The 140,035-nt window shown below is 40.7% G+C and overlaps 12 protein-coding genes and 1 long non-coding RNA gene across 21 annotated transcripts; 5 read left to right on the top strand and 8 right to left on the bottom strand.

The window, feature by feature from the left end:
• Positions 1-1,611: 1,611 nt before the first annotated feature.
• Positions 1,612-9,054, bottom strand: LOC115727285 (E3 ubiquitin ligase PQT3-like). Of its 2 annotated transcripts, none has more exons than XM_030657460.2 (15): positions 8,176-9,054; positions 7,478-7,574; positions 7,147-7,228; positions 6,878-7,047; positions 6,695-6,771; positions 6,528-6,584; positions 6,259-6,415; positions 6,027-6,175; positions 5,629-5,793; positions 5,254-5,541; positions 4,820-4,861; positions 4,456-4,711; positions 4,234-4,350; positions 3,643-3,724; positions 1,612-2,638 (listed from the first exon to the last, which is right to left on the bottom strand). In XM_030657460.2, the coding sequence occupies exons 1-15, from the start codon at positions 8,339-8,341 to the stop codon at positions 1,955-1,957; spliced, it is 2,589 nt and encodes an 862-aa protein (XP_030513320.1). In that variant the 5' UTR covers positions 8,342-9,054; the 3' UTR covers positions 1,612-1,954. The 2 variants fall into 2 exon arrangements, with proteins under 2 accessions (XP_030513320.1, XP_030513321.1); XM_030657461.2 differs by having other exon boundaries at positions 4,456-4,705.
• Positions 9,055-13,469: 4,415 nt separating this feature from the next.
• On the bottom strand, positions 13,470-14,655 carry LOC115727288 (transcription factor MYB114-like). The gene is made up of 3 exons (XM_030657464.2): positions 14,317-14,655; positions 14,028-14,157; positions 13,470-13,905 (listed from the first exon to the last, which is right to left on the bottom strand). The coding sequence occupies exons 1-3, from the start codon at positions 14,450-14,452 to the stop codon at positions 13,578-13,580; spliced, it is 594 nt and encodes a 197-aa protein (XP_030513324.1). The 5' UTR covers positions 14,453-14,655; the 3' UTR covers positions 13,470-13,577.
• Positions 14,656-21,211: 6,556 nt separating this feature from the next.
• LOC115727278 (peroxisomal acyl-coenzyme A oxidase 1) lies at positions 21,212-28,647 on the bottom strand. 2 transcript variants are annotated; one of them, XR_004013667.2, is made up of 15 exons: positions 28,332-28,647; positions 27,749-27,857; positions 27,593-27,654; positions 27,072-27,281; positions 26,728-26,815; positions 26,491-26,653; positions 26,005-26,203; positions 24,782-24,979; positions 23,915-24,046; positions 23,657-23,777; positions 23,059-23,169; positions 22,719-22,788; positions 22,015-22,198; positions 21,613-21,921; positions 21,212-21,338 (listed from the first exon to the last, which is right to left on the bottom strand). XR_004013667.2 is itself a non-coding variant. In XM_030657451.2 (14 exons), the coding sequence occupies exons 1-14, from the start codon at positions 28,473-28,475 to the stop codon at positions 21,712-21,714; spliced, it is 2,001 nt and encodes a 666-aa protein (XP_030513311.1). In that variant the 5' UTR covers positions 28,476-28,647; the 3' UTR covers positions 21,439-21,711. The 2 variants fall into 2 exon arrangements, 1 of the variants encoding a protein (XP_030513311.1); XM_030657451.2 differs by lacking the exon at positions 21,212-21,338 and having other exon boundaries at positions 21,439-21,921.
• Positions 28,648-31,303: 2,656 nt separating this feature from the next.
• LOC115727298 (O-fucosyltransferase 30) lies at positions 31,304-33,888 on the bottom strand. 2 transcript variants are annotated; one of them, XR_007197754.1, is made up of 3 exons: positions 33,339-33,888; positions 31,755-32,883; positions 31,304-31,612 (listed from the first exon to the last, which is right to left on the bottom strand). XR_007197754.1 is itself a non-coding variant. In XM_030657480.2 (2 exons), the coding sequence occupies exons 1-2, from the start codon at positions 33,803-33,805 to the stop codon at positions 31,824-31,826; spliced, it is 1,527 nt and encodes a 508-aa protein (XP_030513340.2). In that variant the 5' UTR covers positions 33,806-33,888; the 3' UTR covers positions 31,304-31,823. The 2 variants fall into 2 exon arrangements, 1 of the variants encoding a protein (XP_030513340.2); XM_030657480.2 differs by having other exon boundaries at positions 31,304-32,883.
• A 1,217-nt stretch (positions 33,889-35,105) lies between these two features.
• On the bottom strand, positions 35,106-40,808 carry LOC115727281 (2-oxoglutarate-Fe(II) type oxidoreductase hxnY). Of its 3 annotated transcripts, XM_048275752.1 has the most exons (11): positions 40,563-40,808; positions 39,559-39,751; positions 39,328-39,408; positions 39,002-39,053; positions 38,395-38,516; positions 37,961-38,061; positions 37,815-37,873; positions 37,386-37,442; positions 37,253-37,298; positions 36,072-36,151; positions 35,106-35,483 (listed from the first exon to the last, which is right to left on the bottom strand). In XM_048275752.1, the coding sequence occupies exons 1-11, from the start codon at positions 40,638-40,640 to the stop codon at positions 35,420-35,422; spliced, it is 933 nt and encodes a 310-aa protein (XP_048131709.1). In that variant the 5' UTR covers positions 40,641-40,808; the 3' UTR covers positions 35,106-35,419. The 3 variants fall into 3 exon arrangements, 2 of the variants coding, with proteins under 2 accessions (XP_048131709.1, XP_030513313.1); XM_030657453.1 differs by lacking the exon at positions 37,253-37,298; XR_007197755.1 differs by lacking the exon at positions 35,106-35,483 and having other exon boundaries at positions 36,106-36,151; positions 37,386-37,539.
• Positions 40,809-41,381: 573 nt separating this feature from the next.
• LOC115727286 (E3 ubiquitin-protein ligase HOS1) lies at positions 41,382-48,483 on the bottom strand. 2 transcript variants are annotated; one of them, XM_030657462.2, is made up of 10 exons: positions 48,163-48,483; positions 47,153-47,540; positions 46,717-46,851; positions 46,447-46,622; positions 45,395-45,799; positions 45,119-45,277; positions 43,757-44,254; positions 43,065-43,202; positions 42,063-42,778; positions 41,382-41,929 (listed from the first exon to the last, which is right to left on the bottom strand). In XM_030657462.2, the coding sequence occupies exons 1-10, from the start codon at positions 48,262-48,264 to the stop codon at positions 41,755-41,757; spliced, it is 2,892 nt and encodes a 963-aa protein (XP_030513322.1). In that variant the 5' UTR covers positions 48,265-48,483; the 3' UTR covers positions 41,382-41,754. The 2 variants fall into 2 exon arrangements, with proteins under 2 accessions (XP_030513322.1, XP_030513323.1); XM_030657463.2 differs by having other exon boundaries at positions 41,382-41,926.
• A 1,596-nt stretch (positions 48,484-50,079) lies between these two features.
• Positions 50,080-52,067, top strand: LOC115727299. 2 transcript variants are annotated; one of them, XM_048276693.1, is made up of 4 exons: positions 50,080-51,008; positions 51,134-51,205; positions 51,394-51,433; positions 51,551-52,067. In XM_048276693.1, exons 1-3 carry the CDS (start codon positions 50,301-50,303, stop codon positions 51,397-51,399), a joined length of 786 nt encoding a protein of 261 aa, XP_048132650.1. In that variant the 5' UTR covers positions 50,080-50,300; the 3' UTR covers positions 51,400-51,433; positions 51,551-52,067. The 2 variants fall into 2 exon arrangements, with proteins under 2 accessions (XP_048132650.1, XP_030513341.1); XM_030657481.2 differs by having other exon boundaries at positions 51,534-52,067.
• Positions 52,068-66,380: 14,313 nt separating this feature from the next.
• Positions 66,381-69,024, top strand: LOC115727296 (homeobox-leucine zipper protein HAT4-like). The gene is made up of 4 exons (XM_030657478.2): positions 66,381-66,683; positions 67,089-67,417; positions 68,218-68,297; positions 68,405-69,024. Exons 1-4 carry the CDS (start codon positions 66,488-66,490, stop codon positions 68,727-68,729), a joined length of 930 nt encoding a protein of 309 aa, XP_030513338.2. The 5' UTR covers positions 66,381-66,487; the 3' UTR covers positions 68,730-69,024.
• A 3,121-nt stretch (positions 69,025-72,145) lies between these two features.
• LOC115727292 (uncharacterized protein DDB_G0284459) lies at positions 72,146-74,221 on the bottom strand. The gene has a single exon (XM_030657474.2). The coding sequence runs from the start codon at positions 74,072-74,074 to the stop codon at positions 72,431-72,433; it is 1,644 nt and encodes a 547-aa protein (XP_030513334.1). The 5' UTR covers positions 74,075-74,221; the 3' UTR covers positions 72,146-72,430.
• Positions 74,222-78,636: 4,415 nt separating this feature from the next.
• LOC115727293 (pentatricopeptide repeat-containing protein At5g47360) lies at positions 78,637-81,384 on the top strand. 2 transcript variants are annotated; one of them, XM_030657476.2, is made up of 4 exons: positions 78,637-78,842; positions 79,119-79,518; positions 79,562-79,581; positions 79,894-81,384. In XM_030657476.2, the coding sequence occupies exons 3-4, from the start codon at positions 79,571-79,573 to the stop codon at positions 81,083-81,085; spliced, it is 1,203 nt and encodes a 400-aa protein (XP_030513336.1). In that variant the 5' UTR covers positions 78,637-78,842; positions 79,119-79,518; positions 79,562-79,570; the 3' UTR covers positions 81,086-81,384. The 2 variants fall into 2 exon arrangements, with proteins under 2 accessions (XP_030513336.1, XP_048132828.1); XM_048276871.1 differs by having other exon boundaries at positions 79,562-81,384.
• Positions 81,385-81,507: 123 nt separating this feature from the next.
• LOC125314502 lies at positions 81,508-82,485 on the top strand. The gene is made up of 2 exons (XR_007197974.1): positions 81,508-81,610; positions 82,156-82,485. It is a non-coding gene; the product is annotated as an uncharacterized LOC125314502 (long non-coding RNA).
• Positions 82,486-85,349: 2,864 nt separating this feature from the next.
• On the top strand, positions 85,350-89,118 carry LOC115727295 (phosphatidylglycerophosphate phosphatase PTPMT1). Its single transcript, XM_030657477.2, has 6 exons — positions 85,350-86,039; positions 86,949-87,071; positions 87,246-87,339; positions 87,755-87,837; positions 87,913-88,002; positions 88,470-89,118. The coding sequence occupies exons 1-6, from the start codon at positions 85,794-85,796 to the stop codon at positions 88,854-88,856; spliced, it is 1,023 nt and encodes a 340-aa protein (XP_030513337.1). The 5' UTR covers positions 85,350-85,793; the 3' UTR covers positions 88,857-89,118.
• Positions 89,119-89,542: 424 nt separating this feature from the next.
• On the bottom strand, positions 89,543-94,530 carry LOC115727289 (palmitoyl-protein thioesterase 1-like). The gene is made up of 12 exons (XM_030657465.2): positions 94,194-94,530; positions 93,447-93,531; positions 92,623-92,674; positions 92,480-92,500; positions 92,336-92,389; positions 91,639-91,689; positions 91,192-91,254; positions 90,965-91,030; positions 90,758-90,796; positions 90,393-90,515; positions 90,197-90,289; positions 89,543-90,059 (listed from the first exon to the last, which is right to left on the bottom strand). Exons 1-12 carry the CDS (start codon positions 94,288-94,290, stop codon positions 89,763-89,765), a joined length of 1,041 nt encoding a protein of 346 aa, XP_030513325.1. The 5' UTR covers positions 94,291-94,530; the 3' UTR covers positions 89,543-89,762.
• Between the last annotated feature and the right edge of the window lie 45,505 nt (positions 94,531-140,035).

Genomic DNA, 140,035 nt, shown 5'->3' with positions numbered 1-140,035 from the left:
TTATACTAAAGAAATCGAGGAACTAACGAATCTAAGATCGTTAAATCCGAGCAACTCTCACAGGCATTCACGGAACATGCCCGTAATAAGCATTTGCAATGCATCTTGTGCATAATAATTATTAAAGAAATCGGGGTACCGGCGAATCTAAGATCATTTAATCTAAGCAACTGCCACAAGCTTCAGATAATCGAGCCAGGTGTGCTATGAACCTATCGCAGCAAATTGAAGGCTGAATGTCAAAAACTGCGACCGATTGGAAAGCCTGTGACTTCTTTCAAACATGGAAGGCCTTTTTAAGTGGAAGAGATTCAACTATGGGAATGTGACTCAATGCGAGCCATTGTCACAAAATAAAGCACGAGAAGATAAACTTGTTGCCGATGACATAGTTGAGTTGCCTAATGTACGTCATCTAAAATTAAGTCGCCAAATATGACGATCTTTTGCATCGAAGCTGAAATTACGTAGAGGGCTCTCCTAATTCCTAAAGGACCAAACCTATTTTATGGTAGGCAATTCAGTACTAAACCTTTCAATTGTGATAATTTAACACTAAATCTTTTAATGATTTGTTAATTTAGTCCTAACCTTAGTATTTGAATAATTGTCCAAAATGACTATATGGACAAATCATCAAAAGATTTGGGAGTAAATTAGCACAATTGAAAGGTTTAGGATGAATTGGCAAATCGTCAAAAGGTTTAGGACTTAATTGACACAATTGAAAGGTTTAAGACTGAATTGGCCGTTGTACAATAAGTTTACGACTTTTTGGATAATTTTCATTTCTTCTTAAGTCGAATTTCCATGTATGTTTATGGAACATTATTAGTGGGTTTGTCCATATTGCCTCATATGCCTTGTTCATATCGTTAGTGAACTTTTCATTTCTTCTTAAGTCGAATTTCCATGTATGTTTATGGAACATTATTAGTGGGTTTGTCCGTGTTACCTCATATGCCTTGTTCATATCGTTAGTGAACTTCTAAATGTTGCAGTAACTACAGCTTGTCTGTTACATATGAAGATGATGACTTCAAATGAATGCCAATTCGATCATTGGGTCGCAACTTCTCCTTTTGAAATCAGTAAAATTGCAAGTTGCTATCTGAATGGAACAGAATTGAGCTTAGAACCAAATTATGTAACGCCATGTCAGTATGTCCTAGACGATGCGAAAGGCCTCTTAGAGCGACATTTACTAGATCACCAAGTATTGGTACTTGCTAAAATTGGATTGGTCGCTTGAAGTTCAAATATAAATTGTAGCTCTGGAAAGATGGGTGTTTCCTAATTGGTGACATTTACAGAGTAGAGCATGCTTCAGGGAATTTTGAATAGAGAATTGCTAAGTAAGTGCGACTTTTTTCCTTTTGTCCTTTCTTCGTTTGGCCAACCAAAGTGAGGTTACGGTCAGAAACACCCCAGAGATTGGCTGGCGTGATGTTTGCGTCTTCTTACCTTCTGACGTCTAATTTTACCAATCACTGGGATGCAATTAATCGTTTGGAATCTTAGAAACGATTGATTAACGTCATATATCAGCAGGTAAGGGATGACAATGGATGTTATAAGTAACTTAAAACGCGCTAATTAATCGCAAATTGTGAGAACGAGAAGCAACTTTTATCCATAAATTTCACAACGAAATATGGAGAAGACTCCGAAGAGCACAAGCTGTAGCGATTCTTATTGTTATAGAATCGATTATGAAATACATTTCAGAATATCCACATGCTTATCGAAACACAAATTGAGCATTGAAATAGGATTCAATCCACAAAACTGTCGTCAACATAACATTAGCCGCAACATCTCCCAATTCGGAGCATTTCCGCGTGCTCACTTGAACATCAACATTTTCCACTGCACTGGTGGCATCTCTCCCTCCTGCGAGAACCGACCGACCCACGCTGCCTCCACCACAGATGGATTCCACATCGTGATGATGTCAACTTCTTCCACTGCGGTGGTGGTCTCTTTCCCGTGACCCCCGGGAGTGCCGACGCTCGTCCTCCCTCTCAGCCATAGGTGGTGGAGGAGGTGAAGGCTCATACCTTGAAGGCTTTCTCTTGAAGTGCCTCTCGTCATCACTAGACTCGTAGTCCACAGCACTGCTGCCCTTCCTCGTTCCAGTAGTAGAACCAGAAGCAGCCTTCATAGTGGAAGACGACTTCTGCTCATCGTAATACCCATTGGAGGAAGAAGAAACCTTGTGATGGGCAGCTGGAGGTTCAGAGGATGATGAGAGTTTTCTCTTCTTGGAGAGTTCTCCCTCAGGGAAGCTGATGCGAGAGAAGACGCTCGCTTTTTGTTTCCGGTCTGCTGCTGCTGCAGCTGCCGCTGCTGCCGCTGCCGCAGCTGTTGAAATTGAGGATGATGGTGTGGGCTTGGCGGCAGTGTTGGTCTCTGAGGAGGGTCTCTTCGAGGAGGAGCGCTGGTGGTGGCGGTGGTCCTGAGAGTCCTGGGTGTGGTCGTGTTCGTAGTCACGGTCTCTGTGGTGCTCCGAAGACTTTCTCTTGGCCGAATGTGGTGGTAGCGGAGCTTCAATGTCGTCGGGCGACCGTTCAGATGAAGATAGACGGCGTCGATGATGATGCTCGGCAGCCGATGTCTGCGGATGAATGGGTGCTTTCTGAAACAGCAGAGATTTTGAAAAAAAAAAAAAAAACTCTGATTAACCAATATTCCACCATTCTTGAGGACTGGATATTCAGGCTTAGAAAAACGTATTCCTTTCTTTCCTTTCTCAGCAAGCTTGTTCTAGTTTCAGATTTCTGACTATTGACAACGCCATGCACAGGGTTCATCTTTTCAGGAAGATAAGACAAACAAATAGGACTAAGCTAGTTTTCCAAAGTGAAGTGAAAACAAGCCAGGGCGACCAATTCTCAGCTGTCGTTTCCACTCTCATTGCTTTGAAGACAGAAAACGAAAGGAAGGGAGGCAAGCATTTATGGTATAAATTCTCTGGCGACCATTTATTCAATATACCTCGGGCCCTCTAGGCCTTCATCGAGTATACTCCAAGAGTCGCCTAGAAGATTATCCATGCAGCATTATGCAACATTATTGATTGTACTTGTCGCAAATGAAATTGCATTTCAAAAAGTCAGATTAACCCACTCCAACACGATTTTTCTTTTTGCAAATTTAAAAGAACCCTTTCAGGTTGCAGCCACTTCCCCCTAAATGACTCAGAAGGGCTAGAATAAGATGATGCGAAGCAGCCAAAGCAAGGCCCACCAAATATGAGCTGAACTAAGAGTAATAAACTATAGAGTCAATTTTAGCACGAATAAATTTTAAACAGCTGTGGACCAACAAATTCAGATAGAAACTAATTGATTAACAACTCGTATTTGTGTTCCCCCCCCCTTTTCCTTTTTCTCCTCCTCCTCCTCTCTCCCTCCAGGCTCCATGCAAAATTAGAAACGCCAAGTAGAAGAGGCAAATCAAACATCAGTCTAACAAGAGACATTGAAACGTGCACCATTGAGTTGTAGGTAAATAAAAAGGTCGTCCTGATCCTCAAAGAGGCAAGAATAAATCCACAAAGTGCCAAAAAAGGCAGCAAATGGTAAAGTACAAGCTGATGAGTGCACGTGATAAAGAAATAGGACAAGAAAAGAAACATACAGATTTCGATTTTATTGAAGAAACATCGCCAGCACCACTGCTCATGGCTCTACCATATTCCCTGTCTCTGGACATCTCCCGGCTGCAGCAAGATTATGAAAAACACGTCAAATTTCCCATCACGTGACAGGTAGCCACAATTTTTTCTTAACATAAATGGATAGATGGATAAATATGCAACTAAATTATGCTGGTAGCTCCAAGGAAACTTAAAATTGTTAAAACAGAATATTTTGCACTTCATTCACTTTCATCAAACGATGTTGAACATTCTTCAAAGTAAAGCTCTGATGCAAGCAATAACCAAAGATGACATTGAGTACAGGGGGAAAAGAGTTCAGTTAAAAATTTGAATCCCCGTCCTATATCCTCATCTCCAATGACAAGAATCGTTTCTCACCATACAGATTCATCTAATCGTGTCACAAGCAACATCTGGAATGGAGGAGAGTGAATTCGAGAAATTTCCAGGGATGAAAAATTGAGAAATGATTCGAACTTTTTAATGGAAGATGATCTTTATCATAAAATGAGTAACTCATTCTCAATAACGAGAGCTTGAGCACTGCATCAAAAGAAGAAGATGCATACCTTTCTCCTCGCCTCTCGTTCTCACGTTTCCTCCTTAAGTCAGCTTTTCGGGCCTCAAACTCTTCTCTGCTCATGATAGGAGGTGGAGCATTCATACCGACGCCAAAAGCGAGATCCCTAAAGCCAAAGAATCATCAGATATAGGCTCAACTTTATTAAGGAGAGGGAGCACGCATGCAAAAAGGATCCGGAGGCACAACTGGATCCTTGAGAGAGAGAGACCTGTGTGGGGGCACAACAGGCATCATGTAGCCAGGAGCGCCAAAAGGATCCTGAGGCATGACTCCTCCAAAATGCATGTCTAAAGGTCCACCCATTCCATATCCCATATACGGCATCCCACCACTATAAGGGGCCATGAACGCATCCATTCCAGGCTGCATACCATTCCAATACGGGTTATATGTAGAAGCACCCAGAGACATCATGTAGTTTTCAGCGGCCAGATCTTGGGCAGTTCTCCACTGCATGTCTGCAACTGAAAAACAAAAACATATGAGCCTTGAGATTATGTCCGCGTAGTAAGGCACAAGCCCTTCAATTAAAGAAATAGCTTAATTGGCAATGCAGAGAGCTTAAGACAGACCATTGACAGGCATACGAACTTTCTTCTTCTTTTTCTTTTTCCCTACAAAAGGAGGAGGATAAAAGAATCATGAGAGCAGTGTTATGAAACGCTTCGCTTCACACAGAGAGGAAGAAAGACTTTTCATGGAAAAGCCTTTTCTTGAAGGGAAAATTCATCCATTCAATCTCCACAGGAATAGCGCATATTGAAAAAGAAATAAAAAAAATTCTAAGCGGTTTTAACTTCAATCTCCACAATTATTGCAAGCTAAAACTCAAAAGTCAATTTTTTCCAGAGCCAAGTTCAACGCCAATTAGTTGAGGGTATCGGCAACCGAGAAAGTGCAAATATCAAGTTGTTATCTTGAAGAATAGCATAAAATGAAATAGCAGATTCATTTGTAGGAAAAATGATCCTAATATAGTCTCCACATAATCAGTCGCATCAATCACCTGCTTCACTAGATGCCATCTTCTGCTGCACCTCTTCCTCAGCTTGAGGAGCACTACTTTGCGAAGGAGGCTCCCTCACGCTAAATGAATCATGAGTAGCTTCAGATACATCAGCTACTTTCTTTGCTCTCCCTGAGGTTTCCTGAGGAGCAGTAACAGTTTGAACCTGCTCTGCGTTGTCCATCTTTGGAGATGCTTCAATCAGTGGCTGATTGTGCTCTCCCTTCGATGCTGAAGACATGGTAGGCGATGGCATTTTAGGCTGGGGATCTCGAGCAGACTCCATGTCTGGCAAAGAAGTTCATAATTTGGTCTCAGACAGGTCATCAAATCAAGCACCGTACTACCTGTACTAACCACAATAATGCTACAAACCTTGAACCTGAAAAGTGCTTCCAGCATTCTCAGCACTACTGTTACCGGACTCCATAATACGATTGATCGTATCACGGAGTGTCTTGTTTGGTAAAAGATCATCTGCCAATATGTTAGAGGCTCCACAAACACACATCGACTTTGAAATTATGTAATCCCTGATACCTGCATAGAATTAGAAAAGGTAAGCTGGCAATTAGTTTTGAATGAAAAGAAAAACTCAAAACTCATACGGAAACAAGACACTAGTCCATAAAAACACCCCCCAAAAGAGATGGAAAGCATCAACGAAAATCAAGCCAAATTAGTGAAACAGCAGGAACATCAAGCTCTAGTAATATATAACACCTAGAGACTAAGAAAGCTTGGGAATACCAAAAAAAGGGATTGATACTTACATTTATCACAAAAGCTCTTAAAGCAACATTTGCTGGTCAATACAGCATCCTTCATCACTTCCTTGCACAATGGACAGTGAAGTTCTGGTGGTAGATCACCAATAGACCGTGTGGATGGTAATCCCTCAATTTCTCTCTCAAAAGCAGCCCTGCTTAGAAAGATTATGGTATCATTTCATTACGAGTATGCTCCAAAGAATTAAGGTGACAACTGCAGTTATAGATAGCTCACTCATTTGGCTTCAGAATAGCAACAGCCCCACTCGGTAATGCATACGAGCCATCTGGGTTTGCCATCAACATTGACTTAGGGATGCCAGTCGGCGGCTTCACTCTTTTGATGTCATAATTTGGATCTCCATTTGTAGGGCAGTGCTGAATATAGTGACCTTTTACCCACCACAAAAAGAACAAACAAATTCAGGGCAAGTTAATGACCAAGCTTCTTCATTCAGTGCACAAAAACCAATGCACAGGTACAACCATGGGAAATCAGCATACCAGGAATATTGCATCGATGGCACACATAGCCCTGCGGAGGCGTTTTACGCTCCAAACCTACATTATGGAAAGAAAATTCAAGGCCAACAGAGAGGGCTACACAGTCATGAACATCTTCTCCATTATTTTAAAGCTAAAAATTCAAGACCAAATGGAAAGAAATTTACCAAAACCACGTCCACCCATTCGTCCACCCATTCCCCTTCCAAAACCTCTTCCAGGGCCAAAACCATCAGCACCTTGACTGCACATCACATTCAATGCCACATCTAATATTAACTTGAAATAACTTTGCCCATTAGCCAAGAACCAAGATGCTTAAAGCACCGAAAAAGCAGAAGGCTTCTCACCGCTGCCAGTCCAAGGCAGGAGTATTTATGAAGGCCTTAATCTTGTTCTCTTCATCAACCCTGTTTGTTGGTGTAATATCTGGAATTGGATTGCTAGATTGGACAGGAAGCACTTCAGGAATTGCATAGAGATCATTTCCAAACTCATCCCATTCAGAATAATCCAGATGCTGTAAAGTTGTACACAGAAATGGTTAGGGGAACATGCTATGGTTATCAATGCAAGCTAAGAATTGACTGAGGCCATAGCCACAAAGAAGTGAGCTTACACTTTTTACAGCAGATGAATCGGCACCTGTAAAGCTACTCTTCTCAGTCTGAACATCCTCTGCATTATTTTCCACCCTTGGCCTGCGTAATGAAACTCCAACCAACCTCAGAACTTGTCCCCCAATTAGAATGCAATATCTTGATATTACTACTAACACAGTTATTAATTAAGGAAAAGTAACAGGAGCCTCCAAAACACTATGCTAAATTATCTTTTGGCTTGTCTCTTACTTTTTCCCTTTAAAACTGAGGGATGGATGTAGCATGTGATGTGTGTGCATTGCAGAAAAGAACAGCATTATTCGAGAGTTTAAGAGTTCAAAGAAGTACTCTTGTTCAGTGACAATGGGCATTCGAGGCCGTCCAGGAACCCGACGAATTAATACGGATGTATTTTTTGGAATCAACATAGCTTCATCCTGATACTCTGAAATTTGAAAACGGTGACAAATGGCTATAAAAATTGCAGATGTCATAATCCATGCAATGAAGATAAACTGCCGAATAAAAATCCCAAGACAAACACCCTCCTCACAGAGCACCCTCGCCTATGACCTAACTAACCCGCAGCCACTTAACCAGTCATCAGGTCAGCCACTAAAAGCTTCTCCATAGAGCTCTTTTCCTCTCAAATATCAAATTAGGTGATATTGACTGTGGAGAAAGTACCCTCCTCGTCCCTCAGCCAGCCTTAACTAATCATCAGGTCAGCCACTAAAAGCTCCTCCAGAGAGCTCAATTTCCCCTCAAATGTCAAATTAGGTGATGTTAATCATGGACACACACCCCCCCCCAAGGAAAAAAAAAAATCCCACACAAATCACTTGCTACCTCAGGCCAAAAACCCAGGCCCTGACACTATGAATACCTCACTCACAATCATTTCAGCCTCGACAAGTTCAGCATAAACAACACCAATATTAGACTCAAAAGGCCACACAAACAGCTCCCCACTAGACAGCTCTCTCCAAACTTAATAGCCTTAATTGTTAAAAAATTTTAATTGATTCATGAAGCAAGAAACCCACCTTCATTAGTTTGAGCATTAGTTACCACAAGGTCGAAATCAGTGCCCCTGCCCAAGTGCTTTGATTCGAAAATTTTTTCTTTCAAAACACCAACTGATATAAATGGACCGTCCATAGGAATTGAATCGAAATCTCTTGCACTCTTAAATTTATAATACACCGCCATAGAAGTATCTTTTTCTTTTCCTTCTTTCTGAATGAATCAAAATATGCACAAGAACGAAAATCGCCTCGTAAGAACGATGATAAAAGGCCTCCAAAAAAAAAGGGCCTGATAATTCAACTCAAGATTCAAAACAGTACAGATTCTAACAACACTCAATAATTTTTTTCCTCCTCTCTCTTCTTCACCAAGGAAAACAACAAAGACCGAACCAATCGGGTGCTTCTACAGCCTCTCCGCGCCAATCCTCGAAAATCCAGCCTCGAGTTCGACGGACATCGAACTCCGATCTCCTCGACAATGATCCGGGGTATCAAGAGCTAGCTTCCTCCGATTCGTAGCCCAATCCGATTAATACACCACAGATCTCCACTGAATCCGCCAAAGCCCCTTCTTCGAACTCGAAATATCCCCAGCTACGATAAAAAAAATCGAAGATCTTCAACGCAGGCAGGCCTCGATTCTTCGCACGAGCCACGCGAGACGAGATCCGAGAATCTTCAATCGGTGCAACTGCTCTTCCGCAGCGTCTGGGTGATGCGATGATGGGAATCGAGCAAGCTTCGCCGATGAGCGATTGGCCAGAGATGAAATCTAGGGTTTCGATGTACCAGATGAGAACCAACAAGAGAGAGAGAGAGAGAGAGAGAGAAAGATGAAACAGATGAAACGAGGCAATACGAAACTATAGACGTTTCGGGCCCACGCGATTCCCTGTTTCGTTGGCCTAATAAAGTGTCTGAGACTAGCGTGAAATTACGGTCATACCCCTAAGCCGACTTGGTGGACTAATGGGCCTCTGAATTTTATTTAAGCATTTAAGCAGGAGGCCCAAGCCCATATTTAGGCCCATCGAACAAAACTTTCTCGCCCGTTTGAGGATTGCTTAGAGATGCAACAGCATTAAAAACATGCACTCCATTACAATGTTCTTGTCGTTAGAAAATAACATAAACATGAGAAAGCAAATTACGAAACGATTCATTGCCCAAAAACTCGAGAAATTCGTCGACTCGTATTGGCTTTTGATTTATCAGGTTCATAATGCATCATATTCAAAAATTCAGAGTTCGCGATAACTTTTCTTGAATTTAATTCGTGTCGTCATATTGTGATATAAAATACTACCGTACCTAACAAAAATGGATATAAGTGGGTCGGCTTAGCTCCATTTGTGCAGAAGCTTAAAATTAAGTTGCAACAACCTCTTATTTTTATAATTGACGGTCTCAAATCTTATAGGTACAGATCTCCAGATGCAGCCAGTGTAGTCACAAATATATAGTAAATGAAAGAGCATGTCCCACAGGCACATTTGGATTTGATTTCATTTGCTATTTATTTTCCCTTCCCTACTCATTAATGTGTTTAGCATATACAAACGAAATTTATTATGAGAATAGCCTTTTCAAATTATGTGAAACGACTGTTAAATTACAGCTTAGTTTGATTCGAGCCAACCAACCTCATGCTCTAACCAAACCGAAACCCCGTTCCTTGTTCCAAATGAACCTAAATTAACTTGGTTTTTTTTTTTTTCCGCTCGAGTATTCAATTCGAGTTTTTGATTCCGATGATTCTTTGAATCTTAAACCCCCTTTCTTTATTTCGGACCAAATTGGGTAATCCTAACTCATAGTCCTTTGTACCCTCCTCCTATGAATAAGAAGTGTCGGCATATTAATTAAGACGGTTACCAAATAACAACTGTGTACGTCCTTTGATAATACACACTAGAAAAATAAAAGAAAAGGGAAATGTCAAAGTGGTCCAAAAAAACTTCAGGGAAGTGGGGCACCAATTCTAACGAGATGAAGTGACGAAACATTGAGAAGTGTCGTGATTGAGATCATTCGAGTGGCCATTGATGAATTTATCGAGTTCCATGTGTTGTGTTTTCCCTAATTCCGTAAACAGATTTGCAATGAAAAAATTATCAAAAAAATCACAAATCTATTATGATCTTTTCAATTCAGTCTTTAACCATTTTAATATTGTCGATTACGTCCTAAATATTTTCACGTTTTTCTAAATGAGTGAATTCGATCAATTTTTATTTTTTTTGCCATAAATGATTGATGTGAACGCCGGCCGTCCTACATGGTATGGCCATGTACAATTTTCCCAATTTGCAACATTATTGTATATACTAGCATGTGTGTTTCTTGTTTTTTCGTCATTTTTTTTTGTACCATTTCCAGCCTACCAATAATCGAGAAATCATTTTATAATAGCAATTGTATTTTGATATCATTTCTCTCTATGAATATGCGGTTAATTCTCCATCCGATTGGATTAGTCGACTAAGGGTCCGCATGGTAACCATTCTTATTCTCTAATTCCGATTTTGGGAACAAAAAAGTATGAAAATCACGTTTGGTAATGCAAATAAATTTGATTATAATTCTATTCTCATAATCAGTTTTAAAGAATCACAATCAGTTTTAAAACAAAATAAAAAAAAAGTTAGTTATGAAAAAAAGAATCACTTTTGAGAATCACAAAACAAAATAAAGTCTCACATCTCTTATTTTTCTCTTTCATCTTTCTCGTTACTTTTCCCTAAACCTAATAAAAATAAAATAAAAATTAAAAAAATAAAAAAAAAGGAAATTTTTTTAAAAATAACAAAAAATTTAGAAAATTCCTAAAAATAGAATAAGATTATATTAGGCTAGTTTCACCTCATTTTCATAAATGTGGGCCTACATTTTCTAGATTTCACTCTTTTGCAAAAAAATGCCACGGAAGATAATGTCATCCAACATATGGATGATAACATATATACTCGTAGCCGTGTGTCACAAAATGTAAATATTTGTATATGGAGCTGAAGCTAAACACCCACTTGGATTTAGGATAGAAGTTGCAAAATGATAGTGAATGACTTGTACTCGTATCAAGGAGGATAATTTTTTTTTTTTGTCAATGGATAATTTGATTATTCGGCTATTATATTTGTAAGTATTTTGGGCAACGCAACATTTAAAGAAAAAAATGAGTTCTTAATATGAAAACGTGCACATGCTTCAATTGAACTTCAAACGTATTGTATTAAAATTTACGTTTCATTTATGACATGTTGAAAAAAAAATATTTTTTAAATTATTTTAGTATGCATTGAAAAACAGTCTTCAATTTAGGATGAAATTTTACAAAATAACTATATAGTTATTTGACTTAAATGAAAAAATTAGGAAAATAAACAGTTTTTTGAAACATAAATTTTGTGTAGTTATTAAACGAGTTTCTATTTTAGAAATATAAATTTTGAACATTTATCAAACACATTCTGATTCTCTAAAACTTATTCAAGAATAAAATTAGAAAAATTCATTTTAATTAGAATCAGTTTTTTAAAATAGAACGGTTACTATGCATAATCCAAAATACAAGTACAAAAGAAAAGCGAAAGGAAGGACTTTTGCACGGTACGTCACGTCACGTCGATTAAATATCGAGCAAGTTGCGATTTTACGTAAAAGAGTCGGTTGTAAGTTCTGATTTTATTGGGCCCTTCAATGGAAATTTGCCAATTTGAGAGACTTGTTAGCAATTTAAGAGCAAATTCAGGATGGACGGACGTGATGGGGCCAAAGGACAAGACAGCAAACATCACATCATCACCATAGACCGCTCGATCGGTTCTTCAATTACCCAGCAGCCATTTCTTCCTTTTTCTCGGGAAATTTTTTCTCCTCCTTTGTCGGGAAAGTTCACGTGCAACATGATCGAAAGCTAGCAATACAGAAACAGAACAAGTTCAGTAAACGAGTAAAGTATTTTTTTTTCCCCATCTCCACGTGTGACTCAACGGTCCGAAAACGGCTAGCATTTTAGTATAGTCTCGCCAAGGTGCTAATAATTGAAAAATCTCTTCACACAAGATACGTAACTATCGTTCTGCACGGATATGACGTGCCTCGTTCACCCGAGAATTAAAACTTTTGAGCTCCCATTGTGAGAATTTAGTTCGTGGCGTGAATTAAATTCGTCTGATCTCGTGTACTCTTGTGCCAAAAATCTCGATGGTCCCATATAGATATTGCCCGTATTTATTGCATGGAAACCAATAATATTCTCCCTCGGCCGCATTAATTCAATCTTTTTCACGGTCCATTTTGGTGACAAGGCTGGAAAAAAGAGAAAGTGGTCACAAATCACAATCAGAGTCACCATCGCCTGAAAAAGGCTCTTCACTTTCATCGACTGCCTAAAAGTCCGTGTAATCCAATGTTCGTAGTCTAGAATTCTATAATTTTTTTTTTCTCTTTCAAAGGAAACTCGAATCTCTTCCACATCTTTCCTCGCTATTTAGTTTTACTGATTAGGCAAATTAAAAAGGAAATAAATTGCATCGAAGGTCCTGATCGTTTGGTCCAATATGCAATCAAGTTACAGACGTTTGAATTTGCGTAATTCAATTTTGAAATATCGTGTTTGGTGCAATTTAGTCCTCCAACAAATTCGAGAGCTGATGTGTCCACATGCCATGGCGAAGCCCCTCGACTTTGTGCGGGAGGCGCAAAAGCCCTCACCCCATCCACACTGCTCTCTCTCTCTCTCCCTTTCTCTCGCTTCCACTTGGTTTAATCTTGGCCTTTCATATTTTTCCACAAACTTTATTTTATTTTATATTTTACCTTATATGGCACTACATCAGTGCCACGTCGACGCCCCGTCGCTTTAGATTCTGGTGTGTCGTGTCGGCAAATTTATTTGAATAATTACCGGAAGAATTTGATTGCATCATATTCAAAATGTTTTCGCATTTGATCGTACAAGGTTTAAGCATCCAGGAGTTAATTGTAAATTACGTTAAAAATTGAGGACTTTGGTGCAATTTTCAAAAGAAACGATTATCTTGGTGCGATGCAATGACAGCATTTACAGCAGTCCTCATCTTCCGAAGCTCAGTAAACAAAGACATGGACAGAGGCCCTTATATTTAATGTATCCTATTGGTGGGAATTCTGACCAATTGGGCGTTTGAAAATCGGACCAAGAAATTAACATCAGACTTGATTTGGTTGAATAATGTTTGGTCGTTGGTCAAAGAAATTATCCCTTTTTTTAAATAATTAATGCCTTGGTCACTGCTAAGATCCCATCACAAGTCCCCCGTAACCACCAGTTCAGTGAACTAAGGAAGAAATGATTCATTCATCCAAGAACTGTACATATGACCATGGAGGAAACTCATCATTTCGAAGGAAGAAAATATAACCTCTCGAATGGGTCACATCTTCTCCTTTAGTGATAACTCATCGTCGAGCTCTAGAAATTTATTCACCCACTCCAGCCCGTAGGACCCTTCGGCCGTGAAGTCGAAGAACTCGTCGGTGTCAAAGTCGACGTCCAAGAAGTTCCCGATCGGTACGTCGGCTCCCTCCTCATCTGCTCGGACAACTTCTCGCGGCGTCGGCGGAGAAGCTTCTCGAGGTGCAGGGATGGCTTTATTCCGCGGTTTCTCTTTCTGATTTATTTTTTTGCTCAAATGAGAATTCCAGTAGTTCTTGATCTCGTTATCAGTTCTACCTGGAATCCTCCCTGCAATCAAAGACCACCTACACAAAAGGATGAGATAGTTTCCTCATTAGCAGATTGCTTTAGAGAAATAGATAATAGGAGTGGTACAACAGAAAAGAGAGGGGGAAAAGAACATCAGATCCACCATATTTAGACCAACCTGTTTCCCAGAAGCTTATGAAGCCTAAGAATCAAGTCCTCCTCTTCATCTGATATATTGCCCCTCTTGATGTTAGGCCTCAGATAATTCAACCATCTCAACCTGCAGCTCTTCCCACACCTGTTCAAGCCTGCAAGAAGACCAAGAGAAGAGGGTCATCAACTGTGTCAAATTCAGCACAGCACCCATAAGAAGAATCCCAATGCAGTTGATGAATGAATGGCAGCCCTTTGTTAACTTTTTTCCATAATGATGTTTACAAGTTAATCAATTGCTGATGACAGTTAACCTGACTTGGCTGCAATAGTCTTCCACCTCTTGGCCCCATGAACTTCAATGTACTCAGAAAGCTTCCTGTCTTCCTCAGCTGTCCATGCTCCTTTGTTCATAACCTTTTTAGCAGAACCCTCACTTTTTGGTGCCATAATTGAGAGAGAGAGAGAGAGAGAGAGAGAGGGAGGTTTTTTAACTTGGTGAAAAAAGTGGGTGTTTGTGAAATGTTTTCTAGTTATTGGGAAACTCACACACAGAGACACTGTGAGAGAGAGAGAGAGAGAGAGAGAGAGAGAGAGAGAGATAGATGTTGAAGACAGTTGAGGTTGTGGGAGTGAGTGTTGAGATGGAGGTGGAGAGAGTGTGTAAGAGAGTATAAAAAGCACGGAGGGTTAGGTGTTCGCTAGAGAGAGAGAGAGAGCGCTTTGAAGTTTGAAGGGTCAGTGGGTGAATCTATCTACCCTTCCAAAGGGAAACAAGTGCATCAGGACAAAGATAGAATGACAAGGCCAAAAGACCGTCTCTCTCCAACTACCAGTTTCCATACAGTTTGCTGCGTGAAGAATGGGAAGTAAGAGAAGGAGCACACTCCTTCCCGGGGATGCGTCTGAAGTCAAATGTGGACATAGCTCTGCTCCCTCGCAGACCTCTGGTTTAAGATGCATCATTGGGAAAAGACAGACAAAATCACGCTGGCTAACTCCCAAATATGATTCAACCCCCACATTTCAAAAAAGGCTCCAACATGCTTTTCCTCAAACCATTTCCCATGCTGTCCATCCGGGATGTCAACATCCTGGTCCTGGATTCGCTGTTTTCTTCCTTTTGGTTTCCTGTTTCGGGATGGTATTTTCCTTACAAGAATTTTCACCATTGTAGCTAATGATACAATTAACGATTCTTTACATTGGAGCAGAAAAGAAATCAATGTTAAGGAGGAGATGAAGGGTTTGATTTACTTGTAGAAGGCAATGGCTGCAATTATCGCCTTTATGCCTTTCCACATGAGTAAGTATACAATGTAACATATTTCGCCGGGGTCAACAAAATTAAGGATGCGGCCTCATGCACCATTGATTTAAGAGAGTGGATTGGAATAATTCTCGAAATGAGGTTTGTCTGTTTGAGTGAAAGTGTTTCGGGGAATTAGTTTTTCGAAGGAAAATGCTTCCATGACACCGTCAAGATTGTCGATTATTTCCGATCTTAAATCCATTTGCATAAAACATTCATTAATTGAAAATTCGTGGGGTCAAAAATAATGACAAGACTATCATACTATCATACTAGCGTGAGCCTTTTCCGAACTTTCACCCATTTAGTTCTCCGAAAATAATGTAGTCAACGAAAATTTTATACATAAAATTAGAAAAGTGAATTCCTAAATCTAAAGATTGAAAAGACTTTCCGGAAATGCTCATCTCATTTTTTTTCACTTTAATTTTTTTATGTTTTTAAATTTTTTCTTTTTCTTTCTTGCTCTGCTAATCGCCGGCCGTCGCCGAGAGAAAAAACATTAAAAAATATATTGATAAATAATATCAAAAATAAAAATAAAATAAATTTAAAGTTTTGAATTTTCTTTTGAATTGAGATAAAGTCATGAGATTAAAATTATTTTCAAAATGAGATACAAACACCAGAAAACGTTTTCCTCAAATATCACCAAACAAAAGAAACTAATCATTTTCCTGAAAAATGATTTCCCAAAAAATATTTTCCTTTAGTATGAAATTTTTCCCCCAAATAAACATACCTTAAAGATAAAATGAGATCGCTTGTGTAAGATTAATGATAGGACGGCACTATTTCCACTCTCATTTTAGTTAAGACGCTCCCTTTTCAATTAAATGATCGAAATACCCTTTATTGTTTTTTTTTAATCAAGCTAACCAAAAAAGTACCTTTATTTCTATAATCTTTCTCATTTTGTTTTGGTTAAAGTAATCTTTCTCATTTGTTTCACCATATAAATGGTTCATTCTACTCAACAAGCTATCATCTTATCAAGCACCACGCTACCACTTTGCTAAGTGAAAGTTGTTAAATTAAGTTTATGGTTTCATATTTTTAATCACAAAAGCAACATAGAATATTAGAATCTTGTATATATGACGGCGTCTAAGCACACAATTATTTGTCTATTTTTCATCAAATATTTTTAGACTATATTCCAAAGTTGAAGATTAAAATTGAATATAATTGTCTAGCCCATCTTGATCACCAATATAAAAGAAAGATTGATCTAAATATTGAAAGGTTAATTTGTTGTAATCAAATGTTAAATATTTTTTAGATTAAATCATGTCTACATATTAACAAAACATAAGCACAAAAAGGAGAAAAAAAAGGAACTTCTTGCTGTCCAACTCCTACCATGGAGAAAGTAATTAGAATCTATTATACATTTAATCTCATGGCAAATGAATCAAAACTTTACAATATGCTTAAAACTTTCCTTTGAAATAATTTGATGTTAGGTTGAAAGTGAAGAATGTAACAAGATTCTCAACCACCATCTTGCAATACAGATTAAAATGTAAAAAACTCAAAAGAAAACACAAAATGAATAATGTTTAACTTTAATTTCCATAAATTTATTTCGGAAAAACACCTGTAAGGTCAAAATTGGCTAGATAAATAGATCGAATATAATTGCCAACTTTGAAATAATTTTTTACTCGAATTATTTGATAAGAAATAGGCAATTAATTTGATAAGCCGTATAGCCATCATAAATAGAAATCTATAATAATCTATGCAGCGGTTTTATCGGTTAGTCTAATATAAGAACAAACAATAACTAGAAAAAGGAGTGTCTTAGTCAAAATGATGGTGGAAAGAGGGCATCCTAATTGATATGTAAAGTTCTCTTTACTTTTTCTATATCGAGATTGGATGAAATAAAATAAGGGGTATCTTTTAGCCATCACAAGTAAGCTTTCAATACCATTTTTACGGTTGTGCTTTCGAAAATGCCTTCCTAGGATAGAATGCATCTTGACATTAACTAATTCAGCATTAGCTAAAAGACCCAGTTGGCAGTGCTGTACGTAATTAATGTAATCGAACAACTTCCTCAATTATCGAACGCACAGAGTCACAAATCATGCAAAAAAAAAAAAAAACATACACTTGATAATTCACCTCGTGAAAGATGACAACAACATTAACTAATCAAATTTAATATCGGCACAAGCACCTAACGAACCTTTTTTTTATGGGGATGCATATGATAAATCGTGGAGACTGAACAATTTTACGTCAATCGCGCACCCCTATATACCAACTTCGGAATAAATAAAACCAAAAGTGATATCGTTGAACAATTTTTTGTTAATCGTGAATCTCTCTGTACCAACTTCAGGAAAAAAAATTCCCAAAAATGATATGGTCGATACTATTTATTTAACTGACACCTTCAAGTCAACTGTAGTACATCGTTCGTTGTTGTTATTACTATTATTATTAATGACGCATGCAGCACGCGTGGTCAATCGTGACCCATGAGCAAGGAAGAAGATGGAGTTCATATTTTGGGATGATCCTCTTCCATCTAGAAGATCATTAATAACAACAATAATAATAATAACAACAACAATAACAAAATAATAATTATAATAATGATGAAGAAGAATTCCATTTTCCGCTTTCTCCGATCAATTTTCCGGACTTTAAAAATGTATCAAAATATGCGGGCATGTTCAATAAATCCATTTAGCGAAAGTATTCATTGTCTTAGCAATTTCTCTTCGTATCAATAAAAAAATAAAAAGGTTCTCTTTTCATGTAAATGACCTTGCATAATGCATTTTCACGGGCACATGTTCGTCGGCGAACATCGCGAGAATTGAAATGATGGCTATTTTCATGAAACATGTTCAAATGATCGAATTACGGTAAAAACGTGATAATGAGCAGCTTTCGGGAAAACGTTTTTTTTTTTTGTTTGGAATTTTTCACCCAAATCAAACACATTTTGCGCTCCTTTTAATTGCTTTTTCCTTTTCGTTTTCAATTATTTCTTTATTAACATCACATTTTTTGCGAGATGAAAGAGCCATATAACTTTGTTATTGTTGGAAAGCCCAACCGAAAAACTTTTGCTAATAAGTAAAGGGAGATCATATGAATATAAGAAACACACAGGACTTGTTGTCAAGCGTTGTAGAGCAACAACTTCAATAGTTATGTCGAATGAACGCAGAACACACCCATCGGGTGGCTAAGCTTCTTTGCAATGTAATAGATGTGGTGGACTCGCTATGGAAATGTGAATCACGTGCACTATGGAATCCAACTCATTAATCTTGTCGGGACTAAACTTATTATTTATATATTCTAAAGAGAGAGATGGGACCATATGTGTTTTAAAGGAGTACCCCCACAGGAGCATGAATGCATTTTGTACGTGCCCATTTACCCATTGCACCACTTTTTCCAATCTAGGTTTCATTTGGATGGGACCATCTACTTTTCATAATCTTTTCCACCATCCTTGGCGATCTCACCCCAATTATTGTCGCTAATTAAGTCCAACAAATCAATATATCGATTGATGTCGCACCCGCATCATCGATTTTTATTGTGGTGTAAAGATTCGACGACCCTTTTGTGTAACTTAAATTATAGGACGTATCATGAGATTGCATTATTCGTGTAAAACAATTTCAAGCCATCGATAAACTTGATACGAATCTAATTTGATCAGTTCGGACATCGAGCATTTCATCTTAAACATAAAATCTTGGGTCACGTCAGCCCACTATTACAACTATCAAATCGTTGATGTCACAATGGATCGTGATCAGTGCTATCCAATGGCTTTTGATGTGTTTAAGAATATTCTTTTGAGGACCATAGCTACCGGTCTATCTCCATTCCACAAGCCCTAGGTGCTGTTGGGTAAAGAAGTACTCGGAGTTTCCAAAAGCATTGGTTTTCCGGTATTCACATGTGTACTGTGATCAACCTTTTTTCCGGCGAAAACGTTAATATTTCTGTCGGATTTCATTAATGAGCATCCAGAGACACCATCTCGAGCTTAATCAATAAAACTTTGTAGTTACCAATACAGCGATCGTCCCATGTCATGCGTAATCAACTCTTTGAAGAGCAAACCGTTCATCATTTAATATACTTAGTAAGTGTGTTAATCCCTATTTAATGTGCAATATGTAGGGGTTTAGTTCATATTTCCTATTAATAGGAAGACATGAGAGTCCTTCTAGATGCCAGATGGATTTTGTAGTTTGAGCTTGTATTTTATTGATTGCATTCATGAATAGCTACCATTATACATAATGTATTTCTTTTGTAATCGAGAGCTGTAATAGAGAATTGGAATGCGCTAGTTATAGTGGCTTAGCTACATAATAGTTCAAATCACACTCAAGGTAAGACATTTCCTATTTTTACAAGAATTTATGTAACAGAAATAACGGTATCTCCAATTATATCCCATCTAGGATGGAAAATAGAGTGTTCAACTAAAGAGCGGATAGCCAATGCATTTCACTTATTGAACATGATTCAATGGTTGGTCCGCAAATCCTAGATGGATCTTATATGGATAATAGTTGGAGCCAGTGGCTCTCTTAGGATTCCCTTATCTAGGATCTTTGGGGAAGAAAATCAAGTTGGCTCTTGCGAACAGCTTGATGTATTATCTCCCTTCGACCCTTCGAATCAGCATAAAACATCGGGCCTCGATTTTTTTTTCTCGACTTTACTCTTTATTTCGTGGTGTTTGTGTGCCGAATCTTAACCGTACGGCGAATCTGGCACATCAAATCGGGATCGTACGTGCAGCTAATTCGGCATGGGATGCGCGTGCGCGTGATCACGTCTCTTTGCTGCCCGTGTTAGAAACCAGAGAGATTGCCCGAGCCAGCCTAGGCATTAATTACACAGGAACAGAGTAGGTTTTTTATCCGATATGGGCTCATTAATGACGGGCGGATGATGCTGTCCTCGACAGAAATTCCAAATGGGCAACTACCGGTCGCTCTAGACCGAGACGGACCTGTCAAATCCTGGGATTCCAAGCTGCCATAATTGTCAAGTTCGCGCCAAACCAAAGAAGAGAGATCGGTCATTAAGAATGGGGTTTTTTTTTAAGGACAAACAACAAATGTTCGCTGTCTGATTTGTTTAATTCCCCCCATTTGCATGGTCTTGTTCAAATTGGTCTTGTCTACGGACGGCCACGACCGGTCAAAGTCAGCCCTCGCGTGCGACGACGGAACGAGAAGGTTAGATAGATGGGCGAGGCGGAGCAGACAGGCTGGAGGAGAGGGGGGATGCGCACGTGAGCTAGCACGTGACGTCGCGTGATTTTATTTTATTTTTTATTTTTTCGAGGTTCTTATTTTTCGAATTTTTCTGGACGAATGACATCCTGTGAATTTATTTTGTCACGTGGCGACGAATCTGTGTTTGGTGATCATTTTTAGATTTCTTAATTAATTTAGTAACTCTTAACTGTCCTTTCAGTTAGTGTCGTCTCCCCATTAAGGCGAACAGCCCTCAACACGAACACACGCACACACCAAAAAAAAAAGAGGCAACCCAGATTATCTGTGGGTGTCATTAACAAGAAAGACCGTACCGCAAATGAACACGTGTCGCGATTTCGGAAGGTGGGATCGTGTTCCGATATGGCCGGGATACACATCATAGACAGTTGCGGAAAGAAGCCAGGACGAAAGGAAGGGCCATGCTCGACTTACAGCTACCGATGTCGTCGAAAACCAAGGTCGCCTCTTCACTGGACTTGTCGATGTGCCGGTCGTTCACCCATATTTCTTCGTAGTAGGCTAAAGAATCAGGCATTGAAAAAGAATGTCTAGTAACGAAACGCTCCCCGGAACACTTGAAAAACGCGCTTGACGACAAAATAGTGGACGTGCAGGATTGAATCCCAAAGATAAGATCAGCACATATATTCCAACATATGATGGCCTTCCATTAAATAGTTTGCCGATTGACCAAGGAATGAGTCGATACCACAATTTCCATCTCCTATCAAACGTGGACCATGATTTCGTCTGCTTGTTCCCCGAGCAAAATGCCGTAGAACAGAAAACAACAACAACAATAATAACGATGATACTGCTGCAAGAAACTGGCTGTTAAATACTGAGGATTACTCTTCTTGAAACTTAATTAGTAATCCCAAGTCATGCTAGAGAAAGAATATACGAGTACAGATATCTTATTGTCCCAAATTATCGGTCGCTACTCTGTCATCCTTGTCAACTATAATTGATTACTCCTGCTACAGAAGCTTTGCTTAAATACCAAGTCTTACCACCTTCTTGGCACTCGTTGCAGCTGAATTTATTGGCTTAAACCACATAATTAACAAAACATTACGAGGGGGTGCGGTCGGACCCGAGAACCATGTTCTTTAGAGTCTTGCATTGCGAAGCTGTTGTTTTAGCACAGGGCGGAGGTACTCGTGATAGCCATCGGGCACAACAGAGTCGTTCAGAGGATCCTTCCACGCGTCCTCGTACAGCGTTGGATACACATTCCCATCGTAGCGGCCAAGAACAGAGCCCAGGTAGTGGTCGGTGTAGTTAAATGCGTCGACAAGCGCAATTGCATTAGGGCGAACCTAAAAGTTGTTGGGTCTTATTCAATTAGCAAACATTTGACGGAAAGTTTCTTGTGAACATGAAAAGATGCCGGTGTCTTGTTTAAGACAAACCTGAGAATAAAGAGATCTGAGCTGTTCATTGGCCAAGGAAGCTTGTTTTGGAGTGATGCAACCGGTGGACAGAAAATCTCCCTGATGCTTGTGGAGAAGATGCAGCGAATAAACGAAGCAAAGTGTCTGCAATTGTTGCTTTACCCCCTGTCCAGGTATATCTTGCTGTAATTTCTCAACGAATCTGGAACCCAAAAACAAAAAGATTGTTGTCGCTTTAACAAAAACCAAGCAATCAATCGGAACACAGCTGATTGTTACACTGATTGAATATATATAACAGAGGCCATGTGTTTTCCACCCCGAAAACCAAATTTCCCTTCTTTCAGTGAACTTATACACATTGTGATCGACTTCACAAGAATTTAAATGTCAAAACCTACAAATCAAGATAAAAAATTGTCCTAAATCTAACAAGCAACTTAGAAAACACTAGACATGTCAAAACGTTGAGTTTAAATCTTGCAGCCTCACTTGTTTATTGTGTATACACATAGAACATATATCCGACACCATATATAAGAAGCTACAAAAGCTTCCTCGAAGGTTTTGCTTCATGTACCCAAGCAATTAACTACACAAAACCGAGGAATACATACAGCTTTGTACTCAAAGATGCTCACAAGTGCATGTGTGGATACCCTAGAGTAACTTCAGATTTGAGTAACTGTGTTTGACCAACTCACAAGGACAGGGACACTCACTTGGAAACAACAATCAATTGGCAATGAGCAATTGCTGCCTCAGCCAAATCAGCAGACAGCTCCGCAAAACCTGTGTAAGAGAGAATACAAGAGGGAAGGCATCTCAGTTGCATGTTAATTCCATATTAAACAAAGCCTGCAGAATAAGTGCGATGTTCCTGAGTCTGTACCTTGCAGAAGGTTTTATGCACCTCTTCTGTGTGAAGAGCTGAATACTATCTATATTCCGGATTTACAGGGTCATGAATGTTTTTGCACCTTCACTATTTTATGTGCAAGTGTCTCTACCATGGTCAAATAACAGGCAGCAGGAAAGTAGAATAAGAAGATGCAAAAGTACCTTCCTCTGGATTTGAGAATTTGCTGAGATTCTGCGCACAGGCAACTGACATCCTCAAGGCTCTTGCTTCAAATGCCTCCAAAACTACATCGGGCTTCAACCAATCCTCAACTGCAAGAAAAACATGAAATGTGAAGTCATGTGTCTGTCCTTGCGTAATGAAGGCAGTAAAGCAGCTCAAACCAGTAAAATCAGGTGAAACAAGAATCCACATTTGTTTCAAATTCTCATCAATCCCCTTCCCCAACTTTTCTAATACCAAAGAAGGGGTAAAAGCTATGGAGGCAATCTAATGTCCTGTCAGGCCTCAAATATACTGATAGGCATACTCATAACTCAGCCATTGTATCAAGCTGGTCGCCCCAATATATTGAACAACTGTTGATCGTCCAAACCATTCCTCGTATTTGTGCTCGTTGTGGGACTTGACCCAGTACATTACGAACAATATTCTTTATTTACAAAAAATAAAACAAGAATTTCTCTTGCAATATCAAAAAGAACATTCTCATATAACAGACTTTGTCAAAGTATAGTGTGTGTATAACATTGGATTTATAAAAGCTCCAAATGGAACTTTAAGAAAAGTCTAACTTACCTCTTTGAGCACTGCAACGGCATTGCATGAGATGTTCCGCCCGGCTCATGTATGCTGTTGAGCCAACAGGCTGTTTTCCAGAGCCCAACTGAGAAACGGTCTTCATAAGAAACCTTGCAACCTGAAGAGAGTTTTTATCAGCTCTTTGGCTGAAAATGAAAGATATAATAGATCTGACAAACTCCAAGAACTTGAATGGCCTGCTGATGGAGCAACCTCACCAGGCTATGCAAGGGATCACCTAAGGAGAAAAGATACCTGTAAAAGCAGAACGGTATTGTCTCCTTCGTACGTACAGGCAGGAATATAAACTGCAAATAGCTCAGGAAGACCACTGCTAGTCAGGTAACCATGACCACCACATAGTTTTCTACATTCTTCAATTGCATCCTACCAAAGAAAACCTTTTTCAGCAAAAGCATCCAACACTGCCAATTTCAGCTAATCTTAAACAAATAGCACACCAAAATTGTTAAGTACAGGGAAGGAAACGGTTGAAGTCCAAAATCGTATAAAAAGTTATATGAAGTCCTGATGCCACATGAAACTAGCAATAAATAATGAATATTTCTGTAGACCACATCTTCGATGAGATACAAGTTACTAAAAACAGAAGGATAGTACGTGCAAATGGTCAAATTAAATGTGAGCATGAGAAAAACAATAATGATCATTCTGTGAACATGAAGACGATCAACCACTAAAATATCCTGCATTCTTAACCTCAATTCCTTTTATGCCCCAACTTGTGTACATGAAAAAAATATCATTTGTAAGTCCTTCTGGTATGTCATACCAGGCTTCTGCCATAAGAAGTCAAAACTGTTCAGGCAATACTATTGTGTAATCAAGTCCATGAAAATATTTCAACATCCAAACCATATCTAGATTAACATAAAAGCAACAAGGAAATGTGAAGATGAGGTTATTCTAAGGAATGAAATAGTGACAAGCAAAACAAAACAGGCCTTGAGCACTGTTTTGGCCCAGTTTGGAATTCCTCTACTGATTGATCAGATTTCCATGTTGTTTTCTACCCTTTTCTTTTGTAGAGAGAGAGAGAGAGAGTAAAATACATATGCATGTGATGGGGAAAAGGATAAGAGGTCAGAAAGTATCACGTACAGCAGTTGCGGAGGTTGTCAAAGATTTCAAACCAGCAGTGCACGCATGAGCCTCTGGCAATGTTGAAAAATCATTTGCTTGCAACCGTTGAGTCACATCCGTATATAGCCATTTCAACCATTCACCAACAAATCGGAAAGCATAGGCAGAAGCCAACAAGGGGAAAAGTCTGCTTTGCTGAGTTTTATAGTCAATCACCTAATATAAAATAGGCAGCAGAGATATTAGCTTATGAATCAAGAACAAAGGGATAATGGAAAAGGCTAGCACTAAATGCCCTACCATGCATCATTTCGGAAACTAATATACCCCAAAAGATTCAAAGAAGTTACGTATGTTGTAAGGACCAATCCCACGTAAGAGTGGAAGAGCTTGTGAAGTGATAATTAAATAACAACTCACCCAAATGTCATCAACCAAGTACAGCTTGGTCCACAAGGATTGGCCCAAGACTTAAAATGGTATCAGAGTGTTAGACCAAACAAAACAGAAGATGTGGAAGTTCGTAACACCCCAAGTGTCACATAACATTGGAAAGCACTTATGAAAATGATATTTAACAAAAGATCTACCCCTCAAGTCACCAGTTGAGTTTGGACCAAAAAAAAAAAAAGTCACCAGTTGAGTACTCCTTTTGATGGCTTGACCCATGTGGATCATATTAATTGTTACACCATATACTTATAGTTAAAAAGGAAGTATCTGGTTGTATCCCTCTGTTTGGTATTTAAGTTAGGCAAAACACAAATGGAAATAAAAAGAAACGATCATTGAAGAGAAAAGTTTGGATGAACAATGGCGTGGAGGGATATCGAGTTAGTTGGTATGCTAACATGCCCCTTGTCTTTTTCACTTTATCAATTCTCAATTAAGGGCACTCTGGGAAGTGAGGAAGCTAAACACAATTTCCCTCTATCTCTCTCAAATGTGGAGAGAAGTTCTTTTTTGTGCCCGAGGGAGTTAATCCAATTCACTTCCCTTGATTTATTTTCACTTCATAATAATCAATTTCCCTGGGTTAGTCATTCCTTCCATTTTATTTCACTTCCGCCCATCCGAACACAAAGGTGTGACAGCATATCCATAGTTCTTGTCATAGCTGGACTAATCACATTGAAAAAACCTAAGGGAACTGCATATAGAATTTCATACATAAATAAATTACCCCTGAAGTAAGATCTCATTGCATCAATAACTAAAGATGGGAAAACTAATCTCTCTACCTGGGTCTCAGGACCACCTTTTTGTGACCCAAATTGTCTACGAACAGCACTATATCTTGTAGCAATACAAACTGCCCGTGACAAAGCAGAGGAAGCATCCGATACTATAGTTTGGCGGACATACACCATTGTCCCATAAATCAGCTGTCGTGGCACATCAGATTGCACAACCTTCCCTTCCCTTGTAACCTGCAGAACCCTGACGCAGTTCACAAGGATTTCAGAAATGCTCTAGCATTGAGCTTATAGCCCGTTGTGAAGACAATTGTATCCACCTTATTGAAAATGATGCCTCGTGAGCTTCCATGGTACTCTTTTCACTCACTTCTCTTCATTTTCCCACAAATTATTGTCATATATGCTACTCAGTACTTCAAATTATCATAATGTATCTTCTTTGAACTTCAAAATTTTTGGTTGTAATATTGTCAATGCATGATGTGTGATGAAAGCCCCTTTTAGGTAGCAAGAGAGGTGAAACCTAACCTCATTAGCATTTGATTTCTTGGAATTCGCACATGATCAAATCTAAGGACTCCATTGTCCATGGTGTTATAAGCTCCACTTCCAAATTTCATGCCAATATCACCGACAGTTATTCCAGGAAGAGGCATATGGTCATCCAAGCTCCGAAGCTGGACAATAAAACCTAGAAATGGAGATGGCATGTCAACAATACTATAACTACTTGCCACAAGTAGAATGCTCAATAGATAAGCTTACCATGCACTCCATGGTCCTGACCATTAACAATAAGTCGTGCATAAGCAACAGCATGTGTGGAAACTTTACCAAGTCCGCCAGGCCACCACTATTAGAAAAGTAAACCATAGTTAGGCAAATCTAACATTGAAAATCTAGATAACGGCACCAGAAAAATTGGATATCACATTCTGAATTGACAGCACAATTTATCAAAGAAGGATTAGTGAGAGACCTAACCAAGATGTAAGACAAATGATGGGAAAAAAAAAAGAAATTCAACAGTCACGTCAATTATATCATCTGTCTTTAGATATTTTTTTTTTTCCCCTTTCCAAAGAAGACTTTGTCCTTGAACCCTTTACCTTGCTAGAAGTTAGCGTGGGACTATTAATGATGAACTCATCTGTCTGGGGATCAAACGTAGCAGTAGTTTCAAGACCTTGGACATTTGAGCCATGGCCAAGTTCAGTCTGTGCATAGCATCCGATTATTTGCATCTTATATGCCAATGGCAACCACTTCTGTTGCTGCTCCTCGGTTCCTTGTCCTTTAATGGCAGGAACGAACATTCCCTGCAGAGAAATCATTGTGAGGAAGCAAGGAAAGACAAAACTAACCACAACAACATATTCAAAAGGTTAATTAGATCTCCTGAATACGCAAAAAATTTAGAAAGGATCGGAACAAAGTCAGTGAGATGTGAAGAATATATTGAACAGTCAATTGCTTAAAGTGGAGGGCCAATCAACAATGCTCTCTGTGTGAGCATTATGCTGGGCTAGAAAAGTACTACTTATGGATTGAGAAAGTCCTTTGCTCGAAAAGGAGAAAAGATACAGGAAGCATGAGAAGGTCCGAGGATACAACTAAAACTGGATAATACCCAATGAAGATCTGTATAAGCAGGTTCATCAATAAAGAACCTCAACTTCGCCGCCTCTTCCTCTGCAAGATGAAAGGTTGAATTTTGTTAGACCAGAAATACCGTTACCTCATAGGAAACAACAGCACTAGAACTGGTCAAAAAATGGAGATGAACCAGTAAGTCGAAGCTCCATAATGCGCTTCCAAGCATAGGCAGCTTTTCTGAGAGTATTTTTGAAAAGCTCTTTCCTGCTCAGCAAATTTCTGTTGTCCTTCCGAAAGGCCTGTAACAGTAAAACAGCTACAAACCATGACATTTAACAGTTGCAAAAAAAAAAAAAAACCAGCAATTATAAGCAAAAGCAGTGAAATCATCCCCGATCGGCAACTCAAAAACATCGAATCACTCCAAGTTGCTCCTTTAAATTGTCGCCGAGAGACCGAATTACTAACATCGGCAAATTGGGTTTTCCCGAACAGCATTTAAATGCATCCTCATTCCCATCAGCCTAGACAACGTTGAAGTTCATATTGACTCAACCAGAGACACTCGGTTACAGATATCAGAAACGGGTCACCTCTCTTCAGTAATCACCACACAGCAAATCGAGACCAAAATATCCAACGAATGCTCTAAAGCTCACGATTGAAAGACTTCATTTCAGACAATCAAATTCCCAACTGGCACACGTCCACGTCATCACTCACGCACGCACGCACGCACGCGGAGGGAGAGGGGAGGGCTCAAGAGTAATGACCGGATCGCTGGCGACGAGGCGGGCCACGCGATCGGAGACCTCGAAGGCGTGGCGGGAACCGGCCCAGACGATCTTCATCTCGTCCACATCGAACCGCGACTTCTGCCTCTCTTCAGCCAAGTGATCGACTCCTCCTCCCTCCATGATCGAGAGAACACGACCGAGCTCGAGCTCCTCCGCCCACGGACAAAAGCGACACAGAGAGAGAGAACCCTAGATCGAAACCGGCTTCTTCGCCGAGTGAAATGTTGGCCGAACGAGAACGAGAACGACGATGACTATCTCTTAAATCTGCTCTCTCTGCTATTGACCGATACTGAATATACACAGAAGATAGGCAGGGACATGAGCTTTTTATTACAAAGCGGTGACGTGTAATGATTTCGAGCTTCCCGAGGTCAATCGATTTAAGATTGACTTCTTCTTCTTCTTTTTTTTTTTTGGGTTTTCTTTTTTTTCCTGAAAACATTTTACACGTGGCCGATCCCTTTTTGACCTTTTTTTTCTTCATCCCCTTAAAGCAAACTTGTTTTTTTCCAAATTATTTTCTTTCCCTTTACGGACGTGAAACCGATCCACTACAATCATTCATCGATGTATTTTTTTTATTTCTTCTTTTTACTTTTTTATTTTGATCAATATATAGAGCTGCTAAGAAAAAGGGCTAGCAGAGGACCTGCAAAATTAAGGTGATCTCGGTACCTAATGTCGTACAAAATTAAGGCCGGAGAAGAAGAGATCCCGTACAAATAGCAAAGATGATGTTACATTTGTTATGTCTCTCGTGCTTGATTCAAAAAATGAACCTAAATAAAGTACTTAAACTGTTTCGTTTAACATTTGAGACTTTGAAAATATTCCTTGGGACAAAGGGAAGAGAAATATTTCCTTTCAACTTAGAAGGTGATAGTGAGGAAGGTAGACTCCACGTCATCTTTAGATGGCTGCCACCGAGTAGAGTCATATAACAGCGTTCCACGCCTGGGATAAATTATCGGAGCTTCGGCTCTTGCGTCGTCAACCTATGCTTTGCATAGTATTTTTTAACCGACTTATAAATAATATACCATTAGTTCAAAGACATTGTTAAGAGAAGAGTGTAATGAACATCTTTTAACTTGGACATCATTGATACTTAATAGCAGTCTTAACTTGCTCGCTCTTAAATGAATATTAGGCTCCGTTTGTTTCACGAAATATAATTGAGCTGAGAAAAAAATTTCCTAAAAATAGATACTTGTATCGCTTATAAAAACGAGTGAGTGAAAATTATTTTCACCAACAAAAAAATGTATATATATTTTCAACATTCATAAAAATATTTAAACATAAACTGCTATCAATAATAAAGATGTTTTCTGATGAATAATTATTTGAAGCAATACAGATGATTATTTTTAGAAATATATTTTTCACTATCGTACATTATTCGCGAAATAAACAGAGCCGCGGTACTTAGTTTCCTCCCATCATCTAAGCTTTATCTCTAACTTCGTTTGAGGTCTACAAGGATCTCGTCGATGTTTTTTCATCTTTTTTTTTTTTAATCTTTTTTCTGGCTTTGGTGGGAGGGTGGCACTATCTTTTCGTAATGTGCACTTTGGTAGTGGCCAACATCTTCCTCCCTTTGTCTCTTGGTGGAGGGAGACGCCACAGAGCAATATGGCACTTGATGATTGTATGGTTTGACCATAGAAGAATTCTAAAATATGCAATTTTGTGTCATATTCTGTGGTTCCCTGTTAAAGGGCATCTCCCGGTTTTGCAAAGACAGACAAAAGAATCAACACAGATACGTACATGGAGATTGATCGTCTACCGGGGGCCGGGTCACCAACTAGTTTATTCGAAACATCGTTAGAACAGATAGATTGAGAGCCGAAACCGGGAGTGGTTCTCGAGGGGAAGGAGAGCATTGGAATCGAATCTGCTCGGAATAATAAGAGGTAACATCAGTAGAACAGAACAGTTTTGAGAGTCGAAACTTGAAGGAGTTCTCGAGGGGAAGAAAGAGCATAGGATAGAACCTACCAGATGCTAGAATAAATGAAATCATTATCTAAGCTCGTAATGGCTTAAATTAAAGGAGAGATTTTGAAGGAATTTACGGCCGGCAACCAGTTAAGGGGAATTTTCCAATGCACCGGATTTTCCAGAGTTGCATTCTTCCACCTACTTCACCGATGGAAAGAGAAGGCAAAAACTGGAAAGGTCCGTGAAAAGTTAACGCAATACAGACATGACCGACAGAGACACCACCAAATATATATACTAAGAGACAAGAAGTTGGTTGAGTAGTTAAGCGTTTGGTATGGATCCGACCTTATGTCCAAATTAGAGCGTTGCGTACTCATATCGATTTTGAAAGCCATACTTGCCACCCTGAAAGTCGAGCCTTACTCGATGCATGTGGACCGGGTTGCAAAGTTCGGATACCCGCACTACAATGAATGAAAAAGAAAAAACTTCCTATAATTTAACAAGAAATGAAGATTAACTCGATCTTATGTGACTTGCATGTTTTGATCTCAATCTAATATCACAACCGCTTCGCCTCATTGCGCAGCCATTACCCAGAAAAGCACACAAACATGCATGCTGTTCGCAGCATTCCCAACTATGCATGCCTTCTATAAAAGGACTTTTTCCCTCACCAGCTCCGTTTGTTTCGCGAAAAATGAATGATTCGAAAGATATTTTTCTAAAAATTATCGGTTATTTCGTTTACAAAAATAAATAACCGACAATTATATTCATTGTCCACGAAAAACATTTTTCATTGATTATTTATTTCAAGCGATCATTCTTTTAAGAGGATAATTTCCAAATCAATCATTTTCTGCAAAACAAACGAAACTTAAACGAGTCTAGGGCCCCTCCAAAAAAGATCCGGTGCCCTAAAATTCCAGTACTTGACACAGTATATATGAGGAAGTTGGTGAAAGGCAGAAAACAACAACATTCATCCCTAGTACAAAAGGAAGAGCATGTGTATTTTTATAATGAATAAATTGAATGCCAAAGTGAAGAGCACAAAAGAGAAAAAGGCATACGTTGAGCTGTGATTGTGGCAACTCACCAGCAAAGAACCTGAACAGGCCAGTAACAACAATAACTGCAATGACCTTTAATTTACGGAAATTTGAGAGGACCCTTTTTCCTTGTTATAAGGGATGAAGTTGGATTCTTGGAGAACTGGATCCCTCTGATGACCAAATATTGCAGCAAGCTTAAAATCTTTAACCATGCGACACTGACATCCAGTAAACCAAGAACTCAAACTGGGCATGTGGTGTGCATTGCTGAGAAGGGTGAAAACGAACATCTTGCAGACTATCCATCAGAAAAAGAGTCAAAGGCTCACAACTCACAATATCAAGAGACCGTCCCACCAAATAACAAAACCCGTGACCAGCTCCCCAATGTCAATGCACAATATCATGCATCGAAGTGCAAAATTTCCAATCAAATCATTAGCACTTGAAGCAAGCCTTAACTTGAACAGACATCGTGTTTTCTCATCAACTCTATGCTCTCAGCAATAGTCGATCCAGCTGTCCCAACAAAACCTAGAGAAGCACAGCTGCAAATCACTTCCTCTATGTACAGAAGGACATCAGCTAATATGCGAGGAGAGCATTGCTTTTGGAGCTTGTCCATTCGTGCAAAACTATTTGCAACAAACCCAACTCTCAGGCCATGCCCCCCAACTGCAAGTTCTTTTGCTGTTCGAATAAATAGCTCATCTTCTTCTTGCAGAAAATGAAGCTTAAAATTGTCAACGTCTGCGGCCAAATCTCCCAAGTAAGTTCTGCTCCAGTTATCTTCTGGAAGATCAGTCATCACAAAAATATGAACAGGCAGAGGTCCATTCTGCCTCAGAGACTCAACCTTTTCTTTTAAGGTTAGGAAAGTAGTTTTCCGGTGGTTCTTGAATTGCCCGTCTAACAATCTCAGCTGCGCACAAAGAAAAGGGGCCTTAATGGTTGTAAGAGCAAATTCCTTTCCAGCATGGAGAATTTGAGGGACAAAAGGGAGAAATTCAATTTTCTCAATTATCGACTGTATTCTCTGATCCTTTGGAGCTTCGTGTATATCAAAGTAAAGCTGCGAACCCTTATATGCAGATGTGAAGAGGCTTCCAAAGGCCAGAAGAGCAGCTGAATCGGCTTGAGAACCAGGTCCAAGTGCCTTATACACATTGCGGCGCCTCCTAGCATATGTTATCTTCTTTTTTCTCTTCAACTGTTCATCAGGTTGAAATGAGTCTAACACTCCGTCGTTGCCATTTTGGTATGTCCAAACTGTGCTTCTACAGTCTTCATCCACTGAATAGAAACACTCGTCGACATTACCATTAAACCCAGAGAGAAAAGATCCACATTGCTTTAAGCTAGCAAACAAAGGGGACTGGCCAGTGGCCTGATTGTTGCAAGCCAAGTCTATGTTCACCCCACACCATAGCGATACAAAAACTCTGAAATCAATCGTTCTGATCATTGAAGAAGAAACTAAGGATGAAATATCAATGATGTCAGCCATAGAAATATACCTGAGATACAAAGCAGAACCACAATTACGAAAAGCTTAAACAAAAAACTCTTCGTTCCTTTAACAACCGAAAATTAAACATGAATCGGCATTGAGCATAGAAGATGCTGTAATCATCTCTGCCTGAGACTCTCAGCCCTTCTGATGACCAAGGGTAGGGATAGTTATGAGCAGCAAATTTACTTCTAACCAATTTCTCTGGGCGCCAAAGATTATTTGGCCAATTAAAATCCTAAATCAGTACGAGGATGCTGGAAATGACTACTAAAAAGATCCCCAATTTACTGAAGCTAGCTAATGACATGTTTTAACTCAGTTGCAGGACGAGTCCATGGAACTTACTAAGAGAAAATCTTAAGCCAGCGTAAAGAAAGAAGTAACATGTAATAACAGTCGGATCTAATCAGCACAGTGATCGTTCCTTTCCGCACCAACAAAATCCGCAATTCCACTCACCTCCCAGCCCTCAAAAGCTCCATTGCGCTCTCCCAGACAGCGAGCCGAATCTCCCTCCCGCTCAGAACCCGGAACTTCGGGCAGCTGCCGAGAGCGACGGCGTGGTGGTCCAGGACCGGCGGGACCACCAGCGTCCGGTTGAGGATCGCGGCCATCACGATCGCGTTCTTGAACTCGGAGAGCTGGTTGCTGAACCCGCTGTGAGGCGCGTAGGACAGGAACCTCTGCCCTAGGGCTCGAATCCGGGGCTCGCACCGTGAGGGGCGCGACGCCTGGAGCGAGCCTCGGAGGAGCGAAGGCGAAGTGGAGACGCGAGCGTAGGAGAAGTAGAAGAAGACGAACAAGAAGAGAACGGCGAAGAGGGAGACAGTGCAGGAGAGGAGAGAGGGGGATCGTGGGGTGGAGCCGGGTTTCTTCCTCGGCCATGGGTTCGGAGATCGACCGGCGAGAGCGACGATGGTGTTCATTTCGACGGCGAGAGTGACGACGGTGTTGATTTCTTCATGGTCGATGGCCCGTTCTGACTCGTTCTTTGCAAAAACCGGATTCCAAATCAATCTTAGGCTTTGTCTATTTCGTAAGAAATAAATAATTAAAAAAATCGAAAAGTAATTGCTCATATCACTTCCGAAAATACACGAATAAAAAATATTTTCATTATTTACAAAAATACTTAAACATAAATTATTATCGACGGTAGAAATATTTTTCATTGATTAATTATTTTTAGCGGTATAAGCAATCAGTTTTTTAAAAAATATTTTTTAAATTATTGATTTTTCATGAAATAAATGAAATTCAACTACTCGTTGAGCGGGAAGTGCAACGATTCTAGATTCTATGCCAAATTGCGAGAACTATATCCGACATCTAATGAAAGCCGAGCGCATTACAAAAACCGATTTCCCGCTCCATCGGGTACTTCCTCTCCCTTTGTGAACCGCCCTTAGTATACCCATTCCCGTATCGATGTTGGTTCAGGTTATGAAAATTTAAGACGGACTTATTTAAAGATATCATAGATATTAACATCTGTATAACTTTTCAGGAGTTACCAATGTCTAATAAATTAGCGGATTGCCAACATATATTTGAATCTTACGGATGCATATGAAAATTCATTAATCATGTATAAGAAAATACTAATTTGGATTTGCCAATATACATCGATCGGTGGATTACCAATGTGCATTTTTGAATGTTACTGTTGACTACGAAAATTGATAAGTCGATGATACAAAAATAAATATTGGAGAAAATTACCGACTCTTTAGAAGTCTCCAAAAGCTTTCACTTATCAATATGTGACCAACCAAAGGTGAATGTCCGACTCATTAGTAAGTTACCAACTTTTAGATTGAAATTTTATCAAATGCTCATCAAATATTGTAGATTTTTGAAAAAAAAAAAAAAGAGGAACAGCATAACTTAGCTCATTAGTCCTACTCATGTCCCCATAGGCAGTGGCTCATCTCATCTTCCAATACTTGTCGCTGTAGCATCGGTTCGTTTTTCCAAATGAGGTTCAACTAAGAATGAGCAAAAAGAACCAATCGGATCAGACCAGCCGATTTGTTTAAATTCCATAAAAACGAAACCAGTAATTGTCAATTCAATTCCCAGTTCTGAAGAGGAACCAGGACCGCCCGAACTAAACCGACAATTTTTTTTAGTCCTCATTTTATTTCTTAAAATTTTTGAAAAAATCATTTCAACTCTTAAATTAGTAGGGGTACTTCTCACATTTAAAATGTGAGTATTTGTTTCAAGCATATGTGACCGGTTCCATTGGACTGTCTAGGAACTGGACCAAATCGGAAACTGATTACCTCTGGTTCAACAAGGTGGGGAGCGAGAAAGCTCTAGCATGAAGGAGAGCTGCGACCAAGGGGGAGAGCCGAGAAGACAAGGAGGAAACGAAGTGAAATTGTACCCTAATCATCGTACTGGTCATGTGCGGACCCAGATATGTATGGCGTCAGAGTAGAAGTCGAAATGCCCGGTCGAACGTCATGTTACTATTGACACTCCAAATAATAGTTTAATGTAGGACACTTCGGTTTGCTTGGACAAGAGTTAAACTACGCTCCATATGTGAGCCGGAACCGTTCTCTCAAGTATTCTCCACTCCGAATCGGAGGAAACCTGCACGCACAAAGTAAGTTCAATCAAAGTTGTCGTTCCAGGCGTCCAGAACACCAGTGAAGCACTTTTAACCATATAAGTATATCACACCAAACTCGAATACGTTTATTCCCCCACAAAGATCGCTATGCCCCAAATAATCAACAGCCAGCAGTTTCCTACTTCCTAACAAGAACAAGTCACATGCTTATTAAGGGAAGCGAAAAAGGACAACATTGGATATGCATATGACTACCATTCTGCATCCATATGTACCTATTACAAGCCATTGATGTTTGCTTTCAGGAACAATTTTACGAAAAGCAACCTTACACCAAATCCTTATACATGTGCAATCTCCCACGAAAGAAGATATACCGAGAAAAAACTTTGTTTGTCCTACGCTTATGCATCTCCAGCTACCAAAATCTTGCTACCATTTAGTTGCAATTTGAACCATCAGGTCATTTTTGCTTTATATTTCTAGGTGTTGAATGTGCTAGTCAGAAACAGGCTAGTTTGCCGTTGCAGTGGCGTGCATAAAATATGTAATTGCTAGGTCAATAGTGCTAATGAAGAACACCTCCACGTGGGCAGTTGCAGTGATACCTTGGAGGAAACAAGTCACTGCAGCAACTTTTTAAGCACTCTACCACACAATCTTCGTTTGGATCAAAGAAAAAAGCCATCTGCAGAGGATGCAATATCAAATTAACAGTTACCATGTCTCCCCTATAATTAAGAAGATTTTCTGACAATATGAGAGAATTTATTCTAAGTACTAATAGACAATGGTGAAGAGGAATATACAAAATTCTAGCATCTACACATTCAATAAAGTACCATATTCTACATCACCATAAATATGCTATCATTCACATGGCCCACCCACTCAGTTAGTGCTCTTTTCATGGACTCTAGTCTCAAGACAAAACAGAAACATTCTAACTTTCATCGCATTAAGTATTTGAAGTGAGGAAAAACAAGAAAAACGAGGAACCTGAAGTGGTATTCAGTAAGCATGCATCTACTGAAGAAAGAAGAAAAAACATGAAAGGCCAGGAGAAAAAGATGGCACAAGGAAAACTTTATTGCTTTCCTGCTCTGATTGAAAGAGCACAAACAAATCCTTAGGGATGAAATTCTTAGGTTGGAAGTATTTTTTAATGTGGAAATGCTAGAAATGGGTTGCGAGCAACATTCTCATGCATTTGAATTATCATAGCCCGACAATCTCGACTATTAGAGCATTCAACAATCAAGGTAGAGATATGATTCATTCGACAGAAGGATCACTTAACACACGCGAAATACTGAAATGATAAAGCTAAATTAACACGCAACTTCACAAGCCCATTTAAACCAGGTTTCAGGGGGTAAGAGGAACATATCCTTCGTACAAACAAAATGATGCTAGTACTTAAATTTGACAATTTCAATGTGATAGAAACAACGAGAATGAAAATACATAGTTCACAAGAAATCACAATCCAGTAATAAAGAAATTAAGATGCAATAGACATGGCTTCTGTTCCATCACTTCCTTTTGGCAATTATTGGTCTCTTAAGCATGAGAAACGAAGACTTTAGCTTAGTTTTATATTCAGTTCAACTAGAGGGGATGAAAGACATATTGACTTATCAGGAGCATGTCAGAAGTATTGATGAAGGAATATCTTCTCAACTCGCTGATACTATCTCCTCTAACTATTGGATAAGTGTAAAGACAATGCCTTAGAACTTGGAAACAGAAGAATGACAAGCGAACAGATAGCAGATAAGTAAATTACTGAATAGCGTTCTTGTCCCGCTGGCATCACTCTGTGAAGTGTTGACCTGAGAGTAAGAGAAACTCCAAAACTTAAAAGATACTTTATCTTCCTAAAAAACTTGCTAAATCTGGTTTTTCTGGTTTTTGATTACCTGAACAAACAGTTAGTCCACCTCTCCATCATGTCGCCAATATTTACAATGAATGCCCTGCAAAACAAAGCATAGCCAACTCGGTCATCATGAGAGTAGACAGATAACTTCTATGCTAGTGCTTCTTTCATCTTCTTCTGCTTGTATTGTATTCCTAAAAAGAGAAGACACCACAAGAGAGCCAACAGAAACAGTACAATAAACGACAGAACTAGTCGGAAAGAGAGCTGTAAGCCTTTGGATAATCTACGGGATGGATCATCAGCAGTTCACCAAGACAAACCAGAAATACGACTTTAAAGCAACAGTCAATGTAATGCTCCTAATCCACTCAGGGATGTTATGTTAAAAATATTGAGAATACTCATAACAAAGTCATCATTCGTCTTAAAGTTCTAAAGATAAATTGCTTGAGGATAACAAACTCACCCATTTATATGAGGAACATCCTCCCAGCATCGCTGGTGGTTATCTTTATCTCTGCAGACCTGCAGATAGGCTTCATTCATTTGTCCCCGTGACAAAAATTTAAGATTATCATGCTTGAGAACTGAAGTATATTAAAGCCGACATGCCTGCAGCCCTGGAACTCCATCAGTTGCCAGTAGAGTGACCATTCCATAATCAGAATGTGCAGATGCACCACAAATTTCTTCTTCGGAAATCATTACTTCACCTGAAATTAATTCCACGACGATTGTCACTTTGGGTTCTCATTTGCTTCAATGTAAAAGAACAACCATGCTATTTTAAAAGTCTAAACGACATTTACCAAATTCACAACTAGAACATATCTTGATATATGATGCCATATGATCATTTTTTAACATTTCATATTAGAAGAACACTCCTCATATGAGTTTCCTCTTGATTCATCATATCATCTAGCCAGTCATGCACAGGTCAAGTTCAATAGGATTTGAAATAAGTTCAGAACTGATCCGAGGCAATGAACAATGATATTTACTCATTAGCCACGAAAATCAGAGAGATGAGTGCACCACTGGACCTGGATAGTGTAGAAGACGAAGGAATGCGCTAGGTTTGTTTAAAGCCCCTATTTTCTCAAAGAAGTCATTCTCCAGGTTCAGTGACGTAGCAATCAAAGAGAGAAGCTTTCTCCCTACAGACCTAGTAAAAAAGTCCATCATACCAGTAGAAATAGTAAGTTATGGTAAAAATGAAAATTCATCATGTGAGAGAGACAACCAATTACAGAAATACACACAGTGAACAAGAAACAGACGGAAACTATTTGTGCCTCCTCTCAATATTTCTTCTTTTCCTAAAATTGGACATCCACTTGACCCACATCATTCTTCTGAAAATTTACGCCCAAGTAACAACATATCGCATAGCAAAAGAGCTAGAGTAGAATGAGTATCAGAAGTCATTTAACTTGGTGAGACACATCTCTTTGTTCCGGAAATAGATTAAGGATTTTTTGTCTAGTCTAAAAATTCCAATAATTGGAAATTCTTACAATTTTCCAAAGAATGGCCTTTTTGGGAAAACAAAATCGCTAGGTACAAGCTCTAAAATGAACAATAATGTAACTACTTCCAGGTTGATCAACATGCAACAGCATCAACAATAAGCAAGTATTAAGAACTTACTCTACTTCTCTGAAGTAGGATTCCATTGTAGATTTCCAAGATGGCATCATATCTGGAATTCACTAGAAGGGGAAAGAAATTTCAAACACTGCTCATACAAAAGTCCGCGTTTAACGATTTCTTGCATAGCACTGGGATAACCCTTATGATGATGATGATGATGATGAAGCAGACAAAGTTAAGCGCAATGGTGTTAGAGGAATAGTATAGTTGCTCACAGTGAGATGCGGTCGACTTAGATGTTGTCATGATAATACTACTGTATACAATGCCCCAATGAAAAGCAATCCATTTGAATATGAGCAAATATATTCAACAAACCATACCTTCAGGAGGCCATTGGTTCAGATTCTTTTGATGCGAAGAATCTTCTAGAGGGCCAATGTAGTAACTCTCTTTTGGGTCACCTAATGGAATCACAGACCTGTAAGTAATAACCAACCTGTTTTTCTGTCCTTAACAACGGATAACCAACCAGTAATACCGAAATTATAATACATCTCCATATTGGTTAGGATGTATGAGTGTGTGTGTGCGTGAGAGAGAGAGAGAGAGACCTTTGGAGTTTGAGGAAGGGTCTAGGATCTCAGCATACAAGGGAGTGTAGCCTCTATGTTCCTTCCGAGCCAATTTCATTTTCTCTTCCAAGGGTAATGAGAAGAACTTATTGCTTTCCTCGAGCACTTTGGTGAGCAACTCTTCCTTAACGCCATGATTCACCAGGTAAAAGAAGCCATACTCTATACAAGCCTGCAATCCAATTCACATGCGCACATTTCTGAGTTCTGAGATGGTCTTCTCACACACACCAAATGAACGACAAAGAGTAATTCAAGCCAATCTGAATACCAATTCGCATTTTTCCTTGCACTATAAAGTTGCGTTACATGAAATGACTGGAGAGACTCTTTAAGACAATAAGCTTTACACTCAATTTGGATGGAGTGATTATGGATGCTAGCGAGGGAAATGAGATGAAAAAATGTATCATCTGCATTTATAAATTGATGCAGAATAAGTGTATAAATGAGAAAAAGAGAACATATTTGTTAAGTAATACATAAACAATCTCCAAATCTCGGAATCTCTCCAATTCCCTATGCCGAGATTCAAACAGATTTAAAATGTACATAAAATTAACCAGATCAATCCCTATTGATCTCTCCTCATCAATTCTACTCCTTTCCGTCTCTTTCCCTCAGTTCAAACACGATTATGTAAAACCCTTTCTCTTCCTCCTAAAACCCTCCGAACAAAAATAGTGTTAGGTCAACGATTTAAAAAAAAACAATTACAGGTGCAATCGCAGCCATGTCAATGATGTTAACTACAGCAGTGGCAATGATGCTAATTGCAATTTTGCACACAAAGATCACCCAATGTCGGTCCCCAGCCACCGACCAACTCGAAAACCACTGGCGGTCACTCGTTTTGGACACAGCTAAAACGGGGACCCGAGAGCTCGACGAAGCCACGAGCTTCGTTCTGCTCTGACAGAAGCAAACAGGAACGGGAAAGACAGGAACGAGTCCGTCCGCGCAGCGCTAAGGCAGAAAGAAACCTGGCGTATTGAAGTGGCGGAGGACAGGCGGTCCGGCGAAGACAAGTCTATGATTGGAAGTTTCAGAGCCGCCGCCATAATATTCTTTCTTCAACCTTCTCACAGCTCCGCCGACAGTGCACCGCGATGTGAGCCTTGTCCCTCGACACCGACGACGGTGCGTTTTGGAAAGAGGGAAGTGGAAGAAGACGTGCAGAGGTTATCCTTGTTTGACTTTTCAAGTTGATTTCTCGCGTTGAAATTTTATTTCCTTCGTAAGTAGAGAGAATTGAAAAAGAAAGCCAAATTCATTCTATTTTCCACCACAATTGTCCTTATTCTCTCTTCAAGGGAGAGTGATTTGAAGCATTATAAATTCTGTCCGCGAAATTAAATTTCCCCTTTGCATCATTGAAATTCACTTCCTACTCTGAACCACAATTCTATTTCTACAGACCATTTCCCACCATTCACCAGACAACCGCCACCCCGCTCAATGACCAATCATTGATGCCGCTGCCGCCTCCTCCGTTGCCGTCGCATGGCTAGCTAGTGTAGTGAACGACCCGATTGAAGCATGATTTGGCACCAAAAGAAAAATACGAATGAACAGTTCGATTACTCACAAGAAAAGAAAGAAAACAAAGCCCTCGAGGCAGTATTATGGTGTGACGGGAAGATGCAACATCCTTCACTCCATTTCTCTGATCCATCGTTTCTTGAACAGCTTTCCCGCTATCCTGCCTGCAATTGATATGTTCCTATTGAGATGCTTTTGAATGGAGTCAAGTGACTCCCGGTCGAACTAGTTCTGCCATATCAAGACGAGCACCAGAAAGCTCTGCTTTGCCTAGACGCTCAAAATCTCTTAATCAAAATGATCTCAAGGCACTCAGATCCGGTTACAGGTTCACAAAAATTTTGCCGAGACTGACATAAAATGCTATGTGCCATGAGTCACTCTGAAGATGTAAGAACACGGCAACTGCTCAAGCTCGTTCCCCGATCGAGAACTCCACGCAGGAGACTCCGGGGGAATTATACATAAGGACATACATAATAGCAGCTCCTTCACCAAGTCGAAGCTGCAAAAGTTTGGCATGAACCCACTTCAGGCAAAAGTTACAGCTGTTTTATATTTGTCCCGCTTCCAAACAGGAAGATCAATCGCAAGTAACAAGGGAGCTCAATGCAAAATGAATCCATGCAATCATCATCTCCTGGCAAATCTGCTTCTTCGAATTGCAGTAACGGGAGATCGGTAAGGAGTTGTCCCCACAAATCTCTGCTGATGTGGCTCCTCTTCTTCATCACTAGTTTCATCGGATCTCCATCTCAGTGCTCGAGCTTGATTCTCATCCTCGACCGCCAAAGATTTCTCACCACTGCTGAGAGTTAGAAACCGTACCATGGAGATGTATCAAAAGACCGATTATAAAATATGCAGTTACGTGCAAAAGCAACATGGAGGCACAATAAGAGTTAGATATTCAAACAAACAGAGGAGAGCGGTCGTGTTACCTCCAAGAGATGTCCATTAGATCATCTGAAGAAACAGCATTCCAAGGCACGCCATCGGCCTCTGAATGGACCCTTTTGCCAGATACTGTTTTGTGAAGGTCCTGCTTAGAACTTCTCAATAGACCGCGGTGGCTAGCAGGTGAAGACCGAGAATTCGCCATTGGTGATTGAGAGTGTAAATGACTACTTCTCTGGACTTCGTCGCTGAATCCATTTGGTTCTACCACTGAGAAAATATGATGAGACAAATTGCCCTGGGGCCAACTCTTCTGACGAAACTTGGGTGAACCTCTAGGAAACCTTTGCAATGGTGAGGCAGGTTTGAAATCAAAAGCTCCAGATGTTGATGGATCATTTTTTAAACTTCTGCCAAGAAGCTTTGAGCCTCTTTCTGTATTCAAAAGCAATGACTCTCCGGAAACTGAAGCCCAGTCAGTGTTACCAAGTCCAACTGCAAACTTGGCACTGGATACAGGTAGTTTGATAGGATTCACCAAATCAGATTGTTTTGAGGAAGGCGTCATCACCTCATTTAAGATAACAGAAGAATCCACAGCTAAAGGAATTGAAGAACTGTAAGGAATAGGCCTATGTTCAAGCCGAAGATCACATTCTTCAGGCATATGAGCATCTTCACAGGTGACGGCAATGTCGGGCAACTTTTCACTCTTTATTTGTTGCTGCTGCACCTCTGGCAACAACTCTATACACTTCTCCTGTTTTGTACAAGCACTTGCAAGTTATTCTCCAGCAGTAGTGACTACAAACCATTCTTCATGCACAGCACCACATCAAGATAAAAACTCTAAAATAAGCATTCATAAGGACCTCCATTTAGGTATCTTGCATATTACATGTCAGTGCCAACTGAGCTTACTATGAGAATCGACCTACGGTGGCTTCACATGCTTGGAGTCCTCGTCTCTAGTAGAGCGGAAGCAACTGTCCAACAACTTGCCACCTTTGAACATGAAGCTAAAAGGTCAAGTATAGACTGCTTACCACTAGCTCTTTTCTCCAGTGACTAGCTACTTGCATTCTAGATAACACGTCTTGACTAGCTGAAGTGGCCAATGCAAATTCCTGCTCCAGGCGCTGCAGCTCACAATCAACTTGGTATGCCTCAGAATACCTGTGTCGCTGCAATGGAATACAAGGGATTTGTGGGAATCAAGTTAAACAGCCATACAATTTTCTTGTTTGATGAAATAACTAACTAGCTCTCACAGAAAATTCCCTGGGCAAATGGCCAGAGGCAAGAAGGTTGGCGGGCCAAGGAAGAGACCCAAGTTCAAAGCTGATATATCCTGGACCAATGGGTAAAATTCCCAAAAGAGAAAATTATAACTACCTACAAGGGACGAACAACTACCAGAGATGCTGTAAAAGCAACGGAACAAACCAGCATCCAACAGATGGAAACACAGAAATTTCTGTGGGGGAAGCAAACAATATTTGGTAGCAAACAATTGTTGATGGCATCAGCGAAATCTGACAAATTAATCAGAGAGACAAAGTGAAGCAATATTCTTGTTGCCACCGTTTGCATTTAATATACTATGGTTAAGTAGTCAAGCCACTCAAAGTGCCATTTCATAGTCATTCTCAGAGTGATCAGCAGAAAAAAAATGGTGATTCATATATTGAGACACTGCAACTCAATTATCAGTTTCCTCTAAATACCACTAGATTACCTGGAGATAGAAAACAACGAGAAGATTTCCAATGATACTTGAAGGGTCATCGGTTGCATAATCCATTAGACACTTGTGAAGATACTTCTCCTCGTCAGAGTTCCAAGGCAACTCTATCATTCGATCTACAAGCTTTCTCCTAATGGAAAGGCAACATATTTCAGTGACTAAAATTTCCATCCATTCCACCCAAGTCCTGCATTCACCTGTAATGGCATTGGAAGGATCAACAGCAGCTTCATACTTAAGCTTCCTTTCCCTGACTTTGGAACAAAGCGTTCTCTGATAAGTAAATGCCTCAGTCAGCAGCCCACACTCCACCCTAACTCGAACTGCAGTAATGGCCTCAGGAAGTGAGATTAACTGTGATCCACCATCGCGCCCAGACCAACGTAAAACCATCAGGGCTGTATCTGGCATTCCTCTCTCTAACAATACTTGGGCAATCTTAGGATGAGTTGTTGGGCCTGAGATCTCTGGAAGAAGGTGACAAGCTTCCTAAGGAGTGTAAATTTGGGAATAAATATTAGACTGTAAACCAATAGAATCTTTCCGGTGACAAAAAAAAAAAACCAACCAGTAGAATCTCAACCAAATTCCTGAAAAAAAAAAAAAAGACAATATTCAACATCTCCACATTCTCTGTGGCCCCAAAAAATACCATAGTATCCAAAAGGCCAGTAAATTGATATGAAACTTCACTAATACTTGCTGGCACACATATTTGAAGAGTTTTATCGTTTTAGCTTTCAGTAACTTCGATTGCACTCTACTTGCATTGTCCAGGGAATAATGACACTTTGACAAGTGACACCAAAGACTAGCCCTCTTCAATATAAAGGATCCTCAAGACATCCAAAACTCACAATCACCTGAAACAAGAACAAGCTGCCCAGATGAGTATTACTGTCTCATTCCTTAAAGAAACTCCTCCGTTTTGCAACTGAAGCCTCTTATAATTAATGATTAACTTGGTTGCAAGGACTTCACCTTATTACTTTGCAATAATAAAATATTTCATTGTTTTCAAACTTAAATGCTTAGAAATAAATGTAGGTATGGGAGCATTACAAGTTGCCCCCCAATTCTTTGGAATTGCGGCAAGTTGGCCCCCGGCCTTTTCAATTTTTGCAATTTGCCCCACGACTTTTTTGTGCATTGACTCAGAAGGAAATTCTATCTTCCTGGTGTTAATCCGAGAAATGTTCGCCGGTTGGATGTTTAGATGTGCAAACGCAAAACATAGAAGGCTAGTAATGATGCCACCTCAAAGAAAAAAGTACCATAAATTTGTCTGACAAAAATAAATTACCAACAGTACAGTAATGGAAAGCCGCATATCCTGCCCATCCAACAACTTACCTTCAAAGCTTCATCTGTGGGATCGTCCAAGAGATAAAATGTTAGAGACTCCAGCAGCAAATGCCTGGTTACACCAAAAGATGCTGCAAAGTCATCTACGACGTTTCTCCAGAGTTCATCAGGTAATGTCCAGTGACGATCATAGAGGTAATAGAGAAACTATGTGCCAGTTAAGGGAAAAAAGGTACTTTTCAGCATCTTCATCACTTTGAAAATACAAATGCAATTAAATAAAGCATTGTTGCTTATTGAAATACACAAAAGAAAGAAGGATACAATTGCCCGCTTTGCAACCACCAAATCAGAACTTCCATATAAAAATAACATGTCAGCTGCAGCACGAAGGTTTTCAAATGGATAGCATCCAGATAACCCTTCTACCTTAGCCCTAAGGAACAAGGAGCCTCCACTTTTCTGCAAAGAAAAGAGCTCTGACTCCTCTCCCATTTCATTCGTACCTTCCTCGATTATCTCGAGATTTGCTACAGCATCTTCAATGAAAAGGGAACCTTCCTGTCCACCAGATTCAGTGGAGAGATTCATGACATCAGGCCATGAACGCTTTATTGCAGCTGATTTTCTCTCTCGGAAAAACTTGCGCCATTGTTCATAATTAGCATACCGAGACCCCAGAGTTGCTAAAAATTCATGCCGTATGCACCACGTCATAATCTCCATATGCTGAACGAAGGGGGAAAAGGCAGTAATTAAGTTACTCCCACCTTAAAAAACAGAGCCAAAGCATTCTGTGGAACAGCTTCACATCTTGATCTCCGTTTAATATACCCAAACTCAATACATGTTCAGATGACTTGCTAGTTCATAGTTACATAGTCTCACAACAAAGATTCCACCCAGAATAAGAATAAAGCGAAGCATGTCAATGTTTATGTCTGCTCAAGAAACTTCTTGAAATTCACTTTAAATTTGTCCAAACACCCAGTGCCTCAACAGAATTTGTGATTATCAGGAATTGTCCATCACCTGGTGCAAGTTCTATAAAAACTGGGTTGTTGTTCTTTTTTATAGGAAGCAATAAATGAATGGATACCTTACCAAAAAAAAATAAAAATAAATGAATGGATCGTACTGGGAATATCCTAGACTTAAGACTGTACATTCGGCTCTATCTTTTGGTTAGACAAAACAATCATTCTCCAGCCGCTGGCAATTGCTTTTGATAAATATTACATGTGTAATTTAGCTAGATCAATGGTACTGAAAATTTATCCAACAATATTATTGGAAGACGAATTATTTAAGAAACATTAACAGAAAACTATGAACATGGTTCTCAAGTGAACTACTGAAAACTCCACTAACCAAACCTGTTTTGTCTTCGATATGCTCTCATGAAGATGGTGCAAGTCGTGCAACTGCGGGGAAAGACTTCCCTTGAACGACGACTCCAAAACTTCTAGTACATTAGACATGCCAGCCAGTGGCACAGAATAACTGAGAAGCAAACTCAACCTGCTTTTCATATCCTTCAATTCAAGGTTATCTATTTCAAGAAAACGTTAAGGAGAAATTACATCCAAACACAATAGTGAAATTGGACTGGAATTCCAAATGTGTCAGAAAGACTTTCAGGATACAAATGCCTCGAAGCTCTGCCACGATGTTACTGAATGTTCTCTTGCACCAATCCTTTACAACCACTTCATCAAGCAAGAATGCAGTGACAGGATCACTAGATACGGCACTTTCATCCATACAAACATCTGTAACATCTGTTGAACTTCTGTCAAAGAGAACATGTTCCACGAACACAATGCTTTTGGATAAAGAAAAATGAATCTGATCAGGGAATGTAGGTTAATGTTATTTGCAAAAGGATGAAAACTCGAATCAATGTTTTTTGCTGTCTACGTAAACAGCCCCCTATTGCAGTTCCAGTAAAACTCTTTTCATAACTGACCAATTCTTTCTTAAGAAAATTCCAGTTTCTGTAAATTTTTGTTAGTATATTGAATAATATAATGTGGAATCAAACTACTGTAAAGAAACGCAACTCAAATCTTTGGGGGATACAGTGGCATATTAAAGACGTCAAATTATTCTCTAATGCCACATCAAACAAAGAATATAGACGTAGAACATCCGCGTTCAGCTGGTTCTCATCTTCTCTTTCTTGAAATCTCTCGTCACATCTTTTCGAGATAAGGCCAGCCTCGATACACTCATAGTACAGACGAAGCCGAAGTCTGTTGCCACTTTTGGGTATTTGGGTTCTACAGATCGGACAATGATCGCAACGTTGACTACACTCTGCACACAAGGATGCATGACTGCAGGAGTTTAAAACATGAAGTACATAGCGGCCACAACTTCTCAAGTCTCTAATTGCCCGGCACCGCTCAATCTTCGCCTCATTGCACAAATCGACCAAATCAACAGAAGCTAGGTGTTCCAATGCTTCCTGAGAAGCAAATCCCAAGACAGCAATAACACAGCACATTAACATTTAATCTTATAAAAAAAAAAGTGAAAATAGATATAAATGTAATGCCATAATTTCAGAGAATGTCCAATCTGTCATTCCTATTTGTCAGACTCGTTTGAGTACTCCCTCAACATATGGAAGAATCAATTCAAAGAAGTTCCAAAGTCTCACCAGCTGAACATTTGTGTCAAATGCATGAGCTCAACTCAAAAAAATTGTTCACGACAGAATCAAATCAACCTTAAGCCACAAAAACAAGTCTCGGACTCCCCCAACAGCTATGCATCAAAAGAATTCGGAGGAAAACCAGCTTGGAGGGGCAAAACTTGCATCTCATTCGACAAGAGCACGACTATAGACGCAAAAACGCTAATCAAATGCTCAGAATACAAAAACACCGCCACCACCATGGAGCCAATGGTGGCCCCCATTACCGACGAAGCTAGAACTGCCAACGCGGTCCTTTCCAGCAACAGCAAAAAACGAGTGCCGTCAACGACGCTTAGCCAAATGTTACGCCCCACCGCCGCCTTCCGACGGCGACTGCCGTCCAGAACAACACACTAAGTCCTCGCGGACGTAGAAAGCGAGTGCGTACCCGAACAGCTCTGCTGCTGTAGCTAGGTTGCGGAGATCTCGTGCGACCGCTGCCATCCGGCGAAGCCACAATTGGCCCGTTGCTCAACCGCTTCGCCTCCATTTCTCCCCCCTCTCTGGAAGGAAGGAGAAACGGGCCGGCGGGTCGATTGCAGCGAACAATCCCGAGAGGACGAGCAACACGGAGGAGCGAAATAGCCGACTGAGCGAGCGAGTGCTGAGTAGAGTAGAGCAGAGAGAGAGGTTTGAGATTTTTCTAGGGCTTAAGCAATGGGGCAGCCATTGGAGCCAGGCGAAGCTCTCTTTTCTTTTACTTTTAATTTTTCAAAAAAATAAAAATTGGAGGCACTCGAGGGATCGTATATCGTTTCGGCACAACGACGACGTTTTAGGGCTCGTCCGCAAGAAATTCATCCCGACATTTGTCGTAGTCGGCCCATCCAGGCTGTACCTGTACGTACAAGTATTTCTTTATTTATTTTTTTCAGAGGGTAATATTGTGTTGGCAAAAATAAAGCTCCCTTTATTTCGTAGAAAATAAATAATTAAAAAATATTTTTTTGAAAATAATTATCAATATTGCTCATAAAAATAAATGAACAAAAAAATTCATCACATAAATTATTTTTCACGACGGAATTATTTTTTACACATTAATTATTTCAAAGAAAAATGATTTATTATTTTTTAAAAAGTAATTTTAAATTATTTTATTTTTTGTGAATAATGGAGGTTAAATAGCAAGAACCGCTAGAGCGTTGGTAAAGTACAAGAATGGTGATTTATGTAGTTCCCGCTTTTGATTTTCTTCATTTTTTCAATTTTTGTTTATGCCAATGTTGGTTAGCTCGGACTTGTATTTATAAAATTTAGTTAATTACCATTCTATTAGTGAAAAAAAAAATTGGTCAGAAAAAAAGTTTTTTTTTTTTTGTCGAAGTCAGAAAAAAAGGTTGATAAGTTAAAGTTTTAGGGAAAAGACTGTGTTGGACAATAGTGCAGAGAGTTGCAATTTTTGTTTTGCTCCATTATAATGACTGAACGATTTTTTATACTTCTTTTATGCTATCACAACATAATCTTCTCACGAAATCGCGATCAACTTTCACTTTCTAAAAATCACGCCATTTGCAGATAATTTTGAATTTACTGATTAATTATTTTTTACATTTAATCTTTTATACTTTGCGAATACAATTTTTTTAAAAGATTTGTCATTCACGATTAGCTACAGAAAAAAAGTATGTTAATATAAGAATATAATCATTAATCTTTCTTGATAACTTAAACATTCTTTCATTTTTTCATGATTTTTTTTTTTTTGAGAAAGACATTGATATAAGTAAAAAGTATTTTATGTTTCAAAAAGGCTTGAACCATAATTATATGAAATAGGCTTTGCAAAAAAGTTATATAACAATCGTTCTTGCTTATCGTATGATAAAAAATCGAATTCTTGCTATCAATAGGATCGGAAATCCAGCATTTAATGGCAATGAAATGACTAATTGAATGGATTTTTAGGAATTTCCTTCGATTGGATTGATGTATAAGTAAAACTCGAAATATTACGCAATCATTACAATACATTTAAAAAAAGCATAAAACGTTCTAAAATACCATACGATTAGCATGTGCCTAATAAATTTGCGAGAAAAATGTTTCTTTTGCCCCCCACAAATTCAGTAATTATGAGAAACATAAAATCTACTGAAAAACTCACGCATACGTGTTGTGAGTGTAAATACAATAATACGAGCATTGTACTACCAAGTCGAATAGAGAAGGGAAGAAATGGAGGAAGGGGTAAAACGACGCCCCGTTTTTGTAACTCGGTTGTGCATCCCGGCTCATACAAAACACGCCGAGTTTTCTTTCGCAATCGCCATCTTCTTCTTCTTCTTCTTCTTCGCTTCGCATCTTCTTCTTCTGCTTCTTCCTCTTCTTCTTCTTCTTCGTCTTCGCTTCACCGCGCCATCGTCCTCTCTCTCTCTCCATTGTGATCCTCCACTCGGCGAACACAAGAAGCAACCGGCGTTTCACACGAATACGCACTCGCAAGCACGCGATCATATATTTGCATATACGCCGCCGTCGATAAGTCATCAGGGCAGCTCCTTTTCTCTTTCTCCTCCTCCTATGGCGACGGCGCCGGTGAAGTCACAGCCGCTCCACAACTTCTCCATGCCGACCTTCCTGCGATGGGGAAGCGCCACCGCCAGCCACCGCCAGCACCGCCGTCCCTCTTCCTCCGGCGACTCTCCTCCCCCTCCTCCGGACGACCGCGAACCACAATCGCGCCCCCCGGCAATCGGATCGCGCTGCGGCCGCGCTATCAGCATCTGCTTACCGCTCGCCCCCTCGCCGGTCCTCGATAAACCGCAGAAGCAGGCATCGGGCTCTGGAGGAGAGAGAGAGACGTTGAAAATCAACGTCGCTGGCACCGATCTCAGAAGCGGCAACAACAACAAGAGCAGCGGTGAAGACAACGAAGAAACCGAAGCGGAGGAAGCCGTGCAGAGGCCGTGGAACCTGAGGCCGAGAAGAGGAGCGAACAACGGTTTCTCCAAGAACGGAGAGTCGCGCGAAGCGTTTCCGATGGTTCATCCTTCTGTCCAACAGGGCGAGAAGAAGGAGAATGTGAATCAGCCGCCGAAATCGGCGCGACTGCGAGGTTTCGCAGAGGCGGCCAGCGGAGAGAGGAAGGAGGAGGCGGAGGAGGGGAAGAGGAGGCTGTGGGTATCGCTGTCGAAGGAGGAGATTGAGGAGGACGTCTTCGCGATGACCGGGTCAAGGCCTGCTCGGAGACCGAGGAAGCGATCCCGGATTGCGCAGAAACAGCTCGATGTATGGATGGAGGACCTTCGATTGCGTCGTCTTGTGCTGTTTCGCTTTGATTTTGTGTTTCTTAAGTGTTGCCGAGTGGTAAAACTCTCGCACTGTTTCATTCGCGTCTGGTTTGGTTTTTGCAGAGCGTCTTCCCAGGTCTTTGGTTGGTGGGAATCACGGCCGATGCTTACCGGATGCTTGACTCACCGGCGAAGGTTCTCTCTCTCTCTCTCTCTCTCTCTCTCTCTCGGGATTCGCTGTGCGCCTACGTACAGATACGTATACATTTCCTAGGGCAAGTTGTGAGAGTGTCAATTGGTTTTTTTCCCTTTACATTTTGTTATCTTCATCTTTTGGATGGTGATGGATAAGAATTAAGATCTGTGACTCATCCTTCTTGCAGAAATGAAATGCTCGCCTGGCTATTTCTGCTTTCAAGGTTGCCCCTCTCTCTCTCTCTCTCTCTCTCTCTCTCTCTCTCTCTGTTATAGATCGTTAAGGAGACTAATTGACCTGCAATTCATAGGTGTTGGTTGTTTCGTTTTTCTCACGGAACTAATTTTCTTGAAGGCAGAAGGTGGTCAGGTGAAGTTATGAACCGGTCACGCCACACTGAGACCACGATTGGAGGTATGGCGTGCTGTAGTATGGGGGAAATCTAATCAAGCGCAGGATAATTTATAGCGCCATAGTTTGGTAGTTCTCGTTTTCCTTTTGCGGTGCATCGCATGTTGGGGTTGTGCAGGAATCTTCGCATATATATAGTGTCAAGAGTAATTTATGAGGCAAAGGGTACTGGGGTCTCAATTAGCTGGTTGGTCCATATTAAGGATTCTTATCATATACACGTCGGCATAACGCTTCGAAAGGGAAAGAAAAAATTGCACCTATCAATATATCAGTGCAAATCTTCAATGTGCAAGTAAGTTTTTCATGGCTAGAGGACGAAAAACAAGCCTTCGGATATAGGCAATGTGGAAATGTGCTGTGCTTTTGAATTAGGTTGGCAAAAATGGGAGTATTACGATCTCTACTTATGATGTTTGGCAGGCTTCCCTAGAATAATGTTAGGGCCAGGGCCAGAAAAAAGCCAGCTTGTTGTGGTTATGGGAAGTCCTGCCATAATTCCTGCTTTTGGCAAAATGGATACAAAACGTGCCAATTGGAGGCATCCCTTGCTTCCCTCCCCTGGAAGATGAGGTCGAGGTTGGCTCTTCATGTTATTTGTTTCGTCCTTTGCTCATCTTCGAGCCCAATCTCTTGCCTTCTTTTTAAAGATTATTAGATTCCTCTGCTCCATCGAAACAATGATTTCATCGCAGCATGAGCATGTTCTCTTGACTCTTTGTGAATCCAGACTCCAAAATTAGAGAGAACTTTTCCAAAAGGTGGTGTTTATTCAAAATGGTCAGCTCCGTTTTGCTATGTACGTTGTGACGGTCCTCTAGCGCGCCCAGAAGCACCTTTCCATTTCTCCTATATTAGTCTGATATTCGATATTAAGCAGCTCTAAAATTTCGGTGTTGAATGCTTCCAAGCTTGTTTTTGCCTTCAATAATCATTTTCGTGCATACGAAGAAGAAAAAAATTGGCCAATATGTGGTTTGATTATGAGACACCTACTCATTGATTGCTAGCATCATTCTTATTGATAGTAACTGATCTACCTCGTCGTCGTCATCATATGTAGTGACTATGCTGTCGAACTTGATGCGGTCCCTAAGTAGGCAGACCTCCAGAAATTGCAAAATTAGAACAGAGCTCTAGTTGTCAGCAGATTTCTATGTTGTGCCTTTCGGCTTTGGACTTGAAATTTATCCGATAGATGAAGTCCATTCTAATTACTTCAGAGTTGGCCCCAAAAAATAGCAGTTCTGCTTCGGCCAAAAGTCATGGGTACAAAATTCCATGGGGTCTGCATTACAAGAGTTTTACATGGGGGAAGATTCGATCGAGCAAACCAATTTTTAATACACAGGTCGGCCATTTAACGGTGAAAAACGTGGAACTTTTTTATTTACCTGGCCAGTGTCTTACGAGGCTGTTTGTTTGTACGCTATTTGCTGCTCTTAGGGGCTAACCAGGGGCCACGACAGAGACGTCCGATCTGCGACGGATTCAGTTTCGCTTCGTAGGTTCAAACCTTCCAAGGCTTGTTTGATCATAATCGATTCTCTTTTGTTAGATTTTCAGGTCTTTCGAACGTTTGCGTTCATCAAACTCGACTTCTTTCTCTTAAACAAATGGTTGCTGAAATGCCCGACTTGGGGCATTGAGCCTCCCGGTTTTTTTTTTTTTAACGGCAATGTTGTATCGCGTAACCTTATGACCCTGCATCGTAATTAAATATTAGACATCATAAAAGATCTTGTTTTTATATTTTGCAATATTACAATGTTATATAACGGTCATAGCTAGGTACAAATAGCCGTGACATGCACGATACGACATAGGGATTGTAATGACGACACCCGTGCTCGCCCCATGACGTGGAGCTTTGCCCCGCCACTGCCCCCTACCTCGTGCTGGGAAACGGGCGCTCCACCGAACGCTGTGCTCCGCGTCGGAAACCAATTTTGATATGTTTTCGTAATTATATATAAAAAATGAATAATGGTTTGAATTTTAAATGAAGTGAGCAATTAATTACAACAAGTTATACAATATAACAATCTATATTACTAAATTCTATGTGTCCTTCCTTCTTAATGCCCGAGCATCCATCCAACGCATTCTTTTCGATCTTCTACCCGCTTGCTTCGCATAATAATACGCATCGACGTATATTCATTTAAAATATCCAAACGGACCAGATTAAGGAGGAATCAAAAGCACTCGCTTCTCTTTTACTTTACGTATAAAAGAAATGAAATTGAGCTACTTTGAGAAATAACTGCACCAGCTTTGTGGGGCTAGGAAAAGATCATCCAAAGTATGGGACTTCATGGCAACTTCTGCATGGGCTATGTGGGCTTCGGTCATTTTCTTAACCAATTTGGGCATTCTCGAATCATCCATTGGGCCATCGAGATTATTCTCTGGCCCAAAATAATTTTTTACGATAGGAAGACAAATATTTGCAAGATTTTGGGCCCGGTGGAAAACAATGTCAGGCCCATCTATGCCTTTCTCTCGTGTATTATAGTTTTTCTCGTCGTTGTCTCGTTCATTCAGATGTCACGGCTTCACTTGGAGTCGAAGTGAACTCAAATCGCCGAAGCTATCGACGTTGAGAATCGTCGAGAACCCAAGATCTTCGTGGCTTCCTCAAGCTGATATCTCTCTCTTTTTGGCATCGATTCAGCTCAGATGGCTTCATCTCCCTCCTTTCTTTTTTCCCTCTCGTTCTCCTTCCCTCTACAAATTTTCCCCAAAAAGTCCCGATCTCTCGAAATTCTCTCTCCTAAGCTTGGCCGATCGGGTCTCCCTATGGCGCTCTTGTTTGTGAACATCAATTGACTCTTAGAATGAGAGAGTCCATGTACGGAGAGCGCTCTTGGTCGCATCCGTCAATGTGAGTGAACTCCGATGAGATCACGAGTCAAAGCCATAATTTCACTTTGACTTTGTCGATAGTTCTTTTAACTCATGTCGCTCGCCTTTTTGCATTCATCATATCACACTCGGAGTTGTGTTATCGTTAGCGCTCTTCTCCGCTAGTTCGATTCCACATGAATTCCAATATATTCATGACAATGAAATTATTTTCCAAATAAAATTCAAACACTAAAAAATATTTTTCGGTCACATATCATCTAATAAAGGAAAAGTAACTATTTTCCTAGAAAGTGATTTGCCGAAAAGCACTTTCGTTCGTCACGGAGTTGTCCCCCAAACAAACGCACCCCCGGATTGGTATTCTCGGATTATTCATAAGCCAGGCCGTGGCCTTGCTCGAGCTTATCATTTCGGATGAATACGTGCTTAAATATGTTGGGCCTAGCTCAGATAAAAAAAAAACCTACATCAGCCCACCATAACAAATTCAGTCTGGGCCGGGCCTTTTTGGGCCTTAATGTCAAGAGTAACGTTTTTCCAATTATCAACTGATTAGAGCGATAGAACTTTAAAAAAGGAATTATCAACGTCCTATTCCGAACAAGAAAGCAATTGCCGAGGCGTTCGGAGATCGCCTCGAGTTAGTAGAAAATCGAACTGACGGGCTTGCGAAGAGAGTGCAACTTTCGCACCCCAACCACAACAGCCCGTGACTCCTGGCTATGGCCGAGGTTCGACATCCATTAGGCGGTCGAGCCCTCTTTGCCTCAAAATCCATATCTTCGCCATCGTTCAGGGCCCTGCATTCCATCCGGACGAAAGAAAAGACCGGCCCGAGACCGAACAATCAAAAAGGCCCAAAAGATCTATACAAAAAAAAAAAAAAAAGCCTAGCTCGAACATTAGGATCCGTACGAACTCCCATTGATTTATAAAAATTCTCGCGATTAATCATCCATAATCATCATTATCATCATAAGCCACGAATGCATGCTCCACGCACTCGACAACTGCATTCTGTACGTAATGATTTTATTATCATTTTTCGACCGGACAACCTCGTGCGACTTGACATGATTTTGTCGAACCCCTCCTTAAACTATGTCCCTTCTTTTAGACCAAAAGGCCCGGACCAGCTCGTAAATCCCACCCCCTCGCTACAACAAAAAATTAAATTAAAATAAAACATAAAGTAAATGCAAAAGTAGACCACGTTCTTGACCTCAGGGCTCGTCATTCGAACGGCTCTCGTAAATGATTAGGGGGAACACCTTTGCGAAAAACCCGGCGAAAGTCGGCATTTTATTTTACCAGTTGTAAAGTCACCCGCCGTGCAAAATCACCGTGTTAGGTCGGGTAAAGTATTAGAATTCGACATACAATCACATTTAAATAAAGTCGAAAAGAAAAATCGAGATACGAGATTCTTATTGTATGTCATTTTTAAAAAATAAGAGTTATGTCCAGCAGATGATTCCACTATAATTACAACCGCGCGCTTTTTGTTACATCACTCAATTACAAGTGAAAAAAAAAATATATGTAACGATAGTTATTTATAGGTCTAGATCCAAATTACCAATGAAAAAATGTGGGCTCGAACTACAAAAATCTCACGATATCGAGGGAGTGGGACCCTTGTAATTTTATGTCGCTATGGAGTATGAACCAAAAATGTTATTAAAAAAAAAAAAAAGCGATTTGGGGAATTGGAAAATCGAGACACGGTGGGCCTATAATTTAATTGAAGAAATCGATGGAAATGATTAGATTAGTGCAACCTAATAATTTGTTTGGTGGGGGTTAATCATTTTAAATAATGGAGCTATCATATTCAATTTCCTAGTTCCTGTCGTCCCCAGAAATCTCCACCAACCAAACATGCTTCCGCATAAAGATGACCTACTTGGGGCTCGTTTAGTCAAATTTCTTAATAATAATAATAATAATAATAACCTTCTTGATTCCTAATTTCAACCTCGGCACTCAAATCGACTTGATTCTCAACATGTAACGAAATCGTACACAAAGCGTGAGAACAATGGCCAATTCGAGTTTAGATCTCAATGAGTTTGCCAATTACTCGAGCACTTGATTTATTTGTTTCGCTCGAATTGAATTAAAAACTCGAATTCAATTTGACAAACTTAAATTCAAAAATGCAGCATCAACGCTCGGCATAATTTCGAGGGTTACCTATGATATCCCCATCGACTAGAAAATTATCCGATACACGTGGACAGAGCATTCGTCGGAGACATTTAAATATTAAAAAAATAAATTCAAGGGACAAAAAAAATCCGTCCGACCAGCTCAAATTAGCGTGCTAAAAAAAAAATGCGCATTTTTTTACTTAAATTTCGTGCGCCGCACGTGCGGTCCAACCGGGAGCTAACCACATTTGATTAACTGAAATACCAAAATGGGATTCGCGTTTAGACGGTTAATCACATGGTTACCAGCTCACGCGGTCACATGTTGTCTCCAAGATCAACAAAATCTCCGAATCTAATCTCAAAGCTGTCTTCCCCCAACAACAACGTTCTAGGTAACCGCTCCCACGTGCACGTGTGCATCGGCCCCTTTCCCTTTTTTTTCCACTCATCGGACGGCTGGGATTCGCCCTCGCCATCTCGCGCGACCGGCAAAGCCGCGGAGCGAGGGTGCTCGGAAGGGCACGGATGGGATTTCGCGCGTCGGGGGGCGAAGCGGAACTTTGACCGTTGACCGGATCCGAGCATGGGGGGCGGAGGAGGAGCCCCCGTGCGTTTCACTTTTGCCCCGGCTGGGGGACGCACGTGCTGGGTAATGGGATCACACGTGTCTCGAGCTGTCGTCCAGTTGGACGATGTATCGGGAACGGTGCGCCACGTAGGATTCACATGAGTGGAGATAAAGGAGGGTGCCAACTGACGAGGTAATTAGCAAGACATGATTTTTTTTTTGGTTAATTAAATCCGTTGATTCATAATTAAAACATTAAATTGAGAGTACCCTACAGCCTTGCCGCATTAATTTCCACGAAATACGAGGAACCAGCGTGGAGATTCGTACCCGATCTCGATTTCCGTATAAACTCACAGTATGTCGTAGTTATATTTACATGTCCACTGCTAAATACATATAATCCGTAATTTTCTTAATTTCTAAAAATAATGGTCATAAGTTTGAAAATCACGCATTTTTACTTAATTAATTGATCGACGATGGCTTGTTAATAAACCCCCGTTGCAATTGCAACTTAGGCATTTCGGCGTCATAAAACTCGAGATTTAGAAAAACACGTTTTGAAGAAAAAAAATGCAGCCGGTGCATGCAATATTAGTCAGCGAATCACGACAACAAAGTTTCAATGTCGTGTAACTACATTTATTTGCATCCATTCGATGAGAATCGTAAAACCTGATAAATTTCATGATAGCGTGAACTCGGCAACTTCTGCAGATTGCGACGGTCTCGATCAACCGTGATCTCTTACGCAATTTCTTCTCTAATCCATGATACGAAATGAAAGTTTCTGTTCCTGGACATTTTAATGTTTTTTTTGCGGGCAGTGCGACGGAATCGTTGACGTAACGGGGTTACTGGATCCGTGAGGATTCTCTATAATGTGACGGTGGGTACCGGCACATCACATCATACGGCCCACCTTGCCTGGCTGAAGTAGATCAAAGCTTCTGGTGGCCGTACGATGGTAATGAACGGCTTGCCGTTACGTCCCAAGTTGTCGTATCTCCCCCTCCCGCGGGGGGGAGAGAGAGATTCTCTGATGGGGACGCGACCAGCGCACATTGATGAGTCTCATCATCCCCAAGTTGTTCCTGGTGGGGTCGAGACGGGGGCCCGCCGGGGGAACTACCTGCCCTCTAGCAGATTGACACGTGGCTAGAAGCATGGAGTTTCCATGTGCTATGCGGGGGCAGCACGGTCATTTTCCCCCTCGCGAGCCCCGCGGGTCCTGGTTCACGTGATGTTCACGTTGCAGGATGCGTTCCGGGTGCCCGGCCTCGTCGCGTTGGGACCGATGGATGATCACATCGGATAACGACCCGATCTCTCTATTCTCTACTGTTTTGTGTTTTTGGCCAAATAGAAGGTTGATAATTTTCCCATAGGTGCATAATTTCCGTATTTTCCGATGCGCTCGTAACTTCGTGTAATTGACCAATCACATTACGACAACATATTTTGACAGCTACACGGCGTCCCAAAAGTCATACCGATTCAGCTTTTTAATAAGTTAAGAAAATGACACAAATTGTCCTCGAATTCTGATCCAATATGTAATGTAGTCAATGCACTTCTAATTTGTAAAATATGGTTTTATTGACTTTTAGTTTATATTTAATTTAGTCCATGAAATAAATGAAAATGTCCAAAACTATTATTCAGGACAATATGAGACATTTTCATATAGTTCGTGGATCAAATTGAACATGTACAAAACTTCACGGAGCACATTGAACAAGTTGAAAGCTTATGGACCACGTGACACCTCAAAGTAAAGTTTATGGGTCACATTGAACAAATTAAAATTTTAAGGACCACATTACACATTGATTCAAAATTTACGGATCATTCATGTCGTTATCGCCGATACGTTTAGGGAGCACTTGATGACGAATATGTGGAGACGAAATTTCGTAGGGTCGAAATTCCCCTTTCGTCTCCTTTTCGCAAAAACAAAAAGTTGTCAAGAGTGTTACTTATTCTCTCATGCCTTTTAAGGGTTTTTACTTATTTTGTGTGGTCCACTGTCGCTATCGCTCTCGCCTTCTCTTCCATTCTCTCTTTTATTTCGAAAAAGAAGGTCAGTTGTTGATATCCATACATTTCGGATGTTATATACGATTCGACGTTCTGTGTTGTGTCCTCGGCTAAAGGTTGGTTTTCAATGAATGGGCACGAGAAGAAATACAAAACATGGTTTAATATAGCATGGTAAGCAATTTATATATGAAGAGACCTCATCGAGATTGGATCTAAGCAAGTCCTTAAACTACTCATCCGAATTTGAAAGCGTAAAGATTTGTGGAGGGGAAGAAAAATATTATTTCTCAATTTGGGATGTAATGGTGAGGAAGGTAGACTTTACATTATTTTCGGATGACTACCGTCGGATAGGCTCGTATAGTAGCGATCCGTGTCTGAGGTGAGTTATTTGAGTTTTAGCTCCTCTATTGTTGCTTAATGCTTCGCACAATATTTACTAACAAGCTTGCTGGCGACGAACGGAAAGGACCTTATCGAGATCTCCATACCCAATTGAAGCACAGGGAATTTGACGAAGGGGACATCACCAAGTACCCAACCTAAGGGCCCCCAACGGGGACCGAGTTCACGTGCCGGTCACATGGGGGGAGGCCCCCCGTACGGCCGGGATGTAGGGATCGGCTGCGGGAGGGTCCACGATAGAGACGGCAATCAAAAACCGGGGCGGGGTTTCTGAGTGGGAGCACGTGGGACAACTAGCACGCCACCTGTGGGGACACTCAATCATCACCCGACATCTTGTCGGTCGCTCGCCTCGCACTCCACCTTATTTTATTGCGCCATCATGCACATGATTATCCCTGTCCCTCCTTTTTTTTACAACCAACACCCCCGAAGCGCGTGTCGCGCACGCTCTTTTTTAGGGGTTGTTAATGAAGGGTTTCTTTTTTTTTGGTCGAAATGAATGGTTTCTTAAAAGAGTGCTTTTTCGGCATTTATCGAGCTACCAATAAAGGGTATTTTCTAATTCCTAAACGTATTCGCTATTCTCGTATTATTATTTTCTTGAAAATCATCAAGTAAAATATTTTTAACAAGCATTTCCCGTGAATAAAATATTTGACATTGAAAGAACCAAAAGTGCCGGTCCAACATTGACTTTAATGTAAAAAATTTTCATCGGATCACTTAAATACCACTTATTAAAAAAAATAATTACTTAAGTGTTAGGTCCAAAATTGGATGTGACAATATTTCATCGATTTTCCTAACTTACATGACTCGTTGGCATGGCCAATTAGCAATAATAGTTCTAAACCACGTCGGTTATGTCTTTGCCCCAAATAAACCCTGATTTAAGTAGTTTTAATTTGTGCCTTCAAGGCATTTGTTAACAGGACACATTAGTTTGACCAAAAAATAAAAAATAAAAAATAAAACACATTAGAAATACGATGTGAAATTGCACTAATTTTCATACTCCTTGGTGTATGATATTATGTATCCACTCGATTCATTACAGAGTTTTTGATACCTACATATGAGTTATAGTGTCCCGAGGCACTTGTTAAACATCTAAATAAGAGAATCTTAATAGTTTCAATACACTGTTCTCCAATGTACTACACAATCAGTCCATTGAAAATCAATGTCTTTCTTAGTTAGGTATGGTTAACATATACCTTGGGACACTCTATAATAAAATCGTAGATCGTTATTGGCTGAACCGAAATTGAGGTGGTTGGGATAGGATGCAAACATTATAATTGTTGTCAACCCTATGCGCACTTTTAAGGCATGTTAGTGTCGCGACCCATGGGTTGACCAATTTTGACCCGTTGCAACATTGCCTTTATTTAGAGGTGGCAAAATGGGACGTGAATTCATATTTCAACTCATACTATTTAAGTTAGATGAAATATAGTTTGCCTAAAATTTATAAAACTAGCTAAAATGGGTTTAATAAAGCAAAAGACAGTTAAGGGTGTGTTTTAATGGCTTTGCAAAAAACCCAACTTCAACCAATTTAATCAAAGAGCAATGCTCTCCAAATGCTCGCGTGCGTGCTCGGGGAACCGATTCCCATGCCGAGTCCCTCAAGGGTAATCCCCGGACCTCGGTGCCCGTGCCCGGGTCTCCCTTGGCCTTGTCCAAGTACCTCTCTCCCTTGCCTAAGTAACTAGCGCCCGGCTCGAGTCCATCGAGACCGAGCTTGATCAAAATAATTTGTGCCCAAGTTTCTCGAGGCTAAGCTTGAGACTCTGGTGCCTGTTTTCGAGTCCACAAACATCGGTCTCGAGTCCATTGAGGCCGGGCTTGAGATCTTGGTACCCATGCTTCGGTCCATAGAGATTTGGCTTAGGTCCCTTGAGGCCAATTCTAAATCCTATTTCTTGAAAAAAAAAAAAAACTTTTTAAGACGTCGACAATCAAAACACGAAACTTTAACATGAACAAATAACTACGTGTCTACTTGATCAATATAAATAAAATGATGTGACCGTTTTGTTGGATTATAAATATTTAATTTTGCTCTCAAAAGCGTAAGATGGGCCGATTATCGGATAGAATTGAGAACTGAATAGGAAACAATCGATTATTGATTCTAAAACTTGTTTTTGCTCATCTGTCGGTGTGGCATTCACCCACATCTCCATATTGCTCGTGTGCCACGCGAAGCCCTAGCCCTCCACTCGACCCGAGCACCTAAGTTGCTTCACCGTCTCGGCGAGCTGGCCCATGAAATCGCCCACTTTTTAGAGACAACAACTCCATGAGAAGAACTGCTTAGAATTGGTGCCCGATTGAATCGGGTAAGAGTCGTTATAATCATAATGCACAAAAATAGATCAATACAAGCACTTAAAACACGACCTACTTTTACCTTGGGCGTGGTATCACGCGCTAATAGACGGCAACCCACGAATAAAGTCGTTTGTCTTTGGACTGGTAGGAGTGAAATTTCAAGGGCGTCTGCAGACAGCGACAACTTAGTCTCCAAGACTCCTTAATATTAGTCGCATGAGAAAGAGAATTTTCAAAAGGGAAACCCAATAAATTTTGTGGGGCCCCCCTCACCGCACATAAATCAACCGTCAGATTTCGATAAAAAGAAAGAAGTTGCATCGTCCCAATCATGGCCGTTCGCTCCCTTTGATTTTGACGGCTGTCGATAAGCTTTTCCCTCCGGTTTTTGATTATGGAAGAGTCTTGCGAAAAGAGACGTTTGTCGGATTTATTGGTTATTCTCGTAATTATTAGGGGACGACTTTGTTGCGCAATCGAGTAATTTCGCCCTTTATGACTTGATCAGCTAGCATCGAATGTCACATCTTTTATAGCATTTAAGGGCGTTCAAATTTTGCGTGAACTTTACTACAATTTAGTAGAAATCAAATTCATTTATTCTTCTAGATGGAATATCTTTTCTTTCGAATCTAAAAATCACGGTACAAAAAATTTCTATGACATTTCATCTGTATCGGAGAAAATAAAAATAAAAATAAAATTTGGTTCATTGTATTGGAAAGTAATCTCATCATTATTATAAATTCATGTTTCCCTTAAAAAGAAAGAAAGTAAAATCATACGACACGTCTTTGTTAATACTTAGCGTGATTTGAAAAACGATTTTTTAGCTTTACAATACCATCTATGAGTTTCATTTTTCACAGGCCTGCCCCTTCAAGACATTGGCAATGCGAAGTCAACTTATCAAGGCTCCGTTTGTGCCGTGGAAATTGAGATATTTACGAAACATATTTTCTAGAAAGTCATTTTTCAGAAAATGACAATATTTTTTGGTGTTTGGCTACAACTCAAAAAATGAATTTTCACCGTTTGGTATAAAAAATGAGCTAATTTAAAAAATGACTGTCCCCACGGAGAAAATTATGACAAAATTTGAATTATTAATTTTTTTTTCCTTATCTTTTCATTCTTCCTCTGCCTGTCGTCGGCCACAGGCGAGGCTCGAGCCTCGTTAGTCTCAAGCAAGGCGCCAGCGAGGCTCTTCCTTTGCCCGTGGCTGGTAACCGGCAACCGGCGGAGGAAGAATGATAAGGAAAAAAAAACAAAAGAAAAAAAAATTAAAAAATTGAAAAACAAAAATTAATAAAAAAATTCATATCTTTTTAAATGATTAAAAGGAAAAAGAATATGAATGAGTGCGTGGAGGAAAGATGATGGAGAACGATTTCCTCTATTCTAAAAGAGAATATCATTTTTCCTACTTTTCAAAATGTTTTTTCATTGGCGGAATTTTTTTTTTACTAGTTTATTTTTTTTTAACCAAACGCTGGAAAATTCATGTTTTTTTTTTCCTGAAAGTTATTTTTTGTAAAACATAGGAGTGTAAAGATAGGTGTCTTCTTGATTTACTAACAAGAGAGAGAGTCTTAGAATAAGAGTTTTTGCGGTTTCTATTCACAACGTGCTCCACAATTCCAATGTTCAAGCATGTCGATGCAAATGAGGACGCTCGTGAGGAATTTAAATGTCTCCTCCTTAGTCCACGATTTCTCTTTCGTTTGGCTAGAGTAGCAAACAAGAAAAGCCTCTCAATCGGAAAAGGTCCCTAGCCAAATTGATCGTGTGATTGAATTTTTGCGTCCCGATTAGATTTTCATACTCAATTTGATTGGGCGTCCGACGTTCGTTTTCAAAGCTAAATCTGCCTGATAATATTGACGTTGACGAAACGAAGGGTGCCCATCACGATACTTTCACAAAAAAGAAGAAGTTTTGATTAGATTATGCAATACTTAGTCACGAGAAATACATAGATTTCTTGGTTAGAGAGAGATAGAGAGAGATAGGTGGCGGTGCACAATTGCAACCATGAATTATTGATCAGGTGGATGACGATACACATCTTTAATTCAACTGAAGACGCATCACCTGCATAATCCAACCAAATCCAAAGAAGACAGGGCATAGACATCGATAAAAGTTATATTCAAACCGGGTATCTGACCGATCTATGATTGTCGTCTTTTCTTCTATTTATTATATAAAACATTTTTTCTTCGTATGCATGTAATGGCAATTCCCTCGCCTTTTCGAGTCTTCTTTACTACCCGAATGCACTGCAAGTGATGATATATAAGACGTAATCGGATCACATTAGCGGGTCGTGACGATACTTGGTATGGCGGAAGTCGGGAAGCTATATAAAAAATATAGTAATGGAGACAATCCTCTTCTCTAACTCTTAACAGGACTATATGATCCTCTTCATTTCTGGTTACAAGATTGTCTTAAGTCTATTTCGTTTTGGGAAAACATCACGTGTCTTATCGACTTTTTCGGACCCTATAGAGCGCGACTATAATTGTCAAAACATACATACTATTATGCAATCTAACAATGAACAAACAAAGAAGAACAAAAAAAGAAGAATATCTATTTTACCAAAATAATTGCAAACACTAAATAATTTAAACACGATGATGGGAAAAAACTTGCTAATTCCCTGAAAAAAAATCTCACCTTCAGGTCAAATCTCAAATATGCTTTGAATTTTTTTTGTCCGAAAAGTAAATCTCTAACTTTCACTCTATGCTTAAATCTGCTCGTGCGTTAAAAAATCTTTACAAGTTTCTTTTAGATTATCAATATGAGGAGATTGTCGTCGTTCCATACGGAGGTGGATGTGTTGAGTAAAGTCTCGGGTTCTGATAATAGGCTCTAACCGGCTCGGATGTTATGAATTCCGAATAAATTAGTGGTAATTGGGCAAATTTAAAGTCCGAGTGACAGTTGGAGATTTTTTTTTTTCTATACACAAAAAAGTTTGGAGCAGAATTGGGATTAAATCTCAAAATGAGAAGACAAAAATTAGTTTTTTGTGAGCGCCATGTCATGAGTTGATGTAGTGAGCCTTTTTTGAATGGATCCACTTCTAATTTGACACTCGTCTAACAAATTAAAAAACTAAAACGCTTGTCCATTTATCTCTCTCTCTTCCTCTCCATCTAGCCAACACCTTGCCCAAGGCTTCCCTCAACCGTCACCGCCGGCAGAATTGTCAACGCTATGTCTAGGTCGACCACTGCCTCCGCAGTCTTCGTGGCCAGCTTTGTCTTCCCGAGCATGACCTTCACTCAATTGTTTTTCTTGTTGTGTTTTGGGTTTGCAGTGCTGCCCATCACGGCGGCTCATCCATGGAATCTCAACCTCGCCATCAAGACTCGCGGCCATTAATGAGCTGCGTTGCTAGATATGAAGGCATGGCTCTAGATCTGGAAGTTCAAATTTATCTGTGGTCATACATTATCGATTTTACGGTCGGCTTCGTCAAGGGTCTTCGCCAAATCTTGAAGTTTTCAATTTCAGCTATGTCTTTGTGGTTGGCTCCTTCAAGGGTCGTGGTCGTCGTAGTGGACTCTGGAAAGCTAAGAAAAATCCCTCTATTTTTTCTGTCGAGCTCACGATCTCGGTCGGATCCGACCAGAGCGAGAAAACTCGTGCTGGCACAGCGACCATGGCGGGGTAGTGCGGCAGCTTGCGCTGTGGAGATGGCCGAGTCGGATTCTCAAGTGGCTCGGCAGACGGTGATTGGATGGAGGAGGAAAAACAAAGAAAAATAAGAGTTCTACTTTTTCGTGTATACTGATCATGAGTGTTAAATTGTAAGTGGATCACTAAGACAAAAAAATGCTCGCACCACAGCTAGTGACACGATACTCGCAAAAAATCGAACATTTTCTTTGAAGTTGAATGTTTTCTAGGGAATTAGGCCGAAAGAAATACAAGCGATTCAAGCATTTCTTTTTTTTTTTTTTTAGAAGATGAATTGATTGTAAAACTACCTTTTCTTTTTTTCAAAATAGTGGATGACCAAGTACATAAATTTATTTATTTTTTTAAATTTCTTTTCCACTTCAGTACATAACAAGCACAAAAAAAAAATAAAAAAAATATGGAGGTGGCTAAGGAAGGAAAGGAAACGACGAAGTGGGGGTGGTAATGTAAGAAAGAGCAGGGCATTATTATCCTTGGGGAGGGGAGGCAAAAGCAAGTGTGCGACATGCCCATATCATGATCGACATTAACTGGCCTTTCCCTGACATCCACTTCTCATCATTTGATTTGAGCTTCTTCTCCTTTCTCTCTCTTCTCTCTCTCTCTCTCTATTTAATCCCCCCAAAACTCTCATCCACACCATCCACACCTCTCTGTACCCGTCTGGCTTCCTCTCTCTCTCTCTCTCTCTCTCTCTCTCTAGACGAAGGACATCCAAAGCTCCGTGCTCCTTTACGCGGAAAGACCAGAGAGCCATCGTCATGGGCGAGAAAGATGATCTGGGCTTGAGCTTGAGCCTGAGCTTCCCTCAGAGCCATCTTCACCGCCATCATCAGCATCCACAATCTCTGCAGCTGAACCTCATGCCCTGTTTGGTCCCGTCCTCTGCTTCGTCTGCTCAGTCTGGGCTCAATCTTCAAAAGCGAACTTGCAACGACGCCTTCGCTTCTTCTTCAGGTACTGCCACACATGAATCTGACGTGCCAAGATCCGAGCTTTTCTTTTGGGTTTTTTTGATACTCCCGAACCACATGCACATGCTCTGTTTTTCCACCCACTTCCTTCAGAAACTTATTCAGTGCAGTCAAAACGCCGGCCGAACAAAAATGCGTCGTTGTTTATACTCCCCATGAGTTTTTCGAGTCCAAACAGAAGAAACTGTAAGATTTAATTAACCTCAGTCGTGACCAAGATTGGAAGGGGGGTAAACAAATACGGAAGTAAAAGAGAACTCGAGTCTAGTTTTCATGGCTTAAAGTTTCAAGCTTTGGTCTTTTTCTACAAACCAATCCCACTAACCCGAAGGAGAAAAAATCTTCGCTTTCTTCTCTAATATTGATCCCCAATCCCTCTCGCGCGTAGATCGGAACTCCGAGACGCGATCGTTCCTTCGGGAGATCGACGTGAACAGAGAGCCGTCGGCGGCGGTGGCTGCGGCGGACTACGGCGAGGACGAGGCCGGGGTGTCGTCGCCGAACAGCATGGCGTCGACGGTGAGCGGGAAGCGGAGCGAGAGGGATCACCAGAGCCAGACCAACGGCGACGACCTCGACAACGAGAGGGCGTCCTCTCGCGGCGGCGGTGGCAGCGACGAGGAGGACGGGGACATGTCGAGGAAGAAGCTCCGGTTGTCCAAGGACCAGTCCGCCGTTCTCGAGGAGAGCTTCAAAGAACACAACACCCTCAATCCTGTAAGTATCGTACGGATTCGTATATACGAGATCTGCCGGAAGGCTTGCTCGGAGAGAATTTGAGTGTGTCTAGAAATTGAAAACACGTAAATAATTCCGAATATTCATATTCGTGAAAATATTTTAATAATTCGAGGGGGCTAAACGTAAAATTAACCGTGTTAAACTGAGATCTTTGTTGAGGGATCTGGGATAATCTTATTATCTGATTAAGAAAAATGACAAGCACGACACGTTTACTTTTGTTTGGTCGGAGACAAAGAGCGTGAAAGAGCTGGACAACAAAATACTAGGGTTAAAGTATCAAGTTTAGAGCGTTTATGCAATTTGATTCTTAACTCTTTTAATTCGTGCAATCTGAATCACTTACTTTCATATTATACAATTAAGTTCTTTTACTTTTTTTGATTTGTTCAATTAAATCCTCCCGTAAATTGCTTGCTCCATGTCGTCGCATGGTGCTCGGGTGTCCCCAATTCAGCGCTCGGAAAAAATGAAGAAAAGAAATCGTAATTTGATAGTGTCAATTGTAACGGGTAAACGAAATGCTTAATGCGTAAATCAAGAAAGTTAAGAGGATTTGAATGAATAAAATAGGATTTAGAGGAGCGCATCACATAAATCGAGAAAGTTGGAGGACTTTGATTGAATAAAAAATAAAAGTTAGGATCAAATCGCATAAATGCTGAAACTTAAAAGATTAGAAATAAAAACCAAAATGCTACTTTCGTGCTCTTCATCAATATAGGGGCGTCTTCGTCATTTCGCAACTGATGGTCGTATTTGGGTGTTTCATGCAGAAGCAGAAGCTGGCGCTGGCGAAGCAGCTCGGGCTCCGGCCCAGACAAGTGGAGGTCTGGTTCCAGAACAGAAGAGCGAGGTGAGGACACGTGTCATTTCCGATAAATTTTCAACCCCCCTTTCTCCTCGGAGATCATGTCGGTTCGGTCAACGAAATTAAACTGACATTAACGATATGTTGCGCAGGACGAAGTTGAAGCAGACGGAGGTGGATTGCGAGTACCTGAAGCGGTGCTGCGAGAGCCTGACGGAGGAGAACCGGCGGCTGCAGAAGGAGGTGCAGGAGCTGCGGGCGCTCAAGCTCTCCCCCCAGTTCTACATGCACCTCTCCCCTCCCACCACCCTCACCATGTGCCCCTCCTGCGAGCGCGTGGCCGCCCCGCCCCACTCCGGCCGCCCCCTTGCTGCCGTCCCGCCCCACGGCCACCCCGTGCCCCTCATCAACCCGTGGGCCCCCGCGGCCGCCCCCCTCGCCCATGCCGCCTTCGACGCCCTCCGCTCCTGCTCGTGAGCCCGGCGGGGGGGTCGCAGTCGGGGTCGGGGTCGCTGTCGTACCCGTGGGCGTTTTGGTCATTTTGCAGGACGTGTCGCGGTCGAAGCAATTGGGGGAATTGTACAAATTGTCAGTAGTGTTTGGTGTCTAAGGATATGGTTTGTCGGAAATGAGATTTTGGAGGGTCGACAATGTTTTGTACCGCGACCCCATCTTTTGCCCTAAAGTTTAGGATTTGGGAGGAAGACCTCGAAAAATTTGTAATTTCCGGTTAATTTTACTAACCTATGAACATTGGTTGTCTGATTTGAGATTTGGGAGACTGAACATGATGACTGCATGATCTAATTTGTTTGATGGGTGCTTGGATTTTTTTTTTCTTTTTGTCATTTCGCAATTTATTCTTGATGCTTAGTTCCTTACTAAGACTATAGTGAAATCCCGTGGGAAACAAGATCGCCTGCCGGCGAAAGGCTTTTTGCGTTCAGTCAATCTACACAGAGTGAAGCCGTCCCTAAGGAACTCCAAAAAAGGCTGTCGTCCAACGGGTACACGAAAGTGACGAAGTTGCTTTGACTATAGAATCATGCCTGTCTGTTGGAGCGAATTAGACGATCGAGCCGAGGGATGCCCCCTCTTCCTCTCACTCTCCTTTTCCTAAGATGAATCTTGAGTCATCAAAGCTTTCCTGACTCGGCCTGGCCAGGTCGCCCTACGCGACATTTAGACCTATCAATATGGGTCTAAAGCCCATATAAGACCCAATTATCTATTAAATGGGTCATGTATGGGTCAATCTAAATTTGAAGAGCCCTTCTTAATGGGTTTTAAAATTTAAAGCTTGAAATAAATGGGTCTAGATGGGTTCAGTTTAGAACCCATTTTCAGTCCGTTAGGTTAAGACTCTTCATCTCTTCGCTTTCTCCTTCGTATAGTCAGAACTCAGAACCTTCATTTCGAGGGCCAGTGGCCATCTTCGCTCCTCCTACCTATAACTCCAGACGCGTCAGCCTCTCGTTTGACGCTTCGACGAAGAAGCGGATGCTGCCTTCTGGAAGGAGCTCTTGGAGGAGCTCGGAGACACTGACGGCGATGCCGACGGCGGCTTTTGAGGATCAGATCTGACGGCCGTTTTTGGCCTATCTTCTCCCTCGAGCTGGTCAAGATGGGGCACGATGGCAGCGAGGAGATTATCCGGTCGGCCACAGAGCTCGACGAGGCCGGGATCCGGTTCAAGAAGAACGAAACGGACAGCCTTAAGGACATCTCCTTTCCAAAGAGCCCGACAGCACCCTCGACGCCGTGCACAAGAAGGTCAGCAGGTACTGCAAGAAGCCCTGGAACGTGTGGAGGTCTAATCTCATCCACACCTACTTCAGGAACGCATGGGCCATACGGTCTCTCATCGCCGCCGTCTTCCTCTTCGCGCTCACCGTTATTCAGACTGTACACAGTGTTCAAGGCAGTAGCCGGGGAAGCTGCGGCGGCAGATCACGGTGGTCCGGCGTGGAGGAAGGGGAAGTCCCCGATGGAAATTTGTTGAGATGTGTTTTCTTTATTTTTAATATATTTTAAATTTGTTATAGTACAGAAAGAAAAAAGAAAAAATATAAATTATAAATTATAAAAAGGAAAATAAAAAAATAAAAAATTATGAAAGTTGTCTACTAAATTTATATTGCATAGAAGTGTTTTAGCAATATAAAATTATAAGAAATAAAGTTTCTTAAACTATGATAAATAAGAAAGTGTATTAGCAATACGGATTGGGTTGGGTTTGGTATGGATTAAGAACTTTACCTAATGAGTAGATGAGTCATAAATAGGTTAATAGGTCAATTTAGATTATACCATTTATTATCTAACCCAACCCATCCATTTGACATGGATGACGACATTTTACCCTTTGAATACTAATTGAATTAAGCATGTATTAGTGTTATTAGTTGAAACTTTTTTTTTTAGTGCAAATTCATGGATTGATGGCTGTCGTTTTCCTACCTTGGCCTACTTCGTAATTTTCCCCTTTTCGTATTCCTCGAGTCTAGAACAAAAGAAAAATTTACTTATGCTCCGAGAGAAGGAAAAACCCAATTGGTAGGTTTGATTCGGTTCCGGTGGCGTCGGTCCTGGTTCTCGATTCCATAAAATTGAAACGCGTGATTTTTGATTCTGTTCTCGGCTTTAGGGGAAATTGGATAGGCCGAATTGGGCCAATTTTTATTTTTATTTATTAAAAGTAAATTTAATATTTCATTGATTATTTTTTTAATGTCTTAAATGTAAACCTAGTTTTAATTAATATATTAAGATTAAAGTCTATGTTGCTCACCAATATTAATTATCCACCGATTCTATTGGACCTTTCAAGAACCGAACTGGACCAATCTTTCCTAGGATCATTCAGTTCGGTTCCCTGTTCGTGGATGTGATTAGACCATATTGGGAGCGAATTACCCCTATATTCTAGTGATTGAATTAATGATTTCCGGGGGATCAAGCTCGCGATGCATCATCGGTTTGAAGTTGCAACATATGGTCTTCACAATCATCTGATTTCAATTCTACCCGTTTGATTTTTTCTCCGAATAAAAGAAATACCTGAAAGAGAAGGCCCGAACTTTTTATTTCTAGCTCGACTGGCGGGCTTCACCCAAATGTGGAGCCCCGAATTTCGATCCGACCCGATCCGGCCGTCTGCACTTTTCGGCCCAGTCCTTAGCATGCATACCCATTGAGCAAGTCTGCTTGTCCTTGAACTATGAGCTAAAGGTCTTGTGCCATCTATCTTTAAACAAAACCAATTGCAACAGACAAATCCTGGTTTTGATGCGATTTTAGACTATCTTGACCTATTCGATTCGATCGTATACAAGACACCGATCTAATTCGAGCCAGTACGGTTTTTGAAAATGTAGTTGCAGAGCACGATCCATTGCAAATGTCGTCTGTATCCGCGAGAATTGGTCGAGCAAAAATGTATCCGTGAGGATCGGCGCATACTTTGTATTGCAAAGGTTCAGCTTCTTTTGGTTCATTTCTGCAATTCAGCTATGCATCTAGACAGGGGACAAAGAAATGCTAGCACTGTTCTATTGAATCCCATCTCCGAACTCTCTCTTGATGAAACATAATTGGAATTTGCCAATACCGAATGTTTCTAACGTTAAACCGCCACGGAAGTCTAGTCTAAGCCAGCGACCGACTGAAAATATGCCGAATTACAGCTTGGAAACTTGTTGATGGCGCGACATTTCGATGCAAGCAAAGCAAGAAGATGGTGCTCATCCGATTTGAGCACCAAGAGAAGATTCCCGATGCACATCACAGCATGGGAATGAATGAGAGAGATAAGCGAATGTACAAGAGACTTGCTTTGGCTCACTGAAGTTTCCTAATGTCTCCACCAGATGCATTACTTTTGCACAGAGGAATTCAACTGCAGCCATGAACCTGCCCTGCTTTTACAAGCAAAGGGCCAAAAGATCAGATCATAACCAGGAGTTAAACAAGGAAACGATTCCATTCCATGACCATCCTCCTCTCTACACTGCACTCTAAGTTCAAACCACTGCCATGCCTTTAAAGTAGAGCATATAAGCAAATTCAAACATGAAACCGAGGTCGGTGAGAAAAAAAGGAAAGAAAAATCGCAGAACAACATCGAAAATACTTTGCGTTGTACGCCTCGATAAGCGGAGGGGTCCTCAAGTTAATATCTACCTAGAAGCGTTCCTACTGATCTCCGCACTCGATCTCTTGATCGACTGGATCCGCTGAAGCCTTATCTGCTCCCTAAATTTAGCTATGAACTCGTCGGCTTTCTTGTCCACGTCTGGTCCTCCGTCGCTGATGCTGCTCGAATCGGCTTCGACTTGATCGTTGCACAAAGCCCCTTCGAAGGCATCTTCCTCGCTCTCTGAATCTTCGTTGGATTCCACGATCATCTTCTCAAGGAATTCCGGCCTCCCTTCCTTTGGAGATTCCCGGGAATACGGCTTCTGCACCGTGCTCTCGGGGGTCCATTTGTCAGTCGCGAACGGAATTTGATTGAATCCCACAGTCTTTCTCCTCGGTGGGTTCACCAAATCATCTTCGAATTCTGTTTCTGCCTCTTCGTTCGGGTAATAGTCTCTAGTGTCTTTTCCTTTCCAGGTACCTGAGTTGGCTTTCCTCATTGGAATTTCCCTGTTGCTTGCATTCGTGTCCTTGTACTCACAGGAGAAGCTCCTTCTCATGTCCTTCTCGTATGAAATTCCATTGACCTGAGAGCTCAAACTCGAATTCAGTTTCATGGACGACGATCTGAAATTCATAGGAGGTGGCGGTGGGGGTGGTGGAGGGACCGGAGGAGAAGAATACTTATGAGAGTTCCTTTTCCTCACCAAGTCCTCCGGAGTTTTTGTTTGCGACTCCGAGGATAGAGAAGGTGATGGAGATAATTTCCTCGGTGAAGATAAGGACGGCGAAGGCGACAGCTTTGGGGACGCGGTAGCGGAATTGGGTCGAGATGACCGTGAAGTTTGAGGCCTAAAGGGCCGAGCCTCGTGTAGATTGGTCTCGGATTCCTCCATCGAAGGAATGTCTATATCCTCCTTCACTTCCATTCGTCCTGATCTCGATCGCCATGGAATCGGCGACGGCAGGACGACGTTATTCTCCTTAGAATTCTCCTCTGGTCCGACGAGATCCAAATCCACAAGCGGTCCTTTCCTCTTCTTGATCGAGCTCTTCGAAACCCTCTTCGAGCCAAAATTGGAACTAGACCTACTGAAAGAGTTAGACATGCCACTATGCTCATCAGCAGTATCGCTAGAATCGTCTGCGACCCGCGACTTTAAGCTCCGAACAGGCAAAAGCAACGGCTTTTCGCCAATCCTGGAACTCATACCTATCTCCTCATCAGCAGAAGCGCTTTCTGGAGCCACAACCACCATGGGCTCGTTCCTAAAATACTGACTGCTCCACGTCTGGACTCTGTTCTCATCAGACCCAGACGGGCTATCGGCTTCCTCGTCGAAAACAGAGGACACATGAAGGAACCTAGACACATAGGACTGTGCACTATCGAATTTAGAGGGGCCGCCACTCTCTTTCTCAGCCTCCTCGTTCGATCTCCTGCTAAAGAGGCCATAAGAAACCGCAATTCCCACAAACACAATGTGGAGAAGCTCCCAGCTTCTGTTGGGCACGGTCTGGTTTATGAACTCAGGGGCGTGTGAAGGGAATAGAGGGAGGACCACAAGGAAGACTGCAACTATGAGGGCTTTGAACAGGAAGTGGGTGAAGAACTTACTCGTCCTCGCTGGGTTTCGCTCCGAGATCAGGCCCTGTTTCTTGGTGCAAGTGTCTGCATCAGCCATTTTAGGGATCTTGCCTCGATCTCTGGCGCTTGGAAAGATATGAAGAGGAAGGAGGTGAAGAGAGAGAGAGAGAGAGGGAGAGAGAGAGACAAAGAAGACTTAAGGGTTAAGGAAAAGTTGAGAAAGAGGAAAGCAAAGAAAGAGAGGGAGAGAGAGAGAGTGGCGGAGTCGAAGCGGAAAAGTTTTTGAGAGGAGAGCAGAGCAAATTATCACACTAACGGAAGCTCTACTCTGTTTTTTTTGGCCATTTGGGGCAGCAACTTCAAACATTTTTATACTTTTGAGAATCCGATCACCGGAGATTTGCAGAAGCCTCCTCGTTCTAAACTAGACAACTTCGCACGATCGTGTTCGCCCGACACTCCCTTCCTCTTCTTTTTGCTCTTTATATTATCCTAAGAACTCCCGAATACTCGAAAGAAGTGATACTGTTATCGTAATCTTGATAGTTCTGTCAATATGTCCGTTGCATACGGCCTAAGTTAGTAATCGAATCACGGATTACGCGGTCTAAATTGAGAAAAAGACATGTAATCTGAAGCAACAGCAACATCAAATGATTCCTGGGGAATCTCTGTGGGGACGATGCAAGTGATGAACAATATTGGAAGAAAGAAAGTGAAAAAAAACAAGGGGAATGTGAGAGGATATAGGTTGCGTGGAAGTGGTCAGGATTCTTCTTTTGGACTTCGTACGCTAGCTTTTCCTTGGAGGTCATACCCTTCGTCTAAGATGAATTTAATATTCTGTGCGTGATTAAATTGCAATGTTTGCCACTTTAGGAGATGATCCTAGATGCTCTTAAGGGCCACGCAGTCTGTGATTTATCTAATCATGATATTGTTGCTAATTAATTTGCCATTTTCCCCAAGTTAATTTTAGTTATCAATTGATAAATACTAAGATTCCGTAAATTCTTTTTTTTTTTTAAATGGGAATAGAAAAGAGAAAGATAAGTTGGGCTGCTTCCGGGGTAATCTCTGGACAAGGGAACGCAGGATCGGGAAACATCTCGCAAGACCCACAAATCGCGTAAATTAGGGCTTTCGGCCTGTGCGGGCGGGCTCCAATCTAGAGCAATTTGCACGCAGTTGATGGGATTCGAACGAGCAATCTCCGATCGCGAGTCATACTGTTCGCGTTCCATTTTGACGGCGTGCTCGGTTTTTCATGGTAAGGTATATGCTTGAAGCATAAAGGAACGGCAGGTGCGTATCTAGGCATTGAATGAGGCCAGTGAACTGAATGAGGCCAGTGAACGGAAGAAAAGAAAAAGTTTCTTTTGGTTTGGTTTGGTTTGCTTGTCCCCACTCACTGTTTTACTGAAAATTTGCACATAAGCACTCCGTAAATTTCGGAAGACAAATTTGGCATTAAAATAAAAAATGAAAAACCACGACCAGATCTCGTTTTCATTCAAGTGTCCCTAACTTTTTTTTTTTTGGTCGGAAAATTGTCCCTACTTCATCCGATGATAAAATCTAAAGCAATTGTACATTTTGAACAAACTAAATATTTTGTTATATTTTCACGACAAATCTCGTTTTATATAACCACATCGCGAGTACAGTTCTTCGTCAATTCACGAATCGGGGTAAAAATACGGGCCAAAAACTCGAATAATTTACCCTCACGATATGTGATCGTTTTTCAAGCGGCGCGGGAAATCGAACGACGTGGCGTACGCCTTATCCACGTACACGCGCCAACGATCTCTTATTCAAACCGCTAAGCCGAGTCAATCAACGGGTTTCCGCGCGGCTAATGTTGTCCTTAGATCATGTTTGTTGCTGTGCTGGAATGCCATCAGCTTAAGCTGGATGATAAGGTATCTGCACCTTTGCTTGCCCAAAGCAATTTTGACGCCGAAAGGTTTTGCGTTGGAAAGACTCGTTGACACAACGGATCGGATTCCCCCCACATTTAAACATTAATTATTCTGTTTGAACACCCTTTCTCCAAAGCCCCCACTAATTAAGTCACCGTTTGAATTTAATCGCTTGTCGATTATACATCCGAAAGATGTTAGTTATGCTCGAAGAATGTATCAAGCACGTGTGCGATCGAGACAGATTTATGCGTCGGAGGTGGAAATCGTATTCGTCTCCAGAAGAAAGACGCACTCCCGACTAGAGCTGTCAAAATGAGGAAAAAAAAAAAAAGGGGATTGCAAGCCCATCTTTTAACCCAAATTCACGAAAGCTGGTCATAAATGGATCGGCTTAAAATTAAAATACGGGTCATGAATGGGGTTTCAAGTTGAAAAGCTTAGGGTGCGCATGGAGGTCAGAAAGCAGAACTTCAAAGCAGAAGATGATTTTTCTACTTTTACTTCAAATTAACTTCCGATCAGAAAAATTCGTTTGATTATGGTTGAAAATTTCTACTTCTAGAACATTATTAACAAAATCTTCGACGGCCGACCGGCGGCGGCCGGCGACCGGTGGGCGGGCGGCCGGCGGCGGGCGGCGATGAGCGGTCGGTGGAGGTCAATGTGATCGAAGAAGTGATTCTAAGGTGGAGAAGTAAAAAAAAATTACTTCTCAAAGTTGGCAAAAAAACTTGCCAGAAGTTAAAAATTCTACCAGAAGTTGAAAATCCTACCGTAAGTCAATTTTTTTACCAAACGGATTTCTACTTTGGCAAGGTTTTTATCAAACGGATTTCCCTGCGAGATTGACTTCCGGCAGAGAAATCCAGTAGTAGAAGTGATTTCATGCGCACCCTTACAAATCCCGATTGGGGCTTCAACCGATACGTGCATCGTTATGAATTTTCGAGATAATACTTTTTTAAAGTAGAATGCGATCGATGTTTCCTTGATGGATGATCTCTCTAATGATACTTTGCGCCGAATTGCTTCTAGATCCTTTACGATGGATTTGTTCAATCTTGGTGGATTTCACACGTAGGAATTGCACGTGCATGTGATGAGACGCAGAAAAAGTTGTAATGTCCTCTGTAAAGTTGATCGATCGGAGCCTTACTGGATGATTTGTCGGATCATATCTGGTTTTGAGAAAGACCTTTTCTGTGAAAATCAAGTGCAGAAGAAACTTGCAAAAGAAGGAAAAAAAAAATTATTCCAATTTTTGTCAATGATTTTCGTCTTTTGCTTTTTGACCAGCATTTTTCTCCTAAAGTTCAAGAATTAAGTTTGAAATCGACGCAATAAATTATGGTCCGACATATATTTCCTCTAATTAGGACAAATATTGATATTCTATCACTTGTTGATTATTTGAACCAAATAAATTGCATTAGCGCTTCGTTTCTTCCGTGAAAAATAGATGAATTGAAAATATTTTCCTAAAAACGACTGGTCGTATCGTTTAAAATAATTAGTTAATGAAAAACGTTTTATCGGCAACATTTTATATCTAAACATTTTATAGCCAATGAGTAAAAAAATGTTTTACCTACAACAATTTATATCTAAACATCTTGACGGACGATGGAAATATCTTTTTTTTATTCATTTTTATAAACGATACAAAAGATCATTTTTATGAAAATAATTTTCAAAAAGTAAAACATAAAAAAGAAAAAAAGAAATCTAGACACGAGGTGTTTATCTTGGTTCCAAGAAATGATTCCACTATAATTAGTAGCATCTCTCTGTTATATCCCACCAGAGCGCCTTCTACTTCTAATAGACCATGAACTAAATCGGAATCATTTTCAGCGAATCCATAAGTAGTGATCTCATTTTTTTCATCGGGGTTTGGGTAGAGACCAAAGGTCTTGAGCGATCTATCCGGCAAAGCAATTCAAAAGATAAAGAAGTATCGTTAATTTTTTCATGCTTGTTCCAAGTTCGAAGTACTACTTGTACAAATATGAATCCCAATAGAAATAGATGATATATAATAGTAGCTATTCATGGCCTAAACCCAAATTACTATTGATAAAATATATGTTTAAATTATAAAAACTCTTTGGCGGCTCAAGGGCGCTGTCCTTGCAACCACCACGTCCCTCGACCCCCGCCCGCTAATCAAGGAGCGAAACCTTTCTCACTCAATGACGGAACTTTTTTTTTTTTTTGAGGATTGAAGAATTATATGATATTTTTGTTCTAGTTTTTGCCTCTTCTTCTCCCTCTAAATCAACTTTTCCTTGCGATAATAGTTTAGTTCCTATTAGTATCAATGATACCAGTTGGATCTTAGAAGTAGAAATATAAGAAGGCACGACCCCTTCTCCATCAAAAGATACAATACATAAAGTAAAGAATTAACCAAATTTGCCCGACGTAGAGGCAATCAAGAAAGCCGCATACGTGAATGTATAACCCATGGAAAAAAATAGGCTAATTCAACCAATCTTACTTCGTGGATTCTTGTCGATTGAGAGTATGGACTGCATCCTAAAAAATAATCTAGATGTAAAGCACTTGTCTTTTTTGATACTACTAATATTAAGAACACTCGCAATGTTAGAAGAAAATGTTTATCGGGTCGGCGGATTTTAAGGCTAACATAGCCAGATATTAACATCTGAGTTAACCCTAATTTTTTTGCTTTAGCAAATCTCAAATTTAACGGCTTCTTATTAGTTAGGAAGCTCCTGTAGGCATCCAAAATAACACAGAGATTTTACCGATGAATAAGATGGAAGATCGTGGTTGACCTTTATCGCGGCATGACGGTCGCCCCTCGGGTCGCCTCCGGTCCTCCCGCGCAGCCAGCCTCGCCTCCCTCCGGCAGTCTCGCTCAGACTCACAAGTGTCACGCCTGTCTTTCTTGCAGTCGCAGCTGTTAACCAGGTAACGCCAATCGCTTTTGCTCGGTTTTATTCTGTTAACATGGTTACCTAGAACGACCTCTTCTCCGATAATACTGAAGTCAAGCGTGTTTTGAGCTGTTCGTCTGATTTCGAATATCCTACGTCGATAGAGTTTTGAGTCTGGTTGTGAATCTGGGTTTGCAATGGCTGTAGTCTGTTCCTCAATCGGTTGCATATAACGTGTTTGATAGAATGCCTCTGAGAATACGAGTCAGAAATAGTTCCGATTTGATGACGTGTCGCTTGATTCGGGCAGGTGATCAATTGACATGTCAATGGAAGTGGAGAAATCCTATGATGCGATGACTCCGATAATGGGATCAGAATCACAGTGGGAGACATGATGGACGGAGAATGAATGAGTGAGAACTGAGAAGTCAACGAGAAAGGAGAGGAGTGCTAACATTTACATGCCGCAACAGAACTTGTTCATTCAATTAGAAAAGAGTTCTTCCATCGGGGTTGAATTTGACTGAGCTTCTTCTTGTTTATAACTCAGTCCCTTGTCAGGTTACTTCATGCGACTCTCCCACTAGTTTTCATGAATCGTAGGACGCATTTCATTTGAGAGTACACAGATTCATTGCAGTCACGAAATTCAGCAGCATGCCCCCGGCCAGATTTTTTATTGTTGGACCGATGGAGGGAGTGCCCTTAAGATAAAAAAACCAAGGAACCTGCCCTCTCCGCATCTGTTGCTAGCACGAAATGAACAAAAGGTTGTATCTTGAATGCAATCAATCTGCAACCTTGCCTCGCGGCCACAACTAAAAAGCCCAAACTTCTTTGCAACCCATGTCACTCTTGTCCATTGCTCGCGTGATTTCGGCCTCAGTCACCTCCAAAGTTCACACATTTTCAACCTTGCACTCCTCTGCAACCTCTCCTGCTGAGAGATTTTACTCTTGTGTCCAGCAAAATGGGGGTAACATTGAGAAAGCCCTTGCCACTGCCCGAGCTAATCTCGACTCTTCGTGTGTCAATGAAGTGTTATCCAGGTGCTCCACTGATCAATCTCTTTCGGGTCTCAGGTTCTTCGTATGGTCTGGTCTTCAGCCGAGTTACAGGCACAGCTCTTATATGTATGCTAAAGCTTGTGAGATCTTTGAAATTAGACAAAACCCACGAGTCATTTGGGATGTTATCGAGTCTTACAGTGTTGAGGAGTGTCCAGTCAGTGTCAAGGGCGTTAAGGTAGTTTTGAATTTGTGCAAGGAAGCTAAGCTTGCTGATGAAGCCTTATGGGTGCTCAGAAAGATGCCCGAATTCAGTGTCAGGGCTGATACAACAGCTTACAATATTGTTATTAGGTTGTTCTGTCATAAGGAGGATATGGATACTGCGGAGAAATTGATGAGAGAGATGAGCGAGGTCGGCCTGTACCCTGATATGATCACCTTTGTGGGGATGCTTAAAGGGTTTTGCAATGTGGGTAGGTTGGAAAATGCTTACCAGTTGATCAAGCTAATGAGAGGACATGGCTGTGTGCCGAATGTGGTGGTTTACTCAACTCTCCTTGATGGTGTGTGTAGGAATGGGAATATGGATTGGACAATGGAATTGTTGACAGAGATGGAGAAAGACGGCGGTGATTGTAGTCCAAATGTGGTTACTTATACTTCAGTTATTCAGAGCTTTTCTAACCGAGGTTTGACAACGGAGGCACTGGGAATATTGGATAGAATGATAGCTTGTGGTTGCGCCCCTAATAGAGTCACAGTTGCTGCTCTACTTGAGGGCCTTTGCAAGAAAGGCCAATTGGAGGAGGCTTATAAGTTAATTGATAAAATTGTCTCAGAAGGTTCTGTTCCAAATGGGGATTGTTATAGTTCTATGGTGGTGTCTTTGATGAGACATAAATTTTTCTGTGAGGCGGTAATGCTTTTTAAAAGATTGCTGGATTGTGGGTTGAAACCTGATGGTTTGGCTTCTAGCCTTATCATAAAGGAGCTTTGTACTGAGGGGAGGGTGTTGGAAGGATTTCAATTTTTTGATGAGATTGAGAAAATGGGGTTCTTGCTTTCAATTGATTCTGATGTGTATTCTGTTCTTGTGCACCAGCTTTGTCTGCGTAACCATATGGTTGAGGCTGCCAAGGTTATGAGGATGATGCTTGATAAAGGTGTAAGCCTCCGAGCTTTATATGCTGATGACATAGTCAAACATCTGAAGAAATGTGGTGACAACGATCTTGTATCTCTCGTGAGTGAGAGATCGAGGTGATCTTGCAGAACAGGAAGTCCAGCGCATTAAATGCTAAATTAGATTGCTTGTCATTAAGGTGCACAAGGACTGGGTGACTAGCTGCCTAATCGTGCATAGAATGGAGTGAAAAGTCCAGAAGATGTTGGCAAGCAATGGGATATTGCTTTCATACGATTCTGCTTCCAGACAGTTCAATCTCCTATTGATGATAGTTCTGCCTGTTACTTATCAGCCTTTTATCCGAGTATTCCGGAGCAATCGTTCTTGAACCTTTTAGAGTACAAGTATTGGCCAATTGCAACTTTTCTTGACTCTGATTGCTGGCACGGTGATTGCTTAGCTTGATTCCTTGGAGATTATGCCAGGCCTGCACCATTTTTGTCAACTTCTTATTGATTTTTTTCGTGTTTTTTCTTTGGGTGGGGGACCGGCGTGATTGTCGGTAAATGATGAAGGAGTTTGTCTTGTTTGGAGGTGTATGGATTGGTATATGCAAGGTGGAGGGATGTGTTCCCTGATGAGGTTTATGCTGACCCTTAAGAGGTTTAAAAGCGCCTTTTGAAGTTCCTGTGTGATGTAGGTGGGTTGTGAACGGATTAAGAAAATGAGAAACACACTTATTTGAAAGTAGTTTTCTTGCACATTGGCATGCTAATAAACAGAGAAAGTTTTTCCCGTTCTGCGGCATTTCTCTTATTGCTGGGGTTATCTTTGTGAGCTAGAGCTGAAAATTCTCTTTTGGCCTTTGGCTTTGCTAAAACATATTGGACACATATATGATGACCAATATGCTTGGGTGGAGTTTATAATTTGCCATCTATTCTTGGAGCTAGATAAGTATCTGCACCTTATATTAACCAGTTCTATATTATTCTATTGGATACATAGAACAAAATTTCAAGGCATTCTTGTGGTTTTCAAAACCAGAAAGCCCGGTTTGGATGTCTCGCCGAAGCCACAAACATAAACGTAAAATTTGAAAAGTTGTGAAAAAATTTAAGGTGGCTTAAAATGATGTTGCCTACGGGTGACACCATTAAACAAAGCCAAGCATTCACTCAACCTCATTGAAGTGACTCCTCTTGCAGGCGTCAGCGTGATGCTTAATATAATGATCTTATCTTAGAGGTTAAGGACGCACTTTAGTACGGGACTATTTTGATTGGAAGCTAATTGCCCTTTGCCTTGGTCCACTCAGTAATCATGTCATCACGCTGCTTCATATTGAAACGGGCCATGTTTTTGTACTGATAGCTAAACACATGGAGAAATATCTGGTTGAGTCTTACTTAGTTTGTACTCAACAAAGAAGCACTGTTTCTTTTTTGTTGGTAAATCAAGTGAAGTACCTCCAAGCTTTAGCTAGCCTGAAAATTTTACTGCTATTTTATGATGGAAAAATGTCTGTAGTTTTCACATCCTCTCTTGCTGACCTTGATGCTTCCGGCATGGATTGCACCCCTGGCAACAACTTCGTTTTGGACGATTCCGAGGACCATATAGGATTTGTGACAACTCTCAATTGTGCAGAGAATTCACACGTCTAACTCATTACAATACTATAAAAGACTAGATGTTCAATCTGTTGCTTTTGAATTCTCGGAGCCAATTGAAACTATACAAGCAGATTTTGTTAGCTAACAGGTACATGTATACCCTTGTGGACTTGATTATTTTTCTCGCTCTTACTATCTTTGCAACCCCCTTCCCCCCTCCCTCAATTCTTAATTGCCTGAGAAAATCATTCTGTACACAAGATATTCATTTAGTGCTTCAATTCAGTTCTCCATACAGGAATTCTCGCGCTACGTGGATCGTGTCCCGCAGAGGAAATTTCCGCTGACTTGTGCTCTACGATTCGCGAGATTGGCCATCAATGAACTCGCGTCAAGCAGGTTTTGGATTGGATCTTTGTGCCTGTTGGTTCTTGGGAGCTTCTTTGTTCATTGGTTGGTGAATATGCAAAGAGATGAAAGTAGTGGTTGAGTGTTTCTGGTCTTAACCAAAAACTTGCAACCATTCATCTTTTGAGTGATCTTTGACTATATTAATGGACCATGATGGCTACAGCTGAAAGGGATGTTTAGTGGGTTGTTGTGACAAAACATTAATGACCCATTTGCTTAATACATGCTCTCTCTCTCTCTCTCTCTCTCTCTCTTTACATTCACTTTGATGATGTAAAGTTGAACATGGAGCCATGAATTTTCCATTGACGATTCGCCTCTGCTTTGACTTTTTGTGCATCGGTTACTCTTCATTCCTGGCTGTGTGAAGAAACGGGCGGCTCTACAAATCCGCATGTACCACACCAAAGTAAGCACCTTTAGAAACTTTTATGAAGTAGCCAGAGGATGGTAGCTGCACCTAGAAGGAAAATCTGGGATTTCGATCTTTCGAAACTTTTGATAAGGACGCTTTGCACGAGATTTGCCGTGAAATCCACATGAAAGCGACTGTGCTACCGTTGGAGATCGGTCCCTCGAACGATCGCAATCGCGTATGCGCCCCCCGAAAGGAAGGCTAGAGAGGATATGCTTCTGGTATGCATGTAGCCTGATGGCATATTCAGAATCTGAATGGTCAATTCTGCATTCCTGTGTTCTCTGCAAGTCCAGAATGCTCTTTACTTTCCCTTGGCTGAGATGAGCTTGTCCTGAACCAGCAAGCATATTCTTCTATATTCCTCCTGAGATGCAAGATTGTGCTAGAGAAAAAACATATGCGGTTCCCATGAATTGCGTATTTCAGACACTTTTTAGAGCATGTTCGAATTCGAAAATTGGGATATTTTCTTTTAATTATCTAAAACAACCGGTCAATTTCTGATTTTTGCACCATACGGGGGTAAGATCGCAAAGGATAAATACACTGAGTTTTTTTTTATTTATTTGTCGTATCCCTAACTCTCTCTCTTTGACTTTTGCTCCGCCGAATGCCGAGTCGAACCTTGCACTTATGATATTAGTATCCCCACCCTCCCAATTTCTTCATCAGTAGGATCGCATGCTTATTGGGTCATACATCGAGTTAACAAAGTATTTGATTGGCCCGAAAAAGAGTTAAAAGAAAAGAAAAGAAAAGAGAAAGTAGACATCTTTTGCCTAAATTAAGAAGAAAAAGGATAATCGATGAAAAAAATGGAGGATTCATAGATGGTGGGACGGGGTCAGGGTAAATTGATGGGTGAGCAATTGTGGGTTAACGAGGAAATTGGCAAATTCAGACCGCAAACGCGCTCTTAGGTTCTTGCGAGGGGGTGACGTCAGATATACGTAAGAAATATTTAACTTTGGTGTTTAATTCTCAGTGGGTCCTCTGTCACTTATTTCTCCCTTTTTGTACTTGGGTGAGTTCTAGTTATGTTTTTAGATTACTGTCTCTGGATAATTTTTCCACACACAAAATGGACTTAGGGTGCATGTAACAAAGAGGTTGGAAAATCCGAAAAATCGCCAATATTACTATATTCTTGGTAAAAATAAAAATGAAGTTTAATCGATCCGAATACGAGTTTGGTAAAATCTTCTATGGAGAAATGAAAAATAATAACTTTTTGGAAGGCATGTGAAGTATATTTATCTTGGCCAAAGTGTGGAAAGAATCTGGTTCGTGTTGATCATGTTCGGAGAATCTAATTAGTGTTGATCAATCAGTGTACGATCTTACTCGTAGCATTTCTTTTTGGACGTTTAATACCTTTAACTTCAGACCCATGGTATTCATGCCATTCGAACAACAATATATAAAATTGCCTGTGATCTTTTAACAAACGTACGAGGCATATCTTTTTTTTTTTTTCTTTTCTTGTCTTGGTACAGGAATTTAAGGTCGACTTTTGAAGTTAAATGTTGCGTCCTGTTTCCGGTCATGACATGTTACTGTAACTCGGTTAAAACGCAAAACTAAACTAACTTTTCTCAAGGGATATTACTAAGTGGTCTATCAAAGAAAACATGTAGTTCATGAAGTTAAGTTTAGTTTCATATTGACGAATATGCGTTGTAACCGTGGAACATGGATTTTATTATTTGGCGGAAAAAATAAAAAGAAACAAACATTTTACATGCCCCGTAAATTACCCAGCGGTTCGACCAAAAAAATGAAAGAAAAAAAATGCCCGGCGGGCCCCACTTTACACTTCATCATATCCCATCTGCTTGCCACGTGGCATCCACTCAATACCTTTCGCCCATGTCCTCCCTAACCTGTCGGTCACGTTATCCGTACCCTGTCTCTCTGTCCCTACAAGTTGTTGGGGGAAAACCAGTTGGAGTAGCATTTGCGTTATTCTCTTGCCGATCATTCAAGGTGAAATTGACAAAAAGAAACTCCACAGAAGAAGAAGAAGACGACGACGACGACGACGACGACGAAGGGTTAGCTAGGTGTAGGTTCGATCGATCGAATCGAGTCGGATCGTTTCGGATCTTCAATTTCGTCCTCCGATCGTGCTCCGAAAGCTTAATTAGGCTCTCGCCTCGTGATTGTCGTCCCGATCGGTCCCGATCGGTCCCGATTCTCTTTCCCCTTGGGGACGTCGTGCTCATGGTGATCTCGCGGAGAAATCGCGCTTTAAGTATCCGTCGCTCGATGCTCGACCGCTCGCTTCTTCGCAGAATTTCTGTCCTCTCTCCGACGGTGACCTAGATTGGATCGGGATTCGGGATAGAGATTTGCTTGTGGGGGAGGTTTTTGATTTGACTTTGGTTTGTCGATTGGGGCTATGTATATTGAGGAATTGAAAGAAGGAGGAGAGGTGGATGTCGGTGCCGGTGTTGGTGGGGAGGTAGGGCTGTGTGTCGATGGTGAGATTGTGCTGGGGAATGGAAACGAGAGTGTTGTGCCGATTCATGTGAAGAGGGCGGTGATCGGAGCTGGTGCTCGCGCTTTGTTTTACCCGACTCTGCTTTACAACGTCGTGAGGAATCGGATTCAGGTTGAATTCAGGTGGTGGGACCGTATTGGTGAGGTATAAAATTTTGTTATGGAATTTTGGATCTTCTGTTTTTGTTTGATTGGCATTTTACAAATATGGACCAATGAACTCTCTCTGTGTATATACCCACCCATCGGTAGCCGCGATGGTTTGAGCCCAGTTCCTTTCACAAGAGGTACTGGGTTCGAAACTCGTAGGCGTCGGTAATTTAAGCGGGGTCGTGACGGTGGGATGCTGCGCTAGCCCTCCGAGGAATAGTCGTGCTCCACCGTTGGTTTGAGCCATAGCTCGCCGGCCGTGCGGACACCTCGGTTATAAAAAAAAAAAAAAAAAAAAAAAATCTGTGTATACCGTCGTTGGTACCATTAAGCATCTGCGATTTCATTTTTGCTTCTGCATGATGCATATTATTACCAGCGTGTATAATTTTTCTGCAGTATTGATCATCTGGGCAGTTTAATTTCTTGTTATCCGTGAGTTGACAGCAGTGACTGTTTAAGCTGTGAACAATTAGGAAAATTTGATGTAGTGGCTTAGGTTGTGCTTGTCACACACACACACACACAGAGACACGGAGCTGCCTTGCGCATAGTGTGTTTTATAAAAAACATATGATTGCAGACTAAGGATTCTACTGAACTATCATGGATAAATTGATTGTACGATGGTTTGCTTCATCATTTCCTGTCTAGAACGTGTCATAAAATCGGTAATGGTTGATGTGCATGCATGATTGCTGTTGATATTGTTATTTGGCTATGATGGTTTTCTGGCTTAGTTAGAGAAAAGTTATTAAGAAGTCGGTTTCCTTTTGTTGTGTGCCTATATTGTTGAGAATAGAATTGATCTGGAAGGCCCTCGATGGATTGATTCTACGTAAAAGTCGTCTTTACCAGGCTCGAGCAATTCCATTATTGGTCATTCACATCTTCTTGTTTTCAGTTTATACTGTTGGGTGCTGTTCCGTTTCCTTCTGATGTTCCATGCCTAAAAAAGCTTGGTGTTGATGGAGTGGTTACTTTGAACGAGCCGTATGAAACTTTGGTTCCAACAGCACTCTATAAGGTGAGTATAACTTTTGCATATATGCTGTCGCTTCCTTATTCGCTGGGAATCCTTAGAGCAGTGGCTACGTCCTTTTAATGTCATTCCTACATCGAAAGATCTTCACTCTGTTATTTGGTTTTCTGGCAAATCGTCTTACGGTAATAATACCATTTAGAATTTTCTTTTTCATAGGCTTATGGCATCAATCATCTGGTGATTCCTACAAGAGACTATTGCTTTGCTCCGTCCCTGCACTCTATATGCCGAGCTGTAGAGTTTATTCACGGTAAGCATTTCTTGAGACTTATCGTCCCTGTTTGCTGTATTACTGCAACAATGATGTTGAAAAAAGTTTGCATGCTAAATGTATGAGGCATATCATTTGTACTAAGAAAACCAAAGAATTGACTGTGTATTTTGTTGGATCTCTGCGTGTCTTGTATATCCTTTTCCATAAGTTATCGGACAATTTGCAAATCTTAAATCCCTCCAATTTTATATCTTTCTTTGGCTTACAATGGAAATGCTAAGACTAATATCAATGAAAGCGATTGAATATTCTGAGCTCTTTAGGAGGAATTGGGAATAAAAAATTTCTTCGATGCATATGAAGGCCTTATCTTTTGATTCTAATTCGTGCTTTTCTTCTCGAAGAAAAACTATTTAGTTATTTGTGTTTTTATCGATGCTGTCTGTTGAAGAAAATGCATCATGTGGACGAACTACATACGTTCACTGTAAAGCCGGCCGGGGCCGTAGTACGACCATTGTGATATGCTACCTGGTGCGTATACCAATTCTAAAAGCCTTGAAATAGTTGAAAATTTTTTGCCTTTACCGATCTTTCTCTTTCACATAGGTGCAACACAAGGATATGACCCCTGATGCTGCATATGACTATGTGAAGTCAATCCGACCAAGGGTGCTTCTAGCCACATCTCAGTGGCAGGTATTATACCAAATTGGGCGAGTTTATAATTATTGAGGTTCCATGTAGAACTCCATCTTTTTGAGTTAGAAGGAATCACATGGAAGGAAGGTCCCATGTAGCAGGGCTCTCCAAAAACTAATTATCCTTTGTTGGTTATACTGCCAGCTCACCTGTAAGCTTAATTTAGCAAATTAACGTGTAGATGGAATTTTAAACACTATTAATACTAGGCCAATTGGGGTATCCTAAAGCTGGGAACATGCTTTTGAAGATGCAGTTCGATCTTTTTTTTTTTTGTGAAGGAGGGGGGGTTGTGGTTTGGGGGCTTGGTTTATAGAGGTAAGCACCTAGCCATTTGGATCTTCCATTGATATGATGCTGTATATAGGGGGACAAGTGCCACTCATCTAAAAGATTGAGCTAGCAAGTAGAGGTTCACATGTGGCCTTCTATTTAAATGCTAATATTTATGAAATGTAATGCAGGCTGTTCAGCAATTCTATTATCTGAAGGTGAAGAAAGTTGACCTTCGCAGTCACCTGTCTGATCTAGTTTTCAAAACCTGTGTAGCAAAGATCCAACGAGATCGGTTGCCATTTGATGATGGCTCCGTAGTTGTGGTGACTGAATCAGATCTTGTTGGATATGACCCCTCTCTCGAATGTGGTGATGTCAAATCAGATATATGGGCAGATCTGAGAGTTGTCTACCGGGTTCGCTATGCTGGTCAATCGGCACTAGCGAGAATATCCTGCCTGTGGCTACGGTGCCGTGCAGAGAAGGTTTCTGGAGAGCAGGTGGTTACGGACAGTGGCTGTGCGATTGGGAGTAATCATCTCAGTGGCATTAGTGTGGACATTCATGTCTACTAAGAAGTGATACTACTGCATGATGACAAAATCAAGGCGGCTTTCTACTATCTTAAGTGAATTTTCCTCTGCTGGTTGGTACATAATGCGTCGATAAATAAGGAATGCTTCACTAGGCAGAGTTATGATCTCTTTTCCTTTTTCCTACTTCCCCTTTCAATGTATATAGTTTATTCTCCTTTCTCTTGAATTGAAGCTAAGGAAAGATGAGCTTTATGCGCAAAGCAAGGTGGAAATAGAATGTGCATGTTTAATGCGGTCGTCATTCCTTGCCACCTTCCCTTCCATGTTTTGTCGGTATTTTCCCTCACGGAAGTAGATATCGGGGTTTTGGTAGTCGCGGCCTTGCGGGCAGTGCAGAAATAAACCTTCGATAAATTGAAGCTCAGCTGTTAGGTAACTTTGCTTGATTGCGACGTTCCCTTGCTCGTCTGGAAACAAAGGAAATTTGGGGCTTTGAATGTATTCGTATTTGCTGCGAAGAAGAGTGGCACACTTGGTCGCAGCCCCGCAACCAAGCCCTTCAAATGCATGAAAGTTTGTTATGCGCTGCCCTTATGAAGAGGCGGTCCAACTGTTTACCAATTGAGCCTCTCGGGCGCTCCTGCAGGGTGAAGACTTAATCCAAGGACAATTGCTACCTGTACAAATGCTAACAAGAGTGGTCACCTGATAGATCAGACAGAGTATACAAGCAAAAGCTACGTGTCATGACAACCCGAGATTCTTCTCCACTGTCCCGCTTACTCGTTAGAATTACAGGACCGTATATACCGTAGGACCAATTGACCATAAGAAAGGGTTCGAGTGCAATTACCCTCATAGTACAATGGAACAAGCAATCCCACATTTTTCTATTGTAACACTATCGTAAGGTGGTGTGGATACCACATCATGTACACATTTGAATCAATAGCCTGTTAATAGCTTCTCCCCAGTGAGTTCAAGCAATTCACTGATGAAACTCTTGAGCGACGATGGCCACTCATAAGACGACAATCTCCGAAGAAGCGGCACTTCAGCTGATTCTCCGTCCCTGACCTGATCGGGGGTTCTTGTTTTCTGTTCTTCCAAATAAGGAGCAACATACTTTTTCATATCACCTCTGGATATCCCAAGATGGTTTCCTGAGACGCTAAGGTACTGAACCCTCCCAGCTTCGTCCAAACTTCTCAAACCAATCCAGTCCTCCGTGTAAAGCTGGGTCTGCATTTGAATCGCAGCAAATATAAGTTGAGTTGCTCTCGAGTAGGAAAAGGAGAAGAAGATGTCACGAGTTCAATTATTTCAGCTTGAATAGAGACAACAGATGACAAACAAAAATTACAAGTGAACAAAGTCACCTCATTCGGAAGAATTATTGGACTGAATGCGCCATCTGGATAATATCCGAACCAGGAAGTTTCCTTGGGGATCAAAACTGTGTCATGTTCAAACTGTTGATCATGAAACACCGATGTTGAGAGATTAATTAAGCAATTTTTCATTATGTGAATAAATGGTATAAAAGATGAAACGGATTGAACTATTACAACTCACCATTATAAGCACCAAGTTCTCCAAGCTACTAAACCGTTCTTTGTAAGTGGAATTTCTCTCATCAGGGAGTTCGTTGTTAAGCTTCGGAAGAAACCTACATTTGGCCAAATAGTCTGAAATAGCCTGGAATTCAAATCAAAGTTGCAGTTTATCAGTTGTGCCATTGGAATGTTAGGGGCAGAACAACCGATCAGACTAAATCCAATCCATGCCAATCTGATTGCATAACCAGAATAACTGCAGTCAAAATAAGAGATGGCTACTAGCAGCGCGAGTTCATAACCAAGAATCTGGTAAAAAAATTAAGGATGATTACATAATAGCAACTGCAGGGCAGGGATGCTCAATGAGAAGACAGAACTCACATTTGGAAGTTTGAGATAACCACTAGGAGCCAAATGAGCCTGCAATTCACAAATCAATCAATTTGAGAATTTATCACAGGCCTCCACAATCAAATGAATTAAGTCAATACTCGAGAGTGGAATAAGATTTTTAGACTCAATTAAGGACTGTCAAAGTTCTGAACATCAAAAGCAAAGCAAAAGGCCTGAAGAAATTCAAATGATTACCTGAATATAATCACTGTAAATATGCGACTTGATAAGGTGGTCAGCAATAATGCATAGTGGACCGGTCTGAAGAAGCAACAGAAAATTAAAAGAGGACAAATTAATCTAAAAAACAAGCGATCATTCCTCATCTGAAGAATTTTAAGATTTATACGTTTTAGACAAAAAATTATGGTTCGGGCTTTTACAATTGCTATGACCATGAACAAAACCATGAGAATACTTACACCACATAGAGGAACAGAAGCAGTACCAGCATGTGGTCCTCCTAAGGAGATAAAATTCTTAACCTGCTTGATCAAGAGGGACAAAAATTAATGATCTCACCTTTTCTTTTTCATTCATAGAGCAGAAACATGGAACAGCAAACAATTATAAAGATGATAATCTGTGGATGGATGCAAGCTCATGCATATAACGGTAATAAAAATACTGTGCATAGGACTGAACTTCAACTGAGTTGTACCCACAAACAATCCCACAAAGGTTGTTTACCTTTTAGCCTAGCGTATTACAAACACTCAACCTTCTCTACAAATAATTAAATGGAAAAACCTATGATCTCAAGAGGGGAAAAAAGAAGCCATCCCAGGGAAAAAAATATCAGACAACTGAGTCATAGAGAAGTAATATCGAAAATTCCAACAGCAGTTGTCTTATAAGCTGTTTCTTACAGGCGGTCCCCCATCGCAGTACTCAAGAACACCCCGTCCTATCAAGTTTCCCTGTCAAAACAAAGAAAAAGGGGGGGGAGAAGTTTGGCAGATTAGATTAGAACCATTATTAACAACGAATGTAGTTACTGACCATCAGTACTAAACACAATCTTAATAAATGTCTGCTTGAAAGAACTGAAGGAAAAACAAATAAATTCTAACATGACTACCAAATTGTAATCTATCTCTTTGGTACCATAAGAGTACCCTACCTTCAGTTATGGTCAAAACCTTGGTAGCAAATTCTTAAATAACTTTGACCAAAAAAAAAAAAGAAGAGGAGAATTCTTAGATAACAATTGGCTTCAATGTACATGATCCTGTCTATCATATCAAATTCCTGAATCCTTCCATTATCAGCAACTTGATGAAGTAGCTAAAAAGTCAGGTATATTCAGCAAGCCAGGTAACCAATGATCATAGTTCCATAATCAGCAATTTGATGAAGTAGCTAAAAAGTCAGGTATATTCAGCAAGCCAGGTAACCAATGATCATATGGCTTCTCAGTAACATGACCTACATTTTTGAAGAGGTTCTCACTCAAATAGTTTAATTATCTGTACCGGATAGATCGTGCACAGACAAGTAAACGGATGACCAAACTAATGTTTGTTGAAAACCATTTTAAAAGTAGCTAAATTTTCATCAAATCACCTGAGAGAGACCAACTATGTTGTAACCCTGGCTTAGTTCTTTCATTTCTTTCACCTGCAAAGAATCTGACAAATTATACAAGGGCTAACAGCAGAAATAATCAGAAAGCTGTGCCACAACGACCGTCTCACAGTGGTGTAATACCTGGTCACAAACAACTCTAGCCTGCAATAACAGAACAATAGTCACATTACATGGTAGCAAGTTGCAGTTTTGCACCATATAAAGCAGACTGCACATTCGACCCAAAAAAGGAAAAAAAAAAGGCAGACTGCACACTATCATACCTGCTCGTCAAGAGGCATAAACCATGAATCCCATGCTCCATCCCCAATTTCTCTGCAGTAAGATTAGAAAGGTGAAGCTAGCATTCAAACAAGTCACGCAACACCAGAATCCTAAGCTTCTTCAGAAAGGAATTATCATCACACAAAGAGAGGAGAAAAGCAAAGCAACATAAGGTCATATTCCTAGGAAATTAATCTATAAAAATTGTGGCTTGAAAGAATATTTAGAGAAGGACAAAGATGACATGAAGAGAATAGGAAATCATCACCGATATATGACTTCATTTAGAATAGTAACAAGTTAAAGAAATTAATGGGTGTCACAGACATTTATCACTATGCAGTTTGAATGACCAATAATTTCTTCAATCCAGTAAATATAGAGTCGGGTATAATTGACCAATTAATTCTGCTAAAAATAATTCCCGCGGACATAAAAATGACCATAAGCTGCTCAGAAAGGAGCAGAAGTTAGTAATAAAACTTGCAATTGCACACAATGACAAAGGTTATGCACAATGAAATGAACATGCTTGTCATACTTGTAGGAGAGTAATAACCTGATACCTATTATCTAAAATCATTAACCTAACTGTGCTCTCTCTCTCCTCAATGTCAGATCATACTTCACAATCTTTTGGTTTATGGAAGTAGCTAATACTTGGAATCTTTTGGAAGAGCGTAGTAATTCAGTCCAAGTAAGAAATATAAAGTAGCATGAAGTACAAATTACCAACTAAAAAGAGGCGATCACATTGATGAGAAGATCAATTTAAGTAAAACGGCTATGGAAAAAAGGATATGAAGATAATATACAGGCATACATGCAAAATCCTTCAGCACCAGAATATTTGCTCAAAAGCTCAGTGAACTGCGTAACCCCTCGATTGGAGCACTGATCTCCAATGCCTGCCAAAATTCAAAAGGTAAAACAGGACTTGTGTAAACGTTCATGAGAGAAGAAGGCACAAGAACAGAGTAAACCACGCAATCTAATGAACCAAAACTTGAAAATCCGTCTAAAAAGCAGCAAGATTTGCTTCCAGTTACATCACCATCCATGCTATCGAACCGCCGACATCACAAACTCACAAACTCAAATTAGGATCTTAAAGAATCAGACTGCCGATAACTGACCACACAACAATCCGCCATTTAAAAGTTACTATACACATACAAAAGGTCGAAACCAACATCCCAAATGATTTACTCATTAAAGCGTTCGCTCCTACCAGAACAAACCAACATGCAATGAAACGCACGTTTCACGCCTCTCATCCCGCTCGTAGCCAAAGAACTTTCCTAACTTGTCAGCGGGACACAAATTTTCGTGCTTTCGACTTCTTTCTTCCTACTTCAAGTGAACTGGAGATAACCAAACACGCAAAATCCGCTCAAGGTATCCTCGAAAGTCGCTCTTCCACTCAAAAGCAAGCATGAAAAGTAGCCAAAATCGATAAAACGCAACACCCAAACCATCATTTCACTCATCAATCAAGCTCCAGCACACACGCGGGCACAATCCTGTGTTAAGGCACGTCAAACGGGAGGTGTTGCTGCAGACTCGTTACCATGCAAGACGATGAAGGGGACAGAGTACGAAACCGCCAAGATCGAGAAGACGAAAGCGATCAAGAAGATGGCAGCGAGCGGGGAGGCAAAAGCCATGGATTGAATCTTTCGATCCGCCGTGGTAGGTGAGAGAGGTCCCAAGAACTTCTGAAGAGAAGCTATGAATCAGTGAAGCGGGCGGAGTTTGACCACTGGGGACGAAGAATCTTCCCCCGACACGCACAATGAGATTGCTTCGCGTCTTCAACCCACCTATCGCTCCCTCTCAGCCAAAACTTCTGGACCGATCGATCGAGAAAGACCTGTGTCGTTTTGCTGGCGGACGTTCTGATGATGCGGTCAGTCGTATCGTAAGGGGAACGGTCGACGATATCACAATTATCAGGTGGATTTCCCTAATTCAAAAGCGATAACCACACCAATGATTCATGATCTGAACTTCAAATTTATTTAATGCCATCTTTAAACTTTACCACTTCTAATTTATTCGATACGGTCCCTAAACTTTTAGTGCTTATTCAATTTAATCGTTGAACCGTATGAATTTTTTTTTAATGTTATACCCGAACTTGAATTAGCAAAAGGTAAACATTGATATTTTCATACATTTCATGAACTAAATTGAACATGTCCCAAAATTTCAAAAATCACATTGAACAAATTAAAAATTTATGAATCACATCGAGGAAATTTAAAGTTCGGGAATAACATTGCACGTTGAGCCAAAGTTCAGAGATCATTTATGTCATTTATCATTTCTCGAATTCACGATAAACTAGCATACGACCATTGTGATGTGCGGATTAGATCAAATCTTGTTCGGCCTGTGTTGAAAATGCACGTGTTTTGAAGTATGACAATAGTAAAACTAGGTTATGGCAAATAAACAGTGAGTCTAGTCCAGCGAGGTAAATTAATATGCCGGTTATATGACAGACCGACCATGCATTACATAGTACTTATGTCAATAATGCACATAACTGTTATAATGCAGTACTATGAATATTTTAACCTTAGCTTATCATTGTTGAGGTTACTTGAGAAATTAATTTCATCTAAACCTATTTTTTTTGGGTCGAATTTCTAAACCTAGTTTAGTGGCAGAGTTTAATATCCGAACGTCGTGTCTTTATAATTTGTGAGAAGATTTTAGTTGCTTAGTTAGACATAGCTTAGTTATAATTCTAATTTTTTAAGCTTGAACTTCGTGCCACGGGACCTTTTATCTTGGCATATGTAATTACTTTCGTTTGAATCATTTTGGTAAAAATGCGGGTGATTATTTAAAATTTTTCATACTTAAAACGCTATATTTGTTTCGCGAAAAATGTTTATCTTTGCAAAATATTTCACGGGAAGTCATTTTCTAGGGGAAAAAAAAATATTTTTCTATATTTGATTGAGACTTAAAGATGAATTGGAAAATAATTTCCATTGTTTGGTAAGGAAATTGAATTTTCCAAATAGACATATCCTATTCGAACCCCAATGACTTGTTCACGGTGTTAGGAAACTCGACATGAGCATTGAAGCCTCGAACTTGGATCCTTGGCTCCCAGATACTGGTTGTGGGGTCCACCGAAATTGAGCCCGAGAACCTAGCTCCTTGGATCCCGGACATGGGTCTATAGAGGTTGGGCCTAGGTTCTTGGCGCCCGTGCTTGGATCCATCGAGGCTAGGCCTCGGACCCCGAAGCCCCGGACCGGGGTCCTTGGCACGCGAGCCTAGGTCCATTGAGGTCGGGCTCGAGACTCTAGTGCCGGTGCTTGTGCTCGAGTCGATCAAGGCCTCGGACCGTGTCCATCAAGGTCATGCCCGGGACTCCGTGCTTTTGCCCGCGTCGAGGTCCATCGAGGCTGGGCTCCAAACCCCCCGAATCGGTCGCCAACGCTCGGACTTGGAACCCCGACACCCATGCCTGGGTCCATCAAGGCCAGGTCCGACTCCCCGGCACCTGAGCCCAAGTCCTCAGCAACTAGGTCCAAGCATGGGCATTGGGATCCCAAGCCCGACCTCTATCAATCCAAGCCTAAGTATAGCAATGTTGAAGTTCTAATGTTGTTTTTAACATAATTTCATCGATTATCTTCTTAGAAAAGTTCGTGCGATTTGAACTCAAGCCGACTTCTTCATTACCTTAGGCGGGTTCGTGTACCTATTGGTTGGGAGATTTGCTCTCTTGTTCGCCACCTGTTTGATCAAAAGTCTTTAAGAAGAATCGTTTTGCAGCCATGACATGGAGTACTCTTTCAATGAACTCGAAGCTGCCGGTATAAACTTTTCTTTCAGCGCAAAGCAAAAAAGAACTATTACCCATTCGACAAATTCAACCGAAGAGTCTATGCTTCGATATCATATACCAGTTCCCTACTTCAAGAACATACTCAACTTCGAGATGATCAGAGAAAAAGAGGGAAAGATGAGATGGCTGGTCGGCCTTCTTCGGCTTGTCCCTCGAACCCGTAAAAGCATGAGTAGCAAGCAGTCGTTTTGAATTCGGTTCATCACGTCTGTTTAGGTCGTGACCCTCAACCCTTCTTTTCTTTTTCTGGAGGATAGCTTTCGGGTTTTGAACTGGGCATCTTAGCATTCACATTCCATCAGGCTTCTTGTTGCAGGCAGCAACAAATGTTTTGCTATCTGGGTATGTCTCGAGAGACCAGAATGTTGCATCCACGTACCAAGCTTTTTCAGCTTGTGCCGGGTACCTCGGCGAATTGGGCACGTTTTCGCTCGAGTATCTCTATTTTTGCCAGAATTGCCCGTCCCACCTATAAATTCTCCTCTGCATAGAGCTTTGCAGCTTCTTGATCTATAACGGAAAGAGAAATGGCATGATTATCATCAGTCGCCAAATGTATACTTCCCATTTCGGCCTCTTTTTCGAGTTGGACGGTCAGTGGAGCTAGCGCCTGATAGGAAACGCGAGAATATGCGAAGAAACAGTTCTATCATGTGAGCCATACTAGGATAGTTTCCTAAGTGGGAAAGCAAACTATTTGACCTGATTCAAAGAAGCATGTACCTCGGCGCACAGCTAAGATGAGCTGAAAAGTCGCACTCTGCCGAACGGGCTTCGCTCCACCTCACAGGCGTTGCATTAGAATTATCCAAATCCAACATCTTGGACAACAGAGGTAGTGAAAGTCAATTGATGCATGTGACCCCAATGTTTGGTCGAACGAGGAACGGCCGAACGGCAATGTTTATGGAGGTTAAAGTTGCAGGCCATGCGATGCAATGGAAGGGATGTGCATTGAAGGGACATGGCCGTCATATGTCACCGAAGGTACAAGTGAATCACAATGCAAGTCCAGGTCAATATTGCAGTTTGTGCAATGGCAGGTGAAGGACCTCCCAGTATTTCCACAAGCATAGCAATCGAAAGTCGTCCATTGATAAGGCGCCTAGGTCAATAGCACAGTTGAATGAATGTCGAATCTCCCTTGGCAAATCTGCGGACTTCTTGTGAATTTGGAATTCGCACCTAAGCAACCATAGGTCAGACCAACAAACCGGTCCTCGCAAATTACACATCGATATATGCCTTCTTGATCATTCTCTATAATGACTAGCAGATGTCCATGGCCAAAGTACAAAACTGCTCGCGGGTATCTCGTAATTTTGTGGGCATTAGAGCACAAACAATGTTGGGCACGAAGTTGCATTGGTCACACAAGTAGGTAAAGCCCTGAAAGTTGTGACAGGCACTGCACCATTTTTCTGGCAGAAAAATTCAACCAAGACTCACCGTGTCACGCCCCGATCCTCGAGCATGCGGCATCCTTGTCTTCTCATCCCTTGGGTTAAAAGGATAGCGTCCTAGGCATGCTATCAACCCATGAGATTAACTACGCATGCGGAAACGTACAATATTCCCGGACAAAAGTTTAAGACAGGGATAGGCAAATAGAAAAACGCATTAATTCAAAAACATGATTTTATTTACAATCACATCATAGGTCAACCGAGATGACTTGTTAATCAGCCCCATACTTCGGAGCGGGGTAGGATCAACTTCGTATCTACTCTAATTAGAGCTACGTCACTCTTGTCCTTATTAGCTTTTCAAAGAACTACTAGCTCCATCACTTAGAATTTGAAAATGATTTAACAATGATAGGGTGAGATATAAATCTCGGTGAGTCAACGCCTAAGCCCGGCTATGGCGTTGATTCGTCCGAAGGGTCCTATTAGTCAATCACATATTGGTATGCAAATAACCCAATCACATGTAGCTCACCTGCTGAAAATCACATAGCACGTAATACTTGACATATATGCTACACATAACAATCCATAGATATCATGTCAATTACATACGCAGACACCACATGTGGTTCGATTATTAACGGTCATTTGGCCTAATTGCACACGATTGGTGTGACTTTACACTACGACCGGCGCGTTTGTTCGGCAGGATCAATCTTCGTCCCTTACTTCCGGTGACGGCATCCGATAGCCCATGTGATTCGTACGACCGGCACGACACGGCACTATTAGGAATCCTTATAGGGGCTTCACCCCATTACAAGTCATGACCGGCATCCGACAATCCATATGATCCGTACGACCGGCACGGGCACGGACTAACGGGCATTCGACAAGTCGCATGGTTCCGTACGACCGGCACAGTAAGAACTTGTCGGGAATAATCCATTGTGTGACCACTCAAGCATATTCAACAAATAGCCAGTTTATAATCCGCATTTAGTTAAATGCTCACGCGATATGCTCACACAGCAAAACTCCTTGAGTAATCACACAAATGCACATGTTATCCATGCGACCTCGCATCCGTAAATCAAGTGGTCAAACTCAGACCAATCAATCAATTTAACCAGATATTTAACCCAGTCATTCATATATTTCACGAATTGTGCACAAATAACAATTTAATAACGAACAATCAATCCAATTGCATATAAACTAATTCATTCATTTACTTAATCGCGCGCTCGCCTCTAACTCGCTATTCACTCACGGTCACGCAAAATCATCCAATCGATCAACTAATTTAATCCCAATCAATCACATTTGAACTAACTTAGATAATTAGGGTCATTTAACCTATATCAAGTCTCTAGCCTATTCCGACCCTAAACAGCATAATAATCTAATTAAACTAATCCAAACGTAATTAACGACTTAACCAAGGATTAGAAGTTGACTCACAGTTAATTCGGCGAGGTTAGGTCAACGACGATCCTCGGAAAATCCTCGGCACGAACTTTGGGCTCGAACGAACCGCGAAGCAAAATCCTCGAACTATAGCCCAAACTTCCAGTTTAATAAGTCCACGGGCCCAATATAAGGTCCAATTACACGGCCCAAAATAGGTTGGACCTTGGCCGCTCGGCCCAAAATCTCGGCCCACTTGGCTCACAAACACGGCACACGGCCCAGGCAACTGGCACACGGGATCGGACACTTGGGCTCCAATTCTCGGACACTTGGCCCGTGGTTTCGGCACATGGGCCTGGACACTCGGCCAACTTGCCTGGCACAAGGCAAGTTGGCCGAGTGTCACAGCCTGGGACCAAAATAGGCCACTGCCCAGCTCGGTGGCCCAAAAAACAGGGCACACCCGAGAAACAGGGCAACGAGCTAGGCACTTCAGACGGTGGCTGAGGCGGCTCTTCCGGTGACCTACGGCTGGTGGCGTGTGACGGAGGGCTTGGGGAAACTTTGAGACAATTGGAGGTGGTCGGTGGTGGCGGAGTTGGGCAGAGGAGACGCCGAAACAGCGGCGAAATAGAGGCGGGACTGGTGCTGGGCTCGAAACAGGGGACTTGAGGCAGAGCAAGGGGGATCCGGGGCTGTAGCGGCTGTCCGGAGATCCGACGGGCAGCGGGTGGCTCTAGGATCAATGGTGGAGGCGTGAGGGTGTCGCGGAGCGCCGCTGGTGGCTCGTAGTGGCCGGAGCAGGGCGAAAGAAGCGGCGACATAAGCTGGTGGTGCGGGAAACAGGGGAACTATAACAGAGCAGGGCTGATCGAGGTTCTGGGCTACTGTTCGGGGGTCCGACGATGACGGGATGGTTGATGGTGGTTTGGTGATGTCAAGGGACAGCTGAGGGTGGTCGGGACTAGGCAGAAGACGACTGGACATGGCGGAGTTGGGCTGAACAGAAGCAGAACCAAAGCAACTGCAGGGGCAGAAAAACAGAGCAGCAGTAAACCCAGAAACAGGGGACTCCGGCTGTGGGGCTGTCTCGCGGCCTTTCCGGGCAGCTCCGGTGACGACGGCGGCTGTGGTGCTGATCTTTAGCAGCGGATGGAATGGTGGCTGATGGCTGGAGGTGATGGCGGTGGCTCTGGGTGCACAAAATGAAGACAGAAGAAGAAAAGAAGAGAAGGAAGAAGAAAAAGGAGAGGCGGCAGAGGGGGATAACGTGGAAGAGAGAGAGAGATGTAGGCTGTCAACTTTGACTTGGGGGTCTTCGGAATAAATTGGGTCCTACCTTCATGAATGCCCTCATCTTGTAGTTCATAAATCCTAGGGCGTCACACACTGTTTGGGAAAGAGTTTGATGAGTTACATCGCAGACAAGGCTAAGAGGAAGTGGATTTCTTTGATCATCCTTCAATTCACTGATTATCAGAGGTTGTCCATGACTGAGATTTCCATTCTTGGCCTTCTGGTTTTTGCCTTTAGGGCATTAGTGAGCACTCGACATCTAAGAAGAAATCACATTGCTTGCAGCAGAAGGTTAAGCCAGACTGTGTCATGCAACAAGCATTGCACCAAATCCTTCTTCGCTGCAAGGATTAGTGAGCAGCATGAGCGGGTGATCCGAATGAAAGAAGAGTTTGATATCTCGCGGCAGCTTTCCACACGAGTAATGGACGTAGAACTGGCATCAGGCACAACACTTAAACTGGGGATGAGCTGCTTGGGCAATAAACTGGGGATGAGCTGCTTGGGCAACACGCATTGCAGATGATGTTAGTTTCTGTTATTCCATTCTTGCTGGTGAGACTCAGGCGATTGCTTAGGAGTGAAGTGCTGTAAATAATCATCATTCTTTAATTCTTCCACACTGGACATGCTATAAAGATTTTGGCGTTTGGTAAACTATTTTCGACTGTTGAATTACCTAGAAATTCAATCTGCTATTTGCAAAATAATTTCTTGCAGTGACCTCTTTGTGTATACCACATCGGTCTTGGATCTGATAAAATCTCAAATTCCAGGATATATCACCTTTGATCCGCATCTTCTTGCGTCTAGATGACGATTGGGAAGCGAATATGAAGTGGAAGAACTAGAAGCCGATATGAATTCTATATGTATCTTAGCTTTCTCTAGGAAGGACAAAATTTTTCTGTCAACATGGACGGACTCTAAGGAAAATGCAATGTTTTAATATTATCCTCTCCAGGACAGCAATCCGCCGATGAATCCGAGAATTGGCACGTTGTTTCTGGGATTTGCATGAGCCAAGCATATGACTTTTTCAACTGATAAGCTACTGTTTGGTTTGGTGATTGTCCATGGACATGACACAGGAAACACTCCCTGTGTTACATACAAATGTTGCTGAGTTTTTGCCTTCGTCAATTTGAAGATGTTTGTTCATCAGTAGCCCGATATCAATAACCTTATTGGGGTTCAATAAATGTTCCCCGGAGAGATTCATGGTGCATATGGTGATGGCGGATTCACAAGAAGCTCAAGATCTGAAAGGCCCAAATCAGAGAGTAAGTGGACTGGGAATGGCACGGTGTCGGCCAAACAACCTCAATCACGGGCTTTGGTAACAGGGTCAAGCGATTTCTTCTTTGTTTTCCAAAACAGAACGACTCTGTTAAGTAATGCTGGCATTTTTTGGTTAACCTGAATAAAATATTTCCCGCGAGCACATACACAATGTATAAGCAACTTTAGATTTACAATGGATGGGATTGCATAATCAGTCCATGCAAGGGGTGTTTCGCAGTGAGTAACAGACTCATCGGCCGCCTGCTTCGTGATCGGAAGCTTTTGAAAGCTATGAATGCTGCAAACTTGTTAAGTAAAGTGAGTGGGCTTTGCTGGTTAAAAAGAAATAAGACACTGGAGCTAGAATGTAAAAGGGAAATCCAGGAATTGACCTAATTCTGCAAAACTTGTCAATGAAGAGATGCCCATGCCACTTGTTGGACTTTAACATTTAGTGAGATTATGCATCCAGGTTGTCCTCTTGACATGGAATAATGGCAGCCTCAGCCATTTTAAAGCCGGTCTGTCAAGTCATTCAACTTCTCGACTTTTTATTGTCGAGAAAATGCTTCGTCTTATCGAAAGAGACTAAAGATTAAAAACATACTTTCGAAGCATCTAATTCGCCATTTTTAGACGGTCCATCAAGTCATTCGACTTTTCGACTTTTTATCTTCAGGAACACGCTTTATTTTGTCGTAAGAGACTAAAGATTAAAAGGTTCCCTTGAAGCATCTCATACTCTTTTTAAACGGAGGATGACGATTTATTCGGTAGAAAATGTGATTACATCCATTAGATGATGTCGATGAAGCGCGATCGCTAAGGAAATTTTTACAAGTACCGAAGCAAATCCATATTCACCGTATCGAGAATTCCTCATTCCTGACCGAACTTACAATTCGAAGAATAAAATTTATATACGAAAAAGTATGCATGTTATTATGCTTGCGCAAAGCGCGGGCGAAGTAAATAGTGTATAGTAACTTTGCAAAGTCTCGAGTAACTTCTACAGCTATAACATAAAGCTACTCTTAAACGTGGTTAGTATTTTATTTTTTGACGTGGAAAGTAAATTGCAGCATATTAACATAGTAAATTTTCCACATTTTAAAGTAGCTTTCCTTATAGTATAACTTCTGCTTCAATCCTTTCAGTTGCTATTCTCTGCTTGGAAGGAAGTGGCATCTAGTACAGAATGCCATTCTCAGCTTGGCATGCTCACCTCACTTTTATGTGCAAATAAATTCATTTGCCATCAAACAAGTTTCTGTTCCAAGAAATATCTCAAGAAATTTTATGCTATTATCCAACGAATTTGTGTTCTGAGAATAAGAATTTTGTGTCGTTATCAAATGCGTTTCTTTGCTTATAAACTCGTCGAGGGAATAGAAATAGAAAAATATTTTTTTGGGTGGGAACTTGTCGTGAATTATAACCATTTGGTTTCTCTGCTTCTCTATTTCCGAGAACAGGTTTGGTACATAAATCCGTTTGGTAAAACAATTTCATTTTTCTATTTTTGGGCCATATATTTATCCCAAAAATAGGTTTTTGTACAGAAATGCGAAGTAGAAATTTTCTACTTTTCTATTTCTGTAGAAATAAAAATTCTTCTCATCGCTCACTCCCTTTATCTTGCATGTGGTCTCCCTCTCTCTCGAGTTCGTGTCGCCGTTCGGCAGCTAGTCTCCAGGCCTCTGTTCGTCGATCACCGGCCGAGGCTTCGTGACAAATAACTGTAGAAATTTTATGCTGTTATCAAACGGATTTTTGTTCCGGCATCAGAATTTTTTTGTCTAAAAATAGCTCTCGAGAACAGGATGATCCACGCTCTTACTTTTGGCATCCAAGAAAAGTAACACTAGACGAATGCCTGTGAGTATGTGAACTGAATAGCACACTTACTATTGTCAGTCTTTTCTTTAAGAAATGGAATCATCAGAACTTACTAAACAACAAGAACAATATCCTTGTCGAGATTGTGCTGGATTGATGAACCAAGATATCTTATTTTCCAGGCACATATAACCAGGTGGTTCTTTGTCTCTGTCTGCTCGGGTTGTTATCTCATCCTGAACCATATTTTGTATCCATCAGCAGAGATGTGATCCTATTTTCCAAGCCAAACGGGTATAACGATTCTTGTCAATCCAGCATCATCCTCTATTGGATCATAGTTAAATTTACAAGATACACTATCATCAGGAACAAGAGTTCTTCACATGATTCCCACCATCAAATCTTGAACAAGATTGGGACATGGAAAACGGAAACCTTAGTACCAATTGCAGAAGCAGAGGGAACAAGAAGAAAAACCACGAAACTTTTGCCGGTTTTCGATGTTCTAGGACTCTTGAGGATGAATCTCACCGTGGTCAGCCCCCTCCTTAGCTTTGCGCTTCTCATAGAAAATCTCCCCCATAACTTTTGCAGCTAGCGGCATACCAGCACTCTTCTTCCTGACATCTGGTTTCAGCTTCTTGACGTTGTCATCATCCAATGTTTCACCATCTTTCTCGACCTCATCCTTGAATATACACCAGCAGCTCTCAGGGTCTGTAAGTGGCTGCAGGCGGAGCACATTGTCTTCCCAACCATGGTGTTGGCCACTTCCTCTGACCTGCTCGTGATAATGACTGAACCACCATAACCTTTGGCTGTTCCAGGCGTCGTTGTCATGCCATGGGTTAGTGTCCCACATGTCATCGAGCACTATCAAGTACCTTTTGCCGGTAATTGCGGGTGGAGAGCATAGAGTAGGCCGCGGAGGCCGTGCCCCTCCATGGAGCTGATTAGGTCCATTTCAACTCCTAGACGGGCCAGCAACTTCTTGGCGATCGCCTCCCTTGGGTTCTCGGACACGTCGGGTTGTGGGGATAACGTTAGCCAGATTCTTGGAAGGAACTGTACCTTCGCTTCTTGTTTGTTGTATACCGATTGGGCTAGTGTAACATCCCCAAAGAGGGTGCTCTTGGTCCCATATTGCTTAGGGAGAAGGTCTTGGCGTGATTTATATGGCTAGGCTCTCCTTAGACTTGCAAGAACCGTTTTCTGGGGGCTGAATAGGCAACCCTTGGAGGAATAAAATCGTGAGGAGTTGGCGAGCCTTATGCCGCACTCCAAAGCGGACAATATCTTGCAAGTGGCGCGGCGGAAGCGTGGTGGGCCCCGGTCGTCACACGTTTTTTGGGGTAGAAACAAAAGTATCTTGCAAGTGGTGCAACGAAAGCGTGGTGGGCCCAGGCCGTTACGGTTCATCTTCGTCACGTGTAGGTTCTTCAACTGGTGCAGGTACTTGAACTGTTGTTGTTCCATGCACCTTATTCGCACAAGCTCTAGTAGTTAGTGGCTATTTTGGAGGTGCACTAGCTTTTTTCTTCTTCGGAGCACTCTTCCTTTGCACAACACTGGACTCTTGAATTAGGCAGCATTGAGCGATAATACAACAATAATGACATGGTCAACGATATGAAATACAATTGGCAATAATTGAAATTCATGAGTCCTACAAAACTTACATTCAATAAAGTCATTCCACTGTCGAGGTCCCCACCGAGCCCTTTTTTTTTTTTTTTATACACAACAGAGATCAAATGCAAGAGACACCCAATTTCTTTTTTCACATGGATGTCCCTACCGAGTAGAAAATCTCTAATAATTTATCACAAAAGCTATAAAAGTTATCTCGAGGTCCTCACCGAGCCCTATCTTTTTTGCGCAACAGATTGGGTGTACCACCGAGCCCTATTTTCTTCACATTGATGTCCAACTAAGCCGTACTTTTAAGTGCTATTCCCCCGGAGCGCCATCATCTCTCGGTCTACCACAACGATGGAGAAAGCCCTACAGAGCCCTAGTTTTGCTCCAATTCTGAAAGCCCTCATTTTTCTATACAATTGAAGCCCTAATTTCTTTTTTCCATTCAATTTCGTCGACAATCAACCAAGCTACACACCTATCACAAATGGCGAGTGCGATGGCCAGCGACTGACGAGACCGTGAAGAGGAATGAGCAGGAGAAGACGTCATGAACTTTGGCTTCTCTTTCGCGAAGGAAATGATTGAAACTTTGGCTTCTGTTTGAGGAAGGAGCAGACGACGTTGCAAGGGGGGGTCGACATCTTCACTTGAGAAAACGATGTCGTTTTTAGGTGTGGTGCCGTGTAGGATTATACGGCGTTGTTTTCTCAAGTCTAGGTGGACGGATTTCTCCAAAAATTTCTAGCTCAGCAAAAAAAATTAATTAAAAAAGCCACATATTATTTTTGGCCGGAATTTCTCGTTGGAGGCACGAAAGTGATCCGTTTGAAACTTTTGGCACCAAAGTGATCTTCGTACACAACTTTTGACACTAAAAATGTACTTTTCCTGTTCTTGTCTATCACCGAGGATTTGTCATTTGATAGATGAATTATGGATTTTGATTGTTCATTTCATATTATACCAAATAATAGCTGGTTTGCTAATTATCATTGCACGGGTAGTGGTAAAGTTCGGTTAGGGAACAACGCCGAATGCGATTTTGTGGATGTTGGTGATGTTAAAATCAAAATGCATGGTGATATTATGAGGACATTGACTGAAGTAAGATACATTCTAGAATTGAAAAAGAACTTAATTTCCTTGGGTGCCCTAGATTCAGTTGGATATAGGTATTCTTCACAAAGTGGGGTTCTGAAGGTTGTTCGAGGTGCCCTAGTGATAATGAAAGGAATTAAGCATAGTGATTTGTATGAACTTCAAGGTGATACATTGATAGGTTTCGCTCCGGTGACGTCGGCATCCGTTTGAAAGTATAATGACTACTCAAGAAAGACCCGGGTGTTTAAGCCGATGCACAATTTTGATGTTGTTGTCGGGAACATGTGGTTGAGAGCTTTGATCGAGACAGAGACTAGTAAGTCGATCAAGCATGTGTGAACCGACAGTAACATGGAGTTTTGTTCGGAGCAGTAAATAAATTATGCATGAAAAAAGTCATAGTGAAACACCGCACTAATGCTAGTAAACCACAACGGTTTGCAGAATTGATGAGCAAAATATTACTAAAGACAGCTCGTAAAATGATATCTAGTGCTGGTATGGTTAGGAGAATTCCAGCGAATGCGCTTAGTATGGCGAGCTAACTAGTGAACAGATCTCCATCGATCGCAATCGGATATCGGACTTCCGAAAAAGTATTGTCGGGTAACATTGCTGATTATTCTATTGGTGGTCGATTTACAAGTGTGAGGAGAAGTCTCATTCTATGAGCTAGCTACAAAAAAGCTACCCGACAACCACGCAATTGAACCTCGCAGCTCAAAATCAACCAAATGTCAAATCTGACCCCTAATTTCGAAAATCCTTTGAATATCCGGCGTTGCAATTCACGTCTAAAACGTATTCAGGTCGAGCACGAACGAGAATTTTCTTCTCTCTCTTCCTTTCCCCTTCGCCGACGAGCTTCCATCTTCTTTTCCTTGTTATGTCCGCTGCTTGAGTTCGCGTGAGATATGCAGAGAGGTGAAGATGGGTTGAGTTTGGTTTCAAAAGAACATGGGCTGGTTTAATTCTTTTTATATATTTATATATTTTTTTTCTGTTCTTTTTTCTTCTCTTCGGCCATAGAGCCTCGCCCGAGGCTCATGATCGAACACTGCACGTTTCTTTATCTGCCTTCTTTTAGGAATGTGTTATCTTTTTTAGTACCGTCATGAATAAATAACTCAATCGTTGCGTATAGAAATACCTCTTTCTCATTCTTTCCTCTTCATGTTTACTTTGCGTACGAAAATCGGCAATTTTGCAGCCATGGCATGGTATCTCAGTAATTACTAGGTTACGATTGTTGCAATCTTGTTTAATTGTGGAGGATTCTATGTTATATATTTTGCAAGAATTTGTGATTGAAGGAATTGATTAGACACCGATTCCATTAGAAGATCTTTTAGGTAGTAGGACATGAGAATTTTATTGAGTTCTACTCTTTCTCTTTTACGTCCATAAGGAGAGATGTCTTTGTTAGAAAAGTGTTACTTATGTGGACTTATCGCTTATCACGTTTGCATCTTGCATTATGTAACTGTAAGTGGTAGATAGCCTCCATATGCTAGTGCTCCCCTTAGGTCATTGTTGATTCTTTGAGGACTAGAACTAGGCCAATAATGTATACGGCCATATGGACTAATTAGAAGATAGAGGTAAAAAGGTATGAGCTACGATACTAAATTTGCAGGCATTGTCATGTACATAGTCAACTGATGAGCGTCCTACAAGGATTAGAAGCAGGTCGAAGAGCTCCAAATGCAAGTGGACTAGCTCCAAGGCGCCAACAGCAATCTCTCTGAGAAACTCATTGGCCTTTTGGAGAGCAATCACCAGATCCTCTAGGAGAATGCTCAGCTCAAAGAGAAGGTCTCTTCGCTCCAGGTCATCAGGACTGACTTGCTGAACCCCTTGAGGAATGTGGAAGAATTGCCTGCATTCTTAAGTCCGAAGCATTGGATCGATCGGGGGTTAACGCATGGACAAGTTGTATCAGGCTTGGTAAAAAGTTATAGAGAAGAAAATATAGAGGGAGCTAGCAACAAGAATGGCTCTTCAATCTTGAATAGTACTTTCTATTAGGTATTATCATATGCACGACTGGCATGATGTGCTCCCACTTCCATTTAAGTATCTCAATAGACTGCATTGTACATTTTGTTTTTTGCTTAATTTTCACTTTTTAACAAACCAAACTCAGGCCGACAAATTTTACAATCACTCTTTTTATTGATCCACCATAAGTTTTCTCTCAAATCATATAGACTTTGAATAATCAGAAACACATTAGAGAACACACTATGAAGTCTCATGGACCCATCCATGTGAATACTGTCTGTCTCTAGCTTGCATGCTTTTTTTATTTTCTTCAACTGAGAATCTTCATTCTGTTTAGAACTGATTCAATCAATCAACGTTTGTTGTACTCAAAGATTAGCTAACAGAGCATCGGGTTGACGAATGAACACTTCTGGATTCAACTTTCTCATATCCTCGAGAATAGACTTTAGTAAAGTTGTTATGTTTACTATGAATCGGCGTTCTCTAGTTCCACTACAGACCAGCAATCCTTTGATGAATCCAAGAATTAGGATGTTATTTCTGGGATTTACATGAGCCAAGCATAAAATTTTTTCTGCTGTTAAGCTCCATTTGGTTTGGTAACTGATTCATGGGCACTGTACACGAAATAGTCCCAATCACACATACATATGTTGCTGAGTTTTTGCCTTCATCATTTTGAAAATGTTTGTTCCCAAAGTAGCCCAATATTAATAACAATTTAAGATTCAATACGAATTCACCGGATATATTCATGGTGCATAATGCATATGGTGCTGGAGAATTCAGTAGAAGGTTCAGATATGAGAAGGCCCATACGATCATCGCCTTGGTTGGATTGTTGCAAAATATCCCTAGCTACTTTTACAATCTCAACGCTTGATATTTTTTAAAATATCTTTTCCTCTATAGTTTGAAAGATTGCAAACAATGCTTTCTGGTCTTTCTTCATGGACTCCAACAAAGAAGTTTTCTCCTTCCTTCTTAAAGCATCGAATGTTGTAGTATAGGCCACTTCAATGTAGCTGTTCTCCACCAGATTCCGCAAATCTTGCGATTTGAAAAGAACCTTCGTCTAGACAGACTGGTTATTGAAATTCCTCCCGTTCAACTTTGAAAGTTAAAGTTGAACAAAACTGGTGGATGCCATTTCTAACTATGATACCTAATGTTAGAACCAAAAGAATAATGATAGATTTTGGAAACTTGGAGTAAGAGCACAAATGGAAATTGGAGAGAGAACTTCTTATTGAGCATACTGTGGCTTCGTGCTTATGGCTTGATTTACAACTCATGACTTCATCCCTTTATATAAGAATTGAAGCTCACAAAGGCCAATGATGAGGATTTAATGAAGAAAACAAAACAGCTACATACGCAATTATCATAAGCAGAATTAAACACACATCATTAATCAAGAAAATAAACACAGCTTAATTTGTCGAATTCAGCTTGAAGTCTTGCCTCTTCGTTATGCTTGGCAATCGAAATGCTCGATCTCACCAACAATCAATTTTATATTATTCCAACAAGCGGATGGTCATGGATAAGAGCATAAATAAATCGGCGTTCTCTAGTTCCTCCACAGACCAGCAATCCTTTGATGTATCCAAGAATTAGGATGTTTTTTCTGGGATTTGCATGAGCCAAGCATAAAATGTTTTCTGCTGTTAAGCTCCTGTTTGGTTTGGCAGCTGTTCATGGGCACTGTACACGAAATACTCCCCATCACACATAATTATTTTGAAAATGATTGTTCCCAAAGTAGTCCAATGTCAATAACAATTTAAGATTTGATACGCATTCACCGGATGGATTCATGGTGCATATGGTGCTGGAGAATTCAGAAGAAGCTCCAGATATGAGAAGGCCCATATAAGAAAGTGGGCGGACCAGGAACGGACGTTGTTGACCTGACAACCTCGATCATGGGCTTTGGTAATAGGTCACCTTTCTGTAAACAATTTCTTCTTTGTTTGTCAAAATAATGTGAATGCTATCCTTTTTGGCTGATCCGAAAATTTGTACTTCCAAATGAGCAAATGACTTAATAGTTAAGCCCCTGTCAAGAAGACAAGAATAAAGGCAGTGCATCACCGGGCCAATACAACTATGCAAACAACAATGTATAAGCAACTTTCGACCTACAATTGATGGGATCGTGTATTTGGTCCCTGCAAGAGGTGTTTCTGAGTCGCGAAAGGGGCATCAGCTTGCCAAATTCGCGGTCAGAAAGTTTTGAAAGCTGTGAATGCTGCAAAGTTTTGTACCGAGTGAATCGACAGTGTTGATGAAAAAGAAACTGCCAATGTATACAAGGAATCCAGGAATTAACCTCATTCTGAAAAAACAAAAAAGAATTGGTAATGAAGAGAAGCCCATGCCACTTATCGGGCTCAACATTTAGTGAGGTTATGCTTGCAAGCCAAGCTCATACCAGTATCAACCTTTCATATTCAGGGAGCAGAAAATTCACATAGTGGAAAACGACAGGCTGATCTTGATAGCTTACCGAAGTAGTCGGCTAGTAATTGCTTCCAGGGCTTTCTTGATATGGATCAATGGTGGCCTCAGTTGGTCATCCGGAAAAGATATTTGCATTCGTTTTCTCTGAGGCACCTCAAAGTCAAGTCATCAAGACTGGATGGATTCATTGTCGTCTCATGTGGGCTCAACTTCTGTGGCCTACTAGAGTACTGCACATTGAATTATTTTCTGTGGGCCCAAAGTACTAGACATTGCCTTCATTGTCACCACCGGTAGGGATAATGACACAAACGATCCATGAATTTTAATTAGTGTGCAACGTAGTTTCCGAAGATTCAGTTTGTTCAATGTGATCTTTTACCTTTTAGTAAACGCTCACACTAGCCCTGGACTATACAAAAATAACCGATGTTATCCTTGAATTAATTTAAATGCATGAATAATATTGAACATTTTCATATAGTCGATGGACTAGTTTGAACATGTGCTAAAAATTGAGGGATCATATTGACCAAATTAAAAGTTCGGGGATGATATGTCATGTCATAGACCATATTGAATAAATTAAAACTTCGAGACCACATTGGAAATTGAATCATAGTTTAATGACTATTTGTATAAATTTTCCTGACCAGTACAAATTGCCCTTCTTCTTCTTCTTCTTCTTCTTCTTCTTCTTCCTCTTCTTTAACTTTTTGTTCGATCTTCCAAGACAAATTGACTTTACTGACTGATAATAATGGTACTCGTGCAACCTACTAGCTAAGTAGCACTAGCATCGACACACGACACAATACGCGGACACATCATTTCTCAAAACATAGAGAATTTCGACATGTTGGGATATGTTGTATATTAAATCTATAATTTAATACACATGATAAATTATCATGTATGTATAAAAATTTCAGTGGTGAGTTTCTTTTTCTTCTATTAGGGATTTATGATTAGTTCTTTTTTTTTTTGCTGACCGGGTATATTAACTTTGGGGTGGCTAGATATATGACTTAAGTATGTATATTTTTCAAAAATCTACATTTTGATTCATAATTTATTGAAAATACTTAAAATTGATCGTGTGCGTGTCAAAATAGCGTGTCAAGATGCTAGACTTGCGCATCGCTGGCTTTCCTAGAACTCTGATAACGTGTTGGTCATATGTTGGAGAGTGTCGGATATGACATAGAGGCCCCTGCGGAGTGTCGGTGCCTCCTAAATTACTAGTAAGTAAAACTTACTATGTTAATCTTGATACTTTTTAGTATTAAAGTTTATTATGTGTATTGAAGCTCATTTATTTTCAAAAGAAAAACAATTAATCATCGCCTGTGAAAATCATTTCTCTTAAGTTCTATATATTAAAAGTTGCTAAGCACGTTAAATTTTGTTACTTTATTATGATAAGAGTTATCGAACATATTAAAAGTTCCCTCCATGTATGGAAGTACTCATTTTGAAGCATACTTGCCTATGTTGAAAGTTACTAAGTATCTTGATAGTTAGTTTGGTTAGAAATAAGATTTATAATCACATATAGATTGGTAAAAGGAAAAATTATTCTCACAAGAAATGCTACTAACCCTATATAAATTGTTACTTTCCTAATTTACAAATTACCTACGTATCAAAAGTTACTTCACTATATAAGGAAATTACTAATTCAATTACCCACGTTTTGGTTTCCTAATTAAATCTATCTCATTGTTTAAATTTCAAAATATTATGACAAATTATATTTGAATCTACCTGTCATGTCAAATTTTTATTTTAACAATCTGGGTTAAAATGGATATACTGTCAGATATGCATTCAGTAACAAATTGGGAAAATTTCAAAAAATATCTTCAAAATTTCTTTCCAAGATTACCCCTATCACTTTCACCACCTATCACCTCACCCCACCCACCCCCCGCAAAAAAAAAATGTACCCTCACTCTGTCTAGGATGTCTTCTTCTACCGCCATCATCGACCAAAGGCCGATCTTCATAACTTTAACGATATTTGCTGGCTAATAATTGCATCAAGGTTGTCTTGATAGAGAGCAATGGTGGCCTCGGTCATTTTTGTCTGGCTACGAGGCGATTCAACTTTTCTGCTTTGTATATGTGAGAAGATTCTTCAACTTATTGAAAAAGACAGAAAATTGAAAGGTTCTCTTGAAGCGCCTACTGCCCTTTCTTAATGGAGGATGACCGAATCATTCGGTAGAAAGATAATGACATTTGTTAGATTAGAATTAAACCTGCGAGGAGTCATCGTTAAGGAAACTTATAAATGGAAACGTAAATCCACATTTACCGTACTGAAAATATTCTTATATCAGCAGAAACGCTCTTCGGATAAATAAATTCATCTTTAATTGGAGGGAAAACACTACCAAAAATCCTAAACTATATCCACCATGATATATTTACCTTAAACTGTTTCTTGTGACACTAAAAATCCCAAATCTGTATACGTGTGACACATTTACCCCAAACATTTTTTTATGACACAAAAAAATCCCAAATTTATATCAATGTGACACATTTACCTCAAATTATCTTTTTGTGAGACAAAAAATTCCGAACTTATAAGCACGTGACACATTTAGCTCAATATTTACGGTAAATGTGTCACAGGGATACAAATTTAGGATTTTTAGTGTCACAAAAAAAGTTTGAGGTAAATGTGTCACATGGATAAAAGTTTGGGATTTTTAGTAACACAAGAAAAAGTTTAGGGTAAATGTGTCACAATGGGCATAATTTAAGATTTTTGGTGGCTTTTTCTCTTAATTGAACAAGGTAACCACAAAATAGTAACTTTAGGAACTTAACTACGGAATCTATACTTGAATCATGACAGTCAACACACATTTAGTCTTTCCCCAAGTTAAGAAAAACAAATAATCATTTTTTTTTGGGTCGAAACAAATAATCATGTTTTTCCAACATATTTGCCACCTTTTCAAGGTACCCAAAAGTCAAGTCATCGAGATTAAATGGGCTCACTGTCGTTTTTCATGTGGGCTCAAGTTCTATGGCCCACTATAGTACTACACATTGAATTATCTTTTTGTGGGCCCAAAGAACAAGACAATGAATCAACATCATGCGTAATATAAATTGCCTTTCACCTTTTTTGTTAGATCTAATATTATAGATTGCCTTTATCGATAGTCACGATACTTATACAACCAATAAAAAGTCCATGAATTTTAACACAGTTTTTTTTTTTCTCCGCAAGGATATTTACTGCACCTAAATTGGTTAGCATTCACTCAAGAGTCAGTAAATACTGCTGTTTTGTCGGAACGCAGGACAAGTTTGTTGCTTCTGTTGGCCTTTCTGAGCAGAGATTTTTTGTGTTAGAACCAAAAAGAACAATGATAACTCTGGAATTTTGGAGTAAGCGCACAAATAAGGACCGGATGGAGAACTTCTCTTGAGATGCAAATTCTCGTGCTACAACTCTATATTTCTAAAGCTCACTATGCCTTAGTGGCTTACTTATAATGCTTCTTCACAAGTGTTTTATTTCTAGCTAAAACTTTTACTATTCAAGAAACTATTACCCCTACGGCTATTTGCTCCAAGACAAGCGTAGCATTTAATGGAGAAGATTTTTTTAGCTGCCCACATTGAATGAGCCAATAGCCATAAAGTCTTCAACCACTTCCTCTTACAATTATTGAAACTTCAGGACAAGAGCTCCTATTTTCTCTATGAAAGCATTTACTCCTTGTTGAATGGTGAAGGGGCTACCAAGGATAGCCCACCATAAATCATGATGATTTTCTTTTGTCTTCGATCATCTTCAGGCGCCTACCATGAATCATGCTTCAACGATTCGTTTTCATTCTTTTTCTAATACCCACCATAAATCAAGGCATGTCTCAACCAACGTGCTCAAATATTTGACATTAAGTTTTATTACTATTCTAACTTTTTGGAGGGTTGATTATTTCGAGCTGCTTTAGATCTTAGGAGCATTTTTATGAGATATTTTCGATTTTTATGGGATTACTGTCAACTGCTATAAAAGCTTAAACTGTTAGATGAAGACATGATTAAATATTTAACTATTCTATTGGCGAAGGTTACTGAGCCTCGGATACTCAAGATGGGAAATCGAGTGAGCACGAAGAACTGCGGACATACTTGCGGGTACTTTCACGTGGAGAAGGAACGACCACAGCCCTCGTCGGAGAAGGTGGGGCGATGGCCCCACCCAATTCGAGGCCAAACCATCACGAGCAACGTCCCTTTCTCTTTTTTTTTCTTTTTTAAAAATTGGACTATTTCCTAATGTAGGATTTCACAAAAAAATGAGTAACTTGATTGTGCCAATTTAATAATTTAGGATTTGATTTCATTTTTTGAAAGTTTTAATACTCTATTGTGATGTTTGCTAACACTATCACCTAGAGGGGGTAAATAGGTGAGTATAATCAAACTTGATAAAATAATGAGGAAATTAAAATTATAAGTTTGATAGGAGCGGATGTAGTAAACAGAATTGTGCAGTGCTTCTATCAGATAGTAGTAGATACAAGTAAGATAATAGAAGACAATATACAACAGATTAGAGTGGTTTGACTTTTGGTAAAGCTACGTCCACTCTCTCACATTAATAGCCCACTGGCTGGATTTCATTAAGTAATCAAATGAGATATTACGAAAAGATGTGATTGTCACAAGCACTTTCATAGAAGTGAGTGTTGCCTCTATTAAGGCTGTTTTACTTTACACACTTAGACTCCGTATTACACCTCCCATAATATTTAGAGTAAATGCTCAAGTAGAGAATATATAACAAGTATAGCTCTCTTGAAATAAGGATGATGATCCCAATCTCTTTGTACTTCTTTGAACTTTGTGCTCCTTTTATACTCCTCGTCTTCAAGCTTCCCGTTGGATAGAACCATATCGAGGATCAATCTCCAAAATTAGCTGTTGGTTGATTGATGCAAAAAGATCATGTAGCCATTAAAGTAGAAAGGGATAAGAGATTTAGAAGGATCTGTTCGCCCATACAAACAAATCCGAGAATCATTAAATCAAGCTTCTAATAAAGGAAATTATCTACGGGGTGATTATCAATTAATCAAGACTCCTCATATGAAAGTCATGAAAATATTTTTATGATTATTGGACAATCAATACAACTTGGGAAAGAAATCCTAACCACATAATTGACTGTTAGTGCGGGAAATTAAATTTGCTAAACAATTAAGAATAATATTAAATAAATAGTGAGGATTAATATATCTTGCCATAAGTATCTCGCATGAGCTTGCCTCTATCAAATAATCATGGTTCTATCAAAATAAAAACGTTAAGCATACCAAAGACATAGAGATATATTTGTATAAAATCCCCAAAGCTTTTATCAAAGTCTTTTCAATAAAGTATGCCAATTTTGTATCCTTCAAAATGAATATAATTTCTCAGCAATCTCCCCCTATTTTGACGGAGACAAAACCTTTCAAGCATTATATGTCTTTGAAAAGATTTTGATGAATAGATACTCATGTAAAGAATAATTTATAGTAGTTCAAACAAGAACACAAGTATTTAAGCATACAAAAATTCTTACTGCGATGCCTCCGCTTGATCTCTTTGCATTCTCCCCCTTTTTGTCAACATCAGAAATAGATATAAATAACACTATGGGTATATAAATTTCAGAACCTCGTCAACTATTATTCAACCATGGGAAACACACCATCATAGAGTACTTGAAAGTCTCAAGCTGAATAAAAAAACACACCATCAATCCATAAAAAGCACACCAAAAAGTCTTTAAAAGCAACATAATAGAAATAAGGTTCTTTTTGAGGACTTTTAGGATGGGGGTTGTGAAGTGGATGGTTGGTTTGTGATGTCGGAAGGCATCTTGACCAAAGTGAATGAGGATAAGTTACTCAGCCTTCTGTCAAAAACCTCTGTTAGCTTCTGTATTTCCTTTACCAAAGTCGGAAGTTGTGTACTACAAAGCATCATATCCGAGGAAACTTGATCCCGAGCCTTCTTAGTCTCATCTTTGGTAATTGCTTCCTAGTTTGAAAACACATCTGCAGTGTTTCAACTTTTGTATAGAGTTTTGCATGAAGAAACATAATTTGACTTCTGATCGTCTTGACCCTTCCTAAGTTCTTTCAGCAAATTCACAATTTGATTTTCGAATAACTCCCCCTGAACATTTGTTGTGACGCCCGGGATTTAACTTACCGAGGTATTGTCCACTTTGGCCCGTCCCATCCGAGCCTCATGATTTTGTCCTTTGATGTATAAGTAGGTACCTTCCTAGGAGGTTACCTATCTCAGGAGTCCTCCCATCTAAGCACGCTTAACTTTGGAGTTCCAAAGTTAAAGCTTGTTGTTACGTCAAAATGCGCTTCTATGAGTTAATCGCAATATTTACATATATATTTCAGAATCGCTCTCCCCATATTCCATACACAATTAGATTCATTGCTGTCCCTTTTGCCATCCTAGAAGCCCGTTAGGAGCCGTTCATTGTCTAGGTCCTCTGGCCCTGGCGACCACTCTTTGCTCTCATCGGATCGGGTTGTTATATCTGCTCCTACCGGAAAGTTTGTGAAGTCAATGTGCTCTCCTTCTGCTATGCAATAGTCTTCTCCAGTTCCATCGTTTATGCTTATTTATTCTTCTACTTTCTCTGTGTCATACTTTTCATTCCCGATTCTGTCTTACTTTTCAAAGTTCTCCCTCGGATTTTGTTTGCCTCGGCTTTGGCATATGTTTCTTTTCTCATGGCTTTTTTGCATTCTCATTGTTTCCTTTGCCAATATTTTGGCAGCTTTAGCTTGAGCTTCTGCTTTAGTCTTAGCTTTTACTTGCGAGGAAGGATATGTAATTTGGGACCGATATTGGGTGTCATTCATAGGTTTGAGATAATTTCAAGAAAAAGTTTGAAACTTTGAACATGAGAAAAAAATTGAGAAGAGAAAACTGTAATTAATGCGGTTTTTAAACACTTTAAAATTCTTCCTGAAATTTTGAAATAAAATTGCAACGAGTAGTTATTTTTGGGAATAAAAGATAGAGAAAAATCACAGTACATAATCAAATATTCTGACAATCAATCAGCAAGTTAATCAGACAATCATTTATATTTGAAAATGATTTAGATACATACTTGATTTCTTTGCAAATATAATTTCTCGAACAATAGAGATACTTACTTGATACATCTTGCTTCTAATAGAGTCACTTGCCTTTGATAGAACCATATGCTTATAGTAGAGCCACCTATATGTATTTGCTCATCTTTCCATGAAAGGATTAGCAATACCAAGTTCGATTCGAATGAATTCAAATGGATCTTTCTCAAGAAGTTTTGTAAAGTTATCAGCCAATTGATTTTTAGAATCAATAAATTGAACATAAATATCTTTATTTTGACATGTTCATGTATAAAATGATGTTTAATTTCAATATGCTCAGCTCTTGAGAGTGAAGAATGGGATTCATCGTTAGGTTGATAGTCCTAGTATTATCACATTTCATTTCCACACTTGATTCTTCAATGCTTAAGTTGCTGAGTTGTTGCTTCATTCAGAGTATTTGTACACAGCAACTTTCAAGTGCTAAGTACTCTTCTTCTACTGTTGATAGAGCCATTGTACTTTGTTTCTTTGAGAACCAAGAAACTAACATATTGCCCATTAATTGACATGTTCCCGAGGTGCTTTTTCTATCAATACGACAGCTAGCAAAGTTAGCATCAGAGTATCCAATAAGTATGAAATTTGAACCTTTGGGATACCATAAACCAAGTGTAGGATAAGTGCTAATATACTTGACAATTCTTTTAACAATCGTGAGATTTGATTTTTTAGGATTAGATTGAAATCTAGCACACATGCAAACACTAAAGAGAATACTTGGTGCAGGGCGAAGATAGAGTAGGGACTCTATCATACTCCTATGGAGCTTCTAATCAATGTGTTTACCATTTTGATGAACCCCATCATACTCCTATAGAGTTTCTGATCAACGTGTTCACCATTCTCATCTTTATCTAGCTTGGAAGAGTGAGACATTAGTATCTTTGTCTTTTTGTAATTTTCTAGTCCAAACTTCTTGACAAACTCCTTTGCGTACTTCTCTCGGCATATGAAAGTTCCATTCTTGCATTGCTTTACTTGAAGAACGAGGAAGAAATTCAATTCTCCCATCATGTTCATTTCAAATTCACTTTTCATAATCTGTGAAAATTCCTTGCATATAGACTCATTAGAAGAATGAAAAATTATGTCATCCACATAAATTTCAACAAGAAGAATATCCTTACCTTTCTTTCTTATAAAAAGAGTTGTAACTACCTTATCTTTTTCAAAACCATTTTCAATCAGAAAGTTATTGAGTCTTTCATACCATGCATGAGGCGCTTGTTTGAGTTTGTATAAGGCTTTCTTCATTTTGTAGACATGATCAGATTTCTTTGGGTCTTCGAAACCAGGAGATTGTCAACATATATTTCCTCTTTGATATATCCATTAAGGAATGTACTCTTGACGTCCATCTCAAACAATTTAAAACTAGAGAAACAAGCATAAGCAAGTAAAAGCCTAATGACTTCAAACTTGGCCACCGGTGCATATGTCTAGTCCTAATCGATTCCTTCTTCTTGTGAGTAGCTCCTTGCGATTGACCTGGGTTTTTTCCTTGTGACCTTGCCTTTGTCATCCAATTGGTTTATGAATACCCACTTTGCTCTTATGATAAGATGATCCTTTGGCCTTGGTACAAGCTCCCAAACCCGATTCACTTTGAATTGATATGGTTCTTCTTACATCGCCTCTATCCAATTTTCAATAGATAGAGCTTTAGAGATATCCTTTGATTCTATCCCAAAAGTAAGAGCTAAGGTGCTTATCATTTCTTTTAAAGAAGAGTGAGTCTTGATTCCTTCTTTGAGGTTACCAAGAACGAGTTTTTCGAATGATTGGATTTGCACTTCTAGTTGTGTTCAAATCCATCATTTGAATGAGTAGAACCATATGAATCTTTGGCAGAGTCATGTTGAGTAGAGTCATCAACTTTAGTAGAGTAAGATTGGTCAATCTTTTACGTAACTAGAATATCATCACTTGCTGGGGTGTGTCCTGGTTTTGCTTCTTCTTCAATATTGTAGAAGATGCTGTTTTCATCAAATTTCATGTCCATGAACTCTTTCACAGTGTGAGAGTTCTTGTTGAAGATCCTGTAAGCTTTGCTTGAAGTCGAGTAGCCAAGGAATATAGCCGCATCCGATTTCTCATCGAACTTACCAAGACGATTATTTGCATTTTAGAGCACAAAATATTTGCATCCAAAGATTTTGAAATAAGAAATGTCCGGCTTCCTACCTTTATAAAGATTGAGTTTTTTTTTTAATATATCAAGGATAGGTCTAAGAAACACATGATTGATAAGATAACAACCGGTTGATACTACTTCTGCCCAAAAATATGAAAGAATTTTACTCTCAATCAATGGCGTTCTTCTCATTTCTTGTAAAGAGCGATTTTTCCTCTCTACAATTTCATTTTGTTTAGGAGTATAGTGAGTTGAAAAATTATGTTGAACTCCATTTTCAGTGCAAAAGTTTGAAAAACTTTGATTTTCAAACTCTCCCCCATGGTTTGTTTTAATGCAAGAGATAGTGTGGCATTTTTCATTTTGAACCAACTTTGCAAAATTTGAGAAACAAGTAAAAGCCTCATTTTTGTGTGTAAGAAAATAAACCCATGTAAATCAAGTAAAATCATCCACAATGACCAAACATTATCTCTTCCCATCGAGGATTTGACTACGAGTAGGTCCAAATATGTCTATGTATAGAACCCGCAAAGCTCGGTTAATAGAGAAAAAATTGATTGGCTTAAAAGAGCTTCTTACTTGCTTGCCAAGTATACATGCTCTACACAATTCTGACTTCTTGTATTTCACTTTAGGTAAGCCTCGCGCAAGTTTCTTGGAAGATAGCTTAGCAATTTGCTTAAAGATAATACATCCTATCTTCTTGTGCCAAAGATCAGTTTCTTCTTTGATAGAAATGAAGCACTTAATCACCTTTGAGTCTACATCTAACGGATAGATGTTTCCATGTCTTCTTCTAGAGAATGTTTGTGTATTGTCACTGCTTACACCTGTGCATTTATTTTCCTAAAAGCAAATCTTATAGCCAATGTCACATAATTGACTAACACTGATTAAATTGTAGTTGAGCCTTTCAACAAGTGAGACATCATTAATGAAAAGTTTTCCAATCTTGATTGTGCCTCTGCTAATGATTTTACCTTTGTTGTTGCCTCCGAAAGATACACTTCTATTATTGACTTTGATGAGTTTTATGAACTTGCTTGGATCTCCTATTTTATGTCATGACCAACCACTACCTAGGTACCAGTTGTTCTTCCTTTTCTTTCGAACCTATAGAGAATGAATAGATTCACGCTTTCTTTGGTACCCAGATTTTCTTGGTGCTTTTACATTAGTTGATTCTACCATTCTTAAGATAATCCCTCTAGTTGGTCTCCAAACTTTGGGACAGTCATTTGTGAAATGATTTATGCCATCACAGTTTGAACACTTGAAAAATTCATGGCCAACGGGTTTTACAAACTGTTCTCAAAAATGATTTTTGTAAGAAACTTTTGAAGGCCACATTGTCTCAATCTTTCTCTTGCTTTCGAAAAATGATTTTGTAAGATAGTTTCTTTTTCAAGACCAATACTACATTTGTTGTAATATGGAATTTGAATAGAGAGGATATGCTCCAAGGTCTATGAGCCAAGAATTTTTTTTTTTTTGCAAATAGCTGAAGTTTCCTTTTTATAAGATTCATTTCCTTTTGAAAGCAAATCGTGATTTTCTTGAATCTCTATAATTTTCTTTTTGAGAAGATCACGATTTTCTCACGTTCCTAAAAACTCTTTCTTGAGCAAATCATGATTTTCTTTCGAATCGAAAAAATCTTTTTCTCAAGAAAATCAATCTGTTCATTTTTGGAAAGAATTCTCCTTTTTCAATTTAGAGATTTTCTTAAGAACGACCTTCCGATCCTAACATAACTTGTCGATATAATTAGATATTTCATCGGGGATTTTGGGTAGACTTACCTCATTCTCATCCTCGGAATCTGATTTGGCCATGAAGCATATGCCGCGCAATCTTCTTCATCACTATTGTCACACTCTATATCACTCCATGTTTAAGCTTTCAAAGCTTTCTTTTTCCTTTCAAATCTTCCTTTCTTCCGTAGAAGTAGACAATTGGGTTTCATATGTCTTCGTTTCCCGCACTCAAAGAAAATTATTTCCTTACCTTCTTCTTTGTCGGTAGAGGATTTTTTTAGGTTGGTTCAACCGACGTCTTTCTTTGAAGTTTCTTCCTTTTCTAGCCATCCTTCTGAATTTTCTTACCATCGGAGCCAGTTCTTCATCATCTTCATCTTCCTCTGAATCTGCATCTGTTGAATCATATGTTTTTGATTTCAAAGCAATTTCCTTTTTCCCTATGGAATTATCCTCATCATTTTAATGTTCAAATTCATAAGACATCAAGGTTCCAACAAGCTCATCAACCGATAGATGCAATATCTTTGAGGTTTCTCGAATTGAGGTTTTGATGTTGTTCCACTCTTTTGTGAGTGCCCTCAAGATTTCATTCACTCTTTCTCTTGGAGAAATTTTCTTTTCATTATAAGTTATCGAATGATTCATCATATTTCATCTTGAAAGATTCATAATTTCCAAGTAAAACATTTGTCTTTATTTATTTGACTCTATCGGTTCCTTCGTGAGTGATCCGAAGACTATCTCATATCTCCTTTGTTTGTTTCACAAGAACATACATGGTTATACTTGAAATGGAGATGATACACAATAAAAATAGTAAAGAGCTCTTGAATCTAAAGCTTCTCTCTTAGAGAGATCCGTAGGACCGATTATTTTCTGTTCTTACGTAATATCTTTCTTTGATGTTGAAGCTGCTGAATTTACTCCATTTTGCATGACATCCCAATCAGCGGATTGGCTGACTTGATAAAATCTTTCATTTTTCTTTTCAGATGTTGTAGTCTTTTCCATCAAAGTATGGAGGTTTGGTGTGACCATGACCTTCTACAATTCCTACTCCAAGAATGCTAGCCATTGAAGATTGTTAGCTTAGAAGTGAACACTTCAAATAACAACCTTTAAGCTATGATACCAATTGATGTTTGCTAACACTATCACTTAGAGGGGGTGAATAGGTGAGTATAATAAAACTTGATAAAGTAACTCGAAAATTAAAACTACTAGTTTGATAGGAGCGGATGTAGTAAACGTAACCGTGCAATGCTTCTATCGAAAAATAGTCGATACGAGTAAGAGAATATAAGAAAATGCATACTAGATTATAGTGGATTGACTTTTGGTAAAGCCTACGTCCATTCTCCCACACTAATAACCTACTGGCTGGATTCCACTAAGTAATCAAATGAGAGATTCCACAAGCACTTCCACATAAGGGAGTGCTGCCTTTTTACCAAGGCTATCTCACTGTATACACTTAGACTCCGTATTACACCTCTCACAAGATTTTGAGTAAATGCTAAAGTAAATAAATATAGAACAAGTATAGCTCTCTTGAAATAAGGATGATGATCTCTTAATCTCTATTGTTCTTCTTCAAACTTTGTGCTCCTTTTATATTCCTCATCTCCAAGCTTCTTCTTGGATGGAACCACACCGATAATCAATCTCTAAAACTAGCTGTTGGTTAATTGATGCTAAAGGATCACATAGCCGTTGAATTCCTAGAATCCTTAAATCAAGCTTCTAATAAAAGAAATTATCCACGGGGTGATTGGCAATCAATCAAGATTCCTCGTATGGAAAATCATGAGAATATCTTTGTGATTATTGGACAATTAATATAACTTAGGAACGAAATCCTAACCAGATAATTGACCGTTAGTGAGTGAACTTAAATTTGCTAAATAAATAAGAATAAGATCAAATAAACAAGGACGATTAATATATAAGTATCTCGCATGATTCCGCCTCTGTCAAAGAATCCTACTTCTATGAGAATAAAAGTGTTAAGCATATAAAAGACGGGAAAAGTACACTTTTAGTGCCAAAAGTTATGTACGGAGATCACTTTAGTGCCAAAAGTTTCAAACGGATCACTTTAGTGCCATGTCGGAGACAAAAGGATCACTTTGGTGCCTCCGCCCAAAAATTCCGGCCAAAATTGCCACATGGCATTTTTAATTGATTTTTGAATTTTAATTGACATTTTTATTGGAAAAGTGAATTCCACGTTGGTTCCATGTGGACTTCAAAATTCAAAAAAATAAAAATAATAAAATAATATTTCTAAAAAAGAAAAACTAACAGAAAATTGTTAAAAATAAAAAATTTATTTAAAATAAATTAAAAAAAGCTGAAAAAAAATAGCAACCTTCGCCATCGCCACCTCACCATTGCCGGTAATGGCCGGCTAGGGTGGGGTATCGCCAGCGAGGGCCTGCGGACCCTGGCCCAAATCCGGGCAAGGGTCGCGGCCCTCGATCAAATCGGACGAGGGTTGTCGGCCTTTGCCTAGATCTAGTCGAGGGTCGTTGGCCCTTGCCTAGATTTGGCCGAGGGCCACCATTAGTAGGGCTCGGTTGGTTGGTGGCGGCTCTCGGCCGGACACGGGCGAGGGCCAGCGACCCTCACCCAGATTTGGGTGAGGGCCGGCGACCCTCACCCAGATCTGGAGGCCCTCGCCCGAGGTCGGTGGAGGTCGTCGGCCCTTGGCCGGGGCTTAGCGACCCCCGTTGGTGATGCTCCGCCCTCACCAGCCATTACCGACGATGGTGGAGAGGCGGCGAGGGTTACAACAACCCTCACCGCCCGCAATCTTTGTTTTTTTTAATTTCTCACTTTTTTTTTAATTTTTCATCTTTTTTCTCAAATTATTTTAAATAAAAAATTCAAATTTAAAAAAATTCCATGGTGGACCGCTGGTGAGCTACATCATCTGAAAATATCAATAAAAAATGCCATGTCAGATTTCCGGTGCAACAAATCGGACTTGGTACCAAAGTGACCGTTTTAAAAAAAAGTTGGCACTAACGTGAACCGATTGAAACTTTTGGCACTAAAGTAATCTTTGCACACAACTTTTGGCACTAAAAGTGTACTTTTCTCTATAAAAGACAGAGATATATTTGTATAAAATAGTCCGAGCTTTTATCAAAGTCTTTTCAACAAAGTATGGCAGTTTTGTTTCCTTCAAAATCAATATAATTTCTCAATATTACACTTTCGCGAAATGTTTTAGGGTTATTGATGCACTTATCCCTTCTCTTTTAATCAATAATCCATCAATATGAGGTGTGATGTAAGAGAAAAAAATTAGAGTTTGTGTAATTTGTTTCATAACTTTGTAGAAAAGTATAATGCCTACTACTAATATGTGGTGGAAAAGTACATTATTAGAATATGAATGCAAACGATGTTTTACGGCTTGTGCTTGTGCGTCTTTCACCTAGTTCTATTTTTTTTTTGTAAGGTGTCTTTCACCTAGTTCTATTCAACCAATAAACACATTAATAGCCTTTATTATTCATCATCTTCAAATCATTATAAGGAATTTCCCTAACAAATTTAAACTATTCTAGGACAAGTCAAATTCCATTTTGAAGTGGGAAAAAATGACATTTTACTTCTAGGAAAAATCTGCGGCAAATGATAAAGATTGTTGTATCGAGAGGCATTAGATAGGAGAAAATTGATGACCTTTAGTGGGATTTGAATAGGATTAATATCATTAAAATTATTAAAATATACGTACTGTGATTTCAACACTTTAAGCTTTCTTTGTGCCATAAAACAACCTAAATTATGCTCACTATGACACTCAATTCTTCTTCTTCTTTTTTGTCATTAAAATCCTTAAACTATGGCCATTGTGACACCAATATCCTCAACTGTTTGTGTCACCAAAACACCAAAGCTTATACCAATATGACAAAAATACTCTCCGTCACGATTCCGCCCAAGTCGCCCATGTCGTTACCCCCGAAATATGAATTATCGATGGATTTGATACGTATAATCCATATCCTTGCCGAACTTATTAATTGAGATATGATGTCGGGTTTCTTTGTATTAGAAGTTAATCTAGTCAGATTCATGTCGGCATGGTTTGCCTACCGTTGTCCATGCAAGCCATCATGTAGAAACTTTTAACCGTCATCTTGGACGGAATTATAAAGGAATGTATTTTTCAGTCACTGTTGTGATATTGGCATCCCAATAGGTGAATTTTATTATGTTCTATGGTAGACGGAGACTATTCTTGTCACTCCAGTGCAAGTCCGAGGTATTGAGGATACAAAAAAAAAAAAAAATTGGTATGGTATCACCGTAGTTAAAATTTAGGGTTTGTTATGGCATGCGGCGGATTTTTTTCCATACTGCTATAAGTTTGAGAATTTTACTGACATGAAAAAAAGTGTTGAGTATTAACATAATCGTGGGTTCAATTTAATTTTTTTTTTGGTTGTATTTTCAGGATTAGAATAATACTCGATAACGTGAAAAAGCTTTCCAAAAGAACATATACCGAAATTGATAGAGTAATTCGTCAATTACATAGAATGGACGTCCTTTATATAGATAGGACTCCTTTGGGAACTAGGATAACATAAAATGAGATAATACTAATCTAATCTAATCAAATCAAAATGGAATTCAAATCGAATATTGCGATTATCTATATCGCAAGGTTTCTTAAAATATAAAAATTGCCCGAAAACCTATGTAAATGATTTCGAAATGCGAAAATATGACGTACATCACAGCATAGTAGTAAGTATTGATCGGAAGGCTGTTTTGCTTCAACCGACCAAATTTGAACGCAATCCGAGCTTGCCTCGACTTGATCGCTGAATTAGCGGAGGAATCGCCCGATTTCCGTCGATCACGCTTCTCCAAGAAATCACTTGCCGGATGTTCTACATCATTCTCCTCCTCTTCAGAAGAACTCGACCTCAAGTTATGATTAGGATAAAGGGGAGTATTGGGAGAATGATACTCAAATAGGTTTGCCACATTGAATGTCGAAGAAATGCCAAGATCACTAGGAAGATCAATAACATAGGCATTATCGTTGATCTTTTTATGATTCGGCAAGGACCAATTTTCTTGTTCTTCGTTTGTTTTATGTACCGACAGGAAATTGCTCTTTGCGTAGAAAGACTATTACCTCATCACCCACTTCAAAAACTTTCGAACGACGTCATTTGTCAAGATCTTCCTTATACTTCGAATTGGAAGCAGCAAGTTGGCTTGCAACTTCAGCTCGAACCTCCATAATTTTGGTTGCCAGATTTTTTGTCGCCACACTATAACCAGGAATATTAGGCGGAGGAATCGGATCAAGAGTATGCTGAGGTACACAACCATAAATAACTTCGAATGGAGACTTGCCCGTTGAGCGATTAACCGTGTTATTGAAAGCAAATTCTGCCGGGGCGAGATATTGGTCCCACTGTTTAGGCGTGTCGCTGCAAAGATAATGGATGATATCCGCCATCGTTCGGTTAACCAATTCAATCCGAGGATGGAAAGAGCTACTGTACTGCAAATTTGTGCCAAACAACTTCCACGTGGTCCTCCGTAAGTGATTGAGGAATTTGGTATCCCGATCAGAAGTAATCGTATTAGGGACACCATGTAGACGAACCACTTCAGGAAAGAAAAGGCTAGCAATATGAGAAGCATCGGATGTCTTCTTACATGGAATAGAATGGGACATCTTCGTGAATCTGTCCACCACAACAAAGACAGTATCCATGCCTCGTTGGGTCCGCGGGAGTCCCAAGACAAAATCCATGGAAATATCCACCCATGGTTTAGATGGGATCGGGAGTAGCATATAAAGACCAGTATTCTAGGAATGCCCCTTCGTAGTCCGGTAGACAAGACATTTCTGAACAAAACGCCCAATGTCCCACTTCAATTGAGGCCAATAATAACACTCCTCCACCAAGGCAATGGTTTTATCACTTCCCAAATGCCCCCTAAAGCTTCCACCATGAAGTTCTCAAATCAATTTCTCTCTAAGGGAACTTCGTAGAATACACAACCTGTTGCCATAAAATAAGAAGTTATCATGGATAATCATATCACTAGCGGAACCAGCAGCCTTACACTTTGCCCGAGTATCTCGAAAATCCTCATCCTCGGGATAGAGGCTGCATAAGACTCAAAGCCCACCACTTCATTCTGCATAGTAACAAGTAACGCAGCTCGGTGGCTTAGAGCATCAGCAACTTTGTTTAGATGACTTGTTTTATGAGAAGAACAAAATTAAATTGTTTCAAGAAAGAAACCCAGCGCTCGTGCATCCTGTTCAAATGCTTTTGGCCTTTGATGTATTTAAGCGCTTGGTGATTAGTGTTGAGTATAAATTCACACCGATAGAGATAACACTACTAATGTTTAATAGCTCATACCACATCATAGAATTCCTGCTCATAAGTAGACCATCGGCGTTGTGCTTCATTCAATTTTTCACCGAAGTAAGCAACCGGCCTACCCTCTTGGGATAGAACAGCACCAATCCTTACTCTAGAAGCATCACAATTTAATTCAAATACCTTATCAAAATTTGGCAAGACAAGAATTGGAGCGGTAGATAATTTCTCCTTGATTAAGGCGAAGCTTGCCTCTGCCGCATCGCTCCACTTGAGTTGGCCCTTCTTTAAGCATTTTGTAATAGGAGCCAAGATGGTACTAAAGTTACGAATGAACCGACAATAGAATGTTGCTAGACCGTGAAAACTTCGTACTTCCCCAACAGTCTTGGGTGTCGGCCACTCTCGAATAGCAGCAACCTTTGTCTCATCAACTCAAAGGCCATCTGTACTAACAATATACCCTAAAAATAGTAGTTGATCGATCATAAAGCTGCATTTGGGCAAGTTGATATAGAGTTGATTAACCTCTTAAACCTGCAAAACATGTCGTAGGAAGTCTACATGTTGCTGTTCATTGGGGCTATATACAAGAATGTCGTCGAAGTAAACCACCACAAAATTTCCCAAGAAAGGTTTGAGGGCTTGCGTCATCAAGCACATAAAAGTGCTAGGAGCATTCATAAGTCCAAAGGGCATGACTAACCATTCATAAAGTCCTTTGCTTATTTTGAACGTTGTCTTCCATTCATCTCCTAGTCTCATGCGAATATGATGGTATCTACTCTGCAAATCGATCTTTGAAAGGACCTTTGATCCCGCCAACCCGTCAAGTGTATCATCCAAACGAGGAATAGGAAAGTGATATCTCACAAGTAATTTTGTTAATTGCTCAACCGTCGATACACATTCGCATGCTTCCATCTTTCTTCGGTGTAACGAGGACAGGGAACATCACATGGGCTCATGCTCTCTCGTATAAACCCTTTCCGAAGAAGTTCTTCCACCTTCTCCCGTAGTATTAAATTCTCCTTCGGAGTCATACGATAATGCGACAGGTTTGGAAGGCTAGCACCGGTAGAAAATCAATCGATGTTGGATGTCTCGCATTGGTGGTAACCCATTAGGTAAATCCTCGGGAATAAGACCGTAGAAAGCTTTCAAAGAAGGGTTGAAGTGCTTCTAGAATTATGATGGTTTCTTGCTTGGATCCATTATCTACAATTAAGTACATACCATTCCTCTTGTGAGCATTAAGTAGAATACCAGCTTTGTTTTGTTTCTAAGTGGCCCATGAAAAATATGAGCAGCTTCATCTAAAGGACGAAGAGTGATTTTCGTCTTCTCCCATACAAAGGAGTAAACATTATCACGCTTTCGGTGGGTAACATCTACATCATATTGCCATGGTCGTCCCAAGAAGATGTAGCATGCATCCATCTCAACAACATCACAAAGTATTATATCCTTGCACGATTTTTCAATAGAAATAGGCAAACGACAAGTCCGAGTTACCTTAAGTTCTGGCCCCTTATGAATCCAACTAATTGTATAAGGTGAGGGATGAGCTTCTATCTTTAGTTGGAGATGATCGACAAGTGCCCTTGATACAATAATCTCATAACTTTCACTATTAATAATGACATCGTAGACCTTCCCGCCGATAGTGCAATGGGTGCGGAAAAGGTTATTCCGCTGCGAGTCATCTTTTCGTAGAGCTAATAACAATTGTCCGATCACGCAATTGACATGTTCCCCCTCTTCTTCAGCTACTTCTTCTTCATCCTTCCAATTGTTCTCATAAAGCTCATCTTCTTGCTTGACTAGATTCACCATCTTCCGCCACGTACAAATACTCGAACGGTGCCCGTGTTCATTGCATTTAAAGCACTTCCCTGGATAGGGCTTCGCGTAGGGATTCGGAGCAACATCATGGGCCTTTGATGCAAGGGTTTCAGAAGGCTTGGGCGCCTCAATATTACTCTTCAAATTTCGGTTCGTATTGTTGAATTGCCGATTAGAGGACTCAATTGCCTCTTGAGATTTTCCTCATCCGAATGCCCCTTGAAGAGTATAATTGCACCCTCGATTTGAGAAGTTGGTTCGCTCCAATTGTAATTTTACCTTTCTGGCCATCTCTTACGCGACTTCTACGTAATATAGACTATGCGGCGAAACACGATCTTGAATATTTAAATGTAGACCATTGATATACCTAGAGGTTTGTTGCGCTTCTGACTTTGCAAGATTATTGCAGGCCGAAGGCCGGAGGAATTCCTCTGTGTAAGCTTGAGTCATCCGACTTCCTTGTTTGCGATCTTGGAATTATTGGAACAAGATTTGTTCATAGTCGAGTGGAAGGAACAACATCTTGAGCATCTGCTTCATCTAACTCCAGGTTTGGATAGGAGCCTTGCCTTGATAGCAACGGGATAATTGTGTTTATTCCCACCACGCCGAGGCACCACCCTTCAGCTTGTAAGTCACCGACTTCACTTGGCAGTCCTCTTCAATATCCATGGCGTTGCAGAATTTCTCAACTTCCCAAAGCCAATCAAGGAAGTCTTCGCTATTGAGATTACCATTGAAGGTAAGAAGATCAACCTTCAATCGATATTGTTCGGGGTCTCGTCGGTGTCCCCTTTGTCGATGGCCTCCATGGACAGGCTCATCTTGGAACTCTCCTTGTTGGCGACCTCCGAGAACAAGTACGGCTTGGAATTCTTCCTCATCTTCTTCTTCAGAATCCTCGATATAGTCTTGTTGCCTTTGTCGGGAATTTGGCCCACGTTCCATGGCTGCTTCAGGAACACGATCGATCGGGACACGTTTGGTCGGAAGAACGCTGGGGTTAGGGTTCGTAGACAATCGTTGGATTGCAGTAAGTAATTCTTGCATTGTCCGTTAGCTATCTTATTGAGCTTGTCAAGTTTCCTCAACAAACCGGGTAAACTCCTCTCGTGTAACGGGCTCGTTGGCATGGCCCTTAGCTATGGAGGTATTTCTATTCACGTTATGAGACATCGTCGGTGGGAGAACCTTGCTCTGATACCAAATGACGCAGTTGAAGTCATAATGTAAAAACTTTCCAAAGGAATATACTGAAATTGATAGAATAATTCGTTGATTACATAGAATGGACGTCCTTTATATTGATAGGACTCCTTTGGGAACTAGGATAACATAAAACAAGATAATACTAATCAAATCTAATCAAATCACGAGGTAACACATGGTTAGCAAGGTGCTATATGGCATTGCCTCACCGCCATCGCTTTCCACCTCTTCCCCTAATAAATACCCCTATTCGTCTTCAGCTTTGTTGTTGAATCGCTAGATAAGATCACCCTTCATCCGATCCTCGGCCGACTCTCAACCTCGACCACCTGCCATCGGTTTCGTTAATCAATGGTGCATGCCCCTACTCTGCCTCGCTGTGAGCCCTCACACCTTCACTAAGTCCCCAATGTGATGCACTGAAACTTCTACATATGTAAGATAACTGGACTCGGTTAAGGTCCAACTGTGAATTCTAGTTTGTTAAATAAAATTGGATTTTGAGGATTTAAGTGACAATAGTTGGATACCTTATTAGACATCAGTCATAATAGATTAGGCTGCGTTAGTTTAGTCGTTGCGTTTTAGGTTCAAAATCCACGCGCCCAAGCCTAACCTTGATAGAGTCCGACTTGTGAAAAGACTAAAATACCCTCCGTCAATTGGGCCAAAAATCCGTTCAGTCCTAAAATATCAAATTACCCTTTTGCCCCTCTCATTCATTCACTAAAATCCATATAATTCAAATCCCTAAAGGTGGGCCCGCTTCTTGTCAACCCTACCAACCAATCACATCCTAGTCAAGTCTCGATCAAATCCCCCCACCCACACACTCTCTCTCTCTCTCTCTCTCCCTCTCTCACCGATCTGCGCTCTCTCCCCTCTCCTGTTCACTTGCGACGCCCCCTGCCGAACGCCTCTTCCTCCTTCGTCCTCCCCGGTTGCATGAAGCCGCTATCTCCGACCATTGCTCCATCATCCCTCCACCACTTCGCCTCCGGTCGATCGCCGTGCATAACTCCGGAGTCGTCGAGCGGCCCTGGGAGACCCCGACGCCAACTTGTTCTACTTTGCATCACTTAACCCCCCAATTACTGCAACTGCTTTGGCCTAGCTCTGGCTACTTCCGGCCACCACCCACCACCACGCCATCCCTCCTCGATAGCCACCGTAGAAGCCGTTGGACAGCCTTCGCGAGCCAAGCCCCCCCGCCCGCCCTATTTTTCTCCACTCGCCTTCCGCTCTTGCTCGCCCACCCTTACACCACTTTCGACCGCCACTAGCCGTCACATCGTCACTCCTTCACCCCCTCTACTCATCGCCACCACCGCGCCACGCCACCGCCCTCTGCAATGCCTCGAGGAAGCCCCGAGCCCGACGTCCCCTATTTCGGGTTCGCCTCCCTTGCTTCACGTCGAGTCATTGCCTCGCTGCCTCTGCCCATCGTTTCGGCATGCCACCTCCTCCTCCGACTCCCCCCTAGTCGAGCACCACCTCTTGAGTCACGCCGGAGTCGCCGTCCTCCCTTGTTGGCCCCGAGAACCCTTAACTCGAAGCCGATGCCCTTACCCTATTATGGCTGCCTTGTTCCGCGACCGTCCCAAGCCATTAGCCTCCCTTTTGTGCCTCGACACCGCTTCTTCATCGTGTTCGAAGGCCCCCGGTGTATCGTGCTTCGTTGGTGCTTTGTCGGACCTTGCCTGTGGAGCCCGAGGAATTAAGTTTGGCTATGAGTCACCGAGAGTCCGCCGAGCCAAACCACCATTGTCATTGTTGCCCGAACTCGCTAAATAGTGAGTTAATTTCCTAAACCCCAATTAGGGCGCTAATTGCGCTTAGGGTCTGTTAATTAGATAGTTAGGGTGTTTAGGTAGCTTAATTATGATCAAATTAATTAGAAACTTGGTTTAGCCTAAATGACCGTAATTAGTTAAGTTAGTTGGATTAGCTAGGTTGTTTGTAGGTAATTGGGAATTAGAATTGTTTGATTGTGATTGTTTGATCGCGAGCGAGCGATAGGTTAGAGATGAGTGTACGATCGACCGTCGTTTGGAATTGGAGTTGGTAGAGGAATCGACTAGCTTCGTTTAATTAATCGTCTCTCGAATTGTTGATTTAGATGCGTTGGTCGGCTGTTGATTATTATGGGTGCTAGATTGGAGGCTAATTGCCTCATATTACTTGAAATGACAATCGATAAAAATTGTACATTCATGTGATCACGTGTGAGATCAAATTACATGTTTTGGCATGAAAATGGTTTTGGGCCAAGTCTTTGAGCATGCGCGTATGTGCATTTGACTAAATTCAAAGAAACGAACTGGCCGGATGTCGAAGTGCTTGAGTGGCCACATAATTGGAAATTTTGACAATCATTGTCTTCTGATTGTTGGATGCGCGTCGATCATTATCTTCCGGGCATTCGTTTGGCAGTTGCGGCTTGTGAAGAGCCGAAGCCTTTACAAGGATTCCTGTTAGTTCTGTGCCATTTCGACAATTCTAGTCTTTTGGTTGGTCGAGAGGAGTCGCATGGACTATCAGAAGTCGTCATTGGAAGTAAGGGACGATACTTGGTCCCGCCAAGAGAGCACCAACTACTAGTGTGCTGACCTAAAGGTCATATCCGTTAATAAATAGACTACGCGTGGTGTCCCGTGCATGTAAGTTGTGTGATGCTTTAGTAGTGGATTAGTTGGTTTGACTGTCATGTCGTATCCGCATCGCATTATGTGTGGCTTATGGAGGGTAAGCTTGCATGTAGTTGATATATCTATTCGATGACGTTGTATTTGTTTGGTAGGATACTCTAAACGAAATAACGCCCTAGCCGGACTTAGGTGTTGACTCACCGAGATTATTCTCACCTTGTTGTTTAATCTTTTAGGTTTGAAGTGATGGAGCGTCTTGTTTGATTCGGCGTCCCTATCGACTAGTACTTTTATGTTATCCACCATGAGGAAGTGCCCTCGGGCGAGTTTAGGAGCAAGCATGTCACTCGGATTTGGGTCGATGAAAGATTGCCGCTCCTAGTGCTGCACCTCTTCAAGGCCCGATTTCTGAATGACTATGGTGTACTCCATAACCCGCTGCGGGGATTTGAGGGACCGCCTAACCAACACCTTTACATCCCCTCTTGGGATCCCATGGACTTGGATACGCCGGATGGGGAAGTAGTGGAACTTGAGTCCAACATGGAGTTAGAGCCCTATTCTGGTCGGGGTTCTAGGGCATAGATGTGGCAACCCCTTTTTTGGAGCCCCGTGGATGCCAAGGTGAGGGTAATTGTGAGATTTTGGAGAAGATGAGAGTAACCTTACCCGACCGTGTATCTTTTTGAGGTCCTAGAGAGTATCACTCGAAGTATGGGGTTGTATATGCTAGTTAGTAGCTCTGTAAGCTTAAGGATAATCTAGTCTTGCTTTGAAAAAAAAATGTCTTTTATCCGATTGATCGTTGTGATTTTCTGCTTTACTATCCATGTTGCTTTTATTTTTTGGGAGAGTTCACGTTTCCGCATGCGACGTAAGTGCATAGGTCGATAGTGTACCTGGGACTAAGGGTGATTTGGTAGGGATGTCGCGAGCTCGAGAGTAGTGGCGTGACACCCAAGCTCGCCCATCATCGTCGCCGCGTTTCTCGCATCGTCGCTCGTGGTCGTGCTCCAATTGATTAACAAAGCTCTCATTTTGTTTGGAAACTAAGGTGAGTGAATTCTAGCTCGCATAGCTTTTAGAGAATGACTTTGGAATTCTACGGCTTTGAATCGTTAGAAAGTCGTACGCTTGCATTTATGAAATCGTGATTGATTTGTTCATTCAAGAAAAGAGCTATAACCCATTCATTTTCCTATCATTGATTTTGAATGTATCATTAATGAAAATGTCGATGAAGGTAAGAGTGCATTGCATATTCACGTCATGGCATTTCATCGAGAGTTGAGAGAATGATGCCATCGAGGTTTCTGCCGACGATGCCTTGTGGGAGCCGCTATGGAAATTGGGATGCTTCCATTGTGTGATTGGAGATGCCCCCGCTATGTGATCTTGGATGCATTGGGCGCGAGAAGCCTCATGAGTGTTCCGTGAAAACCGGCTTATATGTCGGAGTGAATATGGTAAACAAGATAATGAGATTGTGAGGAAACATATGCATACATTGCATTTATAATAAATAATAGCTGTTGGTTTATGTGATCATCTTTGCACCATTTAAATATTGAATTCGATGCATATGTCCCGAGATCATTGTCTATTAGCTATCGTGTTAGACTTTCATTCTCGGAGCTCTAGCTCACTGACTATAAATTATGGTTTTCGGACAAGTAAGAATGCCGCCCGTGAACTCGTGACTCCCACCGCTTGTTATGGTGTTCCTAGGAAATGTATCAGTTCATAGAAAGATCATATGGATCCTGAATTTACGGAGGTTCAATTTAAAAAGTTAGGTAGTATCTTGTCGGGTTGATGTGGAGTTAGCTACCGCTCCCGTCTTGTTTCGTTTTGTGGCTGTACACATAGCATGTCAAGATGGTGAGCTGTTGGGTCCTCTCCTATTAACTCCGGATGCGAGCCGTCACACCCCGACTCTCGAGTACGCGGCATCCCTACCAAAACGCCTCCGGTTATAAAGGATAACTTCCCGGGCATGTTATCGACCGTCGATACTATAGCGCATATGCGAAAATGTGAATTTTCCCGAATCAAGAAAAACAGTAGGACTAGCAATAAGATCAACAACATCAATCACATATAAGAACGACTATCATTACAGATTGCAAAGCGGATGATCATTAACCCTACTGAGCTATAGTCAAATACAATCTCATTCTTCGGGGAAGCGCTCCGAGACCAACAAAAAGGTATAAGGGTCAAGTAGGGTTAAATTCTCATCTACTTCCAAAAATCCACATCAGTACCTATCCAAAAGACTACGAACCCTCAAAGCCAGGGCGAAGGATCGCAATCGGAGGCCAATGAACGCTCTAAAGAAGGCTCAACGATATCTTCCTCAATTGAGTCGGGGTAAGGTCGTAGTCGTGTTCGGGGTCTACAATCTCACCGTCCGGCGTATCGAGTTCCATCGGAACCCAAGACGGGACAGGTGGAACCGTATCGAGTGGCCCCTTGAGTCCACGAAGTGGGCCCCAAGTTTCCACCCCATCATCCAAGAACCAGGCTTTGAAGATGTGCCACACGTTGCGGCAAGCCTTCATCCACCCGGATCGTGGTAATGTGAAGTTCCCAAGTCCTATTCGTACCCGGTTCAAGATGATACACGATATCGTAAGATTGGTCAACCGGGACCCCGAACCCGATGGGTCGCCGCATCACCGTGGACTCGAAATGGTTAACACGAGATGAGATAAAAATCTCGGTGAGTCAATGTCTAAGCTCTGCTAGGGCGTTGATTCGTCCCGAGGGTCCTATCGACCAATCACATTTTAACATATAAATATTCTAATCACATGCAACTCACTTGCTGAAAATCACACAGTATGCAATATTCGACATAACATGCCATACATAACAAACCATAGTTATACGGACACCACACGTGGTCCGATTATTAACCGCCATCCGGCCCTATTACATACGATTGGTGTGACTTTACACTACGACTGTCGGTGTCTCATCGCAGGACCAGGCTTCGTCCTTTATTTCCGGCAACGGCATCCGATAGTCCGTGTGATTCCAATCGGCACGGCACGGTACTACTAGGAATCCCAAGAAGGGCTTCGGTCCGTCACAAGCTGCGATCGGCATCCGTTTAATCCGACGACATTTGGCAATCCATCAGGTCATAATTCCCTTTTTAGCCATATGCTCACGCGATATGCTTGTGACTCGGCCTAAGGTCGTTTTCATGCCAATACATGTAATTGATGCCAAATGTAATCACATGAATGCATAGAACTATACACACAACTTTGCATACATAGCGAGGTAATTAACCCTTAAATCAAACGTCCAATCGATCGATTGATATTCAATCTACTCAATTAAACAATTGATATAACAATCAATTCAATCAAGGCTAAACATATCTATACAAAGATTCAATCCAATCTCGATCATTTAGCCTCGATTAGTACATAAATTCATTATTAATCAATTCGATTCGTCAACCGATCATACACTCGTCTCTAACCTATGGCTCGCTCGCAATCAAGTAATAACAATCATTTAATCAATTAATCAAATTTAACCAATCACAAAACCCTAGCTACCCGGACTAACTTAACCAATTAGGGCTATTGAACTTGAATCAAGTTTCTAACCTAAACCGGCCCTAATCGAGCTACCTAAACATCTAATAATCTAATTAAGCTAATCCAAACGTAATTAGTGACATAACCAAGGATTATGGGTCGACTCACCGTTAATTGAGCTAGGTTAGGCCAACAACGATCCTCGAAAAATCTTCAACATGAACTTTGGGCTCGAACAGTTTGCGAACTAAAATCCTCGAACTATGGGTCCAACTTCCTACTGAATTGGTCCACGGGCCTAATATAAGGCCCAACTTGACAACCCACAGCAGATTGGGCCGAGGCCCAACTCGCATGCCTAATAAATAGGCCCAACAGAAACCGGCCCAACCTTAAAACAATAAAAAAATGGGCTGGTCGGGGCTGTGGTGGCTTCTGTGGTGGGCTACAAACGGTAAACGGCTTTGGGATTGGTGGTGGAGGTGCAAGATGGTCGGAGGAAGGTTGTGGGGGTCGGCGGTGGCTTACGGTGGCCGGAGGCGGTGCCGGCGGTAGCAAACGTAGGCTGCAGTAACAAAACAGAGCAGGGGAGGCCGAAACAGGGCAAATGGTCGAGGGTCATTCGAGGCTCCAGTGGCGTCGGGACTTCACGAGATTGGTGGCCAAGGTTTGAGGGAGTATTGAGGAGTGCATGGTGGCTGGAGGTGGGAGGAGAAAGGCGGCATAGTGGCGGATGGAGACTGGAAACAGAATCGGGTGTAACAATTGTCTAAACAGAGCAAGAGAGGAATTCGGCGGCTCTGGAGCTTTGCCGGGCTGTTCGGCGGTGGCTAAGTAAGCTGGAGTGGCTGGGTGATGTCTAGGGATGGTTGAGAGTGGTCGAAGGCAGTGGCGGTGGCCGGGCTTAGACAGAACGGAAGCGAAGAGGTGGTTGTAGCACAAGCCTCGCGGAAAACAGGGCGGGTCGGGAAGGCTTCTTGCGGCCCGGTTTTCCGGCGACTCCGGCGGTGTGGTGGTGGTCCGGTGGTGTTGAGGGCGTTATGTAAGTGTCATAGTTTGTCATGGTGGCTTGGGCGGTGGTTGTTGTGGTCAGAAAATGAAGAACGAAAGGAAAGAAGAGAGGATGTAGGTTGGCTCGGGGAGGGCGGACGTGTGTGCAGAGAGAGAGAGAGAGAGAGAGAGAGAGAGAGAGAGAGAGAGAGAGAGAGAGAGAGAGAATTCTGGAAAATCTTGACCAAATGGAGCTGAATTGATAAGGTGGGACCCACTAGATTAATGGGGGAAAAGTACACTAGAAGTGCCATAACTTGTGTACGGCATTCACTTGAGTGCCATAACTTTCAAAACATTCACTTAAGTGCCATAACTTTCAAAAACCATTCACTTGAGTGCTATAGTAACTTTTCCGGCATGCTACATCAGCTTTCCGGCGTACCACATCATCTTTTCGGCATCTACAAGAACTTTTCCGGCGTGCTACGAGAACTTCCCTAGCGTCTACAAGAACTTTTCCGGTTGCTACATCAACATGGCACTCAAGTGAACGATTTTTAAAAGTTATGACACTTAAGTGAACGTTTTGAAAGTTATGGCACTCAAGTGAACGCCGTACAAAAGTTATGGCACTTCTAGTGTATTTTTCCCGGATTAATGGTATTGTCCCTTAGTTCATAAAACTCTATGGGTATTTTCGTAATTTCACAAATTGACCGGGGGTATTTCGCTAATTTCACTTCCTAGGTAATTTGGGCGTCCGGAAACTCGACGGAGGGTAATTTAATCCGAACTCGAGTTAATTTAGCCCGAACGAGGCTTAATATAAAATTTTCTAATTTTAGGACGCGATTTCTCATTTAATCGGAATTCAGTCCGATTCGAACAACGATCCCGGAGATTTCCAATTTCTGATTTCTAATTCCTTAATATCCGATCTTGGGCATCAAATTAAAATTCTTAGTTGTTCCATAGACTAGATTTCACTATTAGCGATTGCCAAATTTTTGGGGTGTCACACAGGCGGTGGTGGTTCTGAGGGCGGTCATAAATAGATAGGTGTGGTGATGTGGGGGATTGGGACAAGTATGTTGTGGTACTATGATGTTACTTTTTGGATGGCCGTGTTGGTAGCTGTGTAAGTTGGTTCAAGACGATGGTGTGGTAGTTTAGCAAATGTCAATGTTTTTTGGTCCCGATCTCCCAATGGTTCAAGTTTGTATCAATGTAAAGGAAACTGATGTTCACCTATGTACATATATTTATCTATACGAAATGAGTTGTTGGGTCCTGTATAACAATTTCTATTGACGTTCTGTTAATGCGTGCGATATAGGTATAGTAG

The sequence above is a fragment of the Rhodamnia argentea genome, chromosome 3, assembly GCF_020921035.1.
Source record: "Rhodamnia argentea isolate NSW1041297 chromosome 3, ASM2092103v1, whole genome shotgun sequence".
NCBI lineage: Eukaryota > Viridiplantae > Streptophyta > Magnoliopsida > Myrtales > Myrtaceae > Rhodamnia > Rhodamnia argentea.
This window is presented reverse-complemented; position numbering and strand designations above follow the sequence as displayed.

What these genes read in the sequence shown, in the direction of transcription:
- LOC115727285 (XM_030657460.2), bottom strand. Translation starts at nt 8,341, where the DNA reads ATGGCGGTGTATTATAAATTTAAGAGTGCAAGAGATTTCGATTCAATT. An exon ending in CCCATTGTCACTGAACAAGA is followed by an intron (nt 7,229 to 7,477) that starts GTACTTCTTTGA and finishes TTCATTACGCAG; the next exon opens with GCCAAGGGTGGAAAATAATG. An exon ending in AAGCACTTTTCAGGTTCAAG is followed by an intron (nt 5,542 to 5,628) that starts GTTTGTAGCATT and finishes CTTCTTTGCCAG; the next exon opens with ACATGGAGTCTGCTCGAGAT.
- LOC115727288 (XM_030657464.2), bottom strand. Translation starts at nt 14,452, where the DNA reads ATGGCACCAAAAAGTGAGGGTTCTGCTAAAAAGGTTATGAACAAAGGA. An exon ending in GACTATTGCAGCCAAGTCAG is followed by an intron (nt 14,158 to 14,316) that starts GTTAACTGTCAT and finishes GTCTTCTTGCAG; the next exon opens with GCTTGAACAGGTGTGGGAAG. An exon ending in CATAAGCTTCTGGGAAACAG is followed by an intron (nt 13,906 to 14,027) that starts GTTGGTCTAAAT and finishes CCTTTTGTGTAG; the next exon opens with GTGGTCTTTGATTGCAGGGA.
- LOC115727278 (XM_030657451.2), bottom strand. Translation starts at nt 28,475, where the DNA reads ATGGAGGGAGGAGGAGTCGATCACTTGGCTGAAGAGAGGCAGAAGTCG. An exon ending in TCAGGACCATGGAGTGCATG is followed by an intron (nt 26,654 to 26,727) that starts GTAAGCTTATCT and finishes CTCCATTTCTAG; the next exon opens with GTTTTATTGTCCAGCTTCGG. An exon ending in ATACCGTTCTGCTTTTACAG is followed by an intron (nt 23,778 to 23,914) that starts GTATCTTTTCTC and finishes AACTCTCTTCAG; the next exon opens with GTTGCAAGGTTTCTTATGAA.
- LOC115727298 (XM_030657480.2), bottom strand. Translation starts at nt 33,805, where the DNA reads ATGAACACCATCGTCGCTCTCGCCGGTCGATCTCCGAACCCATGGCCG. An exon ending in GAGCTTTTGAGGGCTGGGAG is followed by an intron (nt 32,884 to 33,338) that starts GTGAGTGGAATT and finishes TTTGTATCTCAG; the next exon opens with GTATATTTCTATGGCTGACA.
- LOC115727281 (XM_048275752.1), bottom strand. Translation starts at nt 40,640, where the DNA reads ATGGCGGCGGCTCTGAAACTTCCAATCATAGACTTGTCTTCGCCGGAC. An exon ending in CCCTTCCTCAAACTCCAAAG is followed by an intron (nt 39,409 to 39,558) that starts GTCTCTCTCTCT and finishes TGATTCCATTAG; the next exon opens with GTGACCCAAAAGAGAGTTAC. An exon ending in TGGACTAACTGTTTGTTCAG is followed by an intron (nt 37,299 to 37,385) that starts GTAATCAAAAAC and finishes TCTTACTCTCAG; the next exon opens with GTCAACACTTCACAGAGTGA.
- LOC115727286 (XM_030657462.2), bottom strand. Translation starts at nt 48,264, where the DNA reads ATGGAGGCGAAGCGGTTGAGCAACGGGCCAATTGTGGCTTCGCCGGAT. An exon ending in GACGTCTTTAATATGCCACT is followed by an intron (nt 46,852 to 47,152) that starts GTATCCCCCAAA and finishes GAAGTTCAACAG; the next exon opens with ATGTTACAGATGTTTGTATG. An exon ending in TGGTTGCAAAGCGGGCAATT is followed by an intron (nt 45,278 to 45,394) that starts GTATCCTTCTTT and finishes ACTGGCACATAG; the next exon opens with TTTCTCTATTACCTCTATGA.
- LOC115727299 (XM_048276693.1), top strand. Translation starts at nt 50,301, where the DNA reads ATGGCGACGGCGCCGGTGAAGTCACAGCCGCTCCACAACTTCTCCATG. An exon ending in TTGCGCAGAAACAGCTCGAT is followed by an intron (nt 51,009 to 51,133) that starts GTATGGATGGAG and finishes TGGTTTTTGCAG; the next exon opens with AGCGTCTTCCCAGGTCTTTG.
- LOC115727296 (XM_030657478.2), top strand. Translation starts at nt 66,488, where the DNA reads ATGGGCGAGAAAGATGATCTGGGCTTGAGCTTGAGCCTGAGCTTCCCT. An exon ending in CGCCTTCGCTTCTTCTTCAG is followed by an intron (nt 66,684 to 67,088) that starts GTACTGCCACAC and finishes TCTCGCGCGTAG; the next exon opens with ATCGGAACTCCGAGACGCGA. An exon ending in AACACAACACCCTCAATCCT is followed by an intron (nt 67,418 to 68,217) that starts GTAAGTATCGTA and finishes TGTTTCATGCAG; the next exon opens with AAGCAGAAGCTGGCGCTGGC.
- LOC115727292 (XM_030657474.2), bottom strand. Translation starts at nt 74,074, where the DNA reads ATGGCTGATGCAGACACTTGCACCAAGAAACAGGGCCTGATCTCGGAG.
- LOC115727293 (XM_048276871.1), top strand. Translation starts at nt 79,658, where the DNA reads ATGTCACTCTTGTCCATTGCTCGCGTGATTTCGGCCTCAGTCACCTCC.
- LOC115727295 (XM_030657477.2), top strand. Translation starts at nt 85,794, where the DNA reads ATGTATATTGAGGAATTGAAAGAAGGAGGAGAGGTGGATGTCGGTGCC. An exon ending in GGTGGGACCGTATTGGTGAG is followed by an intron (nt 86,040 to 86,948) that starts GTATAAAATTTT and finishes TCTTGTTTTCAG; the next exon opens with TTTATACTGTTGGGTGCTGT. An exon ending in AGCTGTAGAGTTTATTCACG is followed by an intron (nt 87,340 to 87,754) that starts GTAAGCATTTCT and finishes TGTCTGTTGAAG; the next exon opens with AAAATGCATCATGTGGACGA.
- LOC115727289 (XM_030657465.2), bottom strand. Translation starts at nt 94,290, where the DNA reads ATGGCTTTTGCCTCCCCGCTCGCTGCCATCTTCTTGATCGCTTTCGTC. An exon ending in TTTACAGTGATTATATTCAG is followed by an intron (nt 90,797 to 90,964) that starts GTAATCATTTGA and finishes TGTGAATTGCAG; the next exon opens with GCTCATTTGGCTCCTAGTGG. An exon ending in AGAACTTGGTGCTTATAATG is followed by an intron (nt 90,290 to 90,392) that starts GTGAGTTGTAAT and finishes CATGATCAACAG; the next exon opens with TTTGAACATGACACAGTTTT.